This window comes from Triturus cristatus, chromosome 3_2 (genome assembly GCF_964204655.1).
Source record: "Triturus cristatus chromosome 3_2, aTriCri1.1, whole genome shotgun sequence".
Classification (NCBI taxonomy): domain Eukaryota; kingdom Metazoa; phylum Chordata; class Amphibia; order Caudata; family Salamandridae; genus Triturus; species Triturus cristatus.
Window position 1 is genome coordinate 973,210,062 of NC_140584.1, and position 144,179 is coordinate 973,354,240.

At 45.3% G+C, this 144,179-nt stretch overlaps 1 long non-coding RNA gene across 1 annotated transcript; it reads right to left on the reverse strand.

The window, feature by feature from the left end:
• Nucleotides 1-55,435: 55,435 nt before the first annotated feature.
• Nucleotides 55,436-113,215, reverse strand: LOC146858910 (uncharacterized). Its single transcript, XR_014979709.1, has 4 exons — nt 112,979-113,215; nt 56,126-56,259; nt 55,903-56,002; nt 55,436-55,508 (listed from the first exon to the last, which is right to left on the reverse strand). It is a non-coding gene; the product is annotated as an uncharacterized LOC146858910 (long non-coding RNA).
• Nucleotides 113,216-144,179: the final 30,964 nt, after the last annotated feature.

The following is a 144,179-nucleotide window of genomic DNA, read 5'->3' on the forward strand; positions in this document are numbered from 1 at the left end:
AGGACAGGATGGATGGCTTCCGCTGCAGTTTGTGACCTGTGGCCTACCTCACCCTGTTCTTGGAGCACCATGGTGAGGGACTAGCTCACCAGCCTGCCCTGAATTGTGCCGGCGGAGAAAGTACGGCAGTGGGGAGGTAGAAGTGCAGCAGGGTAGTTGCTGGAAGTAGCGACCTCTCCTGGATGAACCTTGGCACCTGCCCCCCAATGAGCACCCTGTAGGACACAATAGAATGGGCCTACCCCAGCCTACACTATAGATACTGTACACCCACTTACTGGACAGGAGGTTTCTGTACCCATACAAATAAGAGAAAAGCTGCATAGAGCTGCTGTTGGGGCATCATGGGTAGACATTTCAAGTGGAAAGGCACAGATGGGGACGCCCAGACGACACCCTGCTAGCACAGTGATGCAGAGGAACGTCCTACCCATCCCCTTCTGGATGCCCCTGGTGCATCTGGGACCATGCTGGATTCCTTACTGGTGGCTATCAGGTACACCAGGTAGGCTCTGGAAAATAAATGGACACTGTAGTGGCAAATGTCTGCATCCTGCACAATGATAAGAGCAAACTGATGGAGAGAATAGTTGCTAGCAGAAGTACTACACACCGCCAATATCTCCTACCACATGTATGCCGATGACATCCAGATCTACATCAAAATCTCTACTCCGGAGGAGATTGTTTCCCTGAATGAGGCCTTGAAGTTGACTGTCCAATGGCTCACCTCCAACCCGCTCAAACTAAATGCACAGAAAACAGAATTCCTGCTAATCTCCCTACCCAAAACCAACCCTGACATTCAGGAATGGTCTAAGTCGATCACAGCCCTAAACTGCCCACCGGCAATAGTGGACTCTGCCAAATCTTTTGGAATAGCCCTGGACTGCAACCTCAATATGCATGACCACATCAACTCAATGGCCAAAACCGCCAGGTTTCACATGAGCTATCTAAGAAAACTAAAACCTTTCCTCGACACTCCAGACCTAAAAATGCTCTACCCTCTCTGGCCTACATAAGATCTCCCTGGCCCCTCTAAAGCCTGCCTCAATGCTGCCGCCAGACTCCTAACAGGTTCTAAAAAATTCCACCACATCTCACCACATCTCAAAGCTCTGAACTGGCTTCCTCTTGAAGCCAGAATCCAACTTAAACTGGCATGTATCACTCACAAGGCTCTATACACTAAAACCCCTGCAATTCTCCCTCAGAAAATCGTGGTTTCTGGAGGTGCCAGTAAGTCCCGGTCCTCCAAAGACCTCTTACTCCAGCCTCCATGCTTTCGAAAGGAAAAAACCTATAATGTGCATTCTCGGAGCCGCACCAAGAATCTAGAACTAAATCCCGCAAGCCACTAGAAGAATTCCGTCTCTGCTATATTTTAAGAAGGAAACCAAAACTTTCCTAATGGGCAAATTCCTCCCCTAACTCTTGCATTGCACTCACCTCATTTTATTTTTACTGTCCTAGACCTTCGTACTTGCTTTTATCCCAAATGTTCCACCCCTCTCCCTAAGTTCATATCGTTCTTATAAATTGTTTGTACTTGCTTTTATCCCAAATGGTCCACCCCTCCCCCTAAAGGTCATATTGTATACAGCTTGTTAACCATGTAAAATGCTCTGATACCCTAACGGGTCAAGTCCGCGCCATCTATAAAACACAAATAAATAATAAATAAATTGCAACTGAACGAAACATGGCTGACGTGTAGCTAGCAGTGGAAGCTTTGAAAGGTCAAGTTATTGAAATAATGGAGAGGACCAGGCCCTAGAATACTGTGCATAGAATGCGTAGGGGAGACCACATAGAAATAATAGTCAGGTAGTTGGACTGGCAGAACTCATTGAGGGTACAGATATGATCTCCTTTTTGGAAACCTGGATTAGAGACTCGGTCTCGCCTGAGGGTCTTTCTCCTCTTTTCACGCTGGAGACTGCCCACAGGCTGCCAGCGCCACGCTCACCATGCCCACTGGTGGCAGTACTGCTGCACTTTTATGATAGGGATCACATGCTGTGGAAGGCAAGGGAGAAGGGGGAGCTCCTTATTGAGAATCACAGAGTGATGGTGTTCCCAGATTTCACCATGGTGGTCAAGAGGCAGCAAACGTCTTTCTCAGCTGTCAGAAAATTACTCTGTCAAATGAATATCACATATGCCATGCTCTTTCCAGCAAATCGTAGGATCATCACAAACACAGGCACAATATTCTTCAATGACCCACAGAGAGCTTGGGACTGGATAGACCTAGATCTCATTGAGGGGTGGTCTCACCCTCCTATGTATTGGAACTAGGAGCGGCCAAGACTGGGTTCCCGGAATGAACAAAGAAGGAAGAACATCCCTTGGAAGGAAAAAATCCAAAAAGACAGGCTATGTGAGGTGGTAGCAGCAGTGGATGTTGGCACCTCTGGACTGAGTTGACAAACAGAGCATGGAGGAGATTTGTCCCATTTATCAGATTCAGACCCAGAATGTGTTTCTACTTTGCACACTAACTCTGAGTTTGACACGCCACGGCTGATGCCGCAGTCTTCTGCTGACCTCGGCTGAGACAGCCTGTGGAACTCAACTCACATAGGATTTAGGAGGAGCAGGGGAAATGATGATAGGAACTACTAATCACAAACACAGCTGCGACTGAATGCAAATGCAGGTAAAATCCTATATTACTCACCTATCTGGTCACTGACAGATGGCGAACTGCAAAACAGAGCTAGACCCTCCCAACTGTGACCACTACCCCATGCAAGTTACCTGTGTGATTTGCATGTGTTGTTTATTGTTTTTCTTGGTTTGGATGGGGGATGTTTGCTGTTTATCCTGAGTTGGAAGTGGGAATTGTTTTCCTCAGGTCCAGTGTAATGCAACTGCACTACTCCGGCCTTCTGCCTACATGGGATCGGGTCACAGGGATTACACTGATGCTGCACCCGAAAACGTATTACTTCGCATTGACGATTCAATGGCAGACTACTTTCAGGGAAATAAAATAGTATCCTGGAATGTCAGGGGATTGAATAATATGACAGAGAGTCCCCACGTTTGCCCGCCCCAGTATACTGCGGAGCTGCAGCGCAGTCCTAGTCAGTCAATCTACCAAAAGGCACTGAGGCCCCGGTGATATTATCCCTACCTGTGGCGCTTTCCAGGGGGCTGGCGAGTCCTGAATTGCAGTCCTTCCCCTCCCGCTGTCGCTGTGGGATTACCGGCGACCGCTGTGTGGAGGCTTCGCTGGACTACGGTGACCAGGCTCCCTTGCAACAACTTCCGGAGGCGGACACCCTGCATTTCGCGCCCGTAGGCGCTTTAAAAATAACTCTGCCCCCGGTTGAGCGGGTTTCTATGCTCGCTCTTTTTCAAAATACAGCCGGTGATATTATCCCTACCTGTGGCGCTTTCCAGGGGGCTGGCGAGTCCTGAATTGCAGTCCTTCCCCTCCCGCTGTCGCTGTGGGATTACCGGCGACCGCTGTGTGGAGGCTTCGCTGGACTACGGTGACCAGGCTCCCTTGCAACAACTTCCGGAGGCGGACACCCTGCATTTCGCGCCCGTAGGCGCTTTAAAAATAACTCTGCCCCCCGCATCGCGGGACTGCGCGCGGGCGTAGCCGGGCTAAGCCCGGGCAAAGGGCGGGCCCTCTTAGGCCCTCAGAGGCCCGAGGAGACTGGACTGGGCCAGAGACGCTGCTCGTTACGTTGTGTAAGCATCGGACATCGTAAGCATATTAGCGGTATTATTCATCATTATATGGACAGCTATTTGACATTGTGACATGTCGATGTGGGCAGGCTTGACATAATAGTCATTGGTGTTCCCAATTCATTGATATAAAAGGAATTTACTGCCTAATATAAGTATTAGTATAGCAATTGGTTATATATACCTAAACGTTCGTTATAATTTATTTGCGTTTAATTATCCCGATCATATTGACAAGATGTCACGTGGAACTAGAAGCAGCAAAACTGTGACAGGTAGTTCCAAACTTACTGGAACCTTAGATGACTTCATAGTACGCACCAACACATTAATAGATCAGGGTATTGTTCTTATGGAAAGGAGGGTTTCCCAAGATCTTGCCTTAGCTAAAAGGTCTTCCATGGGTCATATTGCTACAGTTCGAACTCCAACACGAACCCCCGAGAACACCCCAACCAATCCTAATATACTACATGTTAATGCAGAAGTCCACGGTATTTCCAGTGTAAATACTGATATTGAAGACTGTAGCATTACAGATTCACAGGGGTTGACAATCATAGAAAACACCCTGGTAGCCCCCCAACCAGACGATCAGACAAATGACAATAATATCCCAAGAAAGGGGATAAAGGAGGGAGCAATCCCTAAAAAAAGCACAACTAAGCGATCCTATAAAAAATATCCCGCCACTAAAACTACCAAGGCTGCAAAGAACAAAAGAAATAATAGATCCAATGCAAGCACGATAAGGGAAATACAGGGTCAAGATATAGGGGAAGGAGGGGTTGTCCTTAAGACATTACCTATGAATATTGTAGATGACAGTTTTTTGGATAAATCCCTGGCTGATATTCTTTCTGTCAATTTATCAGCGGATAGTACAGGTTTAAACATAGGGAACGAAGACTCCCTTACATTTACCCTGACAAAAATATTTAAGGAATTGCTTATTCCTATAGAAGAAAAATTAGATGGGATAGAAAAACAACTTATTGAACTGAGGAAAGAGGTAAAAGATGACCATGCCAGTAAGAAAATCAAGATAACGCAGATACCAGCCCCTATTAGCAATGTTCAGATATCACAAAAACAGGTCAATGATGTAGTAGAAGAAATGAATCCAGTCCCTAAGGGCCCTATCATTACTGATGTAGGGGAGAAAAATGCAAAGTCCATTACGTCACGTGGAATAACAGCTGAAAAAACGGCTCCTTGTAGCACATCTATACACACTGATAACAGCACTCATATAGAAAAGCGCAGGAATGTTAATCTACCCCCTGAAGCATGCGATTATGTAGTTATTTTAACTGGGGTTCCGGAACTAGAACCGTTAGTCCTAGAACCATACGAGGCGCTTAAAAACAAAGCCACACATTGGTTGAATATTAACCATCCATTACCACCAACAGTAAGAAGCAATATCCTAATGGTAGAGAGGGTCCCTTGGGTAGGAAACATTAGGAAAAAAATACAAGGGGACTGTGTGATTGTATCATTTGAAGACCCTCGATCAGTAGGACACATCTGCTTGGGAGTCCCAAAAAATAACGGTTCATTGATTGTAGCAAGACCCCTGGTTTATTTTTATCCGCCAATGAAACACGAAGATAATGCATGGAGTTGGTTAAGGGATACAAAACAAAATAGAGGTGAAAACGGGTATGAGTTACTTGGAAATCGAAATCCCAAGGGGAGAGAAAGGGAGGGGGAGGATGGCTGGACCACAATTCAACGAAGGGCCAGGAGACCCCAACACGTCAACTCTCATTATTATGGAGAATGGACGGGTCCACAGTTTGTACAACCCTTAATCCCCTGTTTCAACAGGTTTAGCGGACTAGAGACTGTTGACTGACTCCCAGTAAATGGGGAAGGACATAAATCTCAACCCTGTCAATTAGTCCCTCCCGCTACATTACCTGTGTCCCCGATAAATTTCCTTGGGACATCTGACTTTCGAAATCACTCACCCCAATTATTATCAACTGGTATACAGAGGGGATATACCACATCTAAAAAAGAAACCATGGTAATCCAAGAACAAACACCCAAAGTGGAACCAATAAATCATCATGAGGCAAACGATTATGATAGTAATAACTTAGGAAAATCGAGGACACCAAGAAATTCCTTACTAGGTATTAATCGTAGCTCAAACCAAGGTCCCTCTATGGCCAAGATTGTGTCATGGAATGTTGCAGGAGTGGGTTCAAAAATAAGTGACCCTGAGTGGAACCTTTACATGAACACCTTTGAAATTTGTGCCCTACAAGAAACTTGGGCTACGACATCCATGTACAGGGTTGGATATAGAACCTACCAGCTGGAGGCAGTCCCATCAGCAAGAGGCCGTCCATCAGGAGGGCTAATAATTTGGGTTAGTGTGTCGATCAATTTAGTCATACAGCAATTAAGAATTGATTCTCTAGACATACTTGGCCTGAAAATGGCTACCGATGATAATCGGACGATATATCTCTTTAATGTATATAATAGACCATGTCCATCACATAAGGAGTCACCATGTATTGGTAAATTAGAATCAATACTGGATACATTGGACACAGAAGCAAGTATGATCATATGCGGGGATATGAACTGCAACTTTGAACCCATTGTTGGAATGAACAATTTATATGAGGATGAAGACAATGCTAATGGAATACCATCCTTAAACAGTAATGGGTCAGTTATAGGAACCACTTTAGGTTTTCAAATTACAAGGGTACTGGTAAGCCATGGATTGAGGGCATGCAATGGGCGTTTTCCCTCTGACAGCCCCAAGGCACCGACCTTCACGAGACGTCATTGCCAAAGTATAATTGACTATGTTATCGTTTCCATGGACCTATGGCCACATATAAAAGATTTGATGGTCAAAGATAGATTTGATAGTGACCATCATTCCTTGGAAGTTAGTTTTTTAAAGAGCTTAACAATGGAACCAGAAGCCGAAGAGGTAGGACACCAACCGGTCCCAGATAACGTTATATTAAGTAACAATCGTAGGTCAGTTAAATGGGCTTACATCTTGGGACAAGAAGACTTAGTGGCAAACATTTATAATTGTTTCACTAAAGTATTCGATACCTACAATTCCTCTGATAGTGAATCTGGACAATTTCTTAAATTGCATAAGGAGTTCTTCAAAGAACTATTAGAATTTATGACCAAAAGACCAAAAAAAGGATCGGGTGCTGTAAAATTGCAGCCTATAGGCAAACCCTGGTTTAATAAGGAATGCAGAAAAGCAAAAACAGCCCTGATAGAGTCGGTAAAAACCAAAAATTCCTTGGCAATTAAAGAAAATAGAAAACTATATAATAAGGTGTTGACCAATGCAAAGTGTACATGGGACGAGGAACTGTGGTCATGTATGCTGATGGCAGCTAAAATGAAGGACCAAAAGCTATTTTGGGAAACAGTGGCTAAGGGTAATCAAAGGGAGAAGGGCTCAAGAGAGGTCTTCCTTGATGAAGCAACCTGGATAGATCATTTTACGAATCTGTACGCCGACCAGGGGGCTGTAGGTATAGTACAGGAAGATCATCCTCTGTTATTTGATGAGGCTGATTTGTTACATATAGTTTTTGACCTAGAGGAAACAGAATTAGCTATTAATTCTGTCAAATCTGGGAAAGCCCCGGGGCTGGATAAAGTACCAGGTGACCTGTTCAAGCATGAACTTGACGTCTGGGTTCCTTATCTTAATTATTTGTGTAATACTGTTGCTGCTGGGGAACCAATTCCGGACACATGGAACGGGGCGGAAATTATTACCATTTTTAAAAAGGGAGATAGAAGCAATCCTGCTAACTATCGCCCAATAAGTCTTTTAGATATTACTCAAAAAATCTATGCTAGGCATATTTTAAACCGTATAAATTCCTGGTTGGAAGAAGAGCAAATTTTAACAAAATATCAAGCAGGTTTCAGAGCAAAAACGGGAACCACTGACCAAGTTCTAAGGCTCTGTTGCTTGTATTGGAAATATGTTACTCTTCGTAAAGGCCATTTATATGTGGCATTCGTAGATTTACGAGCTGCATTTGACCTCATACCGAGAGAACTTCTGTGGGCATCACTGAAATCTCAGGGGCTCCCGTTAGGCCTACTAAAATTGGTTATTGGATTACACAAGGACAACTTTGCAAAGGTTAGGTGGGGTCCTACTGGGGAACTTACAAAAGCTATCCCTATAAAAAGAGGAGTACGCCAGGGGTGTGTACTGGCGCCAACCCTATTCTCCCTGTTTGTGAACGACATACCATCATACATGGAGTGTAGTGATAACGATGCACCAAGATTAGGGGGCGAACGGGTCTCTTCACTTTTATTTGCAGATGACACCATCCTCATTTCCCAAACACCACGGGGCCTTCAAAATTTATTAAATAGATTTCAGTCATATTGCTCCTCGAAGAGCCTAGAAATCAATACTAAAAAAACGAAATATATGGCACTGAGTCCTCACAGGAATTTTAAGAAAAATCTAATGTTAAATGGCCAGAAGCTTGATTATGTGCAGAATTTTATATATTTGGGTGTCTCTATGGACTCTTCTTTAGCATGGAGGCCACAATTAGAAAAGAATAAGATTATTTTTAAACAAAATTGTCTACCAATCCTCAAAAGACATAAAGAATGCGTGAATAAGGCTGTGACCCCTGCCCTAGAGATATTTAGGTACAAAGTACAATCAGCGGTACTATACGGGGCGGAATTATGGGGTCCTGCATGTAGAAATACATTTGAATGTCTCGAGAACAAGTTCCTTAGGGGGTTGTTAAAAATATCTACAAATACCCCACTAACACCACTTTTATTGGATCTAAACCTGAAACGAACAGATCAACATGCAATATTAAGACCGTTATTGCTGTGGGTTAGACTGTGGACGACCACAGAACTAGTAAATTACAAGGAAGGCTTGAAAGAAGTTATGGATCTTGATAGTTGTAACAAAGTTTATTGGCTCAAGCATGTAAAAAAATGGTTAGGCATGATTGGACTAGCCCATTTCTGGAATAACCCTGAGGCTATGAACCCGTGTTCCAAGAAAATTGTTAAACTATCTTATTGGTCACATGTGAGCCATGAGTCAGTATACACTAGAATCCATGGACCATTAACAGAAAGCTTTTTATTGTTTAAGGATGTAGCATCTTTTGAACCCTTTCTAGATGAGATCCACCCACCTTTATCAAAAACTCTGTATCTCAAATTTAGATATGGCATTCTTAGAACAAAGGTCCTTGAAAAAAGCTGGGCGAAAACAGGAAGTGATCTTTGCACTTCTTGTACTTATGGTATAAAGGAAGATGATTTACACATACTTCTATTTTGCTCAAGCTATGCAATTCCAAGGAAAAAGTGGATAGTACCACTCTGCCATAGAATAGGTTCTAGATCCTATAAGGAGGCTGGTAGAATTTTAAAAACCGACACAAGTCAGGTGATAGTCCTTGGAGTCAGTAGATTTCTTCTGGCTGCTAACTTTATTAGAATAAAGTTGGGTCTACTTTTTTAAGGAAAAAGGGCGAGGAGAATGAGACAATATATCACTACAAAGTTCTAAAATGAGATTATGGTATTAGAACATGTAATTGTTGTTTTATTACCCAACCTGGAGGATGTTGATGCTTTTTTTCATGAATTTAAAAAATATATATAAAATGTACTAGCGGTTTGTGATTTAATACTTTTTTAGATTATTTTTAAAAAAACTATATTTATTATTAATCATATTTTTTAATATTTAAAATTTCTACCCAGGTGAAATGTGATTGATAATGTATTATGGAATAATGAAATTGACACTCGGTAGCATCGGATATTATGAATAGGTGGCTTACTGTATCCCATTGCCATTTTGTCTTGAGTTGGTAATTGTCAAATGTAAGAAATGTTTTTTTTGTTCTTTTATGATGCAAATGCATCGAAATAAAGATTAAATGAGAATGAGAATGACAGAGATATAAGGTATATTTATAAAAAACAAGAGCCACCCATATGTCCCTGTGAACTGGGTATTACTGTTAAGTAAGAAAATGTTCACAAGGAACTTATTCAAAATAGTACATTTGTAATATGGAGTAGAAATTATACTCACAGCTGATTTAATCAAAAGACAAAAGAGTATACCAAGAATTATTTCACTTTGCCAAAGAAAACAATTACTTAATTAGCCTGGAGAGCTTATTTACTTCAGCCGAAGTAAATATAATTTATTACATAAATCACAATTATATCACAAACATTTTATATTTTTCAGGCACATAAGAAAAACGGTGAAAAGGTGAGAAAAGATATAATAGAACCCAGTGAGGTGATCATAGCCTACAAAGTGAACATAATATTTAGGAGGTCTTAAAAAACAATGAGAGGCATGTGATAGTGTAACAAATCTTTTTTGCTCTCCCTATGTTGGTGTCGACGACGTTTCAACCCACTCTGGGTAAGGGGTCTCTTCAGGACAATTATCTGGGGACTACAAACAGGGGAAAGGTAAGTGCCGGTAATGTATTGGACCCACTACTCGTCTAAAAGCTCCAGGTTAGAGATTGGCTTACCTAATAGTATTCACAACACAAATTAGAGGTGAGTTGTTGATAACGTTTAATCGTGTCTGATGCAGCCTAAAATAAAAAAGGGTATATATAATTTTTAGTGTATGGCAAGCTGGAGATATATCCCTACATGATGTGTCTATCTCAAATTTATAAAGGGCCATCATTTATTAGTCTCATAAAAATTCAAAACGTAATCCTAGTATGAGAAATAATAGAACATCTCAATTAGTTTGAAAGGCCACCATCATTTATTAGTCTCATAAAAAATCAAAACTTAATCCTAGTATGAGAAATAATTGAACATCTCAATTGGTTTGAGAGGTGGCCTTTCAAACCAATTGAGATGTTCAATTATTTCTCATACTGATGATGGCCCTTATATGGGTGCAACCTGGGGTCCCCTTTCAAATGTTGGAGCAAAAAAACAACAAGGAAGTCTGTTATGTGATAAGTAGTAGACAGCTGGGGGTAGGGACCTAACAGGTGTTAATGTATATGCAACTAATGTAGATCAAGACAGGTTCCTGAATGAGCTGTCCCACATATGCCACATCCTACTATCATTAGTGGAGATTTATTTGTGTGACCGATCCTATGTTGGATCGTTCACATCCACTGCTACGGGACTCTCCTACCACATGATTAGCAACAAGGCTCCAAAAGTAGTGCGGAGTGATTGACACTTGGCGGTGGCACATCTGGGGAATCGTGACTATGCCTATTACTCGGCATTATACAACTTACATGTTCACCTGGACACCTTCTTATGCCACCCAAACATTCACATGCTGATCACTGCATCTGAATACGTAGCCAGAACTGCATCTTAGCATAACCCGATCATCATCACACTAGCATGGGTTCAGTTCAGAACTAGTATCCTTAATTGAAGAATTAAAAGAGAGAACCTTAAGGACCCAATTTTCCAACACACGATAAGGAAAGAGATTCCAAATTATTTTGGGAAAACAAAGGCACGGCCTCGACAACCCAGATGGAATGGGAGGTTTTCAAGTCAGTGATAAGGGGACAGTGCATAGCGGGAGCAGGGGAGACCCTTCGTAAAATAGTTAAGGTCAAAACACATCAAACAACACTTAGAACCTAGAAATAAATAAACCCGGGTACCCAGATCTGCGGTAATCTCTTCTAGAGAAAAAGGAGAAACTGGCAGAATTAGTGGAAAAACTCCGCTGTTTTGATGACAAGGAATACATAGTGAGAGCCCATGCAGAACGGGACAAATCAGGTACTCTGCTAACTTGGCTGGCAATTCGAAACAAGCATTGGCATAGCCAATAGGTCTTGCTTTTGGGACCTTATAAGTATTTAGTTATGCAACACAATATCCTTGGTGCAACAACATCAACCGTTGCATGGCTAAACACTTATAAGGTCCCAAAGGCGAGACCTATTGGCTATGCCAAGGCTTGTTTGTGTAGTTCATGAAACAGCAGACGCGAGGGAAAGGCCACAGTGGTTCCTTTGCCCTTTCTGAAGTAGGCTTCTCGATGGCCAGGTGTTGGTTTCTCAAAGCGTGCTCTCACCACAAAAAAACACACACAAGATGGAAGCCAGGGTATTCAATTTACAGCTGCAGCGCATCTGCTCACGTTTTCGGAAGTAAAACAATTTCAACTTATTTCAATAAAACCTCACCTCTCACGAGAAACTTCAAGCACTGAGCAAGGGGGGTGGGGGGGGGTAGGATTTCTCAATGCCACCGTCGCACAGAAAAGCAAGCAGCCTGTGTAGGGTGACCAACCGTCCGTAAAATGCCGTCTGTCCGTTGTCCGTGAAGGATTATTTAACGGACGCCATTTGTCCGTAATTTTAACCGGGCACCGATCGCACCACCCTAAAGCCGGCACAGCTTCCACCCACCTCCCTGCTTGACTCCGATGCTGTTGAGGTCGGGTGTAACAGACTCCGATGCAGTACCAAAGCTCAGATACCCAGCAGCATTGGCCCTGATTACACCGAGGCAGCACGTGGTTCTCTTCACAGAGCTTAATTAATGTTACTAAATTGTAAGCAAACCTCAGTTCTTCAAACATGCAGTCTATAATGTAATAAAACAAAGAAATAGCACATTCACACCCACACTGATTAACAAAGTATGGAGGACAATCAGTTAAATCAGTTCTCTTGGAGTATCTCCTTTAAGTACTGTACATCACAGTGGGGGATGGCAAAACTAACATTTTAGAAAGAGAGCCCCTCGTCTCGTTGTCTTGTCCAGGAGGGGGTGAGGAGCCCTACCCCACCTTTCAAGAGACCAAGATAATACTAGAATACTGCATGCCCACCCTTATGCCCACCCTCGTGGATCCTGTTCCCCCTCCTGTGATGGCTCCTGCCCCCCGCCCCAGTGATGGCTCCTGTCCCCCCATGTGGTGGCTCCTGTCCCCCCCGCCTGTGATGGCTCCTGTCCCCCCCCCCCTGTGGTGGATCCTGTCTCCGCCCTGGGTGGCTTCCGTCCCAGTCCTGGAATGGCTCCTGCAGCGAGGGTGAAATTATTGCTGGACCTCTTCTCAAAAAGGCTCAGCTCAAAATTAATATGAAAAGGTGAGCGAGTGAGTAAGTGAAGGGATGGGTGGATGGCTGGATGAATTAGTGAAAGGGTGAATGGATGAATGAACGATTGAATAGATGGATAATGAGAGAGGATGGATGGATTGATGAGTGAGTGGAAGGATGGATGAGAGAAAAGGTAAATAGCTGGATGTATGGGTGGAAGGGTAGCTGGATGGGTAAAAGGGTGGATGGATGAGTGAAAGGATGGATGAGTGAAAAGGTGGATGATGAGTGAGTGAGTGGGTGGCTGGATGAGTGAAATGATGGATGGATTGATGAATTGATAAGTGCAAGGGTGAATGGATGGACGGATGAGTGAAAGGGTGGATGGAAAGATGGATGAGTGAGTGAAAGGGAGGGTAGGTGGACAAAAGGATGAATAGATGAGTGAAGGAGTGAAAGGATAAATGGATGAGAGAAAGGATGGACGAGTGATAGGGTCAAGGGATGGATTTATGAGTGGATGAGTAGATGGATGGGTGGGTGGATGGATGGAAGGAAGGATGGCTAAGTGAAAGGGTCAATGCCACCGTCGCACAGAAAAGCATGCAGCCTGTCTCACCCCAGTCACTGCAGGAAACAGTTAATGATTTGACAAAAAGGAAAACGTAATACTTATCAGGTGAATTTGTTTTAAAAGGCATGCAAAATTAACTGTTGTGAAATTTGCGCTACAAAGACAATGAAAGGCAAACGAACTATAGAGCAATCTCGCCTTGCGACACGGGAGTGAATTGTATCAGGTGAATTTGTTTTAAAAGGCATGCAAAATTAACTGACTATTGTGAAATTTGCGCTACAAAGGCAACGAAAGGCAAACAAACTATAGAGCAATCTCGCTGTGCGACACAGCAGGGGAGTGAATTGCTGGAGTATGTCATCTTATGTCAGTGATGACTGGCGACGGGCACTCGGTGGCAGGACTTTGGCACAGTTCGCCGAAAACACACTTGCGACTAGGGTTTTCACACCACACGCACTGGTACTTGGGGTCCGCAGCAGAGCACAGACTGCAGTCACTTTGGCCATAGTTGGGGCTGCTGGAGTAAAGGATTAAAAATTAAAAGCAGGCGGGTCCTTGGTGGAGTAGGGCATACTGGAATGGGGATCCCTCCCGCAAGGTGGATGCCGTACATGCATGAGCGTTCATTGGAAACAGTGCAGTACATGCAGTAGTTTTCCAAAAAGTGCTGACCGGTTACAGGAGGTCACTCCTAAGCAGCGCTTGCGCGCTGATTAGGTGAGACCTAAAAAGAGGGAATCACAAATATTACAGCTAGAGAACAACCATGGTATCCAAGTCTACAATCAATTCGAAATTAATGAGATGTTTTTTTTTTTTTTAAACAAATTTTATTTGTCAAACCATCACATATAACGCAGAGCTCTGTGACCCAGAAGCTTCTGCAGCATCAATATACATCAAGTGAATTTGACCATTTTCATGTGTATTCAGGAGAAAATGAAAAGCAATGTAAATGAAACATTAACCCTAAAATTGTGACCTCCCCAACCCACTCCCCTGCGCACCGTCGTCCATTTCAGAGCAACACATCATATCAATAACCACAGTTATACAGTTATAACATGTCATCTCCTACGGAGCAGCTTTTCTGCTGGACATCTGTAAAGGGAGGTCATGCCAGGTCTCGGTGGCGGTCCACCAGTGCTGGCTCTAGCTCCAGGCCACGATAGTCTGCCCAGCACTTCCAGATTTTAAAGTGCTTTCAGGGACACCCCCTGGCCACAAAGATTGGGGTCTCAAGAACCATACAGAAGTCCAGACCATTTTTCCAGGCACAGACGGAGGGTGCCACCGTTGCATTCCAGGCCCTAGCAATGTCTTTTAGCTAGGGTAAATCCCAGAAGCATGAGATGGCACTTGTAAATGTTGCCCCCAATCCCTTCCATGACTAATGAGATGTTTAAACAATACTACACAACCGTATACGCTCGGAAAGCTCAAGATGTGCCCTCGGACCCACAAACCTTTTTAGGATAATTGCCCCTGCCCGTGCTCCCACCAGATATAGCGGAGACATTGGGTAACAATATAACTATAGAGGAGGTTAAGACAGCGAATAAAAACATGGCCTGAGGGAAACACCCAGGGTGAGATTGGCTCTGGGTGAAGTTCTATGCCACCTTTATTGACCTGCTGGCACTGCGCCTGATTGAAGTCTTCAGAAAGGTAAGGAAGGAACATATCACGCCCTCTACCACAAAGGAAGCGTTCATAGTTCCCCTACTTGCACCGGGACGAGCACCACATAATATAACAGCCTAAATGCTTTTGTCAGTGTTAAATGTTGACTTCAAAATATTGAGCAGAATATTGGCCTCCTGACTATTGCCACAAATTCAATGGCTCATACACCCAGATTTAACCGGGTTCATACCATACTATTGGCTGCTTTGACGATTAATGCAAAGGCAGCAGTGATGTCTATAGACTGGATTGGGCGTATCTATATGCGGTTACGGACAAAATGGGTCTGAGTCAGTGATTTATTTTCTGAACTCGACATTTATGCACTGAACCCACCGCGAGAGTTAGACTGGGTGGGATTATATTAGAGTCATACAAAGTGGAACAAGGTACAAGGCAGGGGTGCCCAATATCCCCACTGTTGTTCGCTGTTGCGGTGGAACCATTAGCATGCAAAGTCAGACTAGGCACTCAATGCAATGGCATAGCAACTTAAGGAGCAGACACCATATTGCTTTGTATGCAGATGATATGCTACTCTTACTCAATGACAAATAGACCGATCCAGGGAAAGCTATCCACCTACTCAATGAATTTAGGGACATTTCAGGCCTATGCATAACCTGGCAGAAAACTAGTCTGTTCCAATTCCAGCCTATAGATAGAAGAGATGGCCTTCAACCCAATGAGGCTTCTTTGATAACATGCTTCTTTCTTTGAAATGACCATACTAGAAGGGAACATGTGTAAACCAATTACAGCATTACATGCCAGGATAGGGTTCTGAAAGACACCACCCTGTCAGTGGCGGGACGGATGGTGCTTGCTAAAATGATAGCGATGCCCAGACTACTATATTTTATTGTCACCCTACCCATACTAATCCCCAAACAGATGTTCTGCGAAATAAATACATTACTTATAGTCCTAATATGGGGCACAGGGAGATGTAGGGTGGCCCTCACCACGTTGCAATGTGCGATGGGCAGCTCCAGATTTTTAGGCATATTACCTAGCAGCACAACTGCAGTGGGTAACGAGATGGGGAGCACAGAGAATACGGGGAGAGATGCCTAAGGAGTCAGACACCCCACCACTACAATAGTTAGCACAATTGCTGTTAGAACCCACACGACTTAAGGCAGAACTCTGAAGTAGCATACTTCTCATCCCAACTTAGATGCACCTCTGGACTAGATTACACATTCCACCCTGTGATCAGTGTAGGGATGGTCAAAAGCGAACATATCCTGCCTCCATGTTCATCAGACCATGCCCGGGTGGAGCTCACAATGAGTCACTGGGAGCGGGGACATGGGTGATGCTGGTGACTTAATGTGTGATGGCTTAGGGATGCAAAACTCACACATCACCTCTGAGTGGCTACTGCTGAATACTCTGACCTGAAGGCCAACTCAGTATCCTCTCACACCATGCTATGGGATGATTACATTGTGATTATCAGTGGGTGTGCTTTTATCTGGGTGCGTGGGAGGGAACAAGAACATATAGCAGAGGTACGCAAACTCTAGGAGTCCCTCCTCCGATTTTAACAGCATGCACCTCCTCCAACTAGGACTGAAACAAAAACAAATTGTCACAGCAAGATAATCGTGAACACTATCCTAATACCGTATACACAAACACGATAATAAACCAAAGACGCTCATATGTTGGCTCCTCAATAGAGACACCTCAACTAGATTTATCTTGTTGATCCATACCGATAATAATGAGGACAAACTCCCACAAGATCGCTCGATCTTCGCCAAGTATTATGGGCAATTGCACCAAGCACACCCCCCTCCAGCTCTTGAAAATTCTTGTCCAATAATTAATTATATGACCATGCCAGACCTTACTGTGGAGGAATGCTCTGAATTGGACACTCCAGTCACCATTGAGGAAGCATTCTTTCTTTGTTTTCGGAGTTTTATATAGTGCAAACTTAACCCGAAGGTATCAGAGCACTTGACATGAGCACCAGTTGCGTTACAGATAGAAGCATTCATTTTTGTTGGGCACAAGGAGATCAAGTGATTTGCCCAGAATCACGGGATGTTGACGTCCCTGCCCATACTCGAACCAGGTTTCCCAGCTTTGAGGTTGACCGCTCTAGCCATAAGGCCACATCCTCTCTCCCACCTTCCCTTCTGGGAAATCCCCGGGCCCAAATGGCATACCTATAGAGCTCTTACATAAAAATGCTGCTGTGATGGCTTAGCACGTATTGAACATGTATGAGGAGAGGGGAGGCTTCCTCAAGGGACTTCCAATTAGCTATGATCATGATTATCCTTAAACCACACAAATCCCAGGACCGCTGTTCTTCCTGCAGGCCAACACCCTTGACTAATGTGGAGTTGAAAATACTTTCAAAGGTTCTCGCTAATCACCTATTTTTAAAAATCCGATCTGCTGTCCACACCGACCAGAATGGCTTCATGCCTTGCAGTGGAACCAGACATTGCTTATGCCATGTCCATCTCACTTTTTGCTAAAAAAAGCTCCTTCTTTCTTACTGTTTTTGAGAATACTATTCACTGGCCCTCCTTAAGTGTCAATACTCCGAAAAAATTAACTTTGAGATGTATCTTCTGGCTTATGTCTCAGTCTTGTATGCGTGGGCACAGGTCAGGAGCAATGGGATGCTCTCTGATACATTTAACATAAAGAGACAAACCAAGCATGGATACCCTCTCTCCTTTCCTCTTCACCTCGGCGATATAGCCACTTGTCATGTGAATTTAGGTGGATGTGCTGCTTGAGGGGTTCTGATGGCCTGATGGATCAAGAAGACAGAATATCCCTTTATGCAGATGACTTGCTGCTTTACATACAGGGCCTAGACATCTTGTTACCGAGGCTGCAAAATGTAATAGAGATTTATGGGAAGGCATGAATGAATGAATGAATTAACTTTTATAGAGCGCACGTAGCTGCCCTGGGGCGTCCAAGCGCTGAGATTACCAATTGAGGCTAAGGTTGCTTTAGGGAAGAGTATCTAACCTAACTACTAATTAGTGAACAAAAGCGTTTTCAGCTGTATGCGGAAAGAACTGAGGTCGGGGTTGGACCTTAGATTTTGGGGAAGAGCATTCCACAGCTTGGCCACATTAAAGTAAAAGGAGCGGCCTCCCAATCTTGATTTCTTTATTTTCGGCACAATGGCCAAATTGGCAAAGGTTGAGCGTAGATGTCTGACGGGCTGATAGGGTGTAATAAGGGGAAAAGTAATTGCTGGGCCTGAAGACCAAAAGGCCTGATGTGCAATGCAGAGTGATTTGAAATTAACTCTTTCCCTAACGGGAAGCCAGTGCAGTCTCCTTAAGCCGGACTTTACTGATGATTTGCGGGGGATTTGTAAAAGAGTCCGTGCGGCGCAATTCTGTACCAACTGCAGTTTGCGTAGAGTGAAGTTGGGTGCTCCCAGATATAAAGCATTCCCGAAATCCAACCGTGATTGGATCAGGCCCAGAACCACGGTCTTTCTTGCTTCGAAAGGGAGTAGAGGAAGGACCTTCCTGATGACTCTAAGGATGCCAAAACAGATAGCAGATAATCTTATTGCCTGCTGATCAAATGACAGGGACCTATCCAGCCAGACACCAAGGCTCTTAATGGTATCTTTAGGCACAGGGGCAGGTCCCAAACTAGGTGGCCAAAGAGTATCGATAGAAGAAGGTACGAGACGACCTAGGAGCATAAGCTCAGTCTTGTCTCCGTTGAGTTTGAGACAAGACTTGGTCATCCAGCTTTTCACCCTCTCCAGACAGCCTGCAAGATCCGCACACGCTAAGGATCCCCCTTCCTGTGCCAGAGAAACCACCAGCTGAGTATTGTCCGCGTAGGTAATGATCTTGATACCATACGGATGGACGATCTCAGCTAGTGGCCTCATGTAGACGTTAAATAACGTCGGGCTCAACGATGATCCCTGCGGGACTCCACATCCCAGGGGCTTACTGGTGGAGGTGACATTGCCCTCATATACCTGGAAACATCTGTCATTCAGGTAGGATCTGAGCCACTCCAAGGCCTTGTCAGATATTCCGGTGTCCAGGAGACGCTGCAAGAGGATATCGTGATTGACGGTATCAAATGCAGCGCTCAGATCGAGGAGGATGACTGCCACCGATCCTCCCCGATCTAAGATCCTCCTAGCCTCCTCTGTTACGGCCAGTAGTGCAGTCTCGGTCCCATGCTTGGGGCGGAAGCCTGTCTGGGAGGGATCGAGCAGCTGGTTTTGTTCGAGAAAAGTTGTTAATAGGCCGTTTATGTATTTCTCCAAGATTTTGGCTGCCCAAGGCAGCAAGGAGATCGGACGAAAATTGTTAAGATTCTTGGTGTCCAAATTGGGTTTTTTAACAAGGGTCCTCGCCATGGCCTGTTTCCAGGCCACTGGGACTGTGCTGGTAGAGATCGAGGTGTTTAATACAGCTAACAGTGTAGGAAGGATGGTCTGAATGGCAAAGACTAGAATATGTGGAGGTGCTGGGTCCCAAGGGGAGCCTGATTTCACCTGATGCATGAGGGAGGTGAGATGGTCCGCATCCATCTGGGGATATTCCGCCAACACTGGAAGGCAATTGGATATGTTTTCTTGTAGGGGACGTAAAGGAGTCTCCTTCAAAGTAGTCTGCTCTGAGGATGGAAAGGAAGAGTAAATGAGATTTATTTTCTGGAAGAAGAAATTGGTCAAATCTTCACAGCGGAGCCGAGGATTTTCGTTAATAAGTGGAGGCGTCGGGAGGTTAATAAGACTTTTTACAATCCTATAAATCTCCTTAGAGCTGGAGCTGGCCTCTGCGATTTTCTGTGAGTAATATAAAGATTGCGCGCTCTTTATGTCTTTTTTATATACTCTGATAGCCTCTCTATAGATGGTTTTATCTGCTCCAGCATATCCTAATCGCCATTTGCGTTCCAATCTCTTACAGTGGCACTTTTTCATCCGTAAATCATTTGAATACCAAGGAGCAGAAATCCTAGATCTTTTTAAGACAGTTTTCTTCATAGGGAGCGTAGCATTTAAAGAGTTGTTTATCCATTCGTTAAACATTTCGTTGGCCAGTGATGGAGTCTGACCAACTGAGGGAATTGAGTTTTGTAATTCCTGAGTCCACTGAGCTAGCGATCTGGCCTGAAAGTTAAATGGCATATGTCCACTTATATACAGGTATGGGGAAGTAGGCCAGAAACCAATTTATGTGCCCCCATGCAGATGAAAGATGACCACTCTATGTACCATTGCATCATGGTCCCTCTGCAGCTGGAGGACCCCTGGAACCTGAACTTTGGTCCTGTGATGCAGATGTGCTGCCAGGATATAGAAGCATGGTTCAAGTTTCCACTCTCAATGATGGGGCGAATTACACTATACAAAAGAACGGTGCTTCCCTGTTTTAATACATATCCTTCAGAACTATCCGTATGCCCTTTCACAATCCTTTTTCCCAGAAGTGAGAACCATGGCTGCAAAATACATATGGGGAGGGAAAGGCCGAAGGGTCTCCTACATTAAATGCATCATGACAACATTTGAAGGAGTACATGGCCTCTCAGATCTAAGATTGTAGTACTGGACAGCACAAATGCTCAACATAGGTGATTGGCTATTTGGTGACAGAGCTGACCCAGTTCTCGAATTACACTATACAAAAGAACGGTGCTTCCCTGTTTTAATACATATCCTTCAGAACTATCCGTATGCCCTTTCACAATCCTTTTTCCCAGAAGTGAGAACCATGGCTGCAAAATACATATGGGGAGGGAAAGGCCGAAGGGTCTCCTACATTAAATGCATCATGACAACATTTGAAGGAGTACATGGCCTCTCAGATCTAAGATTGTAGTACTGGACAGCACAAATGCTCAACATAGGTGATTGGCTATTTGGTGACAGAGCTGACCCAGTTCTCAAATTAGAACCTAGGTTCTTAGAGTTCCTTGCGATTTTGAACTTGTTATATGGGACGCCTCACCCGCTCCCTCTCACAGATCACTCACCTTCCTCTACTGTGTTGCCTTGAGGCACTAGAATGCATAAATTGACTAGATAAATTAACCAACCCGACCCATTTGTGGTTTGGAACACATTACCCCACCTAACTCAACTACCTGGATTTAAAAGTTGGGATCTCTTTGGAATCTGACTAGCTTACAGATGATTTCAAATTACACAAATCCAGTTTTTGGAATATCTTCAAGTGTGTCATGCACTGGCGATATTTGCTGGTGATATTTGTAAAGATTTAAGGTTTGTCATCAACTAATAAGTTTGCTTTGGGTCCAGTACCGACAAATGAGTTCCAGGGTTTCTCGGTGGACTCAGTGAGGGCAGTGTGAAAATTCCCCAAACAGAAGATTCACTGCATCAAAAAGGAAATTCAACAGGTCTTGGAAAAGTCACAGATTTTGATGAGAGATCTGTCTACATCAGTCAAGTGATTGTATTCTTTGATGATTCAATCAATATTTTGAGCCTGTTACATTACATGGCCATACACAGAATGTAAATTTGACATGTATGTCTGAAGCAAACCTAATCAAAATGGGTCCCATGGTCAGAACAGAGAATGGAGTTGGGATGGTAGCTGGTGCATGTAGTTGTCTTGAATGGGTGGATTGTTTTTGGAGCAACACAAGAGATAGTACCAGAGCCTGCCGCAAATCAGCTAGGTTGGGGAGCCGTTCCAGAGATGTGTCAGCCAGGGGATCTTACCCAAATCAGGGTCTGAGTATTCACATCAATTATTTAGACTTGTTGGCTGGATCGTTTGCAGAGAATGCTCTCATGAAAGACAAAGGGCGTTATTTAAAGTTTGAGGGATAAGTTACTTGATCACAAACGTGAATAATATCCAGTGGTACTTGTAAGACGATGGATGGGATATCAGTCGCATTTGTGACACAGTAGCCTGTCCGCTGAAATCTAAATCAGGCCCAAAGTATTTATGAGTGAAGTTGTGTGCTGCTGAAGATGGACAACACCTTAGCAGTCAGTTACATAATCATTATGGAGGTACCAGGTCCAGAAGTTTAGCATAGAAAACAAAAGGATGTTGGTACTTTTTTCGACCTCACCAGATCTCAGTGGTAGCAGAGTACCTGCCAGGGTTTCACAATCACATTGAAGATTGTCACTCATAATTTCTTCCTGGAACCAAGTAACTGGATGTTAGATCCAAGACTAGGACAGACCTGCAAGATCATTGAGGTCTGTGTCATGTGTACAGCATGCTCTTTCACTATATGGTCGGATTTCTCATCTGGAGCCCAAACCCAGATGCTCTGGAGATTTATGCATTTCTTCAAGACTGAGGTGCAATGATGAATTATTCCTTCCTACAATTTTTGCAGAGTTCAAGGACTCTGGTGCAAATCAGGACACAGAGGACGGAACTGAAATTTGTCACTCCGATGTAGAAAATACAATTCTGTTATATGGATATTCTTGAACTTTCCATGACTTTTTCAATCATTATCCCCCAAGATCCCAAAGTTCTGACAAACCAGGAAGGGAACATCCATCTGCCTCTACAGGAGTAGTATTCAACAGGTTTAGGTTGTCAATGGAGAGATGGGGCTTCAGAGACATTTCAAAACATGATCCAAACCTCATAAAAAAATCTTGTGTTCCAAGTACCCTCCAGAGCTATAAAGCAGCCTGGACTAGACGGATGAGATGGAGTCTGCATCCTACTTGGGCATATGCAGTTCACATCCTACATTTTCTATTAGAGACTGTTCAGTAAATAAAATCATATAGGATGGGGAATTCCTATCATTTGAGCATTTCTGCAGTACACAATTATGTTAATGGATCGCAAGTAAGTGAACACCACCAGCTTTGCACATTGTTAAAAGCAGGTGGATAACATTCATAACATGTTCCTTTCTAACCTCAATGTTAAATGTTCTGTGATGTTAATATAATATTTCACCTGTTTTTGGAATGACCAGGTATTGATTAGCTATCTATTAAAGAGTTGTCAAGAAATTTGGTTATGGTACTTAGTTTAATATTGTAGTTGGGTTTCTGATGCCTGAGCTTTCGAAATAGCCAGGCCATAAGTTGTCTGCAAGGGTCTTTCTTTTGTCACTTCTATTGTTGCTATAGCACTTCAAAAACAATAAAAACCAAGACACAGTAGACTACATTCGGCACTGAGTCTATGCAGAATAAACAAACTAGTTCACTCATCAGTGTCTCATCTATAAACATACTATTAGAGTTCTTGAAATTGTGTCCATGGGCCCCATTTATTTATGTATATTTCCTCTCACAACGCCTTCACATATACATCTTACGTTTTGCCACAGCACAGTAATTTATGCAATGTATCCCCTCAGTGACGGCGATGGGGGTAGTATGCAAGTGTCCGTTGTGCTCTGGCTGAGGCCCACCCTTCCATGATATCTAGTATCACCAATCTGGGGTACGGAGTCTGGGATCCCTGGTGCCTGGATTGCCACAGCGATTAGGTTGGGAACTTATTGATAACATGTCTGTATTTTAGAGCATTCTCATAACACATGATAGAAGGAGGCCCCTAGGGTTCCACATCTTGCACACTTCAATTTATACACCTCTCATTTTTGATAACCTATTGGGGCCGTAGTAAACCCTTTGTAGGTAGTTAATTGATATTGTAAGGGTTGGCGACATGGCCAGCATTCTTGGCGCAAATCTAGCCTCTCGCCAGTCATCCCCATTCAGTTCCCCAGCAAGGAGTACCTTCCTGAAGTCCATTCTGGAGAGGACTCCCATGAATTTCAGTGTCTGGGTAAGTTGAAGATAAGATTTCTTGAGATTGATCGGAAAACCAAACTCTCGTAGAAGATTGCAGACTCTCCGCTGCCTTATAAAAAGAAGGAGATACAATTAGCCAACCATCAAGGTACGGACAGACTTGAATGCCTTTAGAATGAAGAATACTACCAGGGGGGCCAAGAGCTTTATAAAAACTCTTGGCACTGATGAGAGGACAAAGGGCAGCACCTGAAACTGGTGTTGCCCCATCCCTACTGCAATGGTAAGATACTTCTGATCTGCCAGCTGGACGGGAAAGCGCAGGTACAAATCCATTAGATCTAAGGATGCCAAGTAGTCCCCGGGCTGGATTAGTTGATGGATGGATTGTAATCTTACCATTTGGAAGGGTTTGTGGGGAATTTGCAAGTTCACCCTCTTCAGGTCCAACACTGGGCGGTAGTCTCCTGTTTGACTTGTGTTCTAAGAATAGAATGGAGTAGTATCCTTGAGCCCTCTCCAGTGGAGGCACTGTGAGTATGGCGGACTTCCCCAAAAGAAGGTGAGCTCCTGCCAGCAGTGCAGTGTGTTTCACCAGATTCTGTGGCAGAGGAGTGATCTTGAGAGTCTGGGCTGGCTGGGATGAAAATTCTATTTGGTATCCTGATGAGACCGTCTGAATTGGCCAAGCTTTGAAAGAGGAGGGGTTGAGACAACTGAAGACTGAGACCAAGACTTGTCCACCCCAGGGGCCCACCGGCCACGATCCCTGCGTAGATCAAGCTGGTTGTTACTTTTAGCTGGTACGGAAACAAAAGCCCTTCGATAACCAAACCCTCTAACTAAGAAGTTGGGCGGATGGATGTGATCAACTTTCTGTTTTCTAGAGACTGCTTCACCATATACTCCATTTGGTTAACAAATATTTTATTACCTTCCAAAGGTGACTTAATCTGGACTGATTCTGAAAAACATTAGCTTTCCAAGCACGCATCCAAATAGAGCGACGTATGGCAATAGATGCACCTGACACTGCTGCTGTGGCACACTGGTTGTCGAAATAGACATCAGATAGATAGCGAACCAGGAGCTCCATCAAGGACAATAATGAAGTTGTATCTATTCCCTCACTCGTCCGTTGTGCCGGGCTCTGAAAGTCTTTCAGCAGGGACCTCACCATGTTTGTGGTGTAAGTTGTTGCCCTAAAAGGAAAAACGGAATAAGACCACTTAATTGCACCTTCTCCTTTTTTATCCACTTGGTCTGAAGGAAGAGCGTCCTCACAGATTGCCATGCCCTGGGAAGACAGTCCAGCCATAGGTTATCCGCCTTACTGGAATTTGGGAATTTCTCTGAAGACCCTTCCAATTGATATCATATACACAGAAAACCAGGAAAGGCTGACTTATCAATCTCTTTCCACTCATGTGAGAGCGCTTTGAATACTGCACTGTGTAAGGGCAGAAAGCCTGGGTCAGGGTGTTGATACTGCATAAAGAAATCATGATCCGTTTCCGCCTCCACCGGAGTAGGGAAACCTAGGTTATCTATAACATATGTGAATAAATGACAGAGCTTTGTTCCCTTCACAAAGCCACCATGCTTGTTTTCCTCCTCCTCTGGATCATCCTGATTGTCCTCAGTATGAAGCCTCTGTAGCTTGGGAGGAGAACCATCTGATTCCTGAGCTGTAAACGCTGCTTCAGCAGCCTATTAATTAAGAGGCGCGGTGCATCCATAGTCCGGACCTCTGCCGTCCCAGATGAAGCACTGGCAGTCTCTATGCTGCAACACCACGTTGAATACAAACAGGTGCTCTTTCTTAATTCAATTAGTTTATCGAAACAAAACCACGAGGCTCCCAAAATCTCTCGAAAGCCACCATTTTGCGATCAGGAAGTGTCCTAGTCAGAAAATGGAGATTGCATGGGTGCGGCAGGTCTCGCTCAGGCAAAAGTCACTGTGCAAGGCAGTGGTGTAACACAGGCACCCACTGCCCCCACGGTGCGTGGAACCCCCAGCTACCAGGGGGCCACCTCAGCAGAGTACTCTGCCTGGAGACGTTCTTAATGAGTCTGGAGGGCGCCCTTCCACGTACCTTGCTGAGGGGGCCCTCAAGTTTCATTACGCCAGTGGTTCAAGGCGGTATGATCGAGATGGCCCTAGAGACTGCTAATGATAAAGCTAGTCTCGGAGAAGACAACAGGTAAGTAAATAAAGTAAAGATAAAATGGATTAACACTCACTTGACTAGGTCATTTATTATTATTATTTATGCATTTTATATGGCACAAACTTTATCCGAAGGTGTCAGCGCGCTTTACAATAGAAACAGTTACATTACATAAGGACTTCAGAGTTCATAAATTACATAAAAGATATGAAACAGATGATCTTTAAACTCACATAAGAATGGTAGTAGGTACATATGTCTACTACAGATAATAGAGGTTAGAGTTGCATATATACAAGTTGCAAATTCACTCAAGATTACATAGGTACTCCGATCTGCGGTGCAAAGCGAAACGTTCAGTACGTGTTTCCACCTTATGCATGATGGGTAGCTGGGAACCATCTTGGAGATTGTATTTTATGTCAGCTAGGTAATTGGTTTCTGTGGAGCAGGAGGACTGCTCATGGTGTAAGGAATGGGCCAGGAAGACCCAGGAGGGGGTAATGCATTTCAATCAGCTGGTCTGTCCCTGATCAAAAGATAACTTCAGAGAACATATTCCTAACACTTCATGTACTTTTCATGGAATGTTTTTCAGTGCCTAAATAAACGCACAGCTAAATATAAAAGGTTATTTAGGTGTTTTTCACCACTTTCTTGAATAATATGACGACTGATACACTCCGAAACAAGCCACACAGAAGGGACTATGCACACACCGAGTTCTCAGTTTTCTGCCTCGCTTACTCTAACAGTAGAGAATTATTTCAGGGTCTGTATCTTGAGTCTATTTTGTTTCGCCCATAAAATCTATCATCTTGACATTTTTTGGGCCGCTAGGGTGAAGAGTAACCAAGAGTAGCTGCGGTGTGAGCCGGTTCAGACCGGTTTCAGGGAGGCGCGGCTGGAGTCCGATGATGTACGATGTTAAGGCAACAGTAAATACACTCTCACGCAAATATATCATTCCATGTGACAGGGTTGGTTGGCTGCAGAGCAAATAACAGCTCATAAAGTCTATTTAGAAGCACGCCATTTTATAAAATGCGAAGTGAGGAGGAGAAAAGAACGCGTGACTACAAGATTTTATGAATGTTAAATTCGATGCTCGCTCAATTTTGTTTTAGGACAACGAGTTTTTTTTTTTGTTTCACCTCATTTATCTGCAATTTACTGTTTATATTTATTAATTACGTGACAGAGCAAGGCGCTCAAGTAAACCTCTGCAATCCCAGTTAACTATCACGAGAAAAAGAAAAGAATTATAATAGTCATAAAATTAGAAAGATAAAAACTGTATTGTTGAGACAGCACTCGTGTAATCGTGGCAGAATATTGTAGAGCCCGACTCTGTCCATTCGCCGCTTTTCTGGTACATTCTGCCACTACCTTGCAGGGGCGTAACACAAGCCCCCGTGCTCCAGGGGCCCCCTCACGACACTCAGTGGAGCAAGCATTAGCAAGCCTCGCTCTTTCATGGATTAAATGGAGCGCACGCACGGCCATGGGGCGCACGGCCTCCTGATTAATTTTAAATGGTGCGCGCAAGCCCCCGGGCCGCGTTGCAGGGGAGTTGGGAGGGGGGGGGGGGGCGGCAAGGCATCAATGTATGGACCGTTTTTTGGGGCCATCACTGCACCAAGGATAGTAGCCCAGTCACTGGTCCTTTCAAACTGGCCTGTCTGGCAGGGCCAGATTGCCTTATAGGCCAGTCCGTCACTGCCTGACTGTGCGGGTCTTCTTCTGTTTGGATTTGTAGCGCTTTAAAATGGCCCTGAGATTCATTCTGCCGAAGGAATAATCACGCTGTGTTTAGCGTGAAAGGGGCTTGCAGTGGGTGTTGTAGTGGGCGAACCACTGCAACACCCATTGATATTTACGCTGCCCCCTATTCATAAGGGCAGCGTAAATAGGGGCTAACGCCAAATTTAAGACCAGGAAAACCTTGGCCTTAAGTTGGCGCTACGAGGAGAAATGCTTTCTTTCTCCTCGTTTTTGCATTTTCCATGTGTGCAGCACACATGGAAAATGCAAAATGCCATGGTTTATTTATGTACAGGAAGGTGTCCCTTCCTGTACATAAACAAACCTTTAAAAAAAATGCAGTTTTGTAACTTACATGTCTGCTGCATGAAGCAGCACACATATAAATGATGAACTGGCATTTTTGGTTTGTTTATGTGCAGGAAGGGACACCTTCCTGTACATAAACAAACCTCCCTGCTTGCAGACACCTTTGCACTCTAGTGCAAGGGTGCCTGCGTTGGCACTAAGTTGTGAAACTTAGCGCCATTGCATTGGGAAAAGTAAGGCTGCACCATGTCCTTGTGAATATGGTGCAGCCTTGATTTTCCGAAGTGGCGGAGAGAGGCGTTAAGCCAAGAAGGATAACGCCTCGCTCCGCCACTTCCTTGTGAATATCCCCCAATGTATTTTCTAGAAACATTTGTCAAGGAGGACCTATTCTAGAGGAAAATTAAAATGCCATCCGGCCAACCATGCAAAAAAGAGGGAACACCGTGTTGCTCATCCAAGATCCAAAGAAAAATACATGTGTTCTTCAATATCTTTGAAAATGTCAGATTGTCTAAATTACTGATTTAAAAAAGATTAAAGCAGCATACACACATCTAGAATGTTGAGGTCGCCATTTTATATCCCCATCGTCAATTTGTTTTTAGAATATGTCTAGATTGGGTGATTAAATGATGACATCCAATGTATAAAGCTGAAAATAAGAAACTGGTCTGGCAGCCTTTGAAGACGCTGTTGTGTACATATGGGATGGAGACAGGTATTTGTGATAATTTCTTTTTTGAAGTGAAAGCAGAGAAGGGGCCAACAACATGTCCTCTTGTCTCAAAGCTCCTGGTCAACTCCTGACTCCCAAACTCTCCCCCTAATATTCCCAATAACCAAGCACTGACCAATGTGGTACCTGTGTCAGTGTGTGGTTAAAGAATTAAAGATAAACACAACACATCTTCCCCATTTACACAATAAACCCAAAGCACAAAACAAGAATAATGTTACATATCATATAATGACTTAATAGGTGACACTAAGAAGGTACTCTCTAAGAAACCCCAGCACCAAAGAATTATACAATTCCTAACTAAGTGACTATCCAACATAGCCTCTCAAAAGAGTTGGTTGTTTGCTATCTGTCCTGGACCTGACAACCAGCTGCTCTTCACCCTAGTCAAACACTTCCTTACTCACACCAGACGCTCTCTCCACTGCCCCATTTCCATTGTCTCCACTCTGCTCTGTACTCTCATCCAACCAGCCATAATTACCAACCACCACTCTTTCTTCACAACCCACATTCCGGTTACCATGATACTTAGCAATCCTACTTTGCTTCCAAACATGTCTGTCACTCAATTTCATTGCATTTCTATATGCACCCACCGCACTCAACGGATCAGAGTATCTACTCTCTCCCTTCTGCACCCTCCAGGGTAATTTCACACGTACCACATCTCCCTTCTTCACCACTATCTCCTTACAGCCCTCTTACCGTCAGTTTACTCCTTGTATTTGCCTTGTGCCTTCTCAATGTTCTCTTTTACATCAAGTGACCACTGTTGCAAGCAGGACTGAGCCTTCCATTCTTGATAGTCCTTAAAAAAAACACTCTTTCTCTTATAATGGTAAAAAGGCTATACCCCGTAACCGAAGGTGTGGTGCGATACGTCCATACAGTACGTTTGATACAAGCACTCCAATGTAACCCTTTGCTTCTAGACAATTGCAGGGTCCCTTTATACAGGCAATTAAATCTCATAGTTACTATACCCACCGGGATGATAAACTGAAGTAAATTTGCGCTCATTCCATTGCGACTCAGGAACCCTTCCATCATCGCACTCCTAAACTAAACCCCATTGCCAGTAATGGTTTTCTACAGTAACCCGTCTCTCTGGAGCAACTCATCCAAAAACGTGACTACATTCTCTGTGCAAGCACTGTTTACGGATGCCACTACCAGTAACTTGGAAAAGTAATAATGGCTACCAAGCCAAATCAAGATTCTCCGCTATCCCCCTCAATAAGCCCCATGATGTCTATACCTAACACTTCACAAGCCATTTCCAGAAAACGGATGGGAAACAACTTGAGTTTCATTTGTTCATGTGACTTATCTGCATCCCTGCACAAACCACAATTGCTGACCACCCTCTCAACTTCTATATCAGCTCCTGGTCACCAATAACTGTCTTTGACCCTTTTCTTGCTTTTCAGAAAACGTAAAGGCCCATCATGGCATAATTTCATGACTGCCTTCTTCATCTCCTCAGGGGAAATCACCTTCACCCTCCTCATGATATTCTCATGCATAACAGCAAGTTCATTACGAATTTCACAAAAATGTTTACAGTCCTCCTCCATTAAGTTCTTTTCAAGCCAGCTTTCAATAATATATTTCTTCACCTTAACCAAGGTGTCATCCTGTTCACTAGCCTTGCACCACTTCTCTTCAGCAATCCTGGGTGTGGCATTAAACAGACCCTCAGTGGATAATACTTTAAATAAAAGTTTATGACCACACCTCACCTCCACTTCATACCCCCACACAAATCTTCTGAAATGTTCCAAACCCCATACAATGGCCAGTGTCTCTTTCTCTATGACTGAATACAGCTCCTCAGCTAGAAACAAGGCCCTTCGATGCAAATTCTACCATGTGCTCACTCCCTCCAGACTCCTTCTGAGAAAGTACAGCACCTATCCCTTTGTTGCTCGCATCAGTGTTCAAAATGCAAATCAATTTGGGGTCAAAACCCTGCAAACTCCTAGCAGTACAGATGCTATCTTTAATATCTTGGAAATCAGTTTGCAAAGTATTAGACTAGATGAATCTGACCTTGTTCTTAAGAAGCTGCGGCACACTGTTAGTCTTCTCTGAAAAATTATTTACAAATGTAGCATAGAACTCAACCAAACCAAGGAAGGATTACAACTCATCCTTATTAGCTGGTGCTGGGGTCTCCGTCAAAGCACTAAGAAGACTTTGCTTAAGTTTAATGCCTTCAGATGTGAACTCATGCCCTTGCTAGTCTAGCGCTTTCACAGCAAATATATACTTATTCTGTAAAGCTGTGAGCCCATTCTCTCGAAGAATTTCGGACACTTCACAAAATCTTCAGTCCCTGTTGTCCCCCATGATCAAAATATCGTCCTGGAAAAACACAGTCTCCACCTTGTTTCATGTACAACATATGCATATGTTTTTGAAAGACCACAGCTGATGACTTAAGTCCAAATGACAAGTGTACAAATGAGAGCGTCCTTGTGGTGTCATAAACGTAGTTAGAGACTTACTATCCTCGTGGGGCTTCACCTGGTGGCAAGCGGAGGGCAAGTCAATTGACGAAAACCACTCCATGTTCTTTGTCACCATCAATAACTCATTAATTTTAGGTAATGGGTATCTCTCAATCACAACGTTGCTGTTGAGATACCTGAGATCCACACACAAGTGGATCTTCCCATTAATGCGTCTGGCAATCACCAATGAGGCAATCCACTCAGAAGCCTCTATCGGTTCAATAAACCCTGCAATGAGTAGCTTCTCAATTTTGTTATTGACTTCTTCCCTTAAAATTCATGGAATCTCCCTGACCTTTTGTACTTTGGGTACAACATTTCCCTTAAGCACTATTCTGTGCGAAAACCCCATAAGTGTGCCAATTCTCCCCCGCAAACACCTATGGGTACAATTCTTTATAAGCCGACCCATTCCACTCCCCCCCCCCCCAATGATTAACACCTGTTCATCACTGTTAGGTTCCTATATAATGCTTAAGGCCCTCAAGTCAATCTAACCCAGAACCAAAGGCCCCTCCTCAGTCACCTACAGTTTGCACATTGCTTTTCTCCCTTTAAATTCGAAAAACAACCTCCCAAGTCCAATCATATGAATGGGGTCTCCTGTAAAACTTTCAGGTGCTACATCAGGTTCAGATAACGTGTTTTCTAACACTTCCACAAATTTCTCCCTCCACACTGCTTTATCCACAGTTGTGTTAGGAGAGCCGAGTCTGCTACAATCAAAATGTCCACCCCACCAATATTAATGTTACAAATTGGTTTAGACCTAGAGTGTTTACGAAGGAGATTGACATGATCACCAATACACTGTTCTTTAATACCAAGTACACAGTCACTGTTCTTGTGGGTTGCTTCTGAATCAGACCCATCCAAACCCTTATCCGGGTCTGACTCCTCCTGTACCCTAGCTATAGTTTTGGTAGATTTGCTTCTCCTACACACTCTGGCAAAATGGCCCTTAATAAACATTCCATGCATTTTTGGTATTTTGCAGGGCGCTGCTTAATGTAAGCTAAGTGATCCTTACTCCCCCACCTATAGCAACGCCTCTTCTTAATTTTTCTAACACCTTTCTTACTATTCTCCTGAACCTTGGATTTATCCTTCTTAGTCTTCTGCTTCACCTTACAGACCACCTCTTGGACTCCTCCTTAGAGGTTGTCCCAGCATCCTTGGCACATTTATTAGAAATGTCAGCTTTTTTATCTACTGCAACCACCTCCACTAAAGAAGCTTCCCCTTATATACATAACCTCTCATATATGCTCACTATTGACATACATAATGATCTGGTCACGTATGAACCCATCATACAAAACACCAAATCTACATGTAAGAGCCAGCCTCTTAAGAGCTGAAACAAAATCCTCCACTGGCTCCAATTTGTTCTGCTTTCTCTTGAAGAAATTATGCCTGTCAATTTCAATATACAAGGATGCCAAGCAGAGGCGGCTCCTCTGCAATGGCAGAGGAACGTCGCCCCACCGCCTGTCTCAGAGCCAGCAAATGTAAAATAAAACAATGTTTTTGAATCGTTTTGTTTTACATTTGCCAGCTCTGAGCCAGCACTGTATGGAGGGGTGGGGCTTAGGCATGGGGTGGGGGGGGGAGGAGTGCTCTGTGCACTTCACTCCCTAAGTTCGCATTTGTGGTTTGGCTGGCCGTTTCAGGCTGAGCAAAACATACATATGCACTTAAGTTTGCTCCAGCCCAGCTGCATTGAGCAGCCCAGCTGGAGAAACCCCCACTGACTCCCTGGTCTGAGCAGGGCTTCTTTCCTGCCTGTGTGGTTTCTAGAGGAGATTTTTGATGTTGTTAGTTTTATATGTTATTTAATGCTTTACTTTACATTTTAAGTATTATATTTGTACTTTAAAAAAAAAAAAATGTTACATTTTGAAATGTAAGATTTGATATTGTACATTGTTTTATTATTAAAATTATGACTATAATTTTACATTTATTACATAATTGTTCAAATGTAAAGTATTTTTTACATTTTTAGATAAATACTTAAAATATATTTAACTTTTGTGTTTATGCATTTTTATTGTATGTATATAGTGTGTTAATTTTAATTTCATTCTGTTATTTTAATAATTGTTTTTTAATTATATATTTTCTATTTTAGCAAAAACTATAAATTAAATTTGTAAGTTATTTCTCATAAAAAATTAAAGTATTTTTGTTTATAAAAATTTCCCATATATTTTATTTATTCGTGTATTATGGTGGTCACCAGTAGGTAGTTATAGTTAGGACCATGTTTCCATAGAAAAAGTGTTTTTTTGACTCGCCTATATCTTTGGAGCTGGTTGACCAATCGTCACAAAATTTCCCAAAAACGTGTTATAGTAAATCTTGCTGTGCATGACAAGTTTTGGGGTGATTCGTCAAGCGGAGGCTGAGAAAGATGGGACTCTAAAAAAGTGTGTTGTCCCATGTTAATTCCCATAGGACACGTAGGTGAACCTACAGCCCAAACCACTGGACGGAATTACTAGCTTTTGGTCCGCAGATTGTGCTTTTCATTATTTGGTGTAAATCCGTTTGGTAGTTTTTGAGAAATTCAAGAAAATACAGTTAGTGATATCTCTGGCTGTGACAATTTCACGAAAAAAGACAAGTTTGTGCAGGGAAATACTGAGCTCTGATTGGCTGCCAACCAGGAAGTGTTGGCAGCCATCTTGGGACTAAGCTTCAACCGAGTCCCCCCCAAAAAATGTTTAAAAAAATAGAAAAGGGGCAGGGTAGGAATACCCTGACCCCATAAATTTGGTCCAGGGGTCAGCGAAATCGCAATATTTGAGAATTTGAGGCAAAAAAATTCAAAAAAGCAATTGCGGGCTCCAGCGCTTGCTTTTAAATAACCCCCGGGTGGGCCAGGTCCCTGGGCATTTCATAAAAATAGAGAAGGGGGCATGGGGCACCCTGGGCACCCTCCTAGGGCTTATAATAGGCCCCTGCGACCACCATCTCCCCAGGGCACTTATTATGTGGGCCTGCTTGCAGCCCCGGGGACCACCACCTCCCCATGGCATATGTAAAAAAATGCGGTGAGCATGAGGCCCCATGCAGACTTGGGGGCCGCCACTGCCCCGGGACAATCATTAAATTGTATGGGGGCACACTGCCAGCGTGCCCTGGGGCCGCCACCTCCCAGGGGCTATAATCAAACAATGAAGGGGGTTAGTCATTGACCCCCGGCCCGAAGACCTCCCCGGGGCTAAAACAAACCCTGCAGGGTGACCACACAGACCCCCTGGAGGAGTCATAGATGGCTCTTGGGACCGCCACAGTCCAGGGCTGGCTCCTGCTACCTCCCTGATTGACCCTGGATTGAGCTTTGACTTTTATTGTCTGTGATAATGTGTGTTCTAATGTATTTGATGCTGCCTTCACAGCTCCCCCTTAGTATTTAGCCTTGTACACTTACCCATTTCCACCCCTGGATAGTCAAGTAAGCTAGAGTCATGGCTCACAGCGGCAGAGCTAGTCTCCTGGATTAAGCAACTAGAGAGAACATGCAGCCTTACTTTTGCCACTGCTAGGTGGTTTCTACAACCGGTAGAATCAGGAGAGATCTGTCCTTTGCCTCTCCTGCACCTGTGGTTTCGCAAAGTTGCTTTGTCTGACCTATACCTTATAGTAAAAAAACGTTTTCTCTCGCTGTCCTGTCTAAAATATGCTGCTAATGGAGACTCTGTTGTTTAGAAAGCTTGCTCTGCCTGTCCCACAGATCTGCTTTAGGAAAGACTGCTCTCTTTGACCTAGACTGATGCTATAGGGTAGTTTGCTTTCCTTGCCCTGCAGCTCAGTGAGGCACGTTGGTCTGTCCTGCATGCAAGTGCACCTTATATTCTGTGCTTGTCATTGAGGCCAATATACCCTGCCTGCTCTGGGGGTAAGAGAAGGCCTCTGGTCCCTGGCTCAAACTCTGCTCTCTTAGCCCTATTACAGGCAGTAACAGTGTGTGTTAGCAGGCCTGTTTGGCAGAATGCCAGCAGGAGCTGTAAACTCTCCATCATACTCCTTATGTTTACTATCACCTTAAAGGATGCACATGATGCCTGTCCCATGCTCACTGTGTCACTGTACTCGAGGTATACCTCACTGAGGCCCAAGTCCATCAAACCAGTCTGGAGTTATTTGTGCTCTCCTTCTTACCCTCAACTATACCATAATATATCATGGTGTCCTTACCCTACCTATACCAAACTACCTCTAGCCTGACCTACAATCTCTCAATCCAAACTGTTCTTATATAGCGCCGCTTATCACCCATGAGGGTATCGAGGCGCTGGGCTGTGGGCTATCTAGGACATATGATCCTTCTATAGCTAGTACCTTATTTCCTAACTTTATCCTGGTTCTATAATCAGCATCATATAAAGTAATAACATCTATCCCTTCCTACACTCTAGTTCCGCCACCACTACCCCTATAACCTCCTACATCTATTCTCTGCCTGCACCCTAATACTGCCGCCCCTACTGACATTTTCTAGTGCATCCGACCCTATCTACATGCTTGTAGAACTCCCCCCTTTTCTGCCCATTAATCCTGTTCCTTTCTCCTATTACATAGTTTGTTTCTGTCATTTTCGTGCTCCTTTTTTCAGTTTTTCCTTTAAGTTCCTCAGCCTGGTTTCGTCAGGCTTGCGTTCTCCCTATTGGTTTTTCATTCAAAGTAAGGTAGAGTACTTACATAGCTGCACTTATGAGCGTAAACTCACTTGTATGAAGTTTCAGATTGAAGTTTCTACAGGAGTGGGTCTTCTACTACAGTTGTGCGCCCTGGAAGTTTGCAGACACTCTTTGTAAGTATATAAAAAACTTTTGTGATCCATTCCCACCCTGGAATTAGTTGAAGATTTACTCCTGTCAAGGGCAGGGGTAAATCACTCTCAATGCAGGTGGGTCTAGGCAGGAACATTTTAGCGCGTCGAACTACTCATAGGAACTTTGATGAAATATCAACGTTTGTAACCAGGTGAGTAAACTTACGGCTGCAGTTTTATGATATTTGTACAATTCTGACCCTAAAAATTGGTGTTTCAGTCATGCTCCTGGTAATTGAAAGCCACAATAAGTGAAAATTGTGCTACATTTGACTAATACTTTATGGAGAAAAAGATACTTCTGCAAACAGGTACCAAGAGCTTAATAAACGATCTTATCTGATAAAACAGCACAGACAACCTGCTTTCTGTTTGTTGTCAAAACATCCCTCAGTGCACCGCCCTGCAATCAAAAGGTAAGGTGGAGCCCGCAATGTAGGCCAAGGTTGTCATGTCAAGTCACGCTCCTGGAAAGTGGCCACAATGCTATGGAGGCAGAGTGAAAAAAGATCTAATTATACAGCCCTGGTTCAAAACAAAAAAAAAGCAAGATCCGACCCGCCTTCAGGTTTTGTTAAGTAAATGTACAATTATCTTGGGAATATAAATTGTTTACTTCAAGGTGTCTCTGGAGCCATTGGCCCTCCCGGATCCCTGTCGTACTTGTAGGACGTCCACCTGCAGCGTTGGTTCCGCCTTGAGCCTGGATTGGGCCGCTGGGGTTTATTTTGCCCCTACTGTGCCTGCAGCTGTCTGAAGCCTGCTGGACAGGTCTCAGACACATATGCCCTGTTTAAGCTGTGTTTTCCTAGTTGAATATTCTCACTGCTGACCTATACTGACTCGCTGTCCTGACATTTGACTGATATTGGGAGATACACAAATATTAATAAATAAATCAATGCAAGACAACCAGTTAGTGCACATGAAACCTGTCTTGTTGCATAGGGAGCAGTCTTGAGGCGGTGGAAGGCCAACAGACTGCAGGCATGCAGCAACCATCCCCGGGGCCTGTCCGATTAAAAATCTATCTCAGTGATATCATTTACTAATGAGGCCCTCGGTATTAGTGTTACTGTTAGTATGGGGCTCAATAATTCCCAAGTGCAGGATTCCCTCCTACTTAGTCTATTCACAAAGGCATTTTGGAGTAGGTAAAGCAATACTCCTGTAGTAGTAATTTCATACTGTTACATGACTTTGTGAATTGGTCATAAAATATAGAAATAAAATGGGTATAAACCAGGAATATTTATATACAGTTCTACAAATCGAAAGGACTGCGCTCCCCTCACACTTTTACTAAGAATGATTTGGATGTTTTGTGGGTGATTCACCAAGCCATGTATGAATATGTGATGGAATAGATATGTAGTACTACTTCCTTTACTTTAAAATGCTTTTAGCGAGTTGGGCCCCAAATTCTTTATCCGGCCAAATGTAAATTTGTACATCAGTCATAGACTGACCTACCAGGGAGCTCCGCTCCGCCTCCCTCACCTTGTCACACATCCCCCGCATCCCTCGAAGCCGCTGCGGAGGCCGTTCCATCTCTTACCTAGTTGCCAAGCCCTGAATATACCCTTCCTTGATTTGAAAACGAAAGCAATCATTCTGAGTTGAAAATCAGGAAAATACAAATTGAACTATTCTCGCCCTACAAATAAGGATGTAACCTCGCTTTGGAAAAGAGGGAAGTAGTAGGGCCATTTACACACACTCTCTAACCATCCCAGAGGGCAATCAGTTGGAAGGAAGTCAGTGAGACACATTATGCTGAAAGAGGCCGGGCTGACTGAAGACGCTTTTTCTCTTTTCTTCACCCCCATTCCCTTCTCCCTGAAGTCTGATCCAGTCTGCAGTACAAAATTGCATTCAGGTTGTGACAGTTTTGGGAGGTGTTGAGGGCCATCTTTTTGGACTGCACCTCACTTTTATAGGATCACACAACCAAGCAGGTTAGGGCTCAGTTGGTACACCAGGTCAGTACGTGACCAGCTGCTCCAGTCAGTATTTTTTTTTTTTGCATTTTGCAACTTTGTGTTTTTTTAAACCTGATTATGAAATCGGGACTTCGAGCCCCAAAATGCTAAGTGCAAAAACTAGACTGGGGTAGCTGATCACTCACAGACCTTGAACACTTGGCAGGTATTTACACTCACCCACTTTTGTTACAAATGCAGAACACAAATCCACATTTGTAAGACAGACATACAGAAAGAGATGCAGAATCACCACAAAAACATATAGCCTCGCAAAAAAACTATTAGGCCTGACCACCATTAAATCATGAAGATGAAAAGGGCAAGCGGGCCTAGTAGAAGGGAAAGTATCTTACTCTCAAACAGTCCTGACACTAGTTTACTCTGAAAATGTGCTTTTAAATAAAAAATAATGGTAAAAAGAAATTCAGACATTAGATGGGCATGAACTGGGGGCGCTGGGAATGCGTTGCTTTGATTATTGTTTTTTTATTATGTGCTTTAGAAAGGTTCAGACTGAGATTTTACGTGCATCCAGTGACTTCTGACTTGAATGAAGTACGCACACAGAGCTCGTGCTAGCAAGTGTAATGATCCTATATAGTCTTTTTATTTTATGTTGAAAGGACAATCATTTACTGTGAAGTGAAAGGAGGCAATTTAACTTGTGGGCAAGATTTACTGTTGGTGGATTGGGGGAGCGAGAGCCCAGTGCTGGCTACTGATAGTCAGGATGTTGAAGGTTACCCTGGGCAGAGTGCGCTCTCCTGCCTCTCTGGTCCAGTTAAGGTAGAGCAGATGGCAAGCTGCGCCTGCCTGGGTTAGGCATAGAGAGTTGGGTGGTGGACTGGGGAACTAGTTTCTGTTCTACTGATGACTATCAGCTGATGGCGTTTCACTTAGGCAGGGATGCTCAAGGTCTTACATAGATCGGGCAATAGGCTACCAGTTTTGGAAAACATTTTTTTAGGATAGGAGCGGCCACAGAGAAGAGCAGCTTTGGTCTACTAGTTGATCACATAAAGAGATTGGGCAGGTAGTAATAAGATTGCTGCTTGAGACACAGTAAACAGAAAGAGGTTAATGGATAACAGAATGCCTATGTTTGTTTTTGTTTGTTTTTTACAGGTTGCATGGCTGGACCATTGTCTGCTGTATTCACTATCTGGATCATTGGTTACTCTTTCAGGTGTGGGCAGTAAAGCAGGTGGAGAAGCAACCATTTGTAAAGTCATTAGGATTGAAGACTGGTGGGTATTTGGCCAAGTGGTAGTGTCAGAGCAGCCTGCAGTGGGGACAATTATTACTGTGGTTGACTGAATTGGCTTTGGGTAGCACATATGCTGATACACTACTAACCCACGTAAGAAAAAACAACTTAGTTAAGCTTTTGGGTTTAATATTAATGAAATAGTGATTAAGGCAGAATATGTAGGTTGTAGTTGCAAGCTTCTGTGGCATAGACAGAGTTTGTTCCAGGGAAAGTGTGATTTATGGCAGTGAGACACAATGTGGTGGAGAAGGGTATAGGGAAGGTGAATAGGAAGTGTATACATATTAGAATTGTAATCAAATTGGCGTGGTTGAACGTGGGAACATTTTGCAGGGTGATGTTTGGATACTTAGGATGGTGGAAATCTTTCGCTCATAGAAAATGAACATTATTTATTAGACATACAGGAGTTTCTGTTGAAGAATTCGGCATTGTGGTTATGGTTTTGAGAGGTAAGAAATAGGTGGCTGTTGGAGCAAGTCTTTTATGTTGGGGGGGATTTTGGTTTTGAAAGTTGGTTAAATCTGTTTGAGCAACAGCCTCCACGTTTTAGTTCTGTTATGTATAAAAAAACACAAAGCTGGGGGAGCAGTAAAACATCTATGTAGGGTCTTCTTGGGTGGCAAGGCAACCCCTCCATCAATAAGACGGCAGAGTTGGGGTGGTGCTGGGTGGACGCTTGCAGTTGTGTTGTATGAAATGGAATGCTTTGTCAGGTGAAAGGAAGGTGGTTAGAGAGAACGCAGCTTGGTAGTGGATGTTGTTTGGTTGGGGGAGATCACCATGGGTGCTTCAGAAATGTGGAGTAGTCCACTAAGGGTGTGGGTTAGGAATGGTTGTTAAAGTGAGGGGCTGACTTTAAACAACAGTTAAAAAGGGTCAAATACATTGTGCCCTGTGTTGTCTGTTGTGTGTTGTACTGTGGGATACAATAGTGTCTGGCACCTCCCGCCCTCCCTGATAAATTAGCATACTGGGAATTGATGTGTTTAAAATGTTTTTGGTTGCTTTGTGGGGTTGCTGGCTTGGGGCATATTTTTTATGCTGTGGTTAGGACAGGTAGGGCAGGACAACTCAGGACAGAGGCACTAAGACAGAGGGTGGAGCCTCTCATGGTGCATGGTATGCCACGCCCATGCTTGGTCAGGGTTGAAAGGACGATGGTTGAGAGAAAGCATGTGGGTAGTAGATATTGTGGCTGTTTGGTTGGGGAGTTATAAGTGAGGGGGGATTTAAGGATGAAGGTGAACAGGGTGTTAACTGTATCGGTGGGGGTTGTTGATTGTTTTGTAATGTTCTAAGCAAGCGGCCCTTTTCTCTCTGAAGACTTCCTGATTATTGAACAGTTTTGCCTTATAAAACGTCTCTGAATCAGTGAGTATTTGTCCACAGACAGTATGGCTGCAGTTTAGGATGCAACTAGCCCATGTCTTCCATGGGGTGAGCATTCCAGTTTGGTCTATATGAAGTTCTTTGTTTTAACAGTTTAAGATGTGGTAGGAAAATCCTTCCTTTCAAATTATGTCTTGTCTCAGTAGTAGCTGAGACCTACTGTCAGGAGAACCTGAATGGCCTCATCAGACGTTTGAAAACAATTAGATGTTTTTTAAAAAGGTCAGGGGGTTAACTTCGCTAGGAACATCTACCAGAATTTAAAAGACGCCTGGTGTAGTGATGTCGCTGCAGACGAGATGTGGTCCAGCAGTTTGAAAAACATCTAGGATGGCCTATGCTCCCGTTCAGGGAACGTGGCCGAAAGGTTCACCTGGACTCTCCTTTTTGGGTAAAATGTTTTTGGGGTGCCTTATGTTTCTGTTCAGAGCGTGTGTGTCCCAGGAGTTCAGACTGAACAGCTCCCTTTGGATGCTCTGCATGTGGCCGGTAGACATGGAACGTTGTAAGCTTCACATTCTTGGCAATAAGCTTCTCAGTGTGTGGTTACAGACTCAAATCATTGCGACTCAGGCTAGAATCTTTGGTTAAAAAGTCCTTAGTACTATGTACAAGGAGACCGATTCTACGCAATGCAGGGTAAAATATATTTTCACCAATATATACACTCTTTGCCAATGTCAACAATCTTTTAATAGAAGGCCCTTATCTCATGGAGAAGGTTATCCTGATAATATCGAGAGACAAGGAACGTGTTAGCCCACCACACATTGACTGGTCTGACAGGCATGGGGAAGATTTCTCAACAGATCACCACACCCACCAAGGACTGAACGGGTAGGAGTAGAATCAGTCAGATGAGGTGTCATTTGACTGACTCTTCCCCAGTTCTAATGGACTTTGAGGCTCACCCTTTTATTGTCACAGCCGCAGATGTTCAAGCGCCTAGAGGCAACAATGTGTTTTGGTGGCTTTGTTAGTGTTGTCCGCAAGTCACTGTCATCTGGTCCCTGATAGTTGGCTTAATACCCTTCCAATTGGTGCATACCACCCTCTACAGAAAAAGAGCCTGTGGTCTGGGCTGGGCTCTGAATTCCATCGGGACCCATTGAGATAGACAATGAATGCTAGTGCCATAGTACTGGGACACAGATCTGGTTGTCACATTTCTACAGTCCATGGGAGCCTTGAGAGTGAATCCCAAAATGTATCCTTTCTGAAAACAGGCAAAATAAAGATACTTCGAATTCCAATCTGCTCCTGGCGCCTCTAAGGAACAGTTAAAATGGACATCATGACGAATGATAAACCTGAGCCATGCAAATAGTGCACGCGCCTCTAACGCGAGTGGCAAGGGCATCTGGGTTCTCGTGAATGGACCAGGACAGATTTCCTGGTAGGCACTAGAGAGCTATGCTGACGGTGAGAGTTCAGACATACACTCGATTATGAAGAGCCTCTGTTAATTTCAATTTCAGTCAGGCCAGCCGTAAAGAAATTGTGCAACGCTGTTTACTTCATGTGTGCAGCATTATGCTGCAAGAAGGCAAAAAAGTGCTCAGTCTTTCGCTTTGGTGAAGAGCTCGTATGCCGGTCAAAAAGAAAATTAATTCTGCCTGTCACCTTCGCTATAATCTTGTCTTCCAGGACAAAATGTTGCCATTTGGTGTCAGAAAAACATGCCCAGTTGGTGGCTGAATTGCAGTGAAAATCGAAAACCTGGAATCACTGCCGGCTTCCCTGCTTAGCCGATGTGTGTGATCCTTGGCTGATATTTTCTTTCATTGACTCTCCCTTTCATTCATTGGTGTAAACAAGGAGAGGGCTAAAGCTGAGGACGTTTATTTTCCTGAGATAGTCACAGTTGTGTGTTCCATTCATACCTTGTCACACCTCTCCCAGACAAAAATGAAGGTGCAACATGAACTTATTGTTGCTTAACTGCAACAAGTCCATCCAGAGCAGCAGATTACAGCTTTTTCTTTTCTTTCTTCTACTCTATTTTAATAGTTTACAAAAACAAACAGAGAGAAAATGTGTATTTTTTGCACTCCATTGATAGAGAAAAGCAAGAATATCTTTCTGCATGTTTCCACTTTCTACACATTCCAAGCTACTGCAGCTTTTATTTTTTAAACTGACTTATATTGAGGTGTTTCTAATGTCTGTTTGAAACACCTATTCAGCAGGCTTTTGATGTGTATAATTTTGCAGCACTAGATTTTTTTTTTATTCTTCATGTTTGCACACATACTCCTCGCTCTATCGTATGAGAGAGCTACGCACCATGGTTTCAAGTAGTTTGTGAGAAAGGTGATGGTGTGACCAGGTATTAAATGGGATAAAGACGTACACCCTGGCGTACATGTTCAACCTTGTTCCCTTTTCAATGCATTAATCATTTTAGCTAATTTATTCCAAAATTGTGCTTTAAATGCACTTTTGAATTTATTTTTTAAAAATTTTCAGGGGGACAGGAGACCCTCCTATCAAAACCTTACATGAGGAAGATTCCCTCGCTGAAATTCAGATCGGGTATTACATCTGGCTTTCAGCAGTGCCAGTTGAGGATGTGGGTGAAACCAATAGAGTAAGTGGGTGGAGCCAGTGGAGGAAGTGGATGGAGCTGGGGGAAGTGGGTATGGCCCCCAACAAATATTTCAGCACCTCGACTTAATATTTTACAAATTAAGCACTGCTAACCGGTGACTCTAACCTCACTGTGCCCCATGATCTGAGAGGGGAATGCCATGCCGGTAGATCATATTGGTTGAAGTGTGTGTTTCTTTCTTTCTATTTTGGAAGACATAGTGCCAAAAGTCACGCCAGAAGTCTAAGAAGCAGGCACCTGCAAATGATGTACGAGCTGGGTAAATCAGAGCATCTTGGAGGCCTGCGGCTCTCTGCCTGAGCAGAGGAATTCACTCTGCGGATTCCCCACAGGTCTGAGGACACCAGGCTATTCATGTACAACCCTCTATTATCCCAGTCGTTAGGTTGCCATGTATAAAATAATGTAAATGAAATAACTGACCTGATAGAATCCCTTTACACAGGGAAGAAGAGGAGGGGAAATTCTTATGTTAGCCTCAAGGAGGCCCTCTTCAGTGTCCTGTTGGGGTCGACTGATGAGCAGGGAGGCATCTTCAGCTAAGTGCCCACTTGTGCATTTTCTGAATGTTCCTGGAAACGGCACTTAATTTGTGAAATAAAGAAGTGCCAGGGTCCAATATTTTGGAGCCTGATGCCTGTGCTGTCCAATGCTGGTGTTGCCGAATACTAAGGCTGCCTATTCCTAATCCCCACTTGTGCCTCTGTCTTGCACCGCCCCCCACTTCCTGTCTCTTTATTTCTCTCTAACAGGTTTATTTTCTTCCTTGCTTTCTCTCTGCCATTGTTTTCTCTCCCTTCTTCCTTTTTTAGGTCTTATCTACAGCAAGACATTTTGTGTGCAATTCAGTGGGCTTACAAGCCAACCACAGCATACCATTAGTTGTTTTGTTGTCACTCTCATTTGCAATCTTTTGATTGCTTTGCTCCTGTAGGCTTTCCTTCCTTTTTTTGTGTTAGCTTCTCCCTGGAACATGGACCAAGTGCATGTGTTCTTACTCATCTTTTTCCTATGTACTATTTTCAGTATTATTGCTAGACTCGCAATGTGCTTTCCTATTTTTAACACAGGCGTACAGCTTCTTATTTATGTTGCTTTCACCCTATTTGCTGTCTCTATTGATGCTTTAGTTTCTTACACCCACAACTGTACTACTTTACGCCACTCTACTCTCCACTCCTCCAATCTATGCCACTCCACGCCACTCTGCACCACTCAAAGACACTCCACTCTACTCTGTGCTACTCTACACCACTCTACTCTCTGTGCTACACTCTATGCCATTCTACTCTACTTTACGCCATGCCACTCCACTCTAAGCCACACTTCTCTATGCCACTCCACTCCACGCCACTCCACTTTACTCTTTGCCACTTCACTCTATGGCACTCTACTGTATGCCCCTCCACTCTACTCTACACCACTCAACTCAGTGTCACTCTACAGCAGTCTAAGCCACTCCACACTACGCCACTATACTCCAATTTACCCTATGCCACTCTACGCCCCACCAAGCTACTCTAAGCCACTTCACTCTACACCACTCCATGCCATTCTACTCTACTCCATTTTTTAAATTCACTCTAGCCACTCCACTGTGCTGCTCCACTCTATCCTATGCCAATATTGTCTACCCCACTGCGCTCTACTCTATAGCACTAAACTCCACATAATGCCAGTTTACAGCACTCTATACCACTCTACTCTATGCCACACGCCTCTAAGCCACTATATGCCACTCCACTCCAAGCTACTCTATGCCACTCCACTCTACTCTGTGGCACTCCACACCACTTTATGCAACTCTACTCTACACCACTCTATGCCAGTCCAGTCTACCCAACTCCAATCCACACCACTTTTCTACATGCCACTCTACTCCATGCCATCCTACTCTATGCCACTCTATGCCACTCCACTCTACTCCACTCTACCCCACTCTATGACACTCTACACCACTTATTTTCACTTCACACAATGCCGCGATACGCCACTCCATTCTACTGTATACCATTCTAGTTCACTTTACTCTACTTCACTCTACTCTGCGCCACTCTAATATATGCCACTCCATGCCATTTGATGCCACTCTTCTTTATGCCACTCCACTCTATGCCACTCCACTCTACACCACTCCAATCTATTCTACTCCAATCTACGCCACTCCACTCTATAACATTCCACCCTACATCACTCCATACCACTCTAATCTACACCACTCTACTCCATGCCACTCTACTCTGCTCTACATCACTCCACTCCATACAGGGCCACTCTGTGGCATTCTATGCCTCTCCACTCTACTCCACCAATCTCTGCACCACTGTACTCTACTCCATTCTACACCACTGTACACTGCTCCACTCCACGCCACTGTACACCACTTCACACCCTTCTACACCACTCCTCTCTATGCCTCTCTACCAGCCGCATACCGTCAGGTATGAGCAGCGGGTCTGGTTTGGGGAGGGATTCGACAGACGACCATGAGGGAAAATTAAATAAATAATTAATTTTCCCTCATTGTTGTCTGTCAAACACCCCCCTCCCCCCGGCCCCACCGTTCTCTCGCCTGCACGGCCCGCAGCTGCTGCCTCCTCGAGGACACTCTGTTCTATGCCACTGTACTCTATACCACTCCACGCCCCTGTACCCCACTCCAATCTACTCAGTGCCACTCTACTCCACTCCACACAATGCTACTGTACGCCACTCCATTGCCCTTTACTCTATGCCACTTTATGTCCCTCTAATCTTTGCCATTCTACTCTACGCCACTCCCCGCTAATCCACTCTACTCTGCACCACTCTCCTCTACGCCACTCCATTCTAAGCCACTCCACTCTACCCTACGCCACTCTAAGTCTCTCTACACCACGCCACTATTTCACCCAACCCTGCTGTATACCATTCTACGCTACGCCACTCCACTGTATGCCACTCTACTTCACTTTCCTCTACACCAAGCTCCTCTGTGCCACTCTACCCAACACCCAACTCTACCTTTTAGCCATGCTGAACAGCAGTCATCACCCTGCTATACAACATGACTAAAAGACATTGGCAAAACCAATGGCACTCAAATAGGCGAGACCTATCGGCTTTGCCAATGCTTGTTCTCTTGTTTGCCTTTGTCTGGGAAGTCTTATGATGAAAAATGAAGTCGGTGCCAAACAACCTTCTGCACACATTAAGCACTGCGATGAGTAGAAAGGGTGTGGCAGACTCTAGTCTAGAGGGTGTTACCCTGTCCTGCAAGGGGCTTGGTTTCCTGGGGGCGGAGCTATCTACCGTGGAGTCCGGATGAGCGCCTGACCCAGATGTTGCACATTTTAGAGATTCAATGCCATTCAGTGGACAGAATCCTCATGACTAATGCACGAGAAAGCTGCTGGCAGGACTCCCGGAAATAGCAGCGATAACAGCGCGACAACAAGAACAGACAATAAGTCTGCACCACGGGCAGTGTCGTACCTCAGAATGACGGGTCACGGGTGCCCCTTCAGTGTGGGGCATGACTGGCCCCTGAGGCTCCTATATTTCTCAGATATTCATTGGCTTTTTATTTTAGCTGAAATTCGCCCCAAGCCCCTCCCCCCATAGGGCGGGGCAGCCTGCGCTGCGGGGCCCTGCTTTACGTCTCTGTCAGGGATCTTTCTTACCACAGAGAAGATAAAAGCCACGATTATAACGGAAATATACTAAACATCCTCGCAGTGTGGTCAATAATGACACAGGCATTCAGTGGGAAATAGTTTTGTTTTTAGCCAATGTTGACGAGGGCCCTGCAGCTTCTCCACCAATAATGTCCAAAAACCACGACAAGCCTAGATATACCTCAGCCTTTTGAGGATGATATAAAACAGACATCACTGGATTTTACCTTTTGTATGAGTCGGTGCATGAATCAATGCATGTGAAGGGCTGGCTTTTTTCAGTCTTATACTAAAGTTCACAAAGCCATAGTCCTCGGGCCTTGTGTATGGAATCAATTTTGCTGTGCTGTACAGAGTGACAATTTGCAAAAGTAGTTACAAACTGCAGCATCAACATTTCAAATCTGTGCAGATTGCAAAGCAAAGAGGGTGACAGTGTGGTATTTTTCTCTTCCCTTGTGGTTTGCAAGTGCATGCATCGATGCGTTGTGCATGACTGCGCGATCGCACCCCAATGCCCAGTCACTTACAGTAAGTGTCATTTGGAAACTGTCTGCAAAGTGGAAAGTTTCCATGTGCAAAGGCCATCGCTGACAGGTGTGAGCGGATAGCGGTCCAATGGACTGCCACACACTGCCTGATGTTACTACTAGTCCTACGTGTCTTTGTCTAGTACTTTACGACCCTCCGCCCTGCATAACTGGAACGACCTTCGACCTCGATTGGTATAGTTAAGAGGATTCTGAGGGTCCAGTGCTTAATTTGTACAAAAATAAGTGCCATGGCCTTCGCCATTTGGCCACCACAGCTTGCAGCACTCATTGCCCCCGCCAGCGCTGCCAATGACAGAATCTACACAAGTACCACCCATCACACTGCTACAAATATGACATGGCCCCCAAAGCTAAAAGAATGGCTTGGGCTGCTGGTATTATTTTTTTTATTGCATATTGAATTAATGAACAACTGTTCTTCTGCTCATCTTTAAATTGCACTAAAAGCACCATTATACAATTAAGTGCCGGTGCCGAGGACCGGAAACCACCGGCTCAAATTGAGCACTGTCTGAGACACCCCATACATGTCGCCCAGCTGTGAGTCTGGTGGTGGTAGGGGAGGGGGGGGGGGGGCGGTAGTCATTTGTAACACTTTCCCGGAGTTTGCTACCTCGAAATGGGAGTCACCTTACAAGTTATGACAGGATGAGGACGGGTATGACTAGGACTATTAAAGATTACCTTATGTCATCAGGACATTGACACACTACTGATGACTAGAATTGGTAGATCCTCTCTTCGAGTTACATTCTGGCTTCCAGGTGTCCAGACCCATTTGGCACAACCTGCAGGTGCTTTCCTCTCCTGCATCCCTGTGCAGGCTGGTTGCAGATTCCCTCTGCCCTATGATTGTCAACACTAATGCGCCTAGAAGGACCGAGAGCAGCACTGGGGTATGACAGTGCACAGGGGCACCGGTCAGCTCCGATGACTTGAAGGCGGTTAAACTTGAGGGCTTTACTAACTTGTTCAGAGCTCCTGGGGTAATCTCAGTGTCCATGAGGGCTGTCCTGTGCTCATCATGACAGAGTTTCATAGCTATGAAAACTGCAATGTGCTGAGGGGCGCAAGGTTCGATCAGTGGCAGAGGTAGCGTGTCGATTGTTCCTGTAGAAGGACCTCAGCCTCCACTCTCTAAAAGCCTGCTGCCCCCCAGGCGTGAACAGCATTCAGGTGAACAGACTGGACAGGTCGTTGCCTTCAACCTGCTAGTTTCCTTGACATTGGACTTGTTCACTCAGATTTGCAGGTTTTGTTTTCCAGGGTGTAGACTTGTTTGTTTCTAGGAAGAATGAGCTAATGCCGGTGGATCCAAGACAGTAAGGGGTGAGGAACAGAGTCTTCACCAGTCTCCCTGGCTAAGTCGCCTTCTCATTGCCTTGTCTCCATTTCCCTTACTTCCCAATATCATTCACAAAATAAAGAGAGAAGGTCTGTGCTGGTTCTGGGGGTGCACCAGCCGGATCGCATTGCGGGGTTACGCCAACCCAGTCAGAGCACAGTTGCTAGCAATGGCCTCCGCAATGTTTAGGACCTGTTCTTCTAATGGCCGGGGCTTCCAAGCCAGACTCTGGTTCACTTGAGGTGAATCGTATGTAAAGGTAGTCCCTTAGAGTCCCAATAACTTGTGGGGATTCTGTTCTTGCTGTTCCACTGTGGCTCTGAATCCCTACACTTGTAGCCCTCTTAAACCCTTGGACTTTCTGTGAGAAGGATTCTGTCAGGGGCTCTCTGTTTCTGACACCAGAATTCATCTCTCAGCCATAGTATTGCCTCGTTGAGGAAAGGATCCTTGTACGTTTAGGAGGTTTGCTGAGGAGTTTAATGTTTTTTTTGTAGATGCCTTTTTAGGGGTTTGTTCTTCTGCCCATCCCCCGGTGCACAATGCGCTACCGATGGCCTCTTTGGTTCTCCTACTGGGATATGATCCTCCAAGGGCCCTACCTGCAAAGGCTCATCTTAGTCAATGTCACCTTTACTCAACTTTTGAAGGAATTGAGTGTAATATTAAACTAGGATCTAAATTAGTTATTTTTAAATTTGTATACTCTTATTTATTTTGTAAAGTGAAGAAATGTCTTCTTTCTGAAGGTGTGGTGCATCACTCCTCTCCTTTCTTTCTGGCACCACTGAGGAGAGTCTTGTTTACACGCGCAGGGGTGGGAAGGCCGCATGCTTATCACGCAGACCCTCTTCCAGCACTCTCATTCGCTGTAGTGGATGTTCAGTCCTAGGAATGTAGGAACAAACTATCTACTGCCTCCCTTGATGGACAGGTCCGCCCAGTTATCTCCACGGTTTGTGAGAAGGTGTGGGTAGACCTTCTGGTTGTCGTCCAGCAATGTTTCATCAGAGAGATTACAGCGTCCTGTGCAGAGTGCCAAAGGGAGTCTATGTTTGACATTTCTAGGGCTGTGGCATGGTCTATCACTAACAACGTTATTTCACACTGCAGGTGTAACGCTGAGACTGCTTTAGTTTCGATTGACAAAAGCTGTGGTTTTACAATATGTGAATATACCAAATCAAATGATTTGGTATATTCATATATTGTAATTCCATTTCTATTGTCAAAATCAATGGATGGTTCTCTTATGTTTAAATTATTTAAATGAATGACAGCCTATTGCTCTGTATAGTCCATATCAGTACTACTTGTGTTGCTTCCATACAGTATTTTTGATTAAAATTATTTTTGTGAGAATTCCTCTGTAGGAAGGTGAAATCTGACTGCATGGTTACCCCCACTTTTTCCTGGTGTTTTGCTGGTTTTTGACTAGTCTGATTGGGATCCTGCTAATCAGGACCCCAGTTAATCTGCTTTCTCCCTAAATTGGTTGTGCATGTACTTTAGGTACATTCCAGATTGGATTCTAGGGTACCCTTATAAGTCCCTAGTATATGGTATAATATGTACCCAGGGCCTAGGTACCCCAGAGGCCTCCCATGGGCTGCTGCATGTAATATGCCACCCCTGAGAGACCAGTCAAAATAACACCACAGGTCTGCTACAGCAGCCTGTGTAAGGTGGTGCATGCACCCCTTACTTAGATATAGGTTCACTATATCTATCCTAAATCACTGCACATATAAACCTATCAGTCACCCCTATGACAGGCCTTCTCAGTCCTGAAGGCAGGTTGCTGGGTTTTATGTGAGAGGGTGCCCATGCATGAGCAGAGCCCCTCTGCAGCTTTCGGAACCGATTTTCCGGGGTTGTTTGTGATGCAGCCAACCATATATACTTAAGTGCATTATAACCTCGCGGTAAATGCTAACTTTAAAACAGCTGCAAGGAAACATGTCGTGTTTGGTGTCAAACACCTTGGAATCATACCTCCCCGCCAGTAATCGGCAGGGGAGGTATGATTCCACCCTCCTAGAGGGAGAAATATGACAACACCGGTACACCGGGTACCAGCTTTCTCGACACTGGCATCACAAAATGGATGCTGCCAGCCACAGACACAAGTCTGCCCTCCTGCTGCTCGACGAAACTCCAGCAGGGGAAGGCTTGACAATAGGTTTCCTGTGACAAGGAGGTGTGACCACCTCCCAGACAGGCATTAGTGTATTGGGGCTGGGTGGGTGCACTCTGAGAGTGCTTTGATGTCTGCACTGGGGGCACATTTGCTGTCCCTGTGCATAGTCCAGCTCAAACCGGTTTCAGGAGCCATCAGCTCCTGCTCTGGTGCGAAACTGGTCAAAGGACATGGGTGTAGCCACCCCTCTGTCCTGTCCCTCCCATAGGTGCGTCTCCAGAGTTTGTCTGACCTCTTCCTTGGGTATAAAGTAGGAACCCCTGACTACAGGACTTTAGATTTTACCTAGACTAAACTCTGCTACAGAAACCAAGTACTTCGACGATCTGCACGACGCTGGACGACTGAAGAATCTCCCTTGGAGTAAAGGAGTTACTCCCCTGCAAGGCAGGCACCTAAAACGCATCTGACCGGTTTGCATCTCCCGAGCTCCTGAGGACTCCGAAGATTTCTGCAACACAGGAGGTGGGTTCCCGAGGTCCCTGAGGTTGAGCTGTGCTCTCAGCAATTCTGAGGCCCGTATCCCTCGTGGGGACCGTGCAACCCAAACCCCTGTGCACCGTGTACATTTGCAGCAGCATATGCTTTTTGGTGATCCCTGAGGCTGTAGTTTGGGCTACTTGTAGTCCTGACCCGAGCAGTATTTCCAGCAAAGATTTCCAGCCTACACTCCACGAATGTTCCGTGGGCTGGTACTTTGTGATTCAGCTTGAGGTCCCTTCGCAATCCCTGGTCCGTCGACCTGTGGGTCCCTGTGAAGGTAACTTTGACTTTCAGTGAGCTTTCCTGGTTGCTCTGCCTTTGCATCTCGATGTAGATGATGGGGGCCTATGGGATTACAATCGTCAAACTAGGTGAAGCTACAGCTAATCTTGGCAGCCCTTAAATTATTTCCATGCAGAGGTGTACCTTGAAATGGTATAGAATCGAAAATGATTGTTAGTCACAACTATAGTCTACATTGTGACAGCAGCACCTGCGCTGAAAAACAAACATTGGCAAAGCCAAAAGGTCTAGGTGTGCCACCTTTGTCAGTGCTTGTTATTTATCATGGTTTTTGTAAAATGTTATTGCTAAGGTACATGCCAGGCGCTTGCCAATAAAAAAGAAAATTGCTAAAAGAAAAAATATTTTTGTTGTTCCTGAAAAGCACGCATTGTCCCTGGCACTGAAGAGACCCACTTTGTGTGCGGATGTGCTCCGTGTGGAAGAGCAGAATGAAGTTAGCCAATAGCTGAAGTGGGCTGACCCATTGCCTCATGCTGTATCCTAAGGTGGGTGGAAGAAAAATAGACCAATGTATGGAGAAGGCTGGCTGAAAGCCCTCATAAGTACTGTATAATTTTACTAAAATCAAAAGATGTTGGCTAACGCCTGACCTAATAATATTGAATTAAACTTGCTCTACCAGCTCTTAACACTCTTTCAAAAGGAAGACAGTACAAGAGTATAGGTGTAAAGAGGTAGCTTTTAACTTCCATAGCCTTCCGAAATTGTATCACATTTTACCCTAATTGCAAATGTTCACTTGTAAAGCGTTATTTATGTCAACTCCTCCTCTCAACGGAAAGTCCTTTACAGATGCACAAAATAAGGCTATAGTTGCCACAAAGTGGCAACAGCATCGACAACACTTACATTTAGTAGCAGTTATAGCTTTAAAAACAAGCATTTGCAATGCAATAGGTCTCGCATTATTAAAGTTAGAGCTGTTGGCTTTGAAAATGACTATGTTATTTATTTTTGTTTTGTATTTGCAATTATAAATAGAGTTATTATAAGCACAGCTGATGCTTCCAGTTCAACGACGTCACAATCTTGACTGCCAACAATAATAGACATTAAAAACGGACAAACGTACCCTTCACAGAACCCCCTCGACCATTTTTCACACTATGTGCTTTATTGATAAAGTAAAAACTGCATACAATCGCATTTTGGAAAAGCTTACAGATGAATGTGAAAATAGTGCAAAAGAAAGCATGAATCCTTTGTATAATGTATCTTACTGAGGGCAGGTTATAGAATGCTGAGAGAAGAACGGGTAGTAGTAGCCGAAAATTGTGGGTTGCGGAGTATGCGGAGGGGTAGTATATAGAATAGTTGTTTGATATATTGTTATAAAATTGTAAAGCTATAGGCAGTGACTCTTATGTCCTGTTCTGTAGCACCACCAGCAGGTATGACTGTGAAGATACTTTGTTATAGGGACAGCAATTGCTTATCATTGTGAAAAATTTCATGTCGGTTTCTTTTTGATAATGTAAAAATATCTATCACATAGACATTAAAAAAGTGTGAATTGCTAACGATTTTATACTGTGTATGTTCGCAAACACTTTGACACTCCCAATAAAAGAGATTAAAAGGATTTAATAATTAAATATGTTAAATATTCATGTTTGCACGAAAGAAATACATGGTTTCTATTTCTTTTTGTTTTCCCATAGTGACGCAGACAGGGATGCAGGCAACCAGGAGAAATCCGACAAGGCCTCTGATGCGGGTGAGGGCAGGGGGGGGGATCACGAGAAGGACAGTGGCCCAGTAGACCACGCAAGTCACATGGGGCTTAGCGTTGCCCCAGGGAGGTATAGGTCAATTGGCAGCCCAGCAGGTGATAGAGAGTCAGTCGCTGCAAGGCAGTGCAGCATTGTCCCAGTGGCGAGTAGACCAGGAACTAACAGGGCAGTCATGCCGTAGTGTTAGGGTGTCCCAGAGGACAGGTAAGCACAGTCTTAACGGGTCTCGGCTTCCAGGGCCTCCTTCACCTCGATGCTCCAGTGTTCGATAGTGCTCTGCAGAGCCAGAAGAGGCAGGGGCCAATAAGGGGGTGGGGGGAGCTCCACAGGTGGCCCAGAGCCAACAGGAGTCAGCCGCTCTCGCTACCAGGTACAGGGCGGGGGTCTAACATGCACTCCCTCACCCCCATTGCAAATCTCATGCCAGCAACAATCCAGGGCAGGGCGACCGTCACTCACCAGGTCGGGCGTCAGCCAAACATGAGGAGGCCGCTGAGTCGCATCTGGAGCATTATTCTCCCGTAGGCTTCAGTCAGTCTCAGCAGCGGGCACCAGTACGCCCCCCAGGGCGCACCAGTTAGTGAGCGACAGGTACTCACGCCATGCACAGTCCCCTCGCAGCCGACTCACCAGTACAGTCCCAGGCTGCTCACGGCATCACCGGGCCGATGACAGCCCCCAGCTCATCGTGGCAAGATCCCCTTACACGGGTACTCAGGGCAGCAGGCGGCAAGGGGCACAGTCAGGGGGCCCCACCGGCAGGAACACGACCCAGGGCAGGCCCACGATGTATAGGGGCCGCTCATCGCCACTGCGAGCAGTGCTATGCCTCAGCGCACCACGGCAGGCTCAACAGCCTCCAAGATGGCGGTTCTCGCGGGTGGGCTCCTCCCGGTGCAGGAAAGGAGAGATTCTGCAGCTCTTAGAGCAGGGGGAGCTAGAGCGATGCCTCAGTCTCACTGCCCCGTTCAGGGATCAGGGGCTTAGTCACCGCCCAGGCACAGCTGGTCTGCCCGGGTGGGGCCACCATGCGGGAGTCAAGATGGCAGAGTCAGCCCCGCCGCTTCCCCCAACGCGAAGCAGCAGCTCCTGCACAGCGGCATCCGGGGCTGGCAGCAGAAGTGGGGCACGGCAGGCTTCACAGAGTCCAGACTGCATTGGGCTGGTTACGGTGCTTGGAAAGTGTTACAGGAGGCCGCAAGATTCCAGAGCTGCAACGGAGCATGTCATACTCCGTGAACTCCCAGCCACACCTCGTCAAATGGTTTTTAAAACTCATCATCTATTATAAAATGTTACCTTAATATCTGTTTGTAGATTAGGTGAATTATGAGCATTCTGAAAAAGTAGCATTTGCTTGAATATCTTTATTTTCCTTTGCAGTAATGATTTATTTAGTGTCCGGGCGCATTTAAATTGAAATATATTCTGTTATTTAAAGAAAGAAACACTAACAGTGGAACCTTCACTTGGCCAGCACCTAACCTTGTGTAGCTCTCCCTGTAATAACCCTTTGTATGAGGGGAAATCGTGTGCACACTCAGTGGCACCCACTGTTACAATGCCTATTCCCTTAGGAATCAGAGAATATACCAATAACCGAGAGGTGCACCACATGAAAGGCTTGAGAACAAAGGAATCCTTTGTAATTATAAAATTTCTTCAAAGATCATTCCTTATATTAATTTTATTTTCATTTATATAATAGTTCCAAAAGACATAAAAATCAGTTCATGTAACTCTACAAACAGACCAGCCGACGAGTTTCGTCCTGGAACAGGACTTCTTCAGGGCTGTCAAACAGTAAACAGAAAAGTACATATAAATAACACACATATAATAATACATATATAAAAACACTTATACATAGATATAAACACCATAAAAGCACCAAAAAGACAGAACGACATTGTGTACTGGGAGAAAGAAGAGATAATTCCCAGTTCTGGAATGCATTTACACCTATTAGTAATTTTATTCCTATGTTGAGAGTTCAATCTAAACATTCCAAGCAGTGCATTGTATTTAATACAAATCCAAAATCCTTTTAGGGGCCAAATAAAAGGAAAACGACTTGCATTAATTGTTAAGTGAGAACATAAGAACAGATAAGATTTGTGAAATAAAGACAAAAAGGGAAGTGAAGTGAAATAACAGGAAAAACAAAGGAGGAGAAACCTAACCTACCACTAAATCGTAGCGGAGATCATAGAGAGAAGTATCCTCGTAAGTGTTCCCCAATCTTTTAAATGTTCATATTGAAAGGCAGAGTTCCATCCAATCAGCTCTAAAATAAAGACACAGATAAAAGGGTACCTAGAGTCAATAGTGAGCATAAGGTTACAGAAGTAGTAGAGGAAAGTGCTGACACAACAACGTGTATGTACCAGACAACCTGCGTGTGACTCACAAATAAACGCCAAATCAGAGTTATCAGTATCACAGCCGAGATCCAGTGGGTTCCCATCGCAACAGTTCCACAGTCACAGGAACCAGACACCCTTAAATGATAGGGATGTTTATATTTAACATCGTCCCAAAGTTCTAAAAGGGAAGCGGGAATACATATCATCAGTAAGGAGAAATAAATATCGAACATGATCTCAGTTTTCTTAAGCTGCACTTGAATATATATTTTTAGTCGACAGTATGAAGATAGCGCTAAAGGGAATTATACAAATAATGAATGGAACACGGAGGGAAGAAACGACCTGAATCAGGAAGTGAGAGAAATGACCAGAGTAAATAGGGGGCTGCATTAAATTAGTTACACAATACATATGAATAAAACTCAGTCCTGCCTCCCAAGTCGTAATTCCAAACCCAACGCCCACGTATAGTGAACAGTATACATTAGTGTAGAGATACAGTCAGAAGAGGGGCCCAATTGCATAATAACTAATGGCTATAGCCCGTAATAAACATAGGGAAAGAGAGCCGTTATTTGTTAAGTTGTGTATAATTTTCAGCATCTGAGCGCTTTCGATTCCCGTGTTCGGCTGAACGCGGGAATCGAAAGCAGTGTTGCGCAAGCCCCACAGAGGAGGGGGGGAGGGAGTGCGGCAGCGAGGCAAACGTGTGCTGCTGCGCGTGCTGGCAGTCGTCGGGAATGGGCGTTTCAAAGGCGGGACATTGTCCCTCCTTTGCCCAATCGCGTGCCGTTTAAAAAAAAAAAAAAGCATGCGCAAGCCAATGCCAGACAGGGAAAGCAAAACCACACTCACGAGCGCGTGGGTAGCTTTATAAACCCCGTACAAGAGGTCTTGCGCTGCGCAAGCAGTGCTGAGCACTGCAACGCTAGGCGCGAGACCTAAAAATGGTGCTGGAGACATTTAACAGCTAAAGCTCATCCGACGAAAGTGCGACATAAAAATATTATGTCCGTAATTTGCTAAATACTGTGGTTTGACATAAGCACACAGTTCGACAAATTTCCACTTCTTCCCTTTATTTCAGTTATGAAGTACAAAGAAAACAAAGTCGCTTTTACTGCCCAAGGGTAATCAGAAGATTCTAGTTAAAGAGAAACCACAAAACCTCCACCACCATCACAGCCCTTGTCGACTCTGAATTAAGGTAGGTAGGTCTTCCTAGGCCTGCAATTCTGCACCTTTTTTACACTAGGGGTGGGAGGTTTAACTCAGGTCCAAGAGAGTTTCTTTTTTTAAAAACCTTTATTTTTCAGTTTTGAAATAACAGACAGCAGTGCAGGCAATATAGTACACAAAACATGACAGGTCATGTTGGAACATACCATCAAGTGAACACCCTAACTTTGATGCGGGGAAGCCTTCCCCTATCTCGATATGCATCATCACTATCACTCACATCCGTGTCATCACTGTCAGAGGACTGAGTGGCTCCGCACGGGTCCAAAAAGGCATCCCACCCATCCCTCCATACGAGAATGACATCCTCCAGTTTATCATCACGCCAACTTAGCATCATGTGCACCTCCTCAGCCAGTGCCCACTCCAGTAAATCCCTGTGCCACTGTTTAACCATAGACAAATGCAAAAAGTCCATCAATTGTTCTTTTTGCATTTGTCACCCCGAGTGGGACGGGTATTCCCAGACATGGGTCCCTTGCTCTCTATGCCACTGGAGTCAAGCTGTCCTTGCTGATGAGGCCGAAAGCTCAAAATTGGTCCTAGGATGCTTGTTTCCAGTACTGGGAGGATCTGGCTTGGCAGTTCGGGCTGGACAGTTTCCATTGGGCGCAGGGTCAAGACTGATTTGCATATGGCTGGGTCCAAACTGGAATGGCATGGTGTGCAAAAAAACAATGGATTTAGTCCCAGATCTCTGTACTGGGGTGAATATATGACATTAATCTGCATTCTGTCCATCAATTGTTCTGTTTGCATTTGTCACCCCGAGTGGGATGGGTATGCCCAGACGTGGGTCCCGTGCTCTCCATGCCACTGGAGTCAAGCTATCCTGGCTGATGAGGGCTGAAAGCCCGAAACCGGTGATGCTTGTTTCAAGTCCGGGGGGGGAGGACCTGGCTTGGCAGTTCGGGCTGGACTGTTGCCATTGGGCGCAGGGTCAAGACTGATTTGCATATGGCTGGGTCCAAACTGGAATGGCATGGTGAGCAAAAAAACAATGAATTTAGTCCCAGATCTCTGTACTGGGGTGAATATATGCCATTGTTCTGCATTCTGTCCATCAATTGTTCTTTTTGCATTGGTCACCCCGAGTGGGACCGGTATGCCCAGACGTGGGTCCTGTGCTCTCCATGCCACTGTAGTCAAGCTATCCTGGCTGATGAGGGCTGAAAGCCTGAAACCGGTCCTGGGATGCTTTTTTCCAGTCTAGGGAGGACCTGGCTTGGCAGTTCAGGCTGGACTGTTCCCATTGGGCGCAGGGTCAAGACTGATTTACATATGGCTGGGTCCAAACTGGAATGGCATGGTGAGCAAACAAACGCTGGATTTAGGCCCAGATCTCTGTACTTCGGTGAATGTATGCCAGTGATCTGCATTCTGTCCATCAATTGTTATTTTTGCATTTGTCACCCCGAATGGGACAGGTATGCCCAGACGTGGGTCTCGTGCTCTCCATGCCACTGGGGTCAAGCTATCCTGGCTGATGAGAGATGAAAGCCCGAGACCGGTCCTAAGATGCTTGTTTCCAGTCCAGGGAAGATCTGGCTTGGCAGTTCGGGCTGGACTGTTACCATTGGGCGCAGGGTCAAGAATGATTTGCTTATGGCTGGGTCCAAACTGGAATGGCATGGTGAGCAAAACAACGATGGGATTAGGCCCAGATCTCTGTACTAGGGTGAATGTAGGAAATTGTTCTGCATTCTTTCCATCAATTATTCTTTTTGCATTTGTCACCCCGAGTGGGACAGATATATGCCCAGTGTAGGTCCCGTGCTCTCCATGCCCCTGGAGACAAGCTTTCCTGGCTAATGAGGGCTGAAAGCCCGAAACCGGTCCTAGGTTGCTTGTTTCCAGTCCAGGGAGGATCTGGCTTGGCAGTTCGGGCTGGACTGTTCCCATTGGGCGCAGGGTCAAGACTGATTTGCATATGGCTGGGTCCAAACTGGAATGGCTTGGTGAGCAAAATAATGATGGATTTAGGCCCAGATCTTTAAACTGGGGAGAATGTATGACATTGTTCTGCATTCTGTCCATCAATTGTTCTGTTTGCATTTGTCACCCCGAGTGGGATGGGTATGCCCAGACGTGTGTCCCGTGCTCTCCATGCCACTGGAGTCAAGCTATCCTGGCTGATGAGGGCTGAAAGCCCGAAACCGGTCCAAGGATGCTTGTTTCCAGTCCAGGGAGGACCTTGCTTGGCAGTTCCGGCTGGACTGTTCCCATTGGGCGCAGGGTCAAGACTGATTTGCATATGGCTGGGTCCAAACTGGAATGGCATGGTGAGCAAAAAAACGATGGATTTAGGTCCAGATCTCTATACTGGGGTCTATGTATGACATTGTTCTGCATTCTGTTCACTAATTGTTCTTTTTGCACTGTTCAACCATGGGGCACTGCTGACCCATCCAAGTGATGGCCATTCTGTGCCTGGCCAGGACGAGCGCTATTTGCAAGAATTTGTGGGACGTTTTATGACCCTTTGGTCTCTTAACAAAGCTGTCGGACCTCACCCCGTCCCGCCATGGCCTCGTCCCGGGGTCCCCTTGACTCCTCCACTCTCTCTCCCTTTCAGTCCACAGACACCGGCGACTACGTCGTAATGCAGCAGGAGGAATGCGGCGGCTGGCCCTTTAAACCCGGCTCCTGCATCGATGAGCCAACCCCTTGGGAGGCGGAACTACAGTACGACGAGCCGGATAAGGAGAGGCGGCTCGAAGAAGAAGGCGGAACCCGGAAGGAGGAAGCAGAGAGGTGGAAGCCATGTATGCAGACACCGAAGTTCCCGGAGCAGACAATCAGAGACACTGAACCTTCGCTGGAAGAGCCGAGAGGCCAACCGGAGGACGCTGCCCCAGCCGCGGCCCAGGAGGGTTGTGGCTTGAACAGGTGCGTGCTCGGGTACGGGGGCTCGGGAGCGGGGTGGGAGCTCGGAAACCGGTTGGGTAGTTGGGGAAGGCTCACCAAATCCTGCCGTAGGCACTTGTAAGATCCAAGTCGGCATAGGACTGTCTACCTGATTCCCGCCTTCTCCAGTGCTGGTGTTTTCCTTCCGCTCCCGCATAACCCTCACCCGCCACCCTGTGATTCCAGCACGGGTCTTTCACCCCCATTTTTTTTAGTTGTTTGGCTCCAGATTCCACGAACACTAACCAGTGCCTTTTGTGTTGTTTGTTTTGTTTAGTTTTTTCTCTCCCCCTTGCCTCGACCCTGACGGCGAGAGAAGCCCAGCCTGACATCGTTAAGGAGAGGAGGAGGTTTCCTTCCCTGAGGAAAACGACGCCGGGACTGTTATCATTGGACTAATAATTTACGCCCACCTTGTTGGAATTCCTTAATAAATACGGGAGCCTTTCCCTTAGCAAATTGCCTTGTGGTCTGCCTATATCCCTGTCGCACCCCCACAATAGCCCAGCAAACACTGTAAAGGAATAAGGTTAATTTGTAGGTGCGTGGCCAGCATCTCTATGCCAGGTGCATGAAGTCTGCCTGCCTGTGCTACAAAGTGTACAGCAGTCCGGCCGGTTGGGAGAAATTCGGTGGAGACTCTTTGAAGTCATATAAGTTCCATGGAGGTTGTTGTAGTGCACCAGCTTAAAGCGGGCATTACAGGAAACAATGGGTATGAGTTCACAAATACCCATCCATGCACTGCCATCTAACTGGGAATCCAGGTCTGAATCCCACGCTGCACGCGTCTGGGTGGTAGACCAGCTGAGTCCTCTCTCATCACCCTATATAGATGTGTAATCAGATGTCTACCGGCGCCGCAAGACAATTAGATGTCCAGCGTATGTTTGGACTGGGGTGCAGCATGGAATAAAGGCAAGGTCAATTTGACCACATGGGTCAGTCCCTCATGATGGAGGAAATGTCCCGGCCCTAGCGTAAAGTCTTCTGAGGCTTGTTCAAATGTGATAAAAAAAACTCACCTGGATACAAGTCTCCTAACAGTGCACACTCACCTTCCCTCCAGACCTGAAAGGACATATTGTCCATCATTTGCCAAACCAGTGCGAGAATCCAAAGTGGGAGTTGTTGATGCAAGGGGGCGCGCCTCAGAACCACCGCTACATTGCACTGCCAAATGTGTGCCATATGACGAACCACATAGAGGAGATCCCTACCGACTCTCACCCCCTCCATTAGTGCCACGGGAAGGTGGTCTGTGGCCACCGGCCCTGCTAGTTGATACTACTCCCAATTGTCTCCCTCATCCAGCCACTGGGCCTCGTGCAGTAAATGTGCAGCGTATTAGTACAGATCAAGTCTTGGCACCTCGCTAACCCCTTCCTTATACCATCGGTCAACCTGGTTAGGGCTACTTTACTGAGATGTCCTGCCCACAGTAACAAGATAAGTACAGAATTCAGCTGTTTAACGACCTTGGGTATGAGGCAGAGCGAGTTCTGCAAGGTATACAGCCATTGCGGCAACAACACCATTTTGACCACAGTCAGTCTGCATCAGTGATAGCGGTAATGTGTTCCAGAAGTCCATTGACGTCCCTAAGGTGTCAACAACCTTGTCCATATTAAGGCATAATTGCTGTGTCTCAGTATGGGCCACCTGTAACCCTAGATATCGAAAGTGCGCCAGTTTGTAACACAGGCCCAGGCTTGGGAAGTGTTCCAAAGGTGTAGAGACCAGCGCTGCCAGAGGAAAGATTAAGGACTTTTTACGGTTGAGGCGTAGACCAGACAAGTACCCAAACTCATCTAGGAGTAGCTACAGTATAGATAATCATACTCATGGGGTGGCAATGTAGAAGAGCGTGTCGTCTGCATAGAGTGATATGATGTGGCACGTGTCCGCAAATGTATGCCCCAGTCCCACAATACGCATCGCGCCCAGATCGCCAAGGATTCTATCGCCAATGTGAACAGAAAGGGCGCCAGGGGGCAGCCCTGCCGTGTCCCTCGCCCCAACGCCCACGCCTCTGAGCGGCTTTAGCCAAAGCGCACTCTTGGATTAGTATAGAGCACACTGACCCATCCCCGATATTGTGGGCCAAGGCCCATAGCTCTTAGCACTTCAAGCAGGTAGCCCCACTCCACCCGATGCTCCATTTCATGTAGGACTTGGGCAAGACGTTGGAGGTTCATACCGGTTTTCCGCCCGGGGATGAAGCATCACTGGTCTTGTGTACCAGCCAAGTCGTATGAGGTGCCAGGCGATTGGCGAGTAACTTGCATAGTATTTTCACATCTGCATTGATCATGGTGAGCACCCTATAAGCCGTAGGGTCAGATGTGACATGGCCTGGTTTAAAGCACATGCAAATCTCTCCCTCCCTCATAGATGGGGATATGACTCGGCTCTCGCATGCCTCCAGAAAACCTCCAGGAGTCCCTGCGTGACTATCTGCGAGAACACCTGATCGAACTCAGGCATAAGGCCATCGCAGCCTGGTGCCTTGGGCCATGGTAAAACGCTCACCTCTGTGCGTAACTCCTTCAGTCTAATAGGGGTGTTGAGGGACTCAGCAGCCAGATCGCCCAGAAATGAGACATAGTGGTCTGGGGTTATGGCGGGATCCATGGCATGCACTCGCCACAAGTACTGCTGAAAAGTGCCCACTATCCCCATCCTGGTCGCAATCCTGTGCCATCCACTGATATTAAGTACGTAAGAAGGGCAGCATGTTCTCACTTCGGAGTACCCAAGCTAGCAGCCAACCTGACTTACTCCCTTCTCTGTCCAGCCTCTGCCTGTATTGCTAAAGTGTGTATTTGTCCAGCAGATCCCAGATATCAACTATATACCTACACACTGACTGCTCTCTGCTGCGGACACCCAGGTGAGGCTGTTCTCGGCCTGCAACGTGGCCAGTGTCGCCTCCTCCCTGCCAAGCTCCTGCTGAAGCTGCCTATTCATGCTGCAGGTTAAACCCATACATTGCCCCTCAACACCGCCTTCAATGTCTCCCACTCAATGACCCTACTGGATGTGGAACCCAAGTGGACCGACATGTAATCCGATAATGCCTGTGAGAGCTACTCCCTCCCAATCAAGTCCTCTAGGATGTCAGCTGACATCCTCCTGGACCGAGCCCCGGCACATAGTCTCCCCACTACAAGGCACAACTAACCGGGGAGTGGTCCGGCAGAGAGCATGCCAGATGGGTCACTTAAATTTTTTCCACCCGCGGAAATCCTGCCATGAGCATCCAGTCCATTCTGCTGTACATGTTATGTGTGGTGGAATGACAAATATATAACCGCTGCAATGGGTGGCTCATTGGTCAAATATCCACAAACCGCATGTTGTGCTTCACCTCGCTAAGCGCAGCGGTCATTAAGGACTTGGTACCCATCTGTCTGTTGGGGCGCCCTGTGCAGGTGAGCATTTAGTATGCAATTAAAGTCACCCAGCCCCTGGAGTGGCGCTTCCACTTAGTGCATTAGTAGGTCCTGTATGTTTTGAAAGGACACTGGGTCGTTATTTTTTGGGGCATAGGCGTTCAAGAGATTCAGCTCACATCTGTCCAGGGTCCCTTGCAACAGTACATTTCGATCACCCACATCAGCCTCCATTTACGTGAAGGAGAACGGGACACTGAGCGCTACCCAGATTAATGAACCCCTGGTATATGTTGAGTAGGAGGAATGAAATACTTTGTCATTTCTTTGCCAGGCTTGTAGCACCCGCATCATCTAAGTGTGTCTCCTGCAAGCAGGCTATAGAGATTCTATGCCATTTTAAAGTCAAGAGTCTGAGGTCAGCCCCCATCACACTGTGTGTCACATAGTGGTTGCGGCCAACTGCAAAACAAAAACGTGCAATGCACAACAAAGCCCCCCCCTCCCATGGACAAACATGCTCAACCATACGACTATCAATGCCCACCCCACGGATATGCCAGGACATGCACAGCATCCCTGCAAGTCCAATAGGGACCGGCTAAGTCACTCAACTGGTCAGCTTCTCGGCAAGTCACTCACCCACAGTAGAGACAGTTCTGCATCGAGACATACCTGATCTTGTTTTGCCAATATTTACTCATGCCCCACTGAGGTCAGTGGGGTAGGCTAACATTCTCCTGCAGACAGCTCATCAATAGTGGGAAACCCAGGGAGGCATTCTGCAGTCACTCTCTGCCCCTTCACACTGCAGCGATATCTCATTGAAATGTATGGCTCACCAACAGACCAACAAGTGAGAGCAGTATCTACTGTCCCGCTCAGATATGACCACTTCCCACGTCTGGGGAGACCACGTTATCAGGTACACAGTCCATCATAGGGCTTGAGGCCCTTGATTCCATCCGCCACTGGCAACATGTCGACATCCTGCACCATCTCCTGGGTCTCCACTCATCCGAGCTGCATGGTGATGTCCTCACAAACATGACCCTTTGGTCCCCCAGCAGGGTGGTGTTGGAATCATCCCTGGCCAGTTTTCGGCAGCGAGACCCTTTCCTGGCATGAGTTCCCCAGGTACGTTTTTGGCTATGGCAGAAGTGTGGTGGTATTACCTCCCCCTGGATCTCCAGCCATTCCCACACCTCCTCCAGACTGTCAAAGAAGTGCTTTTCGCTTGCGCTAGGACCTTCAGTTTTGTCAGGAACAGTAACATGTACTGAAGTTTGAGCGCCCTCAACTTCTGTTTGACGCCTAGAAAGGACTTGCGTTGCTCCTGCACTTCTTTAGTGTAGTCCGGATATATGCGTATCTTGCTGTTACCGAAGAGTGGGGCTTGCCATGTGTGGGCTGGGCTAAGGATACAGTTGCTGTTGCGATAGTTGAGGATTTAGGCGATTATGGTCCTCTGCGGTGGCTGCACCAGGACTCTATGGGCCCTCTCCACCATAAAGAATTCAGAGAGGCCTTGCGGATTGAGTTCAGTGCGCACGCTTTTTCCAGGAACTTTTCGGTTGAGCCTCCCTCCGTCCTCTCTAAAAAAAACGTAGGACTCGGATGTTGCTGTGCCAGGAGCAGCCCTCTGCATATTCTACTTGACTTCTAGCTCCTTCTTGGTCATAGTCATCTGGGCCATTTGACCTTTCTGGGCTACCAACTCCCCCAGGTGGTCCGCTATGTTACCCTCCGCTGTCATGCCTTTGTCCGTGACCTTCCGTAGGTCCCCCCACAACAGGCTAGCATCAATCGACACAGTCTCTATTTTGTGTTTCAGTGTGGGTCTGGATCCTTGAATCGCACCAAACAGGTCTGCTGGTCCGCATCCCCCTCTGGTGCATCCCCGAAATCGTTCGATCCTATTAGCCCCTTTATTCTTTTGGTGGGGTGTAGCACAATGGTATATTGAGTGATGGTGTTCGCTGGAGTCGAGGGGCTGCCATGTCCTTTCCCATGGTGCACCGAGGGAAGCGGTCTCTCAACCTCTAAGCCACCGACTGCCCCTACACCTCTCACCACCCAATCCACAAGGAGCATTAAGCAGCATCTACCACTCCTATGAGGCCACCTGCCCTGAGCTTCCACTTGTATGCAGTCTCCGGGGCCATCAATGTAGGACAATGACACCCCTCTAAATGAGAGCCCACCAAATCCACTTCTGCCACTACAGAGGGATCAGGGGCCTTCCTTGTCATCCTGGGGTCTCACGATGGTATCACCACCATCGCCTGCGTGTAATTCCCCCTGACCTGAAGCCAGCGGGCCGTATTAGGAGCTAAAGTAGTGCAGGGCATGGTCCCAGATAATCCGATCTGTGTGCGGGTGTGGGGGCACCCAGGGGGCAAGGGCACATACCCAGTCCCAGGATGGAGTTTCAATATCCCCACCTCGGCCCCAGCGGGTGATGTGGCCTGGGTCCGGTTTGAGGTGACCTGCCAGGCAGCCAAGCACTGTCCAGGGAGGTTGCACCATTACTTCTTCAAAAGCACCTTGAGGACATCCAGCACTCTCCCGCTACTTCACCCACTACAACTTTATCAAATGCAGCCTGCTCAGTGGATAGAATGTGTGGCTATTTGTTGATAGGCTGTGGTTCCATCCGCTGCTATGGCACCACACTGTTAGTTTCAGCCGCTACACCCTGGCAGGTCCACACTGATGGCAGAGGAGGCATCGCATGTCACCCCAGACCCAGCCGGGGGCGGCACTGTTAGCATCTCGGGGGCCCCCGCCAGTCACCAGGTCATCTGCAAATCTGGCAGGTAGTATGGGCCATCACGCGGCCGCTCCTTAAACTGCAGCAGGCGCATCCCCACTGCAGCCACAGAACAGGGCACCTTTGGTATGCTTTGGGGTGGTGCTGGCAGGCCCATGGGCCCAGTGAATTAATTGGCACCCCCACACTAGGTGCCTCCCGTGGTGTCTTTAGCTCTAGGCCCACATGCTGGACAGGACGACTACGCTGACACAGGGGCAGGGTACTGGAACTGGCCCAGAGCATGTGCGCTCGGCCCCTTTTATTAGCAGGGTCACCTGACTAGTGACGCCTGTGATGGGTGGGTGCACAGTGTTGGTTAACACCAGGCGGAACACTAGAACGTGTCCAGCAGGACACTACACCCCCACTCAGGCGGATGTGGATGCTTCACAGGTCATACTGCAGGTGGGGTGGATAACCAGGGCGAAACTCCAGCCCCGGCGCTCCTGGCAGTCTCTGGGAAGGGATTCACACGCTCTGGGCCCCCTCACCTCCTAGACAGGCTATGGCCGTACCCCAGGGCAGGCACAGGGACAAGTGAGGCAACATCCCGCCAACAGGGGGTGACGGACAGCACACGCTATGCGCTAGATGCCGGCTGCAGCTCCTCGTTATGCAGCATGCCCTAACTGTGCAGTTCGCTCCACTCGGAACTCTCACAGTCAGGCGCTTCTCGGGCATCAGCAGGCTTTGGGCAGTATGCGCCGTCTGCTTAACAAGGATGGCTTCATTTGGGTGTCTGAAGACAGGATTCTGCAGGATTAACAAGGAGTTGGGTGAAAAACTGGCCGGGAGCTCTGAGGCTTCCATCCTTGCACATAGATACCATTGCAAAAGTGCAGAGTGCACATGTCCCATTAAGCAATGCATAAACATGGCAAAAAGCCACTCTGTAGTTATAGTTAGGATTTCCATAGATACAAATTCCTCAGATTTATGCCCCCTAATAACTTTGCAGTCATTTGACAAATCTCTGCTAAACTTTCCAGACCTATTGCCCCTGTTACATTGGGTATTGAAAGTTTCTCAACGTTTGGGCAAGGGAGTGGAAAGAAAAAAGGAGGGTCTCATAACATGTTTTGACTCCAATGCTTTTTACATAGACTTTTTGTATTGGACGTAGCGGCAAAACGGCTGAACGGATTGTAATGAAATTTCACAGCAATGTAGATGAGCCTTTTTGCTATTGCAAGTTAAGTTATGAAGTGGTTATGAAATTATGAGGGCCAAAAACCTAGTGATATCTGTGTAGCACAATAATACTAAAGGTAAGGTACCAAGGTAGCCCAGACAATAAACTAGACTGTATATGTAAAGCTTTAGATGTATTACATGAACAACTAAAAGACCCCTTTATGTTCACATGCTAATGGAAACCAATAAACAAATACATAACAAATAGAATATACATCTTAATTTACGAAAGTTTTCTTTGCATGCTTTATGGCTCACAAAATAAAACTGTGCCCAACAAGCCAAACAAAAACTTCCTCATGCACTACTGTGCAACAAAATGAAAAGTGACCAAGCAGTGAACTACACACACTACTAATATGGAAGACATGATAATGAACCACTAGCAAAATAAAATAATATCTCAATTTTGTACAATAACGATTGGATTTCATTCACTTTGGTCTACTTATGTAGCACAAACCTACTAAAAGTAGCAAGGAAGCCCAAAAAATAAAGTAGACTGCATATGTAAAGTTTCAGAATCACTACATGAACAGCTAAAAGACACATTTATGATAACCTGATTATGTAAACAAATAAACAACTACATCACAAATACAATAGATAAAAAGAAAGAAATTGCATCAAATCGTATTACCACTCTGTAGTTATAGTCAGGATTCCCATGGACAGGAATTCCTCTTTATTTTACTCCCTAATAACCTTCCACCTGTTTGACAACTCACCACAAAACATTCCAGATCAATAGCATGTTCTACATTTTGTGATGATGTAAATTTTTGTGGTGAATCGTCAAGGGGCTGCAAAGATAAAAGGGGGTCCCAAAACGTGCTTTTGCACCTGTTCATTTTCCACAGACTTGTAGTTGGCGTAGCGCAGAAATGGCTGAACGGATTTACATGAAATTTGCCAGTATTATACATTATCTTGCACAGATGATCCTTTTTGAGTACTGCCGGTAAGTATTTTCTAAGTTATAAAGCATTTAACCTTGATGATATCTGTGACTGCAGTACTTTTATGGGATTTCGTGACCCTGTGATACTACAGTGGTACAAGGCGATGACAACTCATTATCTGATTGGTGGCTTAGGACCTTAGATATAGGCAAGTATTCTATTTTATATTTTTTCCCTACCTATTACCACTTTAGAAAAGTTTCTTTTTTTTAAAAAAATGGAGTACCACTGTACTACCTAGGAAGCACTGCAGGACTTATAAACAAAACCAAATCTTAAACAAATGTGTAGTACAATGAACTTACAAATTTACCATATTTAAATCTGTAAAACAAAGTTTACAGTGTACTGTGAAGATGCCTAAAATTCTTATAAAAGCTACAGTACTTACTATGTACTAGCACAGTACTCCAAGAACGTATTTAAAATTTTGTAAGAAATATAAATACATTTCCCTACGTATTACCACTTTCAGAAAGTGGTAATAGGTAGGAAACTACAATATAGTTTACTACTTACCTATATCTAAGTCACTAACACAGAACACAGCGAATTGTAGTAAAACAATATGGCTGCCTTTTCATTTTTTGAAAACAGCCATTACCCAATTATATACTGTCTTGTCATCGCCATGTACCACTGTAAACCGCAAAGTTCCTGTGGTATACCATGGCCTAAAATATAACTATGACCAGATGTATTATTGTATTGCAGGACCCTTGCGTCCCTCCTGGTGATGCATGGTCAACTCAATACTTAAGTCAGATTTACAAAGCAACGCAAGGCCACCATGCATACACTATCCAGTATACACCACTCCACTGTACGATATTCCAGTATACTCCACTCCAGTGTACATCACTCCACTGTATGCCCCTCCACTCAATGCCACGCCACTGTATGCCAATCCACTGGATGCTACTCCACTATACGCTATTTGACTGTACGCCATTCCACTGTATGCTACTCTATTTTGCGCTATTACACTCTACCCCACTCCAGTGTACACCACTACAGTCTCCATCACTCCACTGTACGCCAGTCCACTGTATGCTACTCCACTAAACTCCATTACACCCTATGCCACTCTACTGTACAACACTCCACTCTACCCACTACACTGTACACAACTCCGCTCTATGCCAATCCACTCAACACTATTACAATGTACGCAAATCCACTCAACGCCACTTCAGTGTATACCAGTCCACTATACGCTGCTCTAATATATGCTATTCCACTCTACACTATACCATGTACGCCACTCCACTTTATGCTATTCCACTGTATGCCACTTCACTGTACACTACTCCACTCTATGCCACTCCAGTGTACGCCACTTCATTCTACTAACACTCCATTCTGCAGTCCATTGGATGCCACTCCACTCTACGCCACTCAACTTTATGCTATTCCACTCTACCTCACTCCACTGTATACCACTCCAGTCTATGCCACTCTATTTTACGCCACTCCACTGTACGGTATTCCACTGTACTCTATTCTACTCTATGCCAGTCCACTGTACTCCACTCTATGCAATTCCACTGTACGCCACTACACTCTACACTATTACACTGTACGCAACTTAAATCTTCTCCACTCAATTGTATGATATTCCACTATACCCCACTCCACTCTACGCCACTTCATTTTAGCTATTCCATTAGACGTCACTCCATTGTACGCCACTCCATTATGCAACCCTCCACTCTATGTCACTCCACTCTACGCCACCCCAGTCTACACCACTCCACTGTACGTTACTCCACTATATGCTATTCCACACCACACCACTCCAAGCTATTCCACTGTAGGCCACTCCACTGTACGCTATTCCACTCTACACCACTCCAGTTTATTCTCCTCCACTCTATATAACTCCACTCTACAAAACTCTACTACACTCTATGCCACTTTACTAGACTCTACTCTATCCTAGTACACTCCATTGTCCAGATTTGTACACAACTCTATGCCTGTACACTCTAATGTACAACATTCTATTCTACTCTGCGACAGTGTCCGGCACTGTATGAAACAGCACTCCACTCTACTGCATGAGCCGCCATGCCAATTTATAACAAACTCCTCGGCTCTGCGACATTGTGTTTACAAGTTCAAAATGCTGCTGTTTTTGAAGCTTTAGGAATCAAGAAATATGGACTTCAACATGTACATTGGTTGCCTTTGTCAAAGAGAATTCTCACTGTACCAAATGTTATTTAGAAAGATGATATATTTTTTATAGTGAGTACTGTTATATTAACTTTCTTATTACCCTTATATATTTGGTTAAAAGATAAACAAAAAAAAGTCAGAGGTGCTGTGTTGTTTAGGAAATGTGCATTTTCTGCATGATCATCCCAGAATTTTGCTTTCTGCTGAACTCTATATTATTGCTGGGTTTAGAACTTTGTGCAGTTTACCCCTGCTAACTAATAGTACTAAAGCACTAACATTCTGCATTACTGACAAAACTGTGTCACACCTGAAGCCATTTTGCCGTTAAACCTCAAGCATTTCTTTTAGAAATGCTCCCACCTTGGTCGATTTGGCATACTCTTCATTGGTAAATTTAACTTACCTATAAGTCACTAGCAAATGGGATAACATTTACTAAGGCAATCCAAATTATTCTGAGCACTCAGAGTTCAAAAATAAGTCAAACGTCCAATCCAGGAGTTGAAAAAAGAGTCAAACATCCAATCCAAGGAGTTGTACCGCAGAGCAAGAGAACGTGGAGAGTGCTCCTTCAACAGTAACGCCGGTACTGTTGAAGGGGCACACTGCGTGTTCTGCTACTCTGCCATTGATTGACATTACACCTAACATTCGAATTCAAACTTTTATTTGGCTTTTGCTACTATATTTGGATTTACTACGCTTTCCTCTACATCGGTCCTGACGAAATGATAGACTAATTAGCCATACGACGAAACACGTGTTGGCAGGCTGTTTTATAGTGCATAACCGCTGTATTGATTGGATGTACAGAAACACGCTCCTTTGATGTGAATTGGTGGATCGGATTAAAGCTGGCAGAAATTAAATGACTCCTTGGATTGGATGTTTGGCTTATTTTTTAACTCTGAGTGCTCAGAAGAATTTGGATTGTATTGATTAACCCAATTCTGGGGTTATGTTTGGGGTTGTGTGGTGCCAACCCCTGCTCTAGAGCACCATTAATTTGCTATATATTGTGACTACTGTGTCCTGGAATATGTGAGTGAGGCAGGCCCGTGCCCAGAACAAAATGTTTACGGGGGCATGGCCCTCCACTGTGTCCAAACATTAAAGCTGTGCTATATAGGTGCATTATTTCCAGAATACTGGTTGTACTACTAAATAACGACACCCAGGTTATTTTGGTACAAGACTATTGTTGACAGAATATTGAATGAAAAGTGCATATAGGGAAGTAGAAATGTACTATTCCTAGCTCCACATATACATAACTTGAATATACATTTATCACATAGGTACATATATGCGGAGTAAGGTATAGAAAATCTATGTTTACTTGTCAATATTTTAGATTCAATATTCTGTCATCAATATTCTGTGGTATCAATATTCTGGATTTGATATTCAGAGTGCACACTGTGTGGTTCTGTGTGAAGGAATATGTGAATATTTTAAGGTACATATTAAAGTACACTCAATCAACTTTCCACAATCTAACTTTAAATCCTATCAATTATATTGGATTTAAAGTAGAGGGGTTCAAAGTTGTAAAGTAGTCTGGCTTGCAGCTTTGTGTATTTTCCAAATTGTTCTAGAAATGCAAAACTTATAAAGTTTTTTTAAAAATATATATAAGCTGGCATCATCGCTTCCTCTGACAAAACTTACCTAGTGATGCATTTCCAGCCTCCACCCTCAACTTTGGTTTGCTGGAGGATCACCTACCTGGCACATTCTATATCAGGAAATTTTCATATCTGGAAGGCCCAAAAGGATAAACCTAAACACAAGTAAAGTTAGAAAACTTCATTTGCTTCGTAAAGTGTGGAGTTTCCTAATTCTGCCCAACTTTGTAAAGGTAGTTTTAATTTAACTCATCACTAATTTAAAATAACTCTACCGAGAGCTTGGAGCATATCCATCAAGTTGACAATGTTCAACATTCCGTCCATCTTTTTTTTGTGTGGCATTTTCACCCTAAGTGGGAAGGGTATGCCCAGATGTAGGTCCCGTGCTCCCTACGCCACCGGTTTCAAGTTAGCCTGGCTGATGAGGGTTGATGCCCCCAAACCTGTTCCAGGATGCTTGTTTTCCGCTCCAGGGAGGACCTGGCCTGGCAGTTCAGGCTGGACTGTTCCTATGGGGAACAGGGTCAAGGCTGATTTGCATATGGCTGAGTTTAAACTGGAATAGCATGGCAAATAAAATAATGATGGATTAAACCCAGATCTGTGACTGGGGGTGGATATTTGACGATATTCAACATTCCGTCCATCATCTTTTTGTGTTTCGTTTTCACCCTAAGTGGGAAGGGTATGCCCAGGCGTGGGTCCCGTGCTCGCTACACCACCGGTTTCAATGTAGCCTGGCTGATGAGGGGTGATGCCCTGAAACCGGTCCCAGGATGCTTGTTTTCCGGTGCTGAGAGAACCAACGAACAGACAGACTGACGACGGGAAGCGTAAACTGCACCTAGAATTGTGGTCACGCGGAGCAAGATGGTGGCTGCGGTTGTGGCCGGCTAAGCGAGTGCTCTCCACCTCTAAATCCTTCCCGTACCTGATGTGGCTATGGCGTGCACATATCTTCAAAACTTCGAGGCTGGATTTGGATACATGATGTGAGGGATGAAAACCGAATAGCTTTGAGTAGTTTGAAGCGAGGTTGGAGTCCTCTTTTGCCCCTAGGAGATTCGGCGTTTCCGTCTCGGAGCTGCCCGGAACTGCCCGACGCTAAGTCCTCCGTGTATGCTTTGGAGATTTTCGGCTGCGGCAGTCGCCCGTTCCGAGCTGAGGTTCCAGCTTTGCAGGCGCTTGTGTTTTTCAGGACGTGTTGCTGCTGGTCTCTTTGATGGAGGTATGGTTGGGAAGAACCGCAATAGAGGGGCTGGTAATCCCGTTGGCACACCAGTGAGAACGCGGCAGACAGCCGCTGGCGTAAAATCGATCGAGAAGGGGGCAGGAAAGACCGGGAAGGCTCCGCACAATCACAAGGAAGCGGGAGCAGAGAACCAGCCAGAGTCTCAGCCGGGCTTAGGCTCACATATCCCCGCAATGTTTAAGGTTAAACACAAAACAGGTAACCCGGTAAACGGCGAATCTAGTCCTCCCGAAGGAGCCCAACAGGGTGTATGTCCTCTGGAGCCCCAACATGATTCACATGATCTACAAACTACGACTTCGATCCTGAATAGTCCTGATAGGGGAATTCTGCGAGCTGTAGTCCAAGAAGGGCTAGGACAAACTCAGGATTCAGAAGCACATCAAGTAACACACCAGACGCAGCAACCGCACATTCAGAAGGGGAAGATGCCTCCTTTAGCATCCATTGGGGGTATAACTGCAGCTAAGCCGCCAAAAGCTAAACCCGGAGCTCTCGAGTTGCCGTTAGGTCCGGCTGATGTGCCGGATAAAGTATCAACTACGGAGGATTTCTTTTCCATGTCCGATAGATCTTCAGTGGACAGTGTGGTTCAAGACTGGCTAGAAGGGGCCAGTATGGGAGGAGAGGAGGAGATCTTAGAGGACTTGGCCGATCCTCAGAGGAGTTGTGAGAGGATAGCTAGTGGAGGGGCTCCGAGAGGCTCAGAGGCATCATCTATGTGGGATGAACAGAGCTCGCCGAATTTTATCACGCCATGTTTACCAGGCAAATCAGCTGCTCCCACACAAGGTCAATTAAGGGGGGAGGATCCAACTCCGGGAGAGATAACTCTAGCCACTATCTATGACTTAATCATGACTCATAGGGCAGAGACCCAGGCTGGCTTAATACGTACCCAGAATGCGTGCAAACGGCTCCAGAATGCTGTCAGGCGAGTTGCTAAGACTTGCTTAGATGTGTCCACAAGGATGATTGAGGCAGAGACCAGGATCTCCACACTGGAGGATGAACTATGCGCCCAGAAGAAATTAACGGAGTCCCTCAAGGCACAGCGTGACGATACGCGATGGAAGATCTCTGACCTTGAGAATAGGTCTAGACGCAACAACTTGAGGGTGCTTGGGGTACCAGAGGGAAAGGAGGGATCGGACACGTTGAGGTTTACGGTGGGGTTATTAACGGAGGCTTTTCCGGAGCTGGGGTACTGGGAGTGGCAAAAGGAGGTCCAAAGGGCACATAGATTTCCATTTGTGCAGAAGAAGGGCCAACAGCCAGAATTTCCTAGGGCTATTTTGATCTCCCTGAATAATTTTAGGGCAAGAGAGGAGCTATATGATCTAGCCCGACCAAACAAAAGAAGAAATGCCGGGGGGTGTGAGTTTTTTGTACGGCCAGATTACTGTCAGGATACTGTTGAGCGGCGCTGGAGGCTAAGACAGCTTATCTCAGGGTTTCAGGCAAAGGGGGCCCAGGTGTTCCTACAGAATCCAGCTAAATTGAAAGTTATTAAGGGTGGCCATAGTCAGTTTTTTACATCCGAAATCAAGGCAAAAGAATATCTTCAGTCAATCTGATTGTACTCTATGCACTGTACGGTTCTGGAGGTATTTGAGGGGTGCATGGCGTCGGAGGTATAAGCTAGAAAATTTAGGAATATCGGATATTATGTTTACAGTGATATAGTTATGTGGTGAATTATGCCATTCGCTCCTTTGGTTTTTTTTTTTTTGGTTTTTTTTGAGTGCGGGAGGGTGGAAGAGGTGGTGGTCGAGCACTGGGCTTTACCATCACTAGGGAAATTGTTTTTCCCAATGCTCGTTGAGGGAGGTTCAGGGCGGGTTGGGGGTGGGGTTGGAGGGGGTGGGGGTGGGGGTGGGGGATGGTGGTGGTGGGGATGGGTTGTAATCAATTCAGTGAGGTATAAGGATTATACATTGTCTTTAAAAAGTGTTGGGTGTATCAGATCTAAGCTAAGTAAGGTAGCTGTCGAAATTGTAGGGCGGGGGGAACCCTTTAATGCTGTTCTATGTAAGAATAATTATGATTTTGAATGATGAAAATAACTTGTTGTACACTGAATATCTGTGGTCTGAATGACTTTAAGAAAAGGCGCGTCTTAGCCAGAATTATATATTCAAGCTCATGGGATCTGCTTTTTTTACAGGAGACACATATAGCGTGGTCCAATAGGGCCTGGCTTGGCTCTCTAGGGCTTGAACTGTTGGCCTGTACTTCTCAGGCAGTTAACCAGAAAGGAGTTGCAATCCTGGCTAAAAGGGGTTTTTTGGAGGTCAAAAAACATAAAGCGGATAAATTTGGTAGGTGGGTTGTGATGGAGGTAGTAATCTCACAGCAAGTCATGACACTGTGCTCAATATACGCACCAAATGTGGACGATCCAGACTTCTTTCAAGTAATTAATACAGAGTTATCTCTATATCCTCAGCCTATGTTGGTCTGTGGTGACCTAAACATGCATATCTATTCGCAGTTAAATATGAGGACAGCCAAATCTTATACGGGCAGGAAACCGAGAGCTTTTAGGAGTCTGCAGGCGTTGGTGCAAGATCAAGGCCTGTATGATGTTTGGGAGGAGTTAAAACCAGGTCAAGATGGGTTTACGTATTTTTCTGCCCCACACAAGAAGATGGCACGACTGGATCTTTTATTGGTCTCTGATGTTATACTATCAAGGGCCTCTATAAATGTACCCCCTAAGATAATTTCGGATCACAGCCCAGTAGTATTAGAGTTTGAATGTACTGGGTTAATGGCTAAGGGGAGAAAATGGACTTTTGATAGGAAGTTATTGATGAATCATGATTACTGTAGCTGGATGGAAAAATGAATCCCTGAGTTTATTCAGCTGAATATTGGATCTGCCAGGTCGGAGATTGTTTGGGACGCTTTCAAAGCTGGCATAAGAGGCGAGACAGTAAGGTTTGTAGCAAGGAAGCGGAAAAAGGACCGTCTGAAATCTCTAAATGATCTGGCGGCCCTCTCTATGCTGGAGCAAAAACTAGTCTCTGAGATAAAGTGTGCTGGGAGGGTCAGGGAGGTTCATGCGGAAGTTGCTGCTTTTCGTTCAACTATATATCAAGGGTATGCAGATGAAGCAGCCGCCAAGTATCAAGTACATAGAAGCGAGTTCTATGAATATGGAGAAAAGGTTGGGAGTGTCCTGGCTAAAAGGCTACGACAAAAGGAGGTTTACTCTAGGATTCTCAAGATCAAGGATATGGATGGGAACCTATTAGAGACCCCCTCCTTGATTCATGATTCTTTCAAAAAATATTATGAAAAACTATATACGGCAGAATCGGTTAGAGGAACGCAACAATATTTAGAGGAAATGGGCTCTGTCGGATTAGAGGAGGTGGATAAAGATGCACTAGTAGAAAGGATTTCTTGGGAAGAGATCGAAATTGCTATGCTGTCACTAGCCTCAGGGAAGGCGATGGGGTCAGACTCAATCCCCTTAGAGTTTTATACTAAGTTCAGGAAGAGTCTAGCTGGGCTATTGACCTCGGTTTTCCAGGCTGCGTTTAAGGGGGCCCCCCCCGGCCTCTTGGTCGGAAACAGTCATAATAATCTTTAGGAAGAAGGGAAAGGATCCCTGTGAGCTCTCTTCATACCGCCCAATCTCCCTTATAAATGCCGACAACAAAATATACTCGAAATGCTTGGCAAGGAGATTGGGGGGGGATTATTACCCCTTTAGTTTCACCACGACAACATGGATTCATAGCTGGGAGAGGGACCACGGATCACGCCAGGCGACTTATATCTGTCTTTGATTGGGCACAGGCAACGGGGGTTCCTGTTGGGGTGGCCCTGTTGGATGCCGAAAAGGCATTCGACAGGGTCTCCTGGGAGTTTTTATGGGCAGTGATGAGATGGAAGTCCTTTCCTAATGACTTTACACGAGCAATACAGTCTATGTACCTTATGCCGAATGCAATAGTACGGCTAGGGGGAGAAGAGTCACAGAGGTTTATGGTTAGCAGGGGCACGCGGCAGGGGTGCCCCTGCTCCCCACTTCTCTTTGCTCTGTTTATGGACCCCCTCATAAATAGGTTGGAGGCTGATATGGAAATATGTCCGGTAAAAGCGCATATATATTCAGTGAAAGTCTTGGCATATGCTGACGACCTTGCGGTGCTTTCTGCAGATATGAATAAGGCTATGGAAAGAATTGTGGTCATTACTAACAATTTCGGTACAGTCTCTGGCTATAAATTAAATCTGGATAAGACACAGGTGTTACATACGGAGGCTGGATTACCATTAGAGATGGAGGTAGCCACAGAGGCAATGTATTTAGGTGTGCTTATCTCTACTAAAATCCAAGATATACCGAGGATTAATGTCGAATCACTGATTGTATCATCAAATAATACTCTGGAGCGTTTAAATAGGCTGCATCTATCTCTATATGGAAGGGGTAATGTCCTAAAAATGTCAATTTTCCCGAAATTCCTGTATCTGTTTCAGGCTATTCCAATCATGTTTCCCAATATCTTTTTTAAGAGAATAGAGCGAATGTGTTCACGGTTTCTTTGGGGGTTTCGTCGCTCTAGAAGGGCGATGAAATGGTTATATCTGCCGGTAGAGCGGGGAGGTCTGGCCCTCCCTAACTTTTATGTTTACTATAGCGCTACGCTGCTCCAATTTATGGGTGTGTTGGTATCTGGGAACACTGTGGTTCTGGATCCCGCTTTTTCCCCATCTATCTAGGAATGGTGTTTGGGAGAATCGGCGCGAGGGTTACTACTTAAAATCCTGGAGCCAAGTTACTAAAAAAAGACTCGGTTTAAGATTATTCAGGCAGCATACGTAGTATGGAAGAGGCTCAGGAAACAACTAGTTATTCCTTGTATCACGTGGTACACACCTTTAGATTCGTATGCTTTGTCATCTACCGTATGTCATGATTCGGTTATGAGGAGGTGGTCACAGCATGGTATAAGAGTAATTGGGGATTTACTAGAGAAGGGTGATATTCTTTCCTTTTTGACACTCCAAGAGAAATTTGGGGTTGGTAGGTCTGATTTTTTTAAATATCTTCAACTTAGAAGTTTCTTGCAGGCTGCAATTGCGAGGGGGAACTGTCAGGTGTCTCAGATCCGGATATTGGAGTTGTTAAAAGGGAAATCTAAAATAGGTCAAATATACAAGGAAATTATCTTAAAAGAACCTGATGATATCCGTAGATTTGAAGCAGCGTGGGAGGGAAAATTGTCATTAACCAATCTGGATCTTCAGTTGGTATTGAGGACCGCTAGCTCTATTTTGCTTTCTGGCAGTCTAAGAAGTCAAGCTTATATGGCCATGTTTAATTTATATTATACGCCAGCAAAGATTGCAAAGTGGAAGGCGGGAAGGGGGACGAGATGTTCCAGATGTGGTCTCTATGGGGCAGATTCGATACATATGTTTTTCTCCTGTCCTTCGCTTCATCAACTCTTATCGGATATTGAATGTTTTATGTTAGGGTCTCTGGGTATACCGATGTCTGTGACTGCACCTTTGGTTTTGTTCGGGATAGAATTTGGTATGGACTCGGGGAGGAAATTGGTACCCTATAGAGGCCTAAAGTTCATGTGTATGGCGGTTCTGAGGTTATGCATAACCTCTCAGTGGCTCGATCCTGAACCCCCGTCATTTGCTAACTGGAGGGCTAAACTCATCTCAATTTACAATTTGGAAACCGCCCTATACAAATTAAAAGGTAGGGCAAGGAAAAAACTGGGGGCTGCAATATGGGAGCCGATAGGTAACTGGGTATAGTAATGTATTTTAACGATTATTATTAGCTATATGTCTGCAAATTATGGATTATCTATGTTGGATTATGGCTCTCTGTATATGTTCCCGATCTAATTTCTTTTTTTTTTTTTTTTTTTTTCTCTTTCTGTATAATATGAATCTTGATTAATTATTTGTGACCTCACTGAATTGCTCAAAATAAAAAAATAAAAAAATGTAAAAAAAAAGGAAATTATCATATCTGGAAGGCCCAAAAGGATAAACCTAAACACAAGTAAAGTTAGAAAACTTCATTTGCTTCGTAAAGTGTGGAGTTTCCTAATTCTGCCCAACTTTGTAAAGGTAGTTTTAATTTAACTCATCACTAATTTAAAATAACTCTACCGAGAGCTTGGAGCATATCCATCAAGTTGACAATGTTCAACATTCCGTCCATCATCTTTTTGTGTGGCATTTTCACCCTAAGTGGGAAGGGTATGCCCAGATGTGGGTCCCGTGCTCCCTACGCCACCGGTTTCAAGTTAGCCTGGCTGATGAGGGTTGATGCCCCCAAACCTGTTCCAGGATGCTTGTTTTCCGCTCCAGGGAGGACCTGGCCTGGCAGTTCAGGCTGGACTGTTCCTATGGGGAACAGGGTCAAGGCTGATTTGCATATGGCTGAGTTTAAACTGGAATAGCATGGCAAATAAAATAATGATGGATTAAACCCAGATCTGTGACTGGGGGTGGATATTTGACGATATTCAACATTCCGTCCATCATCTTTTTGTGTTTCGTTTTCACCCTAAGTGGGAAGGGTATGCCCAGACGTGGGTCCCGTGCTCGCTACACCACCGGTTTCAATCTAGCCTGGCTGATGAGGGGTGATGCCCCGAAACCGGTCCCAGGATGCTTGTTTTCCGGTGCTGGGAGGACCTGGTCTGGCAGTTCGGGCTGGCCTGCACCCATTATGAACAGGGTCAAGGCTGATTTGCATATGGATGGGTCCATGCTGGAATGGCATGGCAAGCAAAATAACAATGGATTAAACCCAGATCTGTGACTGGGGGTGGATGTTTGACAATGTTCAACATTCCGTCCATCATCTTTTTTTGTTGCATATCCATCAAGAACATTTGGGTAATCAGTAGCAAACAGTGTGTTTTAAACAATTTACACCTTCAATAATGGTGAAAAATATATAGAATTTATATGTCATTTAGAGAAAGTTGGGAAGGTCCCACCATGAATTTCACTGTATGGCTCTGACAAAAGATTGATTGTTTAATTACATTTGATCAAAATCACCTGTCAAAACTGCATTGGCTTGTAGCAGGCTGGGACATTGCCATACACCCCTCATGCCTACAGGCAGATTGTGCTAAAGGTGTTGTACAAAAGGAGACCTTTAGTAGACATCGACCAGCAAGACAGGTAGTCATGGTAAATGATAGGTGATTTACCAGGATGGGTCCATTTGTGGTCTGTGACCTGGCTGAGGACACTAGTTCCATCTCCAGTTAGAAGAGCCATAGATGGGCAAACAGTAGCATTGCCTCTAAAGGCTTTGAATGGTGGTTTCATGGTTTGCATCTGCTGTTTGCATGGTACCCCCCATTTGAATGTACAAAGTCCTCCACTTTGAGATTTATGCACATTGTAAACTCCACATGCAGTAGACTCCTTGCCAGAGGATCCTCAAGGTTCCACCCTCTATACAGCTAACATTGATTGGATGTGCATGCCCCTTTCTGAGTGTTGAATATAAAAACCATAGACGCCTGTCATGTGTACTAGAAATGGAAAATATTTACTTGCAGAGGGATTGTTGCTATGGGTGCAGATAAAAATCAGGCTTCATGTAATGTAATGAAACAGTTAAGATACTGCTGTATATAAATGTACACTAGAAAGGCAAATCACCTCCTGAATAGAACGTGGCCTTTTCTGAAAGAAGGTTTTACTTGTCAGTGACTATATCAGCAAATGAAGACATGGCTCATATGCAGTAAAAAACAATGTGTCAGCTCATCTAACTAGGGGCATACAGTAGCAAATACCAAGGGAGTGCCATTGTTAAGCAATTTGCAAAATGCAATGTGGATCAAGCAACAATAGTTAGACCTTATTAGGACTTTAGAGACCACTATGCAAGGTGATTCTTGGTTCTTACACTAGGATTCGGATGTATGACGTTACAACGCATGCTGTTACAACGCATGCTGTTACAACGAAAGTTTTACAACGCGAGTGCATTGACAACGCAGGACATTACAACGCAAGTCTTTACATCGACTTGCACTAGATGGCGTGCTAACATTAAAAAAGTGTAATTTACTATTCCAACTCCAGTCCACGTAACAGTAGGGAAGGTGTTGGGATAGTAAACTACACTATTTTTAATGTTAGCACGCCATCTAGTGCAAGTTGATGTAAAGACTTGCGTTGTAATGTCCTGCGTTGTCAATGCACTCGTGTTGTAACAGTTTCGTTGTAATGGTAGTGCGTTGTAAAAGTTGCGTTGTAAAGGCTGTTCCCCCTAGGATTCCTTTTTAGAAATAAAGTTCAAAATTGAGCATTGAAATTACATTGGTCTAGGTGTATTAGCCAAAATATGATAAGGTCTAATTCCACTTAAAATCTCCAATCACCTTTTCTCCACATGTATATACCTCTCATTTTAAATCTTTGGGCTCTCTTTAACTGTTTCTATACTCTCCCCATCTCCTAATCTCAGTCGTCACTCCCTCTCTTGCCCTTTTTCCCACTATCCTGCCCTATCTCTTCTGCTCTCTCTTTCTTTTTCCATGTACTCTCCTTTTTTCCCTCAACACTCTCTCCTTTTTTTAGAACTTCTCCGTATCTTCTCCTCTATTTTCCTTCTACTTTTGAATATTTTTAATTTTCTCTATAGCTCTCTTCTCAATAGACCATGTATGGCAAATTAAACTGTCTACATAGCCATTAGCAAGACCTGGCATACCGGGGAATGGTATCGTGACGGGGAATTGCGTGAAGAACCACAGATGTTCTAGCTCCCCGTGCCACCCCACCACCCCCACCAGAACGGCCCCTTCAATGCTACTTGCCTTGGGTCACGACCCGTGATCAGGGCCGTGGCGTTGGGACCCAGGGCGTCCTCTCCCTTCTCTGGGCCGCCGGGCTTGTCCGCGGTGTAAGCTGCTCCAGTGGGCTCCGGACGTCCGTCGTCACCTTTGCTAAGTTGCTCTCCCGACTCGTCACGCTCTCCTCTCTTTGGTTTCTCCTCTTCTTCTCCTCTGTTGTTCCTGTCTCTCATGCCGCTGACATCTTCAGGGTTTAAGTCTCCGCCCTTATCCTTGTCCCCCTGTGATGACGTCCTGACATCGCACCTCCCCAACGCCTCTAGACCGCTATGTTCTTCCAGTGGTTTTCCAGCGTCCAAGTCCGTATTGCTCCAGTTCTGGTCCGGTGAGCCTTCGACAGCCTCACACAGACCCAGAAGCCTACCAACCTGGGGGGCTCCCAGCACTGGAGAAATCCCCTGCGGTCATGGGACAAAGACGTTAGTGCAGCGTGGCCATCATATGTCTGCAGCTTGTTGTTAATTCTTGTTGGATTGCATAGATTTGGTAGATTTAAACTCATTTAGGGCAGATGACGTCTTATTGATGCCCACTACACTACCTTCATGGTGTGGTGGACTTCAACAGAAAGTCAGCAGTATTGGAAAATAATATAGTCCTGGTGGAAAAAGAAACAGAAACATCTTCTTTTCCAGAATCAAATTCGGGACACAATGGAAAGGCTTCGCATGAGTTGGAGTTTTCATTTTGCTATATTGCGCATCACACTGTGAATACAGCGATACAAAAGTGAAAGCAGACCGCGCTAATGGAATTTGAGGGGATCCACAAATGTCCACCACATACGTTCCTACACTTCTCACAATAACAATACTACTCTAATTGTATGGTTGGGCTATTAACCAAGAAAAGAAAGGCTCCCTAAGCCCTCTAAAACACAATGAAACATTAAGATTCTACCCTGTGAATTGACCAATTCTGGATATTTAGGTAGCTGTGGCATTAGGCCTGGGTTCGGTCGGGATGGAGGAAATCCTGCCAGGCCCAGACATTTCTGGAAACAAGGTATATCGGGTAGTCTGGGGTGGTGTGGCTTGCATTGATCCCAATATCTTTTCTTACCCAGAATGCCCTGCACACACCAAACGTTCCTGTGAAAGAAAATGCTATAATCTGAGAGGATCCATAAAATTCCTACTACCCAGTGTTCCTGCCCTTCTCCCAATAAAAATGCTATCCCAAGTGTTTACCAAGTATTATGTATTTAGTATATTATTACATAGGAGCTCAAATAAAAGCAATTTATTTGCTATGACCATAAATTAGATAAGGATAAAGCAGTATTCAAAGTTGTTAATAAATTTCAAAAAGGAGATTCATACTACACAGATCTTAAATTACAATATATAAAAATCTGAAAATATTAGTTGATGTTCTTCAGAGAGATCTTGACAGGTCAATTGTAATACAGATGCTTTCTGCTTCAGATGTCAAGTTTAGGGTTTCCACAATATTTGGTTCAAGAGATGAATCCTTAGTGTGTTGATCCAGTTATCTAGATGTTAAACACTTTTGAAAGATAGTCTGTTAAATCAGCCCTTTGTGACATGACAGGCTATATTGGGTAATTGTAGATTCACACTAGTTAGTTAGGGTATTTGCAGCCGTCTGCAATAGGTGGATTTTCCTACAAAAGCTATCTGGCTCATGCACACAAAATAATGATTTCTAGAACAGATGCATTAGCTCACCAGCCTATATTTCACAACAGGTCGGTGTAGAGTGGAGCAATGACAGTCAAATATAAGTTGCACCTAACTTTTTATGACTCTGTCCCAGCACAATAGATTAATCAAAGCAATATAGCATATTGGAATTTGGAGTTTCCTGATTGTACATTGCATCTAAATGGCTATTAGGTTTAGATAGAGACACTCTTAAGTATCAGGAATGGGAAACAACATGAAAGTTGTTGCCTTAAGAACAACACAATAACATCAATGTCCCATACAGCTGTGAAATCTTTTCACTCAGCAAATTATTGTTTGACATACCATATGTAAAAAGTAAGAAGGTGGTTCAGCTAATGCCCATTGAATTATTGGTCTCTCACCTGTGACTGTGAGTTAGTGTTCATACCAGTTTTCACATCAGCTCCTCACACACACCGCTGTGCCATTTCTCAGGGGGCCGTCTTCTCCCCTCTATTATTCAACATCTAACTAACCCCCTTACCAAACCTAAAAAACAAAGTTAAAGGGTTTCGTAGGGTTCAAGGAAGAATGGCGCTCAAGCGTGTGCAATATGGGTATCACTGGCGTTGAATATGTACGGTGCTGAACAGGTCAGGGGTAACAAACCCAAAGAAAAAGCCCCTGCAACTGAATGGGTCAAGACCCACCCAAAAGGACAGTGACTGAGGTCCTGTGCACACGTTTAGGATAAGTTGACGGTATGCCTGGTAAAGGATTACATAGAGATCAAATGTTTACAAGTTTCTGAAATAATGAGGGTCGACATCAGTGGTATCAAAAGAAAGAATTCTTTATGTATGTGACTTCCGACCAGTACAGTTTGTAAACAGAACAGCCGACACGTGTTTCGTCACACCGTGTAAAGATATGACTCTTCAGGGCTGTTGGTGAAAGGAAAATAGAAACGGGGTCGGGTCGTGGCGTGAGAGACCAGAATCAAAAGCGGGAGGGAGGTGGGACCTCCTAGCGAGGGGAGAGAGGGCGGTAAGCCCCAACCAAACGGGTATGAATGGCTTCAATGATCGGTGTTGGAAGGATCTCGGGTGCGGGACCTTCGTATTCTCCAAAGTACAGGGAGCCACTTTGGAGAATACGAAGGTCCCGCACAGGACCTCAGTCACTCCCCCTACCAAACCTGATTAAATCATTCAACCTCACCTGTTATAAATATACAGATTAGTTCCAAATCATTTAAAAAATGGATTGTCTGGAAGACTTCTACAATTTAAAACTCAATGACTGCCTCTGGGCCATAAACACATGGATGATGAATAACCATCTAAAGCTAAATACAACAGTGAATATGAGCTGCCGACAATGGTAAAAATTCCAGCCTACCGTCATATGGCCTAAGGAACATGAGGCATCTCCAACAATATCAAGAGGAGTCAGAAACCCTGGGGTAACCATGGATTCAGACCAATATTTGATACCACATGTCAATAATATCAGAGTGCCTTCTACTATATTGCATCCTCCCATAACTTGGATGCCGACAGAAACTGCAAGCTATACTCACGCGCGTACTCTCCAAGCTTGACTATGCCAACAGTCTATAACTTGGCGCACCAGTATTAATCAAATGAAAAATACAACTCATCCAAAATGCTGCTGCAAGACTTCTTCTCTGCCTTCACCCAAGAGAGCGCAAGACTCCAGTCTTCCAATCACGCCCCTGGATACATATAGCTAGAAGGGCAATGCTCGACAGAGTCTCCAAGGAAAAGGACGGCTACACCTATAATCTTATTTCAAGGACTTCAGGCTTGCATCACTTAATACCATACAACCTTACCACAAGAAATCTGTAGGATGTACCGCTTTTCAGTAAAAGCTGCAGAGCTTTAGAACTCACTACCAACCATCATTCGAAGCATCCAGGAGCATATATAACTTCATAAGACAGTTGAAAACATGGCAATTTTCAAGACAACTACATCCACACGTTCCAGCAATTAAACCCAGAAAGACAACCACACTCTCAAATGTAATCTTCAACTTACTACGCATAGATTGTAAGTAAGACAAGCAGCAATCTACTTTCAATAGTCTTGTAAGTTAAGGGGGGATGACCTATTGTTCACTGGGGTAATATATAGTTATGTAACTTCATATATAACACTTCTAGCCCACACTAATACTAATACCATCACACTCAGCGGTAGGTCAGTCGCCAATTGTAATTTACACATCTTATATTCACAGAAGGCATAGCTGCTATGAGGATTGACCATCACCAGTACTGTGCAGCCAATAAACCAGCCATCACTAAATTAACATACATGAAGTAACTGAAAAGATCTGTCACGCACTGTTAAGAGGGATTTAATCTAGCCCAGAACTGGAGGTCCTAAATATTAATTCACTATGGCTGCTTCTTTACATATCACAATGACACTCAGATATGGGACGGCAGTAGCAATGCACATCCCAGCAGATCTTTCCACTTCTCTCTCCCTTCAGCCATGCCAATCAGGCCCACATATACACAAAAAATGTCTGATTGGACAACCCAATGATGTAACTATCTAAGCAGACTATAATCATAGGGACCTGCTCGCCTGTTCAAAGCTGCCAACATACTTGAAAACCATAAACTGTGCATTTGTCTCTCACACCTCATCACCCACCACACTGCTACATGCTGTATTGCGTAACATGGTAAGCGCACTTCTTGTCTTCATGAATGACATGGAAGCACTTCCCACATAGAATCATAAAACAAAAACAACACCCTTCCAGCCACACACCACTCTATATGGCGTAGGTTGCTGCCCACGTAAGTATGCACTTCATTGCCACACATAGGGGTTGTAAGCGCTATATAAATGCTACAATAAAATATAATACAATGTTTATCACATATGCATCATCAAGATTTTTTTGATCCTGTTGAAATCTTTGTTTCCATCACACTTCAGAATTAGAAACAAAATGTCCTTCATTTTTGCTTTCATAATTGGTTATAAATGTTGAAATATTTATACGGTTCATTTACAGGTATTTACATTTTTTGTGTATTAGAAACAAATTGACATTCTGTAGTCTTTCTTTTCGCACTTCTTGCATGCAGGAACACTTGAATTATGGCATTCTGCAGCCATGTAGTTTTTCACATGATTATGAATTTGCTGCATTTGCCACATGATCCACCATCTGCGACATAACTTTCAGATAAAAAAAAAAAAAAAATTCTAGATCAAACAGATCCAAAGTTACTAAAACACTACATCATGTGCTGCTGCTCAGTGGAAGGTTCTTCACAAAGGTTGACCGGTCCCCTTTCAATTGCTGGTAACTGTATTTGGATGTGGAATTGATCCTAATGAAGTGCAACCTTTGCCTAGACAGCGCTAACGTGTAAAAATGGCAAAATACTGAATTACTGCTGTTACAAAATGTGCTGCATTAAGCCGCATAATTTGTGTTTTTGCTTGCCACATAATTTATCCAGCCATATAATTATAATTTGGGCCTCTCCTGCCACGCAATTCCAGTTGCACTGTCTGTACCCTAGTGAGATTGTCACATAGTTCATGTTGCTAAATCCTCTCACTTTGCAGTCGGAGCAGGAAAAGAAAATATTTCCACATTAAGAGTAAGCTCAATTTGTCAGAGGACATAGCCTGACATTTAACCTCTGTCTTTGAACCTGCAGTCAATTTATCAAGATAAAAGAATGCATTTGATTGCTAATACACCTTCTGATCTCCAGAGGTTTTTTTCCAGTTAGACTGTATGCATTCATGTGAATGCAGTTTGTTAAGATAAATTGATTTTAAACGGAGTTCTTCACCAATACTGTGGCAGCTGCCACCTACATTTGGGTGGGGGTCAAAGGTTACTATGGGCTGGCCCAGGCCTAAAACGCCCCCCCATGGCTATGGCCCTGGGGTGAGGTGTCTTAGACCTGGCTATCCATCCTCCTTTGATTTCTTATTTGTACCCAGGGCCTGGAAGTAAAATGCCACTAGTGGCCAACGCCACTGACACAGCTCCCCGCGACCATCCCCTTTCACCTACCATCTCCAATTCTGTTCCACTACCTAACGCAGCCTCTCGCCCAAGAGGCGCATCCTGTCTCACGCCCGATGAAATTGACAGCCTTCTCAAGTCTTATTCGTCGAACACAGACTTCAACACGAGTCCAAAGGGAATAATTCAAACCATTCATTCTAACCCTAACAGACAAACCTACCACAACCTCAGAGTCATAAATAACGATAACCTCAATAGAGTGAACACCACTCAGACTCCTCCCCCCATACTCCGGCTCCACTCAAATGCATACTACTCAATTGTAGGTCTGCTAGCAAACACGCCTCCGAGATCTTCGACCTCATTCACCAGAATGAGATAGATATCATTATCCTAACAGAAACCTGGCTCAACACTTCGTCCACTCAAATTCTTGACCTCTTGGTGCCCCCTACCCACGACATAATCCGTCTTGACAGAGTTAAGAAGCTGGGTGGTGGCCTAGCTTGTATACATCGGAGTACGTTTCCGGTCTCCCTTTCAGAGTCATCTCTGCCAGTAACTTGCGAATACCTTTGTTTCAACATCTCTAGTAACAATCATCCGGTTTGCAAACTACACACATTCTATCACCCCCCAGGCGACAATCTCTCCTTCACTGAACAATTAATGGAAATCATCTCTGGCAATGTGGACACAGTCCAGTCCCATATCTATCTTGGGGACTTTAACCTTCACTGGTCTAACACTAAGGCTCAATCAGTCTCATGCCTCAATTCCTTCTTGCATGACCACGAATTGATTCAACATTGTGACCAGCCTACTCACATTAAAGGGGAAACTTTAGACTTCATCATCTCCAGAGTTCATACCATCTCATTGGATTCCATCATACCATGTGATTGGTCGGACCATCACATCATTTCCTTCCATATCAACTTTGAGGTTCATCAGAGTAAGGCACAAAAAACCAAACCAAAGATTTGGAAAAAGAACCTCAAAGATATCAATACAGCTGACTTAGCAACCCGCTGTAAGTGGGCCCTCTCTCCCCATTTGGATATACTTGAAGTCCATGCTCTCACAGACTTCTACAACTCTTCTATTTCCAACATCATGGACTCTTTGGCCAAACTACAACAAAAAATGCGCCTGCAAAAATTTCTAAATCTTGGTTCAATGGCAACCTAAACTCGGAACGTGGCAATCTAAGGGCCATACAACGTTCCTGGAGAACCACTCCATCTGCGGACCATCTAAAAAACTTTAGAGCAGCAAGAAGTACGTATAACAAACAAATCAAGTCAGCTAAGGTGGAGTATTTCAGATCCCAACTTAACCAAGCGGCGAATCGACCCAAGAAACTGTTTGAACTGGTTAAACAACAATCGGTGGTAGCCCCTAACCGACCAGCCTCAGAAGTCAGACCTCCCTCATGTGATGATCTGGCTGCCTTTTTTACTGAGAAAACGAGACTTATTAACATTGATCTGGAAGCCAGGAGGGCTCTACACAATGAACCTGCACCCCCACTGGCCGTACTAGACAAGACAGCACCAGGTAGCTTCCTGGAACACCTTTACCCCCCACAATGAAAACGATATCAAAAAGGTCCTTCGGAGTATCAACCCAACTAATCACTTCAGTGACCCGTTACCACCTACCATCTTCAAAGTAATTAAGGATGAAATCTCCCCCTTCTGGACAAAGATCCTCAATGCGTCTCTGTCACAAGGCACGATCCCAGAATGCCTAAAAGAAGCTCAGGTAACACCTACATTAAAAAAAACACAGCCTACAGTACAGACCTTAACAACTTCGACTTATCTCCAGCATCCCCACTCTAGCCAAACTCCTTGAAAAATGCATCCAGTCACAACTATGTGCGCACTTCGAAAATTTCCATCTCCCGGACCAACACCAATCTGGCTTTCGTAGTGGGCACAGCACTGAATCGGCTCTCACCCACGTGATGGATGACATCCTAATAATGCTTGATCGAAATGAATCCTGCCTCCTTATCCTACTTGACCTTTCCTCCGCATTTGACACTGTCAATCATGACAACCTCCTATTCATTCTGGAGCATAGGATGGGCCTTTCTGGTCAGGTATTGCATTGGTTCTCGTCCTTTCTGTAGCACAGAACCCAAATAGTTAAAGCAAACCACTCACTCTCCCAGCCATCCCCAGTCAGCATGGGGGTTCCCCAAGGGTCCTCCTTATCTCCCATTCTCTTCAAATTATTCCTGGAACCATTAGCTAATGTTCTCAAATCCTTGGACATTCGCTTCCATATGTATGCAGACGACACCCAACTCTATCTGAAAATCTCCTCCCCAGATGACATCACTTCACTCAACTCCACCCTACTGACTACCCAAAACTGGTTAACTGCAAATCACCTTCTGCTAAACACCTCCAATACAGAATTCCTCCTCATTTCTCCCCCTAAACATACTCCTAACATCGACCTATGGATGAACCAACTCACCGTCTTCAACTGCTCCCCCCACATTATCGACTCAGCTAAATCTATACGAAATACCCTGGACAAGCATCTGAAGATGAAAACTCACATTAGCAACGTGTGCAAGGGAGCTAAGCACCTTCTGAGAACACTCAGGAATCTCAAACCTTCCCTACCTCAAGCAGATTTCAAGCAAGTGGTCCAAGCGCTTGTTTTGCCGAGACTTGACTATGGCAGTGCTACGCTATGTGGCCTCCCCAAATATACTTTGGCCCCCTAAAGGCTTCTCTGAACGCTACAGCCAGATTGATCACGGGCACCAAGCGAAATGCACACATCTCCCCGGTTTTAAAAACGCTAAACTAGCTACCCTACGAAGCTAGAATTAAACTGAAGATTGCCTCCCTATCACCCAAAGCCCTCCACTTCAAAACCCCCATCTATCTTGCACAAAAACTAGAACTATCAGGGGGGGATAGATTGTCTAGGAGTACTAATTCCCTCCTCTTGAAACCGCAGATCTTCCAAAAAAAGAGAACATGCCAACGAGACTTCTCTGGCGCTGCTCCTAAAATTTGGAACTCTCTTCCACCGGAAATTCGAAGAATCTCTTCCAAGGCTGCTTTCAAACTGGAAGTAAAAAGATTCCTCATGAACAAGTTCTTACCTTAACATGAGGGGCAATTTTTAGCTCTAAGCACGTCGGACATTCTATAGTATCGGTTATTATTCTTGTATATGATCACTATTTTTGTTTTGGTTATTATTCCTGTACATGATTATTGAATTTACTCCCCTTAAGTCATTATGCTCCATCGTCTAGCCCATTCTTCGTTCACCCAGGTGTATAAATGATCTGTTAGATGTGCAACATTTGATTCAATACCTATTAGTATCCCCATTTGACTCATGTTTTGATTATTGTTTTGGTACTGGTTATTATTCCTGTATATGATTATTGTACGTACCCCCCTTATGTCTCTATGCTCCATCGCATAGCCCATTCCTACTCGTTCACACAGGTTTATATATGAGCTGTTATGTGTGTACTTTTTGATTCAATACCTATTAGATTCCCCATGTCAGACTCATGTTTTGATTTGTTACCTTTGCCTCAAATTGTAAAGCGCTCTGATATCCTTCGGGATCAAGTTTGCGCTATATAAAACTTTATAAATAACATAAATAAATACATAAAATAAACACCTATTCAACCACTATAATGGCAGTGAAAACATGGATCCAGGCCTACCACTGTAGCCTGATTGTGACAATGCAAAGCATAAACTACAACCTGTCAAAATAAATCATTTTGACAGGTAAAAACCTCCCTTTTAAATATTATTTATTCACCTCATGTGGGCCTTTGTAGCCCATGCAGTAGGGTGCATGGTATTTAAAAGTGAGACAGGTAGAAAATAAACCCTTTGGGCTTATAAGCTATTTTTCACTGTGGCAGGCATAGATGTCCTGTGGAGAAAATCTGAGTACAGGTTAAAATGCTAATACTGTATCTCTAGAATCAGACCAGCTACAAAAATAATTAAACAACTTTTTTTAATAGCTACTAACATTTCAATTCAATAGTCAGGTTTTTAATGAATATTAAGGAAAAGTAACTTTAAAAAGTTACCCTTTACCTGCCTGAACTGTCAGAATGCTTATTAACATACGTTACTGCCAGCTCTCAGCCTGTCTGCAGCACTGAATAGGCGTGAAAAAGGGGTGAAATGCCTCCCAGGAGCAATCACTAGGCTAACCTGAATGGACAGAGGTGACTCCTCTGAACTCCACAGAGGTGGGGGTGTGGGCTTCCTTTTTGACACTACAGTGTTAAATCCTGTTTGACAGGTCTGTTGAGCCACTTTTTTTTGTAATACTACGGTGCCACGGGGGTGCAGAAAACAGGCACACGCACACATTGCACCTCTGGGGCACTATATGTAGTACAGCCCCTGGTGTCTAAACACATCTGGCTACTACATGCTGATTCTTGTCTCTCCTGCCATCTCCATAGCTGGCTTGTAGCGGAGACCCTCTCCGTAGAATGGATGTGAATTACCTAGGCCCTCAGGTGAGAGGGAGAGAACAGGATGCCAAGACAATGCTTGGTAGGCAAGATTGTCTTGTTGCTGGAGGACCCTGCTTTTGTTCTACCACAGCTCTCTGTCTAAGTTTGTAGAAGGCACAGTGACTGCCACAAACTAGGTGTTAGTGTTAGATGTTGGAGGATACTAGTGCTATCATAGTACACTCCACACACAAACACACACTCAGCCCTTAGAGCTTACGTTGAGTGTGGCCGAAGACTTTCGCAATTATGGATTTGCCCTCACATTTTATTTTGGACCTGTTTAGGGTAAAGCAAACAGGAACTACTGCAAAGGTACGTAGGTCAGGGCCTGGGAACTTTTACCCCATTGGTTAGGGAGGGGCAGGGCATCACCCCACCCACTAGGTTCTACCAGACATGTATATGGCATCTCCAGTCACACACTTCAGAACACTTTCTGGACCTGTTGAAGATCAGAAGAGGACTAGACCTGCTGCCTATAAAATGAGAGGAACATTAAAAGAGTGAACCTGCTCCCTCTACCTAGGCCAAAGAAGTGCACTCCAAGGTCCAGTTGGCTGACTTACTGAGTAGCTAAAGGGAGACAACAAGCTGCAAGAGGCCTTTTCCTGGTAGTACTGAGTTGCCCAGCAGCAACTGGGCCTGAATGGAACCATGCTGTTGTCATCTGCTTGACACCTTGTGAGTTTCTAAGTGCCTCCCCATAGCTCCTGGTTGGCTTCAGAAGTGTACACCTGCAGTGAATTGGACTCAAATGACTAAGGGTCTGAGTTTGAGCTTGGCAGATGGGTATCCCGCCACAAATGGGATGGATGTCCTGTCTGCCTTGTTATAGGTGTCATAGCATATAGTGCACTTGTAATACGTCAGAGTGACCAGTCCGCCAAACTCTAAATCAGGCCCCAAGTCAGAAGGTAAAATCTTTGCCCAGGATCAATCTGGTTGGTGTATTCGACCCACGCTCCATTGCGGTCAGCCTCAGAATGCACTTGAGTCCTGGTCTAGTGCCACCATTGACTATCATTAGTGCTTTAAGCCTTTTGGTACTATTTCTACTTAAAACGTTTTAAAAACATATCTACAGTTCCCCTCATTGGATTTTTGCTGTTTTGGTGTCAATTTGTTTATTACATTTTACTCTAGTGTTCTAATTATGTTTTCGACTCGTATTATTTTGCATTTTAACTGTATTATGATTTTCGTACTGCATACATACTTTACACATTGTCCTCAGATAACCCTCTCTGATTTGATTTGTAACTAGCAGGGGGCTGAACTCAAGTTAATTTAGTGACTTTGCTGGTTAACTTTGACAATGGTTGTAATTGTTTGTTGCGGTGAGTAGTAGCTGACCCTAAAAAAGAAACCAATTTCTTACATGAGTTGAAACTGCAGTTATACATTCTCTGCAGTGATGGATAAAATATTTCAATTAGGGATTACAGATGTACCGCAAAGTCAGTAGGCCTAACCTTTGGGACCTATTGGCTTTGCCAATGGTTTTGGCCGATGCTGTGCCGCATGGCTAAATACATTTTTTTAAAAGCTTTTAACGTAGCTAGCCGCATCATTTGGTAGGTGCACACAACACACATGCACATGCCTACTAAGTGAAGCAGCTATTTTCTTTTTGTTACCAATCTGAGTTAGAACGGTAGTTAAAAAGAAACTAGCATTGGCAAAGCCAATAGAGCGCCCCTATGCAAGAGCTATTGTCTTTACCAATGTGTTTTAACCATGTGGTACACCAGTGTGGCTGTGGTTCATCAAGGCTAAAAGTTAGTGGTGTAGAGGAGAGTGGTGTGGAGTGTCATAGAGTGGAATGGCAAAGAGCGAAGTAGAGTAGAGTGGCAGAGAGTGGCGTGTATAGGAGTAACATAGTGTGGAGTCACTTAGAGTGGTGCACAGTGGAGTGGCATAGAGTAGAGTGGAAAGGTGTAGAGTGCATTGGGTAGATTGTTGCAGAGTGTAGTGGTGTAGAGTGCAGTGGCATTGAGTGTAGTGGCATACAATGCAGCATCATAGAATGCAGTGGCATAGATTAGAGTGGTGCCTAGTAGAGCAGAGTGGCACACAGTGGACTGACGCAGAGTGGAGTGGCGCAGATAGGGCCGGCTTTAGGGCTGTGTGACTGGGACAGCCGCACCTGGTGCTGACTTTGGTGGGGGGCGCCTTGTTTAAAAATAACTATTGGTTTAAAAGCATGTGAACTTTCTTGTGCATCCAGCAGTTTTCAGGCTACAATAACAATGTCAAGGAAACTCTGGTTCTTAATGTTCCTACTGGTGGAAGATCAGAATTTTGTCTAGTTACAGTTTTGACTCATCCCAAAGTAGCTCAGAGGGCTAATGTTTTCCTGCTGCATAGAACTTGTACCATTCAGATCACAGAACTGAGTGTGAGTGAACTATGAGTGGCATTGTGAAAAAAATCAAATATATGTCAGAGAGAGGCTATGGAGAGATGAGGTGCGCTGTTGGAGAGTGGTAGTGAGAGAATTCTTAGTGAAGGGGGTCCTGGGGTGGCGTGTGCCAAAAAAGACTGTTGCACCAGACACCATCAGTGCTAAAGCCAGCCCTGGGTGCAGAGTGGAGGGGCGCAGAGTAGAGTGCCACAGAGTGGAGTGGTGTGCAGTGGTCTGGAGTTGAGGGATGGAGAGGGCGGAGATGCAGTGAAGAGTCAAGTGGCATAGAGTTCAGTGGCGTAGAGTGCTACACAGGAGAGTAGCACAGAATGGTGCATAGTAGAGTATAGAGCCATAGAGTGCAGTGGCGTAGAGTGGAGTAGCGTAGAGTGGCGTAGGGTTCAGTGGCAGATAGTGCAGGGTTGTACAGTAGAGTGTTAGAGTGCAGTGGTGTTGAGTGGAGTAGAGAGCAGTAGCATAGAGTACAGTGATGCAGAGTATAGTGGAGTGGTGCAGAGTGCAGTGGCATCGAGTGGTGTAAAGCAAAGTGATGCAGAGTAGGGTGCAGTGGTGCAGAGTGGTGTGGACTGAAGTGGCATAGAGTGCAGTGAGAGTAGAGTGCAGTTGCGCAGAGTGCAGTGGCGTGGTGTAAGTGAAGTGGTGTAGAGTGGTGTAGAGTGGAGTATGTATGGTGTGGTAGCACACTGCCATTACGGTCAACATATTTTCGATTGCAATGACCCTTATCTTTGCACAGATACTGTTTTACTAAAAAAACTATAAAGCGCACAGATGAAGATGTGTGGAAATTGCATCACCTTAGTGCAATGATTTGTTTCGATCATATTAAATTATTTGTTTCCAACACACTTCAGAAATAACAAAAACTGCGCTACATTTATGTTCCTAAATCTGATACGTTCTGAAATACTTACACACTTCATCTAAATATTGTTGTGTGCTAGAAAAAAACTCTTTCCTACCCTCAGTATCCTGCAAGATTGTCACAAATCCTGTCACTGTGAAGTCAAAGAAAGAAAAGTAAACAAGCGCCCTTGGAAGACAGCACCTGACATTTGACCTCTGTCTTTCAATGCACAACAAATGTGATGTGATAAGAACAAGTTTTACAGGTCTGTTTACAGAAAGGGAGCTCTCGGAATGATAAGACAGCGCCTGACTTTTGATTTCATTCCTTGAATGCCCAGCAAACGTGACAAGAACAGAAGAAGATGTAAAGGCCTGTTTACAGAAAACGACTTCGTAGAAGAATACCGTAAACATGGTTCAGACACAGAGAGGGACAAACTGAACCCGGACAGCCTTAAGCAAATCAAGCCAGCAAAAAGGAAGAATGAAAACGTGAGCTGCAAACCCCAAAGCCAATAGTAAGCAACGGGCTTTGTGAAAGTCCCCAAGATGTCTTTAGGCTGTGACCTAAAAAACACGTGAAAGCATATTTTTTAAAGCAGTGCTTGGGGGGGAGCACCATGGGGGGCATAGCTGAGTGACGAAACGTGGATGCAACACGAAGTGCAGGTGGGTATAGCAGCGCAATGGAAGGTGTGGGTATGGGGAGCACATGTATGGGCATCAAAGGAAAGACAGCAACATGCAGCTGGTGGGGGACAGCACACAGGCAAGAAGGCAATGTGGGAGATTGGTAAAGAAGCACATGGGCGAGAGAGTGTGAAACACGGAGCATGGAGGAGGGGGAAGAGAAATACACAAGGGAGACCGTTTGAAAACATATGCACTCTTGTACTTAAAGAAAAAACAAAAAGTAGCACCTAAAAAAGTGGGCAGTGGAAGGACACATTATTGTGTTCATACTCCATGGGAGGCACAAACACACGAATAAGAAGCAATTATATGAGAGTGACAATGTATTCAACCAATGGTAAGCAGTGAGTGGGATCTAAGCCCACAGTAAGCTAGCAATATGTCTAGCAACAGAAAGTACATGTGCTATTTTAGGAAAGACCTGAAATGAATTCAATTAACTTTAAAAAGGTTAAGGAAGAAATCAAAGTGTTTCTTAGGAAATAGAGGGGATAGTCCACTCACTAAAATTAAGAAAACAAATATCTTAAATATCTAATTTTTGCTTGGATACCGTTTTCTGTTTGAGGCAATTTAGCTATACTTTATTAAGAAGTTAATATAAAAGGTGCAATGAATGACAAATACCTTTATTAGGGACAATAAAATCCATAAACTCATCTGAAACATGCATGCAAGGTATTTGTAGAAGGCTCGCTCTACCAAACTTTCAACTGGCCTTTCAAAATCAGACAGTTCTGATCCCTGATAGCACCGCGTGGTTATGTAAAACTAGCTGATTGACTGGTGGGGCTGTTTTCACAAATTTCTTTAAAAATGTTAGGCTGATAGCTCTACATGGTGGCTACAAATTATGATGGAAGATGTTGGATTGTCTTTGTACCCCAGATTACAATGTTTAGCAACCATTTTGGGAATCTCATGGTACACCAGAATATCTGAAGACACAGGGCTTCATTTATGAGGTTTGGGTGTAGGGCAGCGCTCAAGGAATCTTTCTGCACTGCCCTACGTCAAAACAAAAGAGTGGGAATGCGCCGTATCTATGTGATTCGGTGCATTCCTGTCCTTTTCCCCAGCGCCGGTGCTCAATGGGCTGCCATGCGCCAATGTAGGCACCCTTGCACCATGGCGCAAGGGTGCCTGCATTGTGGGACTGATTGATTTTTTTGCAGGAAGGGACACCTTCCTGCACAAAATCAATCAATTCAGGTTATTTCCTCTTTCAATGTGTGTTGCAGAACTCAGTAGCATGCCTCACAACACTAGAGACTGAAATGAATCAAAGAACCAATGTGAAGAAAGAGGGTTTTTTGTTGTTAAGGAAATGAAGAAAAATAGAGTGGATTTGTTAGATGCCATCTGCAAATAAACTTGCCTACACTGGAGGGGACACACATATGGCAAGTAACTGTTGAATTTACATATAAAACTGTTCATTCTGCTGCGTTAAAGAAAGAACATCTCTTTATCATTTTCAGATTCTACTGGTTCCCGTAGAAATGATCAAAGCTGCATCAGAGATTATTGGTGAAGTACCAATGTGGTTAAATAGTTTCAGCCAGACATTCGATCATCCTCCCAAAAAGCAAGAAGGATATAACCAACTTAGAGACTATAAGGTCAAAAAAGATTTTCTTTTAAATCCCCTTTTAATAGTTTTCTAATCCAGTTGAGAAAGTTGTTGAACAATCTTTTATGTTGTCTTTGTGAGAAGTTGGCCTGATATGTAGTGCTCACTATTCTAGTGATCACTGTGTATCATTCCAAACGACCCTTATTGATGATTGGTTGTAAGTCAACCTTTTAGACCAGCTATCCTAGTAGCGTGGATACGAGCAGTCTTTAGGCTAAACTCTAGAGGGCGTGTTAAGCCAGCTGTTTACCATCACATATACCCCTTGAACGTCAAGTGAAAGGACACCACACAAGTTGTTATGAAAATAAAAGATATTTATTTATAACAAGACTACCCTGGCTCTTTAAGAGTCAGGGAGCTAAGCACACTACAAAACTCTTAGAAAATACTTCAGTTGCACAATTTACACAAATGCCCGAAGGGCACGAGAAACCATCTACGCTAACAGTGAAATGCGAGTGGTTAGAGTCTGGAGTTACTGATTCCGGAGTGATCCGATCAGTGGGACTAAACGAAAAAGGAACTGGACACTTGTAGAGCGAACCTGCGATGGAGCACCGAAATGCTCGAGTTACCTAGCCCAGAGGCTGCGGCTGCGTGAGGTTCGGCAAGATGTCGGGAGTCCTCGTTGTAGTCTCAGGAGCCTGAAAGAAGAAGTTGCTGGCAGGCGACCAGTGTCGATGTTTCAGCGAGATCCAAGCCTGGATCGGTGTTGCAGGAAACCTGAAAGCAGAGGGGACTCAGTTCTCAACCGCTAGCCAGCGATCGTGTGGGTACCAGGAAGGTACCGGCTGAAGTCACCTCGACCAGGTGAGTGGATGACGTCGGACTCGGCTGTTCCTCGGACCAGGAGGCGCGGCGGCGACCAGGATGGAGGGCGAGCTGTCCCACGAAGGTGTCTGCTGTCGATGATGCTGGGCCCAGGAGTGGGGCAGCAGGTCTTGGCAGTGGCAAACCCACGCGGTGGAGTCAAGATGGCGTCTGGAGTGGACCAGGAGGGTCCGAGGTACTCCTCTGTTGAAGGGGAGCAAGGGCCAGTCTGGAGCAACCAGACCAGTGATGAAAACAAACTATCGTGGTGCGTCGTGAAGAGGGCCACAAGCCGGTCGGCGAGTGGTCAGACAACGCGGTGAACAGCAAGGAGCAGAAGGGCCCCCACGCAGATCTCGTGGATGCTGGGGAGGCGGACTTCGGTGCTGGAGCCGCTCAGGGTTAGGGCTTCTCAAACCCTAGGTACACTCACTCGAGGGTCCCTCGGTGGGCGTGTTAGATAAGCGTCGTGCAGGTTCTGAAGATGGCCGGTCCCGCAGGTCTCGTCACACCTACGAATCTCAGCTGGGCTGACGATGTAGGTAGAGGTCAGAGATGGCAGGGAACCCGGGTCTCGTCGAGCTGGGCAGTCTTGATCCGTGGGAGAGACGTACAGCAAACCGCAAGCGCTTAGTTGGTGCCTGCTGGTGCAGGGTGGCTACTCCTTAGCCACAAGGGAGAGTCTTCAGAAAAGTCAAGAGTTCCTTTCGTGGAAAGTAGTTCAAGATTCAGAATTATCCAATTTGGGAAGGGGACCAGCTCCCACCTTTATTCTAGGAAAAAGGGGCTGGCCTGTGACTAGGTCCTACCTCTGGGTGGGACCAGGAGGGGGGTGGTTACACCCCTATCCTTTGTCCGGCTTCGCCCCAGCTCAGGGGCTGGTGTGCCCCCGAAACTGGTTTGAGCCGGGCTATGCACAGTGAGCACCGGGGTGCCACTTGCAATCACCTTCCTTTCAGCCCTGCCTACCTGGGATACACAAACCCTGTCTGGGATGGTGCTAACACCGCCCTCGACAGGAAACCCTTTGTCCAAGCCCCCTTCGCTGGAAGGTCTCCCAGCAGCAGGAGGTCAGACTTGTGTCTGGTGGCAGCATCCATTTTGTGATGCTGAGGCTTGAGTCAACTTTACCGGGGTTCAAGGTTACTTCCATGTCGTGTCCCTCTAGAAGGGTGGAATGCTAACCCCGTCGCCAGAACTGGCGAGGGGTTCGTATTCCAATTCGTATGACACCTTACTCGACATGTGTAGGTGATGCGATGCCAAAGTTAGCAAATAACCGCAAGGATTATAATGCATTTTAAGGTAGTTGGCCCGCGTCACCATGGAACGGCTATTTAGGACTTGGTTCCGCAAGCCGTCGACGGGCTCAGCTCGCGCCAGAGCACCGTCCAACATGATCCCCAGCACTCTGCCTTCAGGATTGATAAGGCCTGCCATAGGAGTGACTGATAGGAATCCATGTGTCCATTTTAGGGTTAGGTATAGGAATACTACACCTACAGCAACGGGTGATTACACCACCTTGCCCCAGCTGTCGTGCAGCCAGTTGTGTCAAATTTGGGCGGCCATCCAGGGGTGGCATAATACATGCTGCAGCCCCTGGTAGGCCCTGGGTACACCGATGCCCTGGATACCTGTGGTATGCTGAGACAGGGACTGACAAGGCGGCCCAGTTCCAATTAGTGGATGCACCTAATGTACATGTGTATTAATTTCGAGAGAGAACAGCTAGGCTGTGGGTCTGATTGGCAGGCCCACAGCCAGGGAAAGTCGTAAACCAATGAAGCAAAAGCAAAAAATCTGGGTGATCATAGGATTGCAGACCCTACTCTCCTACATGACCCCCCCCCCAAACTTTGGGACAATAAGCTAACCTTGACCAGGTGAGTCTGCTTGCTCTAAGTGGAAATACCTGGAGAGCCCATCTGCATTGCCATGATCAGTGCCAGGTCTATGCTCCACTGTGAAGTCCATCCCCTGTAGGGAAATGGACTACCTAAGTAGTTTGGGGTTTTCACCCTTCATTTGATTTAGCCACAAGAGGGGCTTATGGTCGGTCTGAATCTTGAAGTGAGTGCCAAACAAGTATGGCCTCAACTTCTTCAGGGCCCAAACCACAGCAAAGGCCTCCCTCTCAATAGCTGACCAATTCTTCTCTCTGGGGGTCAGCTTTCTGCTAATAAAAGCTATGGGCTGGTCATGACCATCAAAATTCAGTTGAGATAGAACAGCTCCCACACCCAACTCCGAAGCGTCTGTTTGGACAATGAATGGTTTGGAGTAGTCTGGACTCTTTAGGATAGGTGCTGTGCACATGGCCTGCTTTAGGTCATCGAATGCCTTCTGACAGCTTGCTGTCCACTGAACTTTTTTTGGCATCTTCTTACTTGTCAGATCGTTTAGCGGGGTCACAATGGATCCATAATTTCTGACAAATTTCCGGTAATAACCAGTCAGGCCCAAGAAAGCTCGAACCTGAGTCTGGGTGGTTGGAGGAGCCCAGTCCTGTATGGCCTGTATTTTGCTCTCCAATGGCTGAACCTGGCCTCCACCTACAAGGTGGCCCAGGTATACAACCTGTGTCTGCCCTATCTGGCACTTAGTGGCCTTGATAGTGAGGCCTGCCTTTTGCAGGGCCTCTAACACTTTCCTCAGGTGGACCAGGTGATCCTCCCAGGTGGAGCTAAAGACAGCGATATCGTCCAGATACGCCGCACAGAAGTCGTCCAACCCAGTGAGAACTCGATTCACCAGCCTTTGGAAGGTGGCAGGTGCATTTTTCAAACCAAAGGGCATTACCACGAACTGATAATGCCCACCCGGGGTAGAAAATGCTGTTTTGGGTTTGGCCTCCTCAGCTAACCTGATTTGCCAATACCCAGCTGTCAGGTCAAACGTACTTAAGTAGTTGGCCGAAGCCAACCGGTCTATAAGTTCGTCTGCTCTTGGTATTGGGTGGGCGTCAGTCTTAGTGACTGCATTGAGACCTCTGAAGTCCACGCAAAACCTCATCTCTTTCTTACCGCCCTGGGTGTGAGGTTTCGGCATGAGAACTACGGGACTAGCCCAGGGGCTGTCCGAGGGCTCAATGACTCCCAGCTCCAACATTTTCTGCACCTCTGTCTTGATGCAGTCTCTGACATGATCAGGCTGTCGATAGATTTTACTCTTTACGGGCAGGCTGTCCCCAGTGTCGACCTTATGGGTACACCAATTGGTCTGACTGGGTGTCAGAGAGAACATATGTCGAAAGGATTGAAGAACCTGTTTACAATCCTTTTGTTGATGTCCAGAGAGGCTGCCGCAAAAGACAACACCATCTACTGACCCATCGTCAGGGTTCTGAGAGAGCAGGTCCGGGAGAGGGTCACTCTCCTCCTCCTGTCCCTCATCTGTGGCCATGAGCAAGCCCATGCCCTCCCTGTGGACATATGCCTTGAGCCTGTTTACATGGAGCACCCGGTGGGGGCTCCGGGGAGTTCCCAGGTCTACCAAGTAGGTGACCTCTCCCTTTTGCTCAATGATCGTGTGGGGCCCAGACCATTTGTCTTTGAGTGCTGCTGGGGCCACTGGCTCCAGCACCCACACCTTCTGTCCCGGCTGGTACACAGTCAGGACAGCCTTTTGGTCGTGCCAAGCTTTCTGTAATTCTTGGCTCGCCTCAAGGTTTTTAGATGCCTTTTCCATGTACTCCGCCATCCGCGAGCGGAGGCCGAGCACATAGTCCACAATGTTTGATGCCGGCTTTCTGAGAGGTCTCTCCCATCCTTCCTTTACCAAACAAAGGGGTCCCCTTACAGGATGTCCGAACAGAAGCTCAAAAGGGCTGTAGCCAACCCCCTTCTGCGGGACCTCTCTGTAGGCGAACAAGAGGCAGGGTATCAGGACATCCCATCTCCGCCGAAGCTTTTCAGGTAGTCCGTGAATCATCCCTTTTAGGGTCCTGTTGAATCTCTCAACAAGCCCATTGCATTGCGGGTGATAGGGTGTGGTGAATTTGTAGTTGACACCGCACTCTTTCCACATTGCAGTCAGATATCCCGACATGAAGTTTGCACCTCTGTCTGAGACAACCTCCTTAGGGAAGCCCACTCTGGAGAACACTCCAACTAGGGCCCGTGCCACCACAGGTGCGGTAGTGGTCCTAAGGGGAATAGCTTCAGGATACCTGGTGGCGTGGTCCACCACCACCAGTATAAACTTGTGCCCTGATGCTGTCGGGGGTTCCATTGGTCCAACAATGTCGATCCCCACTCGTTCAAAGGGCACCCCCACCACCGGTAGTGGCATCAGGGGGGCCTTTGTCGTGCCACCTGACTTACCACTGGCTTGGCAAGTGACACAGGAGCGGCAAAACTCCTTCGTATCTTCGGACATGTGGGGCCAGTGAAAGTGTGGAACAATTCTGTCCCAAGTCTTATTCTGGCCTAAGTGACCTGCAAGGGGAATCTCGTGGGCCAAGGTAAGAAGGAAACCTCTCAGAGACAAGGGGATGACCAGCCTCCTGGTCGCGCCAGGCTTGGGGTCTCTTGCCTCGGAGTACAGGAGTCCATCGTCCCAGTACACTTTGTGGGTACCTGTGGCGTTCCCTGCAGCCTCAGCAGCAGCCTGCTGTCTGAGGGGTTCAAGTGAGGGGCAGTCTAACTGTGCCTTCCCCAGGTCTTCCCTGGAGGGTCCCCCTGAGCCCAGAAACTCAACCTGACCAGGTTCAAGCTCTTTCGGCTCAGTTTCCCTCAGTTCTTTAAGGTCAGCCTCCTCAGAGACTTGATCCACGACCTGGGGCAAGGGGGAAGGCGAAGCCTTACCCTTACTGCTCCTTTTCTTGGAAGGTGTCTGGTCCGTTCTTCCAGGATCCAGCACCTGTTCAGTGGGGCATCTTCTGGCCTGTGACCTGGTCACAGCAAGGACATGTGCTGGCAAGCCTAACATTTCCATGTGAGTCCTCTGCTCCACTTCTGACCATTGTGACGTTTCCAAATCATTGCCCAACAGACATTCTACGGGGAGGTCTGAACTAACCACAACCTTTTTCGGGCCACTTACCCCTCCCCAGGAGAAATCAACAACTGCCATACTGTGATTGGTAGTGACGTTGCTGGCATTGGTCACTAGGTAATCGGTACCTAGCATGATCTGTCCAGGGTCCACAAAGTTAGGCGTCACCACGGTGACACTGGCACAAGTGTCCCTGTAGGCCTGAGCCACTTTTCCATTGATCAAAGGTGTCTGTCTGTATTTGCCCAAAGTATTGGGACTGGCATCAGGGGACATATCCATATCCCCTGTACAGACAAGGACGGCCTGAGTGAGCGTGCTGACTAAGTCGTCACTCCCCTCGGTTCCCAAGGTTAACCCAACTAATGCCTTGGGAGGCGCACTACCACTGCTGACTGTACTAGGGGTGCAGGTGCCTTAGGGGCTGCAGTGGCAGGAGTTTGCCCTCCTTTCTTGGTGCACTCACTAAACCAGTGAGTCTTACTTTTACAGTATTGGCACCACCTTTTTGACTGGCCTTCTTGAGTCTTCTTCTTCTGTGAAGCCTGACCCCCACCCTCTTTGGTTTGTTGGGGACCTGTCGAAGACTTCTGGTCATTTTGTTCGTTCTTGTTACTACCCTTTTGGTCTGCTTTCTTCTGACCACCCTGGTTCTGAGTCTGGTTCTGCTTGACCCTTGTTCTGACCCATCTGTCTGCCTTCTTTCCCAATTCTTGGGGAGAGGTCAGATCCGAGTCGACAAGGTGCTGATGCAACAATTGGTTCTGACAGTTGCTTAAAATCTGTTCTCTCATGATAAGATTGTACAATCCTGTGTAATCAGTAACCTTGCTACCCAGCAACCAGCCCTCCAAAGCCTTAGTGGCACAATCGACAAAATCAGTCCAATCCTGAGACTGGATTTTCTGGGTGTCCCTGAACAGCAACCTGTACTGTTCCGTGGTTAAGCCAAACCCATCAATCAGTGTATTCTTCAGGACTTGGTAGTTGTTTGCATCCTCAGCTCTAGTAGTGAGGAGCTTGTCTCGACCTTTACCTTCAAAGGAGAGCCACAGTATAGCTGCCCACTGACTTTGGGGGACGCACTGGACAGTGCAGGCCCTCTCCAAAGCAGTTATCCACTTGTGGATGTCGTCCCCTTGCTTAAAGGGGGGCACTATTTTACTCAGGTGTCTAGTGTCTATACCCCTGTCTTTCTCTCTAAGGAGAATGCTGCCACCAGTGGGATCTAACCCACTTCATTTCTGCTCTCGGGCTAAGGCAAGTCTTTCTTTGGCGAGGGCAAGTTCTTCCCGCTCTATCCTCAGATTGACTTCCCTCATCTTCGCTTCATGCTCCCTTCTCTGAGGGGACGTCATTCCTCTCTGAGAAGATGCCTGAGAGACATGTGTTCGAACAGATCTGTTAGAGCCTCTCGAGAGAGACCTAGCTCGTCTGTTCCCAAGGTTAGGCCTGCTTGAGCGTGGGCCCGGGGCTCCCCCAGTTCCACTCTCATGCCTGCTTAAGTTGGTCCTCGTAAGCCTACCGACTACCACTGGACCTTTGTTTGCCTCGTCTCCTGATAACTCCTCCTCGTCTTCCTCCTCTGTATGGAGGTCGAGGTCTGGGTCACCAAGGGTTCCCTCTAAGGGAGGCATGTTTCCATCAGCATCGGGGGGACCTGTGTTAGAGGACCTCCTGGCATCGTACGTCTCTAAGAGACCTATCAGAAATGCGATGGTAGGGTTAGAACCCTGGTTTAGCTTCCTGGAGGCACACAGTTGTCTCATCTCCTTGAAGCTAAGAGCTGCATATCGTGACATGACCTGTGGAGGGTCACTGACCACTAAGGGAGTCTCCGCAGACTCTCCGTGGACCGACATGCTTCTAGTGAGGTGTAAGTGATGCACCTACCTACACTATTTGTTTACCTACTGATCCCTTGCTAAGAGTTGTAGTCAGGGTGTGCTAAGCCCTGTTACGCTACAACAGCTGGTTCAGTAGAACTCAGAGTATTCTAAGTTAAGTTATATGTACCTGGGTACTTATGCGATCTTTCACTTTGATATTCTTAGGATACGTGTGTGGTAAAACAACAGCAAGCTCAAATCCCACCGCTGCCACCAATGTGAGAAGTTGGCCTGATATGTAGTGCTCACTATTCTAGTGATCACTGTGTATCATTCCAAACGACCCTTATTGATGATTGGTTGTAAGTCAACCTTTTAGACCAGCTATCCTAGTAGCGTGGATACGAGCAGTCTTTAGGCTAAACTCTAGAGGGCGTGTTAAGCCAGCTGTTTACCATCACATATACCCCTTGAACGTCAAGTGAAAGGACACCACACAAGTTGTTATGAAAATAAAAGATATTTATTTATAACAAGACTACCCTGGCTCTTTATGAGTCAGGGAGCTAAGCACACTACAAAACTCTTAGAAAATACTTCAGTTGCACAATTTACACAAATGCCCGAAGGGCACGAGAAACCATCTACGCTAACAGTGAAATGCGAGTGGTTAGAGTCTGGAGTTACTGATTCCGGAGTGATCCGATCAGTGGGACTAAACGAAAAAGGAACTGGACACTTGTAGAGCGAACCTGCGATGGAGCACCGAAATGCTCGAGTTACCTAGCCCAGAGGCTGCGGCTGCGTGAGGTTCGGCAAGATGTCGGGAGTCCTCGTTGTAGTCTCAGGAGCCTGAAAGAAGAAGTTGCTGGCAGGCGACCAGTGTCGATGTTTCAGCGAGATCCAAGCCTGGATCGGTGTTGCAGGAAACCTGAAAGCAGAGGGGACTCAGTTCTCAACCGCTAGCCAGCGATCGTGTGGGTACCAGGAAGGTACCGGCTGAAGTCACCTCGACCAGGTGAGTGGATGACGTCGGACTCGGCTGTTCCTCGGACCAGGAGGCGCGGCGGCGACCAGGATGGAGGGCGAGCTGTCCCACGAAGGTGTCTGCTGTCGATGATGCTGGGCCCAGGAGTGGGGCAGCAGGTCTTGGCAGTGGCAAACCCACGCGGTGGAGTCAAGATGGCGTCTGGAGTGGACCAGGAGGGTCCGAGGTACTCCTCTGTTGAAGGGGAGCAAGGGCCAGTCTGGAGCAACCAGACCAGTGATGAAAACAAACTATCGTGGTGCGTCGTGAAGAGGGCCACAAGCCAGTCGGCGAGTGGTCGGACAACGCGGTGAACAGCAAGGAGCAGAAGTGCCCCCACGCAGATCTCGTGGATGCTGGGGAGGCGGACTTCGGTGCTGGAGCCGCTCAGGGTTAGTGCTTCTCAAACCCTAGGTACACTCACTCGAGGGTCCCTCAGTGGGCGTGTTAGATAAGCGTCGTGCAGGTTCTGAAGATGGCCGGTCCCGCAGGTCTCGTCACACCTACGAATCTCAGCTGGGCTGACGATGTAGGTAGAGGTCAGAGATGGCAGGGAACCCGGGTCTCGTCGAGCTGGGCAGTCTTGATCCGTGGGAGAGACGTACAGCAAACCGCAAGCGCTTAGTTGGTGCCTGCTGGTGCAGGGTGGCTACTCCTTAGCCACAAGGGAGAGTCTTCAGAAAAGTCAAGAGTTCCTTTCGTGGAAAGTAGTTCAACATTCAGAATTATCCAATTTGGGAAGGGGACCCGCTCCCACCTTTATTCTAGGAAAAAGGGGCTGGCCTGTGACTAGGTCCTACCTCTGGGTGGGACCAGGAGGGGGGTGGTTACACCCCTATCCTTTGTCCGGCTTCGCCCCAGCTCAGGGGCTGGTGTGCCCCCGAAACTGGTTTGAGCCGGGCTATGCACAGTGAGCACCGGGGTGCCACTTGCAATCACCTTCCTTTCAGCCCTGCCTACCTGGGATACACAAACCCTGTCTGGGATGGTGCTAACACCGCCCTCGACAGGAAACCCTTTGTCCAAGCCCCCTTCGCTGGAAGGTCTCCCAGCAGCAGGAGGTCAGACTTGTGTCTGGTGGCAGCATCCATTTTGTGATGCTGAGGCTTGAGTCAACTTTAACCGGGGTTCAAGGTTACTTCCATGTCGTGTCCCTCTAGAAGGGTGGAATGCTAACCCCGTCGCCAGAACTGGCGAGGGGTTCGTTTTCCAATTCGTATGACACCTTACTCGACATATGTAGGTGATGCGATGCCAAAGTTAGAAAATAACCGCAAGGATTATAATGCATTTTAAGGTAGTTGGCCCGCGTCACCATGGAACGGCTATTTAGGACTTGGTTCCGCAAGCCGTCGACGGGCTCAGCTCGCGCCAGAGCACCGTCCCACATGATCCCCAGCACTCTGCCTTCAGGATTGATAAGGCCTGCCATAGGAGTGACTGATAGGAATCCATGTGTCCATTTTAGGGTTAGGTATAGGAATACTACACCTACAGCAACGGGTGATTACACCACCTTGCCCCAGCTGTCATGCAGCCAGTTGTGTCAAATTTGGGCGGCCATCCAGGGGTGGCATAATACATGCTGCAGCCCCTGGTAGGCCCTGGGTACGCCGATGCCCTGGATACCTGTGGTATGCTGAGACAGGGACTGACAAGGCGGCCCAGTTCCAATTAGTGGATGCACCTAATGTACATGTGTATTAATTTCGAGAGAGAACAGCTAGGCTGTGGGTCTGATTGGCAGGCCCACAGCCAGGGAAAGTCGTAAACCAATGAAGCAAAAGCAAAAAATCTGGGTGATCATAGGATTGCAGACCCTACTCTCCTACAGTCTTGCCTTTCCCAATTGTATATTTACTCATGTTTATGATGTCTGGTGTCGAAGGGCAATTTGGTTTGCAGTGAGTACTATACAATTTCAGACACCTGCGCTCCGCCTCCCTCTCCCTTGCTCATATCCCCCGAAGCAACAGCGGGCGACCCTCCTTCTCCTACCTCACTGCGAAGTCCTGGAACGACTTGCCCCTTTACCTCCAGACCTCATACTCCCTGCTGGAATTCAGAAAAGGACTCAAGACCTGATTGTGCAACTGAACCCTCCCCTCTTGCAGGGTTCTCAGTGCCTGGATACCCTCATTGATGATTAGCCGCGCTTTATAAGGATTGATTGACACAAATCATAAAAACAAAAGTAATAGGAACGATTTTCACCAAAGTCCATGCTCTGTTGGTGTGCCATCATCAGCATGCAAGAGGTATGTATACTCATCCAGCCTTACCTTGATGAATGATGGGCTCAAGCAGTGTCTTAAACAGTGTTTGAAACATCACATGTGGCCAAGGCGCTGCGCATGAATTGTAACTGCACAGTAAATATAGGAGCGGCTGCTTCAAACAACTGTTCAAACTTTCACTAATGTGCCGTCTGAAGAGCAGTCAGGTGCTCTCGAGGCAGCGGATTAGCAAAAGACGGAACACTTGTTTGAAGCAGCCCTCCTTCACTTATTGCGCAGGCGGTACCTGCATGCCTTTCAAAGCTGGACAGAGATCCCTCTGCAGGCGGGTGCAGTGAGTGAATGCAGCTGCCTGCATGAGGATGTCTGGAGGGTCCGTAGGACCCACTTTCCCACCTCAGAAGACTGCCGTCAGGGGAAGCAGACTGTCAGGGCTCCACCTCTTTTGTGGAAAACTGACTGTGCACCTCCTGAAGGTCTCCAGGCCTCTACACAGAGTCCGTAATACAGGGCGGGAGCAGAGGCAAATTATTTCCCTCATTTGCATGTGGTCACGCCCACATGCGATTGAGGAAACAACCTCTTAAGGTAGCACAAGTCTTTGTGGTCCCTTTTTGTAATACTACGGTGCCACAGGGGTGTAGAAAACAGGCACACACACACCCGTTGCACCCCTGGGGCACTATATGTAGTACAGCCCCTGGTGTCTAGACACATCTGGCTACAACATGCTGATTCATGTCTCTCCTGCCATCTCCATAGCTGGCTTGTAGCGGAGACCCCCTCAGGTTGTCAACAGTAATTGCAGCTCAAAGGATTGGAGCAGCACTGGGGCATGAGAGTCCAGATGGGCTTTGTTCCCTTTGATGACTTTGAGGCCAATAAAATGGAGATGACTCACTATTTTAATCCACATTCCTAAAATAATTAAAGTGTCACTGATGGTGGATGTGTGTTCACCAGAAAAGACTGTTTGCTACACATGAAGTATGTTAAGTGGCAGCAGCCACAAGGGCTAGATCCTTGGCAGGATTAGTTACTTTCATCACTGGGAGTGGTTCTGCGCTTGGTGTTCAAATCTGGTTCTTATTTCCATCTCCTGTGGCCTTCTTAAGACATTGGACTCTCTGTGAGAATGGCTCCTGTTGGGGTCTCTCTCTGTCTAACCTCAGGGGTCAGCTATGGGATACAGGAGTGCCTAAGGAGCCCTAGTCGAGGACTGGATAAGGGGATGCTTTGGAATTGTGCTTTAAGGTTTTGAGATTTTCCGTAGATGGTGCCAGTTCCTTCTTCTGACCATCTCCTGGTGCTTAAAGTGCTATAGATAGACTAGTTTAGTCTACCTCTGTGCTACGATCCTCCTCATGTTCTAGCTACAACCACTCTTCTTGGTCGTTGCCACCTCTGCTCCATGTTTGAAGGAATTACATATATATATATATTTTTGTAAAGCGCTAACTTGTAACAAGAAGCTACTCTTCCTGAAAATATAGTGCATTGCCCCTCTCCTTGCTTTCTGGTTATCGTGGTGTCTGACCCTCACATATACCTAGACACTGTTCTGCAGTCAGTGTGTCTAGAACACTCTTCTGTGAAGGAGTCTTTTTTACATGCTCAGATGTGGGAAGGCAAGATACTTATCATGGACAGACTCTTCCTGGAATAATGATTCTCGATTTGTGATGCCTCTCTTAATAGTCGGGTCCGCCCGGTTATCTCAATGTTTTATGAGTAGGTGCGGGTAGATCTTTTGGTTGTCCTCCAACGTTGCTCCCCCTGAGGTATAATGGTGCTCTGGGCACAATGCCAAAGCGTGTTCTTCTTTGACAATTGTAGGGCGGAAGCATGATCTATCCCTAGCAATTCTAGGTCATATTGCAAGTGGCATCGTTACTCAATGATGGTTTCGATTATTCTATTATACATCACAGAAATGCATCATTATGTATTTCTGGGAGGTGTATACAATTAAAGTGTGCTATACTGCTTGTTATATCTTCATTTGATAAAGGCTGTGACTATGAGGAGGAGCTCTGGGCGCCTCTTCTTAGGACCTCCCTCGTCTAGGAAGGATATTATGAAAGGAGAGAGGAAAAAAAGATATTGGGTTTTAGAGTATTTTAGGGGCATATTTACAAGGCGGCGATATAAAATTATCGCCGCTTTTGTGGCCATTTTCGGCCGAAAAGCGGCGATAATTTAATCGCTAAATTAGCAAGGTCACGCTATTGTGTGAAACCTTGCCTTAGCGCCTGAATTCCAAACGCCCATCTTTGCATCTCTACTGAGATGCAAAGTGGGCGTTCCTCCCCAGGGTAACGGGAGAAATGTCGCTGAGCGACATTTCTCCTATTATCAAGCCTCACGCAAAGCAGCATAGCGACAAGAAAAGTAGCGATAACCTCTGTTATCGCTACTTTCCTTACGCCTGCTTTGAAACTGACTTAGCCATGATATCCTTTGGAAGGTGGATATCATGGCTAAGTATGTGAGGGCCTATCAGCAAGCTATCGCCAGACTTCGTGGGATTATCGCTGGGTTTCCAGCGATAATCTCACATTTGGCAGTTAGCGCTAGGATTTTTATTGCTTTTGAGATAAGCGTTGCTAATAGCACGCTATCTCAGCGATAAAAATACACGCTAGCCGGCGATAATTATCTTAGCGCTAAGTGCGCTTAGCGATAATTATCGCCGGTTGTTCCTGACATGCCCCTTATTTTTTCTGTGCACTTTCAGGGTTTCACAATACCTTTCTAATACTTTGACGAGGAAGAGTAGGACTTGATAGATGTACATCACTGGTAAATATTATGCATTTTCCCTTCTTCTCAGCTTTAATGACTGACCAAATCTGCAAATCAGATGGTGAAACAAAAATAACAGCTAAAAATCCCAAGGATTAATGAAAGCCTCTTAGTGAAACCTCTAAAAAGAGACTTACCAGCTCGGATTTAGAAGGTCATTTAAACCATGGCAGTGGCCCGCCAGCTCACCAGGTCAGCTCAGGCTAGCGCCCTCTGATGGGGACCGCCCACCATGAACCACTTGCAGAGCTGAATAGAGACTCACAGAGAGGCACAAAGAGTGCTCACATTATAGGCAACGTGCTGCCACCTTCTGCCAACAGAACAAGTATGGAAACAAGGTGGCACTTAACTGAAACTGAATCGAGTTTTATTGATTTGCAGGAAAAATGATAAAGATATAATAATATGTACATATTCATCTCAATAAAAGGGAATACCTGCATCAATTAGAGTTGTTAATTTAAAACCGAACCGCTCAAAATTATGATATAGTACTAAACCATGATTTGGACGTTTTGCTCCAGGTTATTGTAATTTTTTAGTTTAATATTATGTGTTCAGTTTATTAATCTTTCACTTATGCCAACACCTCTTTCATCTATTCTGTTTCGTCATGTTCTGTGTTTCTGTGTCTTGCTTTGATAGAATATTTGTTTGTTAAATGAATTGTATTTTGACCTAATTAAACAGATTTCTAAATCGACAGTTGTCTCTTTTACATTTATGCTAGACAGCTGTTATCAGAATCATAGCTGTGTACAATTTACCTTTAGTTATGGTAGATGTTATCAGCAAAATAGTTGTTAAAACATTTTCTTAACAGGCAACAACATTCAATTTGAGTTGTCATTTTTCTATGCTTCGGCTTGTCCTTTGCTATGAAAGCCCACCATAGTTAGAGATCCCTACCTTCTAGGAGCCATCTCTAGATCCGTCATTGCAACCTCTGCTGCAGTGGTTGCAGGTAAGGCTGTGACCTTTGCAGATGCCATTTCCTTGCTCAGTAGCATCATGCCTCGCATGGCGGTCCCGGGCAGAGCCTTCTAGTGATTGTCACCGTTCCTTATATACGGTGGGGTGACTGTCACTGTAAACAGCTAGCCCTGCGGAGATGGCCTTCAAGTCAAAGATTTGTGGCAGCGAAGCCAGCTGATGCTCTGCCAGTGGAAACCTGGTGGTTTCCAACCTTTAAATGGGGCGGGGGAACCACAGGCTTGGCATGATAGAGACCCAACGCTCTGGTGCTTTCCTGCGCTGCCAAACCCTACGTGCCCATTTGGCTCCACCGTTGATCTATATAGGGAGGACCAGCCTAGGTGCAGCAGGGCTTGTACAGATTTTTTGGCTAAACACCAATATTGAAAATGAGTCATCTTTAGATTCATTTGCGTTACACGCCCCTGTTCTACATCAACAACACCAACAAAATGACAGATAGCAGAATGAACTCCTACCAAGAATCCACAGCCCTAGTCCTGTGCACCATGCCCCGGGGCACCACACCCAACCTATTTTTCAAACTGAAGGTTCCCTCCCAGGGTTTGGCAGCAGTTCTGCACGACCGGATCCTGTAACTCTGAACACCTTTTCAGGATATTCTCAGCAGGGTTTTTTAAGATGCATTTACAGTTTGACAACACAGAGTCACCTGGCCTGCTTAATTTCAAACACATTTAATAGTTGATAAAACATTGGTAACACCATAGCAGTACTACACTTTTCTCTTTCCCATTGATGTGAAAATCTCAGCATATCAATAAGACACAAAAAAGTAAAAGGTAGTAGGTACAAAAAAAGTTAATATATTTTATGTGAATTAAGTAAAACAACAATGTGCGCAATATAAACCAATAGCAGGTACACCCTCTCATCTAAGAAAAACGGGAATTTCTGTGCTCTGTTGAGGTGGGGTAGAAAACATTGGCTGCCACAGGCTCCTACAATTTGCACTTCTCAGTGGATCCAGCCGCTCTTTCTGGACTACCTTTGATACATCTGTATTATCTGCATCCTTCTAGACATGTAGGAACGTTGCCTCCCCCATGGATCACAAAACAATTACATACCTTCCTTTCTTCTACTGGATAACAGTTATCCCAGTGAGACTTCCTCCTACGAGCTCTCTTTGTTGCTTGTCTCTTATCGAGCTCACACCTAAGCTGTATGTATATATATCTGTTGTAGGCGTCCCTTCCAAATACCAAATTGGTATCATAATCTGAATGTTCTATACCCAAAATCACGCAGTAAAACATTAAAATGTTACTGACCTCCAAGTTGGGTGATAACCCATTTGCAAAATGGAAGGGGTCCCTTTAGGACCCTTCTTCTTTGTGAATTAAAAGAAACCTTTTGTTTGGGGAGTTGGCAGTAGTCTTGGTGGCCCACTGAACCACTGACAGCATGACCACAGCAAATTCTCAAGCAAAACAAAGTTGTTTCTTTTTAAGCTAAGCCTTGTTTCCTTTAAGGCATGTAAAACACATGTTTACTTTATTGAAAAGCAATCAGAGACATGACGGTCTGCTATTCGGCGGCAAGGGGAATTCCTTCCTCTTGAAAGTGTAGGAGGGTTGCCGCCTGCACTGTGAAACACGGAGCAGCTTTTAAACATCTGCTCAGTATTTCGCCTGAGGGCAGCGCTTTAGGCAGAATTGGGCGCATTTTCCCTGTTTGCGACAGAGCGCACCTTTTGCGCTGTGGCACAACCGGGGAAACTGTGCATAATACGGCCCCAGATTCATTTATTTATAAAGAACACACCTTGTCGGAAGGCTTACGTTCGCTGTGCATAGCCTTTAGCACAGAAAACAAACAAATCAGCAAAACATAGATTGACAAAATGTAAGCAATCAATTTTACAAGAGAGTTTTTCACATTAGTTTATGATGCCCGCCCTTGACTCAACGTTTTAGTCAGAGCAGAAGCACTTGAGGTTTGTTGCTGTGCAGGTTCGGTGCCTCTCATTGGCCAGGGTGTGGCTGGATTCCAGGCCCTCTTGGTCCATGAGATGCCACTTGGCATTCCTGACATGCTATTTCATTGAGGACAATGGGCACTCTACACAATCTGCCAGGAGTTTGAGCTGGAGATACCAGGGCTAGCTACAGATCCCGTTTGATAGCCCCACCACTAATACTGACCATTATGAGTTTCTGGGCCCAAAACCAAGGAAGACGTACGACCCTGATCACCTGTGTCCATTTCTACCGTCTATTAATCTCCCTGCACAAGCAGGAGTAAAATGTATCCGGAAGCTCCGTATGCTTTATTGGGTTAGTTCCGAACCGGCACCCACTAAAACCTGTAATTTAGTGGGCCAGTATCCCCGCCAGCAATACCACTCCTTCCCACTCATTATGAAGGCCTGTGTATTTATCTAAAATAAACATGAAGACTTTGAAAGCATTTGGAGTTGTTATTAAACTACAAGAACATAGATTTAGAATTATTTTGATGAAATTACACTCTGGCCTGTTGTACATAATAGATTAGAAAGGTTACGTCATACTACAGTTCACACATCCCTTACACAGTGCACATTCACTTGGCTAATTTTGCATTTACTATAAACTAGGGTTCTCCAAAGTCGGTCCTGGAGGGCCGGATCCATGACAGATTATTAAGATAACTACATTTATCTAATTTGGGATATGCTAAATACCATTGCATGGATCCGGCCCTCCAGGACCGACTTTGGAGAACGCTGCGATAAACCAATTTAATCTAGTATGTATAACGATATATTATATGTGGAATGTTTAGGCAGTATTTATATGATGTCATAGAATGTTAGAAGTAGATAAGCTTGTTCCATGATGAGGAACTTGCCAATTGTGGGCTTCATTGATAGATATATATATATATCAATATATCAATATATATATATATATATATGTTAATAAAAACATATTAACATTATTTGATGGTGTTTACTGTCGTAACAATTTGGCGACGACTTGAATCGGAGGTCCACAGCAGAGAAAGTTCCTGTAATACTGAAGTAAAATCAGAGCTAACGGAAATGATTTATGATATGGAAAACTTGTTGTGGGGATAAAAGCAGAAGTGCAATGGATTTGCAAGTATCGCATTTTAACTTTAAAGCTTGTGGCTTATGCGAGAAATTAATGGTCATCAGCGCAGTTACCGTTTGGTGGTATAACTGTCAATCGTGAAGGTAGCGGTTGGTTGGCGTCAGTTACAACGCGACTACAGAGACGTCCGCAACTTTTTGTCTGTGAATGTGTAACAGGAAGCGCGTCACATGCTCAGCGAGTCATACGCAATGTGAGCGTAGCGTGATGTGCCGCCATTTAGTTTTGGGCTGCATCCAATAGTTTTAGGTCACACATCATATGTGCATTGTGACTGACTACAGCACAGAGTTTAAAAAGCATAACAACAAAGTTTCAAAGAGCATTCTTTGTTGATTTACTTCGCAGAGCATTGGTGAGCCAATTTTAATACAGTGCATCAGAAAGCATTCCTTATTTATTTACATCGCAAGGTAGCGGGGAGGCAGTTATATTCTGTGCATTAATTGGTAGTACTGTCTCACATTCTGCATTATTATATTGGGTTGTATAAAATGAAACATCTATGTTGTCTGAATTGTGGTAATTTTTCAAGCATTTACTAACTGCAGATACTTTGTGAGAAGCATAATAATATTTACCAGTAAGTTGTGGAACAAGAGATGAAAGGCACATTTCACATTTGGATAGAAATTCTTTATTTGATATTTTTTTCCAGAGGAAAAATATAACATAAAAAAGTTTAAAAACACCATGGCACACAGCAATACAATTAGCCAACCAGCTATGTTCCTAAATGAACCATGTAAGCCACCCATGTGATGGAAGAACTGGCACAGATCTTTTGAAAATTACCTGGTGGCAATCGATGTGAAGGGATAGAATCCGGAAAGAAATAGAAAAAGCTATAATGTTTGGGTTACTTGGTAATGCAGGTCAAGAGATTTTTGACAATTTACCAGAGTGTGAAAATTTATCAGGTCAATTCATACTTTTGGATGAATATCAAGAAGCAGTTAAGCACCTTGAGAAACATTAAAATATAGAAGAGAATATAGCAGCATTAAGAATTTGAGTGGAAAGTTGCAAATTCAATGAAATGGTTGACATTTACATCAGAGATCAATTTGTCTTCTACAGTCACTCTAAATAAATACAAGAAAGACTATTAGCATGCATAAATCCAACATTACAAAAAGTAATTGACATTGCTAAAGGCATTTGATTTCATCCAAAGCATTGGACTCTGATAGTGTGCAATCATCTAATGCAATTTCTTTACAGGAAAAGAAGAAATATGAAGTAGAACAAATGACTAGTTTAGAAGCAACAGATGTGGCTCTAAAAGTCATATGCATATTTCCAGGATGGCCAGCTGTTGGCAAAAGATGTATTAAGGGTGGTTAGTTTGGTCATTTTGCTTCTGTTTGTAAAAAAATTAAAAGTGGAAATATAACTAGAGTTAAAGTAAGTGCTGTAGATGAGTTTGATGAAGAAATGTGCTCTAACATAGTATTCACTGTGGAAGACACATCAGGAACATTTAGGAGTGGTGTGTATCAGGAAAAGTGTTATGGCATACTTAGGGTCACTTATAACCATTATTGCTTATCAAACATATTATAAGTGTTGACAACAGGTCAAATGACAAGAAACTGATGTAAATCCAAAGGCGTTTGGAGAATTTGTTAAGGAAGAAGCATCACAACAAAAATGTATGTAGCAGACAGGGGCAGAAACATCGTATGGTGGAAGGATCTTGGAAGACCTGGGGTAATTCTTAAACCAGGCGCGCCTGAACCCATTGTTCTGGGTGAAATACCAGTGTCTTATATAAGTAAAGAAGCAGAGCTAACTCTTGAGAATGTGTTAAGTAAAAAAAGGAAGTCTTTGCGGATCATATTGGATGCGTAAAGGGATTTGAGCATGTACACAAAATGAAAGCCATGGCAATACCTGTCAAACACAAAGTGAGACCAGTACCTCTATCAGTAAGGAATTAGTTGAAAACGTTATTGGGTAAACTATGCAGAGAAGTGATTATTGAACCCACTGACTCGTCAAAATGGGTTTTTGCAATCGTAGTTACAAAAACAATACAGGAGAAATAGCCTATGTGCTGACTTGTGATCTCTTAATAAAAACATAGTCATCCACTACCCAAAATTCAAGAAATGCTGACTGCAACCTGTGGTTCTAAATTTTTTCATTGATAGATCTCAGGTCAGCATACCACCAAGTGAGGTTATCTGAAGAGTCAAATGATTACACAATGTTTGTAACTCCTTTTGCCGCTTACAGATATGTGAGGTTAATCTTTGGTCCGTCCTCCACTGCAAGCGTTTTTCAGAAATTAATAGATGTAATTTTTAGAGATGTGAAAGCTCTGGAAAAATTTCAGGATGACATTTTAATACATGCAGGAACTAAACAAGAACAAAATGAAATTTTGAATAGTGTCTTATCAATACTAAGCAAAAAGCTATGACTGTTTCAAACTCTAAGTGTAAGTTTTTACAAGATAAGATTGAATATCTAGGAGATATGCTAACTGCAGACAGCATTAAACCAAAAGAAGACTTAGTCAAGACAATGAGAGAAGCACCAAAACCAGATGATAGAGAAGCACTCAAATAATTTATGGGGCTTGTTGAATACTATTCACGGTTTATATTATGATATGCAGACAAGGTAGAACCAATGCAGAAATTGTTGAGAAAAGGTGCAAAATTTGAATGGGGTAAAGATCAGGGGGATGCTTTTCAAGAAACTAAAAATGCGAAAGAAGAAGCACCTGGCCTGCTTCCATATGACTCAAGTGGTAAAAATATCATTATCATGTATGCTAGTGCGTCAGGCATTGGAGCACTAATGACACAAAAAAAGGGGACAGGAACACACTGTATAGTTCATTTCTAGATGATTGAAGAGTGCTGAGCGTTTCTACAGTACCATTGAAAGAGAAACGCTAGTATGTGTATGGACTGTAGAAAATCTAAAGATGTATCTGTGGGGAAAGGAATCTGAGTTACTAACAGATCATAAGCCACTTATTTACATGATGGACAGTTGCGGTAGAGGTAATGGTAAAGCATCATCCAGGTTAGTCAAATTAATTGCACAATTGCAGAACTTTTTCAAGATTAGGCATATTCCTGGAGGTTTAAACAGTTGTGCTGATTTTTTATCTAGACTGTCATTGGTTGATCAAATTGATGGAAGTTTAGAAGACATGGAATGTGTTGTAGCTGCAATAGATGCTATTGAACTCAGTGAAGGGGCAATTTCAGAAAATTAGTGGATGGATGAGTTAAAGGGTGATAACATTTTACTGAGGGTGATGGCATTTATGACTTGTTAATGGCCACTTTTTGAGAAATTTAGACAAGAATTTAAAACAGTTTCTACAAGTAGCAGAGGAATATTGAAAATGATATATTATAAAGACACAAACTGTTCGTACCCCTTTGTGTACTTAGGATAAAATTGATACAATTGGCACATAAAGGAAACCGGGTACCACTGCTACAAATAAACTTTTGCTGAGTAATTACAGGTGACCAGGCATGGCATCTGATGTAAATATAATTGTAGATAATTGTGTCCAGTGTTTAAGAGCCAACAAACATTGGAAAACTTGTAAAAATGAAATGCACTTTGTAGACATACCTGAAGGACCAAAGTTGCCATCGATTTTTCAGGTCCATTCAATATTTTGGAGTCCAATTGTAAATATCTTGTGGTCCCATCAGATTACTATACTAAACTGATTAATTACGAATTAGTTCCTAACATCACTACATAGTTAGTGATCAAGTTTTTAAAGAAAAGTTTTGTGCTAGAAGGCCTACCAAGCTTATTAGTCTCTGATAATTGGACACAGCGTGTGTCTAATAAAATTACTGATTTATAAAGACAGCTTGGAATGAAACAGGAAAAGACACCCTATTACAGTCCATCTTCTAATGGTCAAGTAGAACTTATAAATAGATTTCTAAAAGAAGGAATACAGTTAGCTGCGACATCACATTTATTTAGACGTGGATTTATATATGACAAAGTGTACAGTTATAATAGTACTATCAATGAAGTAACTGGCTTTTCCCTTTTTTATTTGATGATAGGTAGGAGAGGAAATATGGTACTCAGGCCAAAATTTGGAAAGAAAAATAATTCAAAGAAAGAGTGCACTAACATTGAACATAGTGAATTAAATGTTCAACCAAAATTTTGGAGAGAAACAGAAGTAGGCTTAGGGCCTAATTACGAGTTTGGCAGTCCATAGGACCTCCAAACTCACAGAGGAGATGTGGTGGCGGTCCTGGACCACCGCACCAGTGTTTCAACTGCCGTATTACGAGTACGGTGGTTAGACCACAATAACACCGCCGCAACCATCAGGGATCTACAGTCCCTGGCAGTGGCCTGGCAGTCTCAGGGCCGCAATATGCTGGCAGTGCTGCTGCGGCACTGGCAAGCATATCACGAGTTTCCTCACATCCACCCTTTTCATGGCGGTGAACCTGTCATGAAAAGGGTGGTGGTGAGGAAACTTCTCTGGGCCATGGTATGCATGCAATGGGACACATGGTGTGCCCCCCTATCTGCATGGACCACCTTTCTTGCATGCCGTGCAGGAACCAGCTTTGGTACGTTATATTACAGTTCACAGGTCCTTAGTGCACTTTAACTTGGTTTATTGTGCATTCACTATAAAGCAATTGAATCCAGCCTGTATTATGATGTATTATATGTGGTATGTTTAGGCAGTATTTATATGATACCATAGAATTTTAGCAATAGATAAACTTGTTCCATGATGAGGAGCTGATCGTTTGCCATCACCTGCGTGTGGGCCTCATTGAGATATATATTAGTATTTTTACGATATCTAGTCATTTTGCCATCCACCATCATTTTTTAATAAACTCTTAGGAAAAGTTGTAACGTTGTACAGGAAGCTTGAACAAACGCTGATGTCATCAGCTGTCAATCAAAGCGTATTCTACAATGGAGGGAAGCAGTATGGTAGTCATTGGACAGGCACCGCACAGCAGCTGTAATGGAATTTTTAAATGACAATAAAGTAATGTGCAGAGGACAGGTTGTAATAAAGGCACATGGCCAGAGCCTCTTAAAGGGAAGGCACATACAGGCTCATTATACAACACTATGAAAAAGCGTTAGTCTTCTCTTAATTGGCTTCATTACCACCAGAGCACGTACTAAATATATAATAAATGTCTCCCTGACAGCACTGTGCACATAAATCTTCTGCGAATATGCACAATAGTAATCTTACACCAGATATGTCTGTCAGCTCCTCCCAGAGGGCAGGTCCCTGGGCGTAGATCTGTGTTCAGAGAAGCACATGTTCTTTTGGGGTAGTAAGTAGAGTATTTAGCCACCAAATCCGTAGATGCCTAAGGGTGTTCATCAAATCCATGGCAGTGACAGTCTTCCTCTTGGCGTGCTCGGTGTAGGTGACAGCGTCCAGTATCACATTCTCCAGAAAAACCTTGAGCACACCGCAGGTCTCCTCATAGATGAGGCCGAAGATGCACTTGGCTCCTCCACGGCGTGGGAGGCTTGGTGGTGCCCTGGATGTTGTCCCGAAGCATTTTCCTGTGCCTCTGGGGGCCCTCTCTGCCGAGGCCCTTTCCTCCTTTGCTGCATCCAGTCATGGCCTTCTCTCGCTCAGAACAAAACTAATGGCCTCATTTATGAGGTTTTGACGTAGGACAGCTCTGCAGGAATCTTGCGGCGCTGCCCTACATCAAAAGAAAAGGGCAGGAATGCACTGTATCTATAAGATGCGGAGCATTTCTGTCCTTTTCCCCAGCGCCAGCGCACAATGAGCCACTATGCGCCAACGCAGGCATCCTTGCACCATGGTGCACGGGTGCTTGCATTGCGGGGCTGATTGATTTTGTGCAGAAAAGGACACCTTCCTACACAAAATCAATCAATTCAGGCGATTTCCTCGTTGCACCTCCCTAATGCCAACCCTGGGGTGGCATCAGATTCTGAGGCATTCCCAGGTTTATGATTTCTCCTAAATCATTGAATGCTTCAGATTCCATGGGTGTTGCATGACAGGGGCACAAAGTGGCTTTACGTGGCCTTGTAAACATGCCAGGCATATTGCGCCACTGAAACGACAAAAATGTGACGTTTCTGTGTCGCAAGTGGCCTCATAAATGAGGCCCTTGGAATGCAGAATCAATCCGCCAATCACAGCAGGACACTGCAGGCAAATGTTGTTTTTAATGCAACCAGGTAAATCCCTACATGACTACAAAAATCCCTGAAGTCTTTTTCCCACAGGGATCCCTCTTGTCGCTTTTATAGGAGGAATTCACCCTTATTCCATTTTCCCCTCAGAGTCTACTGATTCTTTTCTTTCTCACTCTCTTCATCACTTCTTTGTACGCTGGTCAGCCTCCTTATCCCTCAGAAATGTTTTTTCTTTATCCCTGTCTCCTACTCTTTCTGTACCATAGTATCCCTAATATCTCACCCCTATCGATAGGGTACATCTAACTGTGCCCTAATCCTATACCTTTACCCTCGTTCCTCTACTATTATGTATACTCTGTTGTTTCTACCCCTACCGATTCTATGCCCTTGTTTACCCTAATATATCTACCCCTAACTGTACGGTAGTACACCAAAACTTAATCTTGCTCTCTACCTCCTGCCAAAGTTTTTGTATCTCTTCCACTGCTTATATCCCACTATATCTACCTCTACTTATACTCTTGTGCCTCTAACTCTGGGCTAGCACCTCCGCCCCTGCCTCCAGCCGAGTACCTTTCACCTGCCAATACGTTAATACCTCTATGCCTCTAATATCCTCATACTGGTACTCTCAACTACACCCTTTTAGCTGTAGCCCTACTTATACTAGTGTTCTTTAGCCATGCATGTGGTCCTATCACGTATATCCCTGCCTACTTTGCAGTACCCGTACTCCTACCTATGCATAAATACCTCTTCCCCTGCTAATTCCCAAGCATTGGTTCTCTTACCTATATCTCCGTACATCTAACTCTACGTATACCCTACAATTGCTTCCTCATTTCATTTGCTGCATTTCCTGTTGTTGTTGGAATTGCACCAAAATGGAATTTCACCAGGTGTGTAAGTTCTTTTTTTGTATTTTTCTCAGAAATTATATATAGCAGCTAAAATACTAGAGCATTAATACAAAGCTTGAACAGCACCATCTTCAGCTGCCTCCTGAACGTTGTCACGACTTTCAGGTTACATGGAAGACATATTCTCATCAGAGAAAACCAGTCTGAAAAAGATCTCCCACTAATCTGAGCTTAATTTGTTCTTGCACTATTCAATAAAAGGGTTTCTCATGATCTTAAAGATCTAGAAACTGGGGTGTAGCTTCAGGGGTGGTGTTTGAAGTTTTACTGGGCCTAATAAATGTATTTTCTGGCAAATCAATAAATGAGGGGAATTGTAAGCGCGCTACTCACGCGTGAGGGTCTTAAGGCGCTAAGGGGGGGGGGGGGGTTTGGGTCCGTAGATCAGTCTAGCCGAAGAGCCAGGTTTTGAGGTTGTTTCTGAAGGTGTTCAGGGAGGGGGCTCGTCTGATGTCTGTTGGTAGTTTGTTCCAGGTCTTGGCTGCAATGTGGGAGAAGGATCTTCCGCCTTCTCTGGTTCTGTGGATTCGTGGGGTTTTGGCCAGTGCGAGGTTGGAGGATCGGAGGTTTCTTTTGGATACATGGAAGTTGATTCTGTCGTTTAGGTATTTGGGTCCGTTGTTGTGTAGGCATTTGTAGGTATGAGTGAGGATTTTGAGGGTGACTCTTTTCTCCACGGGGAGCCAGTGAAGTCTTCGTAGGTGCTGGGTGATGTGTTCGTGCCGGGGGATTCCGAGGACGAGTCTGGCGGCAGAGTTCTGCATTTTCTGGAGTTTGCGGAGTAGGGATTTGTTGATGCTGGCGTAGAGTGCGTTTCCGTAGTCCAGTCTGCTGGTGATTAGTGCATGGGTGACTGTCTTCCTTGACTCAGGGGGGATCCACTTGAAGGTCTTGCGGAGGATGCAGAGGGTGGTGAAGAAGCTGGAGGTGACGGCGTGATCTGGCGGTTCATGGTAAGTGAGGAGTCGAGTACGATGCCGAGGTTCTTGGCGTGCTCTGAGGGGGTAGGTGGGCTTCCGAGGGCAGTCGGCCACCATGTGTTGTCCCATGCTGATGGGGTGGTACCAAGGACGAGGACCTCTGTCTTCTTGGTGTTGAGCTTTAGGCAGCTGTTGGTCATCCAGGCTGTGACGTCTTGCATTCCTTTCTGGAAGTTGAGTTTGGTGGTGGTGGGATTTTTGGATGTCGTCAGCGTAGGATGCGATGTTGATGCCGTGTTGTCGGACGATGGCTGCGAGGGGGGCATGTAGATCAGCCGCGGTCGGTAGTAGGAGTAACTGCAGGGCGGTGACGTGGGGAGGGGGAGGGGCAGGGTGGGGGGTATTAAACTATGGATTACGGAGGTTTACAGGTAAGTTAACATATAAATTAATAAAACGAATTTCGTTGCGTGCACTGCATCGCATTTGGGGATGCAGTGCACGCAACGAAATTCGTTTTATTAATGTATATGTTAACTTACCTGTAAACCTCCGTAATCCATAGTTTACTACCCCCCACCCTGCCCCTCCCCCTCCCCACGTCACCGCCCTGCAGTTACTCCTACTACCGACCGCGGCTGATGTAGATGTTGAAGAGGGTGAGGCTCAGAGATGACCCCTGTGGGACTCCGCAGGTGATTTTCATGGGGTTGGAGAGGAAGGGTGGCAGTGTGATCCTTTAGCTTCTTCCGGTTAGAAATGATCGGATCCAGTCCAGGGCTGTTCCTTGTATGCCTGTGTCGTGTAGTCTAGTGGCTAGTGTGCGGTGGGAGACGGTGTCGAAGGCCGCTGATAGGTTGAGTAGAATGAGGGCTGCGGAGTGGCCTTGGTTCAGGAGGGTGTGGATGTCGTCTGTGGCGGCGAGTAGGGCAGTCTCTGTGCTGTGGTTGCTTCGGAATCCTGATTGGAACGGGTTGAGTAAGGCGTTCTCTTCGATGAATCGTGTTAGTTCCCTGTTGACTGTTTTCTCAGTGACTTTGGCAGCGAAGGGGAGGAGCGAGATGGGCCGATAGTTCTTGAGGTCGGTGGGGTCAGCCGTGGGCTTCTTGAGCAGGGGTCTGACTTCTGCGCGCTTCCAGTCATCTGCGAAGGTTCTTGTATTGAACGAGGTGTTGATGGTGTGTTGCAGTTCGGGTGCGATGATGGATGCAGCTCTGTGGTAGATGTGTGGGGGGCAGGGGTCGGTAGTGGCCCCTGAGTAGATGCTTTTCATGCTCAAGGTGGTGTCGTCGGCTGTGACTGGTGTCCAGTTGGAGATGGTGGGCTGGCTGGTGTCTCTTGGGGGCGGAGAGCCGTCTGTGGTGCCTGGTGGATGGTCGACAAAGTTGTCGTAGAGGTTTTTGATCTTGAGGTGGAAGTAGGTGGAAATAGTTGGGTACAGGTGCTTTCAGTCGATATGGTGCTGTGCCTGCTGAATTTCACGAGGAATTTTTACGTACACACAGACAAAACACACTCTCTCCTTCTCTACTTTGAAAGTCTTCAAAAATGTTGGTTATTTTACAAAATATTGTTTTTTTTCCCGCTTAGTATCCCAACTAATCAGTATTTGTCTCCCTTTCCGCTGCCCTTTTAGCCCCTCTCATGTGCCCTGCTTGTTGTATAATGTATTTTGACATTATATGCCAGCGTGTTTGTTGAAAAATTTGAAGCTCACACACAATGTAGGGAATCAGCAGGTCCCAATGAATCAACAGCCTCTTTCATTGAAGGCCAGACTGATAAAACGCACACAGTAAATTAAATTCAATGGGTTTTATCCACTGGACGCTAGTGCAGAGATCAGCAGTGTTCTGCACACACTGGAGTTTTTAATGATTTGATTTTTGGTCAGTCTAAATGAAAGAGTACCAGTGCAATGAGCGTGCTGGGGCTACTTCAGATAGTTGAAAAGGGTACACATGAAACTGTACAGCATGCTTGTATGACTGTTCTTAGGTTCCCGTGCCACACATTGATCTAATAACTCCAGAAGATTTCTTACCTATTTTATTGTGTGCCAAGGGTTTCTGGACAGTAAATCAGATGCCACAAGTTTTAATTTGTGGCCACTCTGAAAGGTAAGAAATCTTGCCATTCTGCTTGATGAAACTCTAGCCCTCATCTTTTTGAGCTTGGTGAGATGGGAGTACCCAACTTGCAGTTCCTCCACATCAGGATTTCAGACAATCAAAGCTCAGTTGGCTCTGCCATCAGGAACCCTTGGGCAGGTAACCCATCTTCCTATTTTTGGTGGGGCACCGATCACTGGTTTCCCTTGTCCTGGTATCCATGGTGGCACTCGTAGGCCCATGCTTTAGTAGTGAACGGTAGGAGAGGGAAGGGGGAGTGGCTGGAAAATGGGGAATACTTACTAAAAAATAGAAGGGGTTCAGGAAAAAGTAAGGAGCGTTCAGGAAGGGACAGGTTACTACAAACACCCACTCATAAAAGAGTAAGCCCGATTTGTTTCTGGATATGCCCCTTCAGCAGAAAAGTGATAGATCTGTTTGAGTTCAAGGAGATGTCCCCATTAGTTGCTGCATGCACTTATGAGCATGGTGACCGTGTGATTTTCCCTTTTGGCGACCCCGTTGTTGCAGATTTGCTGCGTGCATCTGTACCTTTAACTGAGCTGATGAGTCTGCATATGTCCACCTCCTGCACCAGGGTGAACCTATAAACTGAGGTTGGGCAGATGAGTTCTTCTGTATTGGTCTTAAGCTACAACAATTCAGTGGTGTTCATTGTAGCCTAAACTTATTTAGTCATGGAGGTTACCATGACGTTATTACACCTTCGTTGACTTTGGAAGAGAATAAGTAGATGGTAACTCGCATGAGGCCGACCTGAAACGTTTGCGGCTGATGTGACCATGTGGAGCAAAATAGAGGGTGATGGAGTGGCACAAAGTGTTCTCCCATAGGCAGAGTGTCTTCTGTTACTTATGCCAACATAACCATTATAGAAAATAACAAGGGAACACGCGAGAGTGAAATTTAGTCCTGAGTTCCATTGATTTTTACATAAAATAGCAAATATATTTTAATACATTTAGATCAGACAAAAAGGAAACGCTGCAATACCTTGGAGTAGTTTATTTGAAAGCAAACAGTCCAAAGTCATGGTTTTATACTATTTTTTTGGTTAAGACGTTTTGCCCCAGCTTCTTGTGACTTTTTAGTTGAATATTATCTAACATGTGCAGTAAAATATGTGTTCAGTTTGTTACCTTTCATTTATGCCAACACATCTTTTATTTATTTTATTTTCATGTTTTCATGTTCTGTGTTTTTCTTTCTTGATTTATAGATTATTTGTTAAATGAGTTATGTTTTGCAATGATGAAGCAACATTCTTAATTGTCACTTATCACATGTTTATATTTTTGTTAGACCGGTGTGAATAGTAACTTACCTTTCCGTTTGATAGGTGTTATTAGTAAATTAGCTGTTTACAATTTATTTTAAAAAAATCCGTAGTATGCAAGATTAGTTTTCACTTTTACAGGCATCTGCATGATGTTTTTACGAACGCCCACCATGGTTAGAGATCCTCGCCTGGCTCTGGTGGCTCAGGGGGCTAATGCATCCACTGCAGGGGCCTGTGTTCGAACTCATGGTCACAGGTCTAAATCCCGACGGGTCCACTCAGCGTCTCATCCTTTCTGAGGTCGATAAAATGAGTACCATTGAGATGGGTAACAATAAACATCTTTTATTTAGGGCCAAGATTGCCCCTTTGGGGGTGAATGTGCGATTGACAATTACACATGTTATGTTATGCTAGGAGAGATCTCTAGAGCCTTCATTGCAACCTCTGCTGCAGCAGTTGCAGGTAAGACTGTGAACTATGCTGAGCAGATGCCATTTCCCTGCTGAAGATGATCATGCCTCGCATGGCTGTCCTGGGCAGGGTAATTTAATGATTGCTGCCGTTTCCTAAATAGGGCAGGGGGACTGTCACTATGACTCACCAGACATGCGGCGACGGCCTCCACGTGAAAGTTTAATGCCAACGGAGCCCGCTGAGGCTAAGCTTGTGAAAATCTGGCACTTTCCCAAACTTTAAATGGGGCGGGGGACCACAGGTTTGACATGGTGGAGACCCAACGAGCAGTGGAGGCTCTCCTGCTCTGCCAAACCCTAAATGACATACTTAGGTCGGTGGCTCTACTGTTATCCTGATTAATTGCAGTTGGATATCATGAATGTTTGGCATGGACAACGTGCTCTCAGGCTTGTGTTACACACCCTTGTTCTACACCAACAACACCAAAAAATGAAAGATTACATAATAACTAAGAGATCACAGCCCTAGTCATGTGCACCATGCCTGGGGCTGCTTCACCCAACCTATTTTATAAACTTAGGTTCCCTCCCAGGGCTTGGCTGCAGTTCTGCACAACAAGATCCTATCACTCTGAGCACATGTTCAGGATATTCAAAGAGCAGGGTTTTAACTTTAAGATCCGTTAACAGTTAGTCACCATTGAATCACCAGACCTGCTTAATTTCAAACAAATGTATTCATAGCTGATTAAGTGGAGAAGTGTAGCTCACTGGTTAGAGGAGGCATACCCTGAAGCAGAGGTCAGACCCGGGACCAGGGTTCAATTCCCGACGCGGCAGGGTCCGGAGCCCAATTGTCCACGGACTCGATAATTCTCGCTTCGGTGCCCACTCTAACCACGAGTTCACACTATGCAGCTCTGGGCAACAAGCTTGCTTAATCTCCACAACGGCCCACCCGCGGCGGGATGCCTGGCTTTCACCTTGGGGATGCCCAGTATGGGTTATCTCACAGGGAAAAACCAGGACGGGTTCCCAATGCAAGCGCCAAGATGCCCAAGGGTGAGTTGAGCGCTATATAAGAACACATAATAATAATTAAACATTGCTAACAACATTGTTGTACTACACCTTCTCTTTCCCATTGATGTGAGAATCTCAGCACATAGATAAGACTGAAATCCAGTCACACAATTGAGATTGTACTGGCCTCCAAGATGAAGTGGTAACCAATTAGCTTAAGGGAATTAAAAAAAATTGTATATTAAAAAAAAAATGTTTTATGAGGAGTTGGCAGTAGTCCTGATGATCCATGGGACCTCTGCCAATGAGACCTCAGCCACCTCTCAAATTAGCTAAAAAAAAGTATACTTTCTTTTTAAACGAAAGCTGTTCGCATTAAGGAAAACGGGCTACATTTAAAAACAATGTTTGCTTTATTAAAATCAATCATTGACCTCAGCAGACCACTGTTCCGAGAATTGCCTTGTATCGGAGTGAGGAGTAATTTGCAACCCAGCTCATGAATATTAATGCGCTAGGGCGGATCGTGTTCCACCCTGAATCTGAATTTTCCTATCTGATCTACTTGTAAATAAGTTGTTTCAGAAAATGATTTACTGGTTGCAAAAAAAAAAGTATTTTGCTAACAGTAAATAGTACCTCCAGCCCTAAGTTTACTGGCATGGGCCCCGCACTCAAGTTAAATTGGTTATTTCTTCTGTAAGGAATATGTCAGAGAGCTTGCTGATATCTAAGTAGACCAAATCCATTACATGGCTTTGATCAGCACACAAAAAGGTTGATTGAAATCTTCTGGAAACCATACCTCATTGGATCATGTAAACCTGTGGCTTCAATATACTGTAGGATCTTTTGTTCATATATTTTTACATGAACTCCTTTACTTGTAGGGTCAGACTTACCTCTGTTCATCTCCATTCTTCTGCTATCACTTCTGTCTCAAGAAACCACTCCAACATGGTTGACAATGGCCCTGCAGTCACCTTCTCTTGCTCTTTGAGCAGTCAGAGATTTATCTCATCTATCCCAGTTGGTTGCCTCCCCACCTTTCATTTTTCTGCACCAAGACTCACCAAGTGTTCCATAATTTTCCTTAAATATACAGAGGCTCTATAGTCTGGCACTAATCAGGGTAGATGTGGTAACCTTAGGGTCTGTTATAGGATGGACTCAGTCCTACAGTGAGGTGATTCCATGGTTTCCACACAAGAAGTCTGCTTTGGATATGAACATATCAATTTATCGACCTGGGAAACAGCCACTAGCATTTAAGAGCATGTGGGCCAAACTTTCTCTTCTATTCACTTCTTGAATTTGGCAGCCAATCCGTGGTAACAAGTTTATTCACTGCACTAATTTTGAGCCTGTTATATGTGAGTGAGACCAAAAGTAAATTTATTGCTCCACATTATTATAAACTTTCTTAATTCATTTTGTAGATCGATATCAGTATTAGGTTTTGGTAGAGATAGTGGACCAATTCACAACAAAGCGGTACATCTGCACCCCTACTTGTGAGTCATTGCAAAGATGTCAGGCCGCCTGCTGATCATCAGCCATTTGTTGGGAACTGCATTAGTCTTTGAAGATTTTGGCAAGAAGAGCAGAGAGCTCCGATGGACTTGACTCTGAAAGCACCATGAGAGGACTGTTATGTTCTGGGCCCTAGGCCCACATAATGCATGATAGACCACACAGACACATGGATAGGTGGTACGGATGACTAGCCCCGAGCACGTGCACTCGGGCTCTTTTATTCGCGGGGTCACCTGACCGGTGACACCCGTGTTGGATGGGTGGGGGGTGTGTGTGAGCCAGCCCTCGGGGGAGTGGCTGGCAGGAACACTAGACTGTGTCCAGCAGGACACAACATTCCTCCCAAATTTTAATAAAACGAAAAACAACAAACAAAAGCGTCCAACCTATGGAAAGAGAATGAGGAAAAACCAACTAAAAGAAAATGGAAAAAAAAACCTCACGGTTCAGAGATATAGTTCGCGGGACAGCGGTGGACAGGTGCAGCTGTGAGCATCAAGACATCTAGGCACATGTCCATACTTTAACCAGGCATATCTGGGGACGAACACAGTGCTGATGATATCCGGACCTTTCAGCTTCACTTCAGTTGAGGAACGGTCCACCTACGTGATGTTCATCGGTCCAGCATACTCTTGCTGCGAGGCAATTAGTGTTTATTGTTCAAATGGGTGCATCAGGAGCGTATAGGTGAGTCCACCGCCACACCGGACGATTGCGTCGCTTGATCCCTTGACGACAGACTTGGCATTCCGTGACCTGTTGAAATTCTCGGTTAGATTACCTGGCCACTTCCTGGAATCCATTGGTGGGGCACAGTAAGGTCCACCTCTCACGCTCTGGGAGGCCCCTTGGATGAGTTGCCCTGGGACTGCATATGGGCTCTGACTCTGGAGCCACTGCCTCGTCACTCGTGCAAACTTCAGGGGTGGAGGTGTCTTGGTCAGAAACATGCTCTCACTACCAGGATCAGAACATGCGCCGGTTAAACAGATGGTCACTGCATTTTCGGATCGTCAATTGTTCTGGCAAGTGGTGTGGGACTCCAGTTGTTGTACTTGAAGCTCCAAGGATGGTAGTGATGCACATGACAGCTATGGAGTGGATGCCATGAGACGACTCGCACCACATCTGGTGATAACTAGCAGTGAGTAGGGATGACTGGCGAATCTAGGCAGTCATGGTACTCGTCGGACACTTGGTGCAGTTCTTCTGATTTGGCATTTGTGTAAGTAGAACAGGGATGCCCTTTCCTTAAAGCAGCCGGCGACAGGTGGATGACGGTCACTATGAGGAATGATGCCACCCCACCCCAGTGGCTGTCGTATCTTAGAAGGTGCACTCAGGTGATCGTGCGAGTACTTGTTCTAGTCCCCTTTTGTTGATTCCCACTGTGCACTTGTTGTCGTCCGTTTTTCTGGAATAGGACTTTCACTGTCCTATATCTCGCCACTCCTCATCTTCTCTAGAATGTGTTAACAGACCACGTAATGCAGGTCGCTTCGTGCTGCAGTGGCATCTAGCTGCAATGACGTTGTGTTGCAGTGGCATCGTGCTGCAATGGCATCGTGTTGCAGTGGCATCTTGCTGCAAGGACATCGTGTTGCAGTGGCATCGTGTTGCAGTAGCGTCATGCTGCAATGGCATCGTGTTGCAGTGGCATCTTGCTGCAATGACGTCGTGTTGCAGTGGCATCGTGCTGCAATGGCATCGTGTTGCAGTGGCATTGTGCTGCAAGGACATCGTGTTGCAGTGGCATCGTGTTGCAGTAGCGTCATGCTGCAATGGCATCGTGTTGCAGTAGCATCATGCTGCAAAGGCTTCGTGTTGCTACACCTGTGCTTCTCAGGTGCGTCAGCCATTTCAGGGACGGCAGTCCCAGCTGTAATTTCGGATCGCTTGGGAGGTATGTATCTCCCTTCTCTTGCGTCAGTTGTGGCGGCGCGCCACTTGGAGTGCAGGAGTCTCCTCATGCCTGTAGAGAACTGCTGCACACCACAGTCTTAAGGCAGTATAAGAGGTACTCTCTGAATAGTTTCTGGCCCACTGCTGGATGATGTTGGTGCAGGCAGGTTGACTACGATCTCTCTCCTTCCTGCGTTCAGGTCACCCGGGGCACCTCTCTCCTCTGTATTTTCAGATGGCGGGTAATGTTCCTTCCGCCGACTCTTCGCTTGAGGGCCTTGCTCTTGCACCTTGAGAATGCGCCGTAATGCCATTGCATCCTGCCTTGGTTTCTTCATGCTTGGCAGGGTTGGTAACTCCTTGTGAAACTCTCCTTGATGAGCCAGTGGTGGCCTTTCGGTGCCTGGCAGCTGGCTGGCACAGACTACCTTGTACAGCCCATCATTGTCTGCGCGCCCATGCGGGTGGACACTCAGTCTGTCTTGTACCTTGTGCACGGTTGCCGCTCCTCTCTTGTATTTCCTGCCACTGATAATCAGAAAAAGTGCTGTATCGCCTCTGTGGAGCACTGAACTCCTTCCGGGACACCTTGTCTGCCTGTATCATCACCCTTGCTGTGGTTTGCCACTAGGGGCCATGCAGTACTTTCCGTCTTTGCCTGGGCTGCATGCGGTGGCAGACGGGCATCCCCAGGGGATGGGGGCGTACAACGCACTCTGCACTGCTGTTGGCCTGCAGGTACCTGGGTCTGATAGGGAGAACAGTGCAAACATCTCTTTGAGTTGGTCTCTGCATGCAGCAGTAGCTGTTATTTTGGCTGCCCTTGGCGAAGTCCCAGGACACGGCAGGCTGTTTGGTGATCAGGGCAACAGGGAATCGTTGAGCACAGCATCAATGTGTAATTGGGGCTGTTTGTTTGCAGTATGCTGTACTCTGGTGCAAATAGCTCAGGCAAACTGTAGGTAGCAATGCAGACATTCTTGTCCATGCTATGAGAACTGAGACGAAGGACTTTTCCCCTCCTCCTTACAGGATGGGCTTATGGCTTGCAGCATTTCTCCCAATTCCCCTGGGATTCTGCTTGAGTGACGGTGCACTACGGGCCGTCACGCAGGGCAGGCCAGGATGCCGTGTGCTAGGTAGCTGATAGGTGGCACGGTGGATGCGTACCACACTAGGGCAGAAGTGGGTGTCCGTTTGATTTTGTTGCGTCGTTGTGACACTTACGGCCGGGCCACGTCCTCAGTACTCGGGCCGATTGCAGTGCATCCACTGACCGCCAGGCGGCGCCGCAGCCACCACTCCTTCCAGCCATGGCAAGTTTCCTTGAAGATTGTGGGCCTCACAGAGAAGAGATGTGCAGGAGGGGTGGCACTGGGAGCAGGTATAGCTGTGGCCTTCTCCCCTGCCAGGGGGGTGCTGCTACGGATATTCAGAGGCTTTGGACAGCAGCGCTTACCACATCTCCTTCATACAAGCTGCATAACAGGCGATTGAGGGTGCGGGACTGGCGTAGTTCTGTCAGTGACATCCGCTCTGAAAAAGGGGGGCATACATACGGGCCTCGCTGGAGTTTGTGTTGGGGACTTGTTTGGACGGGCCTGAGTTTTCAGAAGTTTAGTTTCTTTTCTGCACCGGTGTGTGTGTGGGTGCGGTGCCACCAGTAGGTGCTAGGTGGCGCTCCTTTAGTTTTCGCTGCAGCTATTTCCCTATGACTGAGCTGCGCGGGCTGGGGATGCCAGTGTAGAGGCCAAAACAGTCAAAATGCTATGGGGCAGACAGCAGCCTTCTCTTTCTCACCGCAGTGACTGCTTTTAACCCTGTCTGCTGTCAACTTCCAGGTCGGTCCTTTCGGTGTGGTACCACTTCAGGCCACTAGGCGGTGCTGCTGGCTTATTAACGCTGTCCCCGGCAGTCGACTTTCACCCCGGAAGCTTGATCAGTTACTTGGTTCTGCAGCACGTCGCGTCTCTGCAGGCACGAACTAACAGGCAATTCGCACGGAGTGTTCCCCTCTACACCGGCCGATGTCCCTCGAGGTGCAGACACCCCCGGACGTCCTCGGGTCCCAGTGTACCGCACCGGCAGTTTCTATGGCTCCACAGGCATTGTGCACAGCGCGGTAAGGTTTAGCAATCTCTTTCTGTCATTAATGTTTTTTTTTTTTTTTGTTTTAATTGGATCCTTCATGTATTCCTGATGAGCGGGGTCCGTACCCCACCACGGACCGGCCGCGCCCTTCCGGCATTACGGCCGCTCACGCAGCCCTACCTCCGATGGCGGTGTACTCCGACGGGGCCTCTTCTCATTATCTGCCGGCCGCTGTCTCCTCCTGTCTCTCCCCGCCCAGCAGCCTCACTCGTGCATGCGCTACGCTGGGGCTTGAGTAGGCACCGCAGACGGCTGACCCCTTGCGGGCACAATGTCTTGTCCTCGCTGAGGCGGGCGGCTACTCCCTTCTCCCTCGTGACACAGGAGGCTCACCTTGCGGCCGCTGGGTCATCCCGGCCGATGCGGGTGGGCTCCGCTCAGCTCGTGCCTCTGTTGGGGGCTCAGCAACTTGGCGGCAGGGCTCGCCACCGGCTCCTCTCTCGCCGCACCGGAGGCTCAGCAATCGTGCGGTGCAGGTGCCGCCATGCATTGACGGCCACAGCAGGCACGCGGCGGGCTCCCGATCGCCGCACTCGCACACCAGGGCTCTGTGCACACCCCAGTGGATCTTCAGCTGAGCTGTGCCAGCTGCAGGGGCCGCCCGATACACAGGCAGCACGCCACCTTCACAAACGGCGGCCGCACACGCGGGAAAGACCCGCTCGTCGCCAGTGTTATGTTCTGGGCCCTAGGCCCACATAATGCATGATAGACCACACAGACACATGGATAGGTGGTACGGATGACTAGCCCCGAGCACGTGCACTCGGGCTCTTTTATTCGCGGGGTCACCTGACCGGTGACACCCGTGTTGGATGGGTGGGGGGTGTGTGTGAGCCAGCCCTCGGGGGAGTGGCTGGCAGGAACACTAGACTGTGTCCAGCAGGACACAACAAGGACCAGAAGCAAGAAGCCTCAGATGTCGCTCATTTGGAGTGCTTGTATTAGGAATTCTGGATAATGAACCCGTGGACGGCTCTAAATTTTACATTAGGCATACAGTCACAAAACTTTATGCATGACCATGTGGATGCTTTCTGTACTGTCAGTGTGTAGCAAAGGTGTCAGGGGACCTAGTGCAAGAAAGGAAACTGGCTCCTCTTGATAGATTGTTGGGCAGTAAAATATTGTAATAATTAGGATTGAGTGGGCCCCACACATCTGTGGGCCACGGTGCCGCTGCAATTGCTGCACCGTTGATAACTATGTGTCCTTTTTTACTCCACCAAATTACAGTAAACTCCGGAGAATGGTTGCTGAAGGTCTGTGAGATATTGCATGTTTGGGACTATTTCCACAATCCATTGTTTTCTCATCGATTCATTTTCTCTTCCCAGCTCTCTGTGACTTTCTGCTGGTTTCCTTCTTCCTTAAACAGTTCCCACCAATACCCAACGTGATCTTCTGTTCTTACCTGACAGGTTCTCACCCTCTTCCTTTTCATACGCACTCTGATCCAATCTAGGGGGATCAGGTGACACCGTGTCATGGGACACCATGTTGCAAGATCCGAGCTTTTATTTAAAACTATGTACCCTGGGGATGGTGGTCTAGTTTCACTTTAATTGTCCAAATTGGGGAAACACCTCATTTCAATGGTCTCTAAATGAAAGACAAAGACGGGGAAAATTGAGAGCCGACAGGCATTAGGCGAGTCTATCAATCTCATAATGACAAAAACGCCACTGTTAAATTGGAAATGACGAAAATGTCATTGATGAATGCCCATAATTGCAAAATAATTCATCAGTGATCAAAAGCACACAACACCAGCTAAAGAGTGAAACAGTGTACTTCCAGCAGGCTCTCAATTGCAGGCTGCCATGCAGGGCACTGTGGATGATTTCAAAAGGACAAGGATACCTGTGGCCAACATCAGTAGAGAGGGGGTCTTACCAGAGCATGATAGTGCCCTCAGCCCCTTGCAGTTTTTGACTTATAGCCTAAGAAGGTAAAGCTGGAGAGTGCTGCCTCATCCTTTAACAGAGAAGATCTGCTCTGTTGCCAGTCTCATTCCTAATTACATAGCAGGGCAGGGCACTGCAAGATCCATTTAGACTTTTGGAATGAGGAATAGAGAGAAGGCTTGTGGTGCACTGCTCTAAAGAGGAGACGGAGTGCACGTGTGTCTGACACCTGAGGCACCACAGATCCGGCACTGGAATAGGAAAACTGGGAAATAGGGGTGAGTGTGCATGGGATGGGGAAACAAGGAAAGGTTCAGTGGGGAACAGAGAGTGATATGGAGGGCCTCCCTGGATAAGACAAAAAACACAAAAGAAACAAAACTGTCATTATGGGTATTCATCATGGAATATTTTGTCATGATGTATTTGTCTTTGATAGAGTCGTCATTGTGAAAATCGTCAAATCTATAGATTCATCATTCTGACATGGCATCGAAGATTCAGCCAAGCAGTCCCCAGTCTTGGCTGGAGGGTCCCCTCTACAATACAGTCTTGTGTTGCTGGGGTGGACACCCCACCTCCCTCATTCTGAACTGAGTGATAGTTATTAGACTGCTTGTGCTGGGGATGCTGATGGCCTCTGACACTCGGGCGTGCAGGCCGGGCTTCCTGATCTCCTCTGGTTCTTTAGCATCCACTGGTTTCTGATACCTTCTATTTTCTGGCTATACCAGGGTTCCCGAGGGCCCCTGACTCTTGCATGTGCAGAGCTTCCTAATCTTCTCTACCTCTTGGGCAGGCACTGGTTTCTGATGGCCTCTGACTCTTGGGCATGCACTGGATTCTGATGCCTTCTCACTCTTGGGCATGCACTGGATTCTGATGCCTTCTCACTCTTGAGCATGCACTGAATTCTGATGCCTTCTCCCTCTTGGGCATGCCAGGGTTCATGAGGGCCTCTGACTATTGGATGTGCAGGGTTTCTGGTGTCCTCTGGCTCCTTGGCATACGCTATTTCCAATGTTCTCTGCCTCTGGCATATAGGGATTCCGGATCTCCTCTGACTGGGTGTGCAAGGGTACCTGATGGCCTCTGACTCTAGGGCATGCACTGGTTCTTGATGCCACCTGACACTTCGGCATGCACTGAATTCTTATGGCCTCTGACTCTTGGGTTTAGCGAGTTCCTGATGGCCTCTGGCTCTTGGATGTGCAAGGGTACCTGATGGCCTCTGACTCTAGGGCATGCACTGGTTCTTGATGCCACCTGACACTTCGGCATGCACTGAATTCTTATGGCCTCTGACTCTTGGGTTTAGCGAGTTCCTGATGGCCTCTGGCTCTTGGATGTGCAAGGGTACCTGATGGCCTCTGACTCTTGGGCATGCAATGGATTCTGAGGGCCTCTGACACCAGGGCATGCACTGGTTCCTGATGCCACCTGACTCTTTGGCATGCACTGGATTTTGATGCCTTCTCGCTCTTGGGCATACCAGGTCTCATGAGGGCCTCTGATTATTGGATGTGCAGGGCGTCCTCATGTCCTCTGGCTCCTTGGCATATGCTATTTCCAATGTGCTCTGCCTCTTGGGCATGTATGGTGTCCTGATCTCCTATCACTCTTCGGCATGCACTGAATTTTGATGGCCTCTGACTCTTGGGTTTAGAAGGGTTCCTGATGGCCTCTGGCTCTTGGGTGTGCAAGGGTACCTGATGGCTTCTGACTCTTGGGTGTGCAAGGGTACCTGATGGCTTCTGACTCTTGGGTGTGCACTGGTTTCTAATGTCCTTTAACTCTAGGTCATGGAGGGGCTGCTGAAGATTCTTAGGCTGGCAGGTTTGATATTTAAAATAAATCAAACTATGCCTCACTCATAAGATCTATGTAGGTTGAAACCGGTCTAGGCTTGTTTGTGCTCCCATCTGGAGGGGACGAGGACGGACATTTCAGTTGGACTGTTCCTATTGGAGAAGGACCTTGGCTGATTTGCATATAGCTGATCTTTGTCTGGAGTGGAATGGTGGACCAAAAAACAATGGACTGGGATGCATCCCAAGTAATAACCAGTAGGTGAGATTAATTCAAGCATGCTACTCATCACCTTTTTTTATTGCTTGGTTTGTTGTTCCAGCAGCTGTCCTTGAATATTAGTGCTGGCAGTCCTTGAAACAGAAGATCCTACTTCTAAAAACTTGAGTGTTTACACTACCTGTCCCTAAGATTCTACACAAATCACTTGACAAGCTCCTTCCTCCAAGAATCAGTTTTGCGCTGACCTCAACCATTCTATGAATGTGTCTTTATTACTGGAGAACTTACACACTTTCTACCTTCCAATATGTTCATCCTGCTGTCTCTTCTTGTGCATGGTTGTCCCTTCTGGCGTTATTGTTTCCAAGACTCATTTCTATATGGACTAGGTGGCACAACAGGAATGAATTTTCCTCATATTAGTATAAGTTAGTTATTCCTACTATCTGAACATTGAGGAAGAAATGGAAGCTCTGGTATTTGCAGAATGGACAGCCTGACTCCCCACAAAAAATGTGCATCCCCTCACACTCTGCACTTACAGATGCACCATTTCTAAATGCTTTTAAGAGAATTTATTGGGGAAAAGCCCTCCATCTAAAATTATATATATATCTATATCTATATATATCTATATATATATTCACTTAAAAAACCATAGGTTTTACACATGTTATAGTTAGGTGGATATTTCACTCGTAAAAAACCAATGAAATTCCCCCGTTATAGTTAGTTCAGATAACTATAACTCGCGCGCCCGCAATCCTCTGCTCATGACGTCACATATTACATCACTCATGACATGGTCAGTGGCATCACTCTTGACATCACTGATGACATCATCCTTGTGATAGAGTGGGGGTCGCGCGAGTTATAGTTATCTGAACTAACTATAACGGGGGAATTTCATTGGTTTTTCACGAGTGAAATATCCACCTAACTATAACATGTGTGAAACCTATGGTTTTTTAAGTGAATTTGCAAGGTTTTTTAAATGCTAATTCCTAACTATAACGTGTGTGAAACCTATGGTTTTTTCAGTGAATCTGTACGTTTTTTTAAATGCTAAGTTATGTATGTATTATTATTTCTTTTTTATATTTATTTTACAATAAACTAGTTATTTAATTATTTTTTTTTAATGGTTTTTCACCGTGCGCGCACCCCCGCGATTTAAAAAAAAAATGTAAATGTTTTTTTCTGCCTTCGGGGTCCTTCAGGGACCCCCTGACAAAGGCTAGGGGGTCAGGAACTCTCTACCCTGCCCCCTTTTCACGTTCGCCACCTTCCTTTTCCACTCTCGCACTGAAAACAGACAAAATGGCGGCCGACACTTCCTGATTTCGACCGATTCGAACGTTGACTGACATGTAACCACCAATCAGAATTACGCTCGCACACGTTAGGGTGCGCGCACGGTGCGCGCACGGTGAGCGGCTATAGATATTTATGTGCTTTAACTGCAATTTTCTCAGAAACTACTGAACAGATTGACTCCATATATGCAAAAGGCACATCTCTGACCCAAGGACTACCTCTCTGCCAAATTTCAAGTAATTCTGTTCAGCCGTTCGGGCTGTACCTTCAACTAAAGGTCCTATGGGAAAATGCATGGGGAAAATGCATTTTGGGACCCCCCTTTTTTCTCGGCCCCTGCTTGACGAATCCCCCCGAGACTTTCAGGGTAGGAGCTGAGCGGAGTGTCCCATTAGTTTTGAACATTTCGTGAAGATTCGTCAACCGGCGCCAAAGTTATTCAAAATAGAATTTTGAGATTTCCTATGGAAACACGGTCCTAACTATAACTATCTACTGGCGACCGCCAGTAGATAATATGTATGTATGTATATATATAATATTACTGCCCTAACTATTTCCACTGACTGACTATTTCAAAACTAACATTTTGGACTACCAGCTTTTTTCAAATGTCGGTGAAATGTCCCATTGACACATTTCAATCGATGCATTCAGGATAGGTTGCTTCAAAATGTGAATTTTGACTCCTGCAGTCTATCTTATTTTTCATAGCTTGTCTCTCTACTCCTGCCACAATGCCCTGTCACACCCCCATGCACCAACTCCCAATTACAAACTTCTCAAATATTTGCAAATTCCACCAATTAATGGCCCGATTGGTTCATACAGGCCTACCTACTTGTCCCTATTTCTACAAAATCTCTCAATCTAGGTTCCAACACATGTATGAGTGCTGGGCCTTGTTATGGGAAGATGGCCACTGTGTGAGGGCTGCTACGACTAGGTATCTGCTACTTTCCGTAAGTGCTAGTAATAGCCTCCTCATATCCCCAAATGTATATGAGTTTATCTTAGTAGTAAAGTGGTTTCTACTTTTTAGGTCTCGCTGAGCCAGCACATGCGCTGCTCTGCGAGACATTTAGTATCGGGTTTTTCAAAGTGCTGCCACAGGCTTTTGGTGGCCTAGCGCTTGCGTTCACGAGAGCGTGCACGCGCGCAGCCAACATCTGCTTCCCTTCAAGCGCGATCACTTTCACTTTTTTGTACTGATGCGCGAGCGCGCGCATCACTAGCGTATTTTTTTGTTTTTTTTACATTACTACAAGCTTCCCGTGTCTTTCTTTGGTCCTTCTTTGGGTTCCATAGCCTATTCCTTTGTGGCAGCCGTGGTTATCATTTTGCCAGCTGGTTCGCAGTGGCCCTACACTTGTTTCCATGGCACCTATCTCCGCCGGGTGGCCCTAGTATTTTGATCTGTGGGGTTCGTCAGAGGCGGCCGACCCTGTCGGGCCTTGTAAGGGTCCGTCCGGCAAGATGGGGGCCGCCATGTTCTTTGGCTGCACTTTCATTGCCTTCGGACCTGCCTTCTCCCTGTTCCTGCTGACAGTAGCGAGGGACCCTCTCAGGGTCATCTTTCTGGTGGCAGGGTGAGTGCCGTTGAGAGGCGGTGTGTTTTCTTTCTTATGTTGGTAACACATACAGCGTGGGTTATCGGCTTAGGAAGGGCAGATCATGAGGGTGTGGACGTACCACTACAACTAGCGATTTTGTGTTGCAGATATGGAATGATTGTGCTAACATTATGAGGTTTTATATAACAGTGTGTTGTTATAATGTGCTAAATTGTTCTTTATATAGTGTCATACGGTGGAATGTTTTAGCCAAAGAAAAGTGGTGAAGTGGACGTGGATTTTAGCTGTGTGTATCGTAATCTGGCTGTCATGATGTGGTACTTTTCAATGAGTTATGGCGTGGCACGTTTTTGTAACACTGAAGTGATGCAGTGATTTGTTGTGTTGAAGAATTCAGAAAGTGTGTCTGTGTGTATTGTTGTGTGTTCTGAACTGGTGTATGGTGTGGGATAAGTTGCCGGGGGTGGCTGCTGATCAGGCAAAGTGCCAGGGTGTCTGCTTTAAACATAGGACGTAGCTCAAGGTGATTAAAATAATGTGCTCGTTAATTACTGCAGACAACACACCACCTTGTGATGCGGCTAGTTTCAAACAACACTTGTTATTTGAACATGAGATTGAGGGCAGATGCATGTACGGCACTTTCGTGGAAGTTCGGGGTAATGCTGACACCTTATTTTTATTGCTCCGCACCGATCTGTCAACTGTCAAAGTGATGTCGTTTTTTACGCTTCTACCCAAGATCAGAATCGGAACAGGTTTTGGAAAAATGTCCCAGCCGTTGTTTAGTTTCATGCAACGCTTTTTTGGCTATATCTTTGGCTGTTTCCTGATCTGTTCTGGAAGACCGGTGTGGCACCCCATGCAAACGGAATGCATTTTTTATCTCATTCCTTTGTAGAATGGTGATAACAAAATGCTGTACAAACGACCATGTTTTCAGTGCACGGCTCAAAACCTGTTGGCGGATAACATAAATAAGATAGGTTTACTAATAGTTCAGGGCTTAAAATGAATGGTTGGTTTAAGCCTTCTGCTCCATTATTCCAGTGTTTGTTTTTCTATTTCTCTCATTTTAATTTAGAATATTCTACCTTCAGTGGGTGGACTGTTCTATTAGTCCATCTGCCTCGATGTATGGTTGTTAAAGGCCCTCTCCTAAGGCTTGGCCCTATAACTGAAGTTTAGGGCCTTTGACAAAAAGCAGAGTTCTCGTCAGCAACCTATAAGGCTATAATATGTCAAATTTTTAATATGTGTAGAAACATGGACACGCAGGCAAAGTGGGATGAAAGACCGTGAATTGTGATGAAGTATTAGTAAACCCTCCTTTTTTTGATACTGTATATATTTTTTCAGTTCAGTTCTTGATTCTTTATTTCGGTTGGTGTACCATAAAAGAATATACACAGATATATACAGACTGTAAAAAACAGATAAAAATGCCCAAAATCATGATAAAAGCAGTTATGAGTTGAAAAGATTGTTTCGTTTAAAACAGTGAGAAAATCAATCACTAAGGGGTCAGCGTTTCTACTTTAAGAAATGTCATCCGTGCCCACCACATAGAACTTAAACAAGCATTGGCATAGCCAATAGGTCTCGCCTTTGGGACCTTATAAGTGTTTAGCCATGCAACACTTGATGTTGTTGCACCAAGGAAATTGTGCTGGATAACTAAACACTTAGAAGGTCCCAAATGCGAGACCTATTGGCTATGCCAATGCTTGTTCTTATTCTTTTCTGGTTTTAGGTCCATATTGGCATTATTGCTTGTCAGCTTGAAATGCTGGGACGTTCTTGAGCTTATTTTCATTATTAGACCTTCTTCAGTGTAGAATGTTGGACTACTAAAATGTCACAGTACATTTATGTTGCAAAGACCTTAATCAGTGTCTCCCACCCTTCATTCTCTGTGATTTTGGGTTTCTGCATTTCACTATATTATTTCTATAGCGCAAACCTAGCCAAAGGGCAACAGAGCTTAAAGTTGGTCGCGTAATAGGACAGGAAGCTGAGCTGTGGGTGGTGAATGCTTTGTGATGTGCTGTACTTTAAAGAGGTGAGTCTTCAACTCTTTTTGTTTTAGTCAGAGCAGCAGCACTTGAAGTTTGTTGCTTTGCTGGTACAATGCCTCTCATTGGCCACGGTGTGGTTGGATGCCAGTCCCTCTTGGTGCATGAGATGGCACCTGGCATTCCTGCCATGCTATTTCATTGAGGACAATGGGCACTATATAAATCTGCCAGGCATTGGAGGTGGAGATACCAGGGCTAGATACAAATCCCGCTCAGTATCTCTACCACAATTACCGATGTCTGAGTCTGACATCAGCAAACCATGTGAGACCCGGATTAACCAGTTCCAAGTGAACCAATTCCATTCCCTTTTCTGCACAAGCAGGGGGAAGTGTATGCAGAAGCTCATCAGGTTTTGTTTGGTTAGTTCCCGTACCCAGTAAAACCTGTAATCATGCGAGCTAGTATTCCCTCCTGGAACCCACTCCTTCAGACTCCTGACGGCCTATGTATTCTTTATGCCAAATAAACATATGGAATTTGAAAGAATGTGGAGAAGTTATTCAACTACAAGTACGCAGATTCAGGATTATAATGATGAAAGTATGGTCCTTGCCCATAATCTGTTATTTGTATTTTTGCTAGATATATTTTCGTTCTACCATCCAACATAATTTTTGAACAAACTCTTTAAAAAAGGA